The 144179-nt window shown below is 46.5% G+C and overlaps 3 protein-coding genes across 9 annotated transcripts; 1 reads left to right on the top strand and 2 right to left on the bottom strand.

Annotated features, from left to right (window-relative positions):
• Window positions 1–34674: 34674 nt before the first annotated feature.
• Window positions 34675–78400, bottom strand: LOC119436617 (uncharacterized). 7 transcript variants are annotated; one of them, XR_007464465.1, is made up of 7 exons: window positions 78037–78211; window positions 77655–77838; window positions 76974–77116; window positions 75821–75861; window positions 68157–68299; window positions 63687–63797; window positions 34675–34984 (listed from the first exon to the last, which is right to left on the bottom strand). XR_007464465.1 is itself a non-coding variant. In XM_037703538.2 (6 exons), the coding sequence occupies exons 2-6, from the start codon at window positions 77833–77835 to the stop codon at window positions 34892–34894; spliced, it is 549 nt and encodes a 182-aa protein (XP_037559466.1). In that variant the 5' UTR covers window positions 77836–77838; window positions 78218–78400; the 3' UTR covers window positions 34675–34891. The 7 variants fall into 7 exon arrangements, 6 of the variants coding, with proteins under 6 accessions (XP_037559466.1, XP_049515163.1, XP_049515167.1 ...); XM_037703538.2 differs by lacking the exons at window positions 63687–63797; window positions 78037–78211 and adding an exon at window positions 78218–78400 and having other exon boundaries at window positions 77707–77838; XM_049659206.1 differs by lacking the exon at window positions 63687–63797.
• A 219-nt stretch (window positions 78401–78619) lies between these two features.
• On the top strand, window positions 78620–135328 carry LOC119436616 (rac GTPase-activating protein 1-like). The gene is made up of 16 exons (XM_037703530.2): window positions 78620–78816; window positions 79441–79534; window positions 80210–80354; window positions 82001–82061; window positions 82127–82248; window positions 82759–82933; window positions 85431–85632; window positions 87338–87573; window positions 90986–91161; window positions 96745–96817; window positions 96963–97071; window positions 105840–106078; window positions 107531–107627; window positions 115128–115200; window positions 125876–125947; window positions 135210–135328. The coding sequence occupies exons 2-16, from the start codon at window positions 79447–79449 to the stop codon at window positions 135259–135261; spliced, it is 1920 nt and encodes a 639-aa protein (XP_037559458.1). The 5' UTR covers window positions 78620–78816; window positions 79441–79446; the 3' UTR covers window positions 135262–135328.
• Window positions 135329–136951: 1623 nt separating this feature from the next.
• Window positions 136952–141955, bottom strand: LOC125942720 (uncharacterized). Its single transcript, XM_049660990.1, has 2 exons — window positions 141192–141955; window positions 136952–138480 (listed from the first exon to the last, which is right to left on the bottom strand). Exons 1-2 carry the CDS (start codon window positions 141520–141522, stop codon window positions 137534–137536), a joined length of 1278 nt encoding a protein of 425 aa, XP_049516947.1. The 5' UTR covers window positions 141523–141955; the 3' UTR covers window positions 136952–137533.
• Between the last annotated feature and the right edge of the window lie 2224 nt (window positions 141956–144179).

Below are 144179 nucleotides of genomic sequence, written 5' to 3'. Positions count from 1 at the left end.
TTGGTCGCCCTGCCGTACGTAAACTGCAGGCCGAACAACGCCTGCGCGGACGCGCCCAGCATTCAGGTGAGAATTTCACCAGCTATATCGAAGACGTCGTTAATCTGTGCAACAGAGTTGACGCAACGATGCCAGACGCCGATAAGATCCGGCATATCCTCAAGGGAATTGAGGACGACGCCTTCCAGATGTCGGTCGCCCGGAACCCGACCACAGTGTCTGTCGTCATTGCGCTGTGTCAAAGTTACGACGAACTTCGAAGGCAGCGAGTTGTCACACGACACCCGCCCTCAGAATTTGCCCCTGTCTCAGGTCTGACGCTAGGTGTTGACGAGTCGCCTCTAATGCACCAGATAAAGGAGTTCGTGCGCGAAGAAGTTGCTCGGCAGCTTTCCCTGGTGCCATTTACGAACGCGCAACCACACTCCCCACTGACACGGGGGTTACAGACCGTCATCAAGGAGCAAGTCGCTGAGTGCCTGCCAGCTGCTATTCCACCGCCTACAGTCGCGGCGCCCTTGACATACGCTGACGTCGCTGCAAGGCCGCCCTTCGCTCCACGTCCACCTCGCCAAGCTGTTGCGCGACCGCCCCCGATTCCCTTCTCGCCGCCTGCACCACAGCTACCACGCCAGCCAAATCCTTGGCGCACAGCCGACAACCGCCCGATTTGCTACCATTGTGGTATTCCGGGACACGTTGCCCGCTTTTGTCGACGCCTTATGCAGCCTACTTATGATTACCGCCGACCCATGAACAGTTACGCCCCTCGACAGCTACAATCCCCTGTGCCACCAGATGAAACCCCTGTTCCCTACACTACTCGTCGTTCGCCATCCCCACGCCGCCGTTCCATCTCACCGATGAGACGCCGGCCAAGCCCTCTGCCTCAGGGAAACTAAGTGTCGCAGTTCCCGAGGCGAGAACTGCGTCCCCTTCGCTTTACCCAAGGCCTCGAAATCACCCCTGCAACGTAATTGAGGTATACGTCGAAGGGATTCCAACATTCGCACTGGTCGATACGGGCGCAGCAATCTCGGTGTTAAGCGCAGGACTTTGCCGACGGATGGGAAAAGTAACGACGTCGCTTTCCGGACTGTATTTGAGTACTGCGAGCGCACAGCCTGTAGAACCTTTGGGAGCCTGCACTGCTCGTGTTGTCATCGCGGAATCTCTTCATGTCATTGAGTTCGTTGTCCTGCCGTCCTGCTCCCACGATGTCATTCTAGGCTGGGATTTCCTATCGTCTAACAATGCCATCATTGACTGCGCCCGCGCCGAAGTGGAGTTGTTCCCTTCCGCTGCAGCCATGGACCACGATCCTGTGACGCCTCCAAAAATGATTGTGGCCGAAGTTACCGATATCCCTCCTCAGTCCGCCGCCGTCGTCTCTGTGTCTTGCGTATCTGCACGTGACGCAACCGTCTTATTCACGCCATGTGACTTGTTCGCCCGTCGCCGTTCCCTTCCGCTGCCCTTTGCCGTCATCGCCATCAGTGCTGGCCGTGGTGTGATGTGTGTGTGCAATGTGTCTTTCCTGCCGGTTACTTTGCATCGCGGAGAGTGCCTCGGTTATGCTGAAATTGTGGATTCTTCGATGCTCTTCGATGCTCCCGACACCGCGCATTCGACATCCCTCGCCGCGCTCGACAATGCGACTCGACCGCCGTTGGAGTGCTTCCAACCGTCAATCTCCGGTGATTTGACAACCACACAACGTTCGCAACTTGTCAGCCTGCTACGCGAATTTGCCGCCTCCTTCGACTGCCATCAACCTTCTCTCGGCCGCACCACCACAGTGTCGCACAGCATCGACACCGGTTCGCACGCCCCACTCCGGCAGCGTCCTTACCGTGTCTCAGCTTCTGAACGCCGCGTCATCGACGAACAAGTGAGCGATATGCTTCGGCGTGGCGTGATTCAGCCGTCCCATAGCCCGTGGGCATCACCTATTGTCCTAGTAAAAAAGAAAGATGGTTCTATTCGATTCTGCGTTGAATACAGACGTCGTAACAAAATTACGCGCAAAGACGTATATCCCCTACCGCGCATAGACGATGCTCTTGACTGTTTGCAAGGTGCCGAGTTCTTTTCCGCTTTGGACTTGCGGTCTGGATATTGGCAAGTCCCCATGGCAGAGTCTGACCGCTCCAAAACCGCCTTCGTTACACCGGACGGATTATACGAATTTAATGTCATGCCATTCGGCCTATGTAATGCGCCCGCTACGTTCGAGCGTATGATGGACAGTATCTTGCGCGGTCTCAAGTGGCACACGTGTTTGTGCTACCTAGATGATGTCGTTGTCTTCTCACCTGATTTCTCGACTCACCTCCAACGACTAAGAGAGGTATTAAGCTGTCTGACTAAGGCTCGCCTGCAACTTAACATCAAAAAATGCTTCTTTGCTGCTCGTAAGCTTACCATCTTAGGCCACGTGGTATCCAAAGAAGGCGTGCTTCCGGATCCTGCAAAACTCCGTGCAGTTGCCGAGTTCCCCAAACCCACTAATCTGAAGACACTACGCAGTTTCGTCGGCCTCTGATCCTATTTTCGCCGCTTTGTGAAGAACTTCGCCATGATCATCGCCCCTTTGACTCAACTGCTGGCTGGAGACAACGCCCTATCCGCCTGGTCGAAAGCATGCGATGGCGCGTTCACGACCCTTCGCCATCTGCTCACCTCTCCTCCTATTCTGCGGCATTTTGACCCCGATTCCCCAACTGAAGTCCATACCGATGCTAGTGGAGTCGGCCTTGGGGCGGTTCTTGCCCAACGCAAAAGTGGTCTTGTGGAATACGTCGTTGCTTATGCTAGCCGCACGCTGACAAAGTCGGAGCTAAACTACTCTGTTACAGAAAAGGAGTGTTTAGCAATACTGTGGGCCCTTACGAAATTTCGACCTTATTTATACGGCCGCCAATTTGATGTAGTAACGGACCACCATGCGCTGTGCTGGCTCTCCTCATTGAAAGACCCCTCTGGCCGCCTCGCACGCTGGGCACTCCGTTTGCAAGAGTACGACATCCGGGTTGTGTACCGCTCTGGACGCAAGCACACCGATGCCGACGCTCTCTCCCGCTCGCCACTATCACCTGACCCTGATCCTGACAGTCTTTGCCCACTCAACTTTGTCCTCTCAGCACTTGCCATCGATGACATGCGCTCTGAGCAGAGCAAGGACCCGTGGATTTCTTCGCTTTTGGAGTTTCTATCTGATCCTACCACTGTTACGGCGTCTAGGACTCTACGGCGGCAGGCGCATCACTTTGTTATTCGCGACCAACTCCAATACCGTCGCAAATTTCTCCCCGAGGGTCGGCAATGGCTCCTAGTAATACCGCGTCATCTTCGGGCTGATTTATGCGCATCGTTTCACGCTGATCCCCAATGTGCACACGGTGGCGTGTTAAAGACCTACACGCGCCTTAGGCTCCGGTATTACTGGCCTGGCATGTACAAGTTCGTTCGGAAGTACGTCCGCTGCTGCCTCGACTGCCAGCGCCGAAAGTCGGCCCCTACTTCCACGGCCGCACCCTTGCAGCCGCTTCCTTGCCCATCCCGTCCTTTTGATCGGGTCGGAATCGACCTTTACGGCCCGCTTCCTTGTACTGGTGCTGGCAACCGCTGGATTATCGTTGCAGTGGATCACCTCACACGCTATGCAGAAACCGCTCCACTTCCATCTGCAACTGCCCAAGATGTTGCATCCTTCATACTGCGGCGTTTTGTTCTTCGTCACGGAGCCCCACGGGAACTTCTCAGTGATCGAGGCCGCGCATTTCTATCTGAAGTCGTGACGTCGCTTCTGAAGGAGTGTCACATCATCCACAGGACCACTAGCGCATACCATCCACAGACGAACGGGCTGACGGAGCGTTTCAACCGTACTCTTGGCGACATGCTCGCCATGTACGTCGCGTCCGACCATTCCAACTGGGACGCTGTGCTTCCGTTCGTCACGTTCGCCTATAATACTGCCACTCAAGCTACCACTGGTTTTTCTCTGTTTTTTCTTACTGTACGGCCGTGAACCTTCCTGCACCATCGATACCATGCTCCCCTACCAGCCTGATTCATCGGAATGCGTTCCTGTGTCTCAAGCTGCGCAGCATGCTGAAGAATGCAGACAACTCGCCCGTTGTCTTACCACCGCAGATCAGACACAACAGAAGCTCCGTCGTGGTGGCTCTGTTCCACCAAGCTTCCCTTCCGATTCGTTGGTTTGGCTGTGGGTTCCACCTGTAGCTCCCGGCCTTTCTTCTAAGCTGCTCCCAAGATATCACGGACCTTACCGTGTAATTGCACAAACTTCCCCCGTGAATTATGTCGTCGAGCCTGTGTCACCGTCCTCTGATCAGCGCCGTCGCGGTCGCGAAACGGTTCACGTAGATCGGCTCAAGCCCTTCTACGATCCCTCTATGTTACCGTATGCTTAGATCGCCAGGATGGCGTCTTTTTCTCCGGGGGACAAATGTAAGGAAGAAGAAGTGCCGGTTAGTCAGGTGCATCTCCGGTGTATGAACTACGACGAAGAAGTGCCGGTCGGTCAGGCGCATCACCAGCGCTTTTACGCACGGGGCTTGTCCTGACTGCTCGCAGGGTTCTGACTGCCGCACCGAGTTCGACCTCTCAATCCTGTCAATAAACACCTTGACAATATATATATATATATATATATATATAATCCGGCACCCAACTGAAACAAGAACACTAATACAACGTCCCAAACTCCAGCATGAGAGGAAAAAGCATCGTATTACGGCATTAACGGCACAAACCATCCATCGTAGCCTGTACGGTTACTGTATATAGATGGTGCTCAATGGTGATGAAATTGGTTTACTTCTTGCTTAACAAGGGAATTTCTGCGTTTCGCGCGCACTTGAATAAAGAGGAGCCGAGAGAGTCGCAAGCCCATTTCCTCGCAGCACAAATTCTACACTATACCGAGGTAACATTTTGCACACAATCGGCGCAAGCTGATCGACTTAATTGACAGCCTAGCTGCAGATGTTAATACCACGAAGAACAGCAAGACGAGGGCACGGAAAGCTCGCTTGCAATTTCAAAATGCCTATACTTCAAAAGAGCGCGAAAGACACAGGCAAGCGAGAAGGCGACACTTTCGTTAGTGTCGTCCTCTCCCTCGTCAGTGTCTCTTGCGCGGTTTTCGAGCATGTAACCTAACCAGCTAGCTCAAGTCACGCACCATTTTACTGAACTTCGAGATGTCGCTGCCGTCTCAGGCTAAAGCAACTAACCTCGCAATACCCTGTAGAACGCTCCATTAGAAAAGCCCAAGGAAGTGCATCATAGGCAGGAAAGAAGAATTTCACACACGTGCAAAGCGGTACGAGGCCCTCACTTCAAGCCAGCGTATTCTAATAAAAAGGAAGTTGGTTGCACACATCTCAGCCACGCTCAAAACTGGCGTAGCGAAGAAATTACTGGGCCCAGCAACGGCAGCCAGTGCTCTAAATTCCATAAGTCAGCCCTTGCTAAAGCAACACCTTTGCTGGAATAACAGGCCGTACAGCGTTATCGTCGCCGAGTCGGAAAGCAAATGTACTCCTCGGCCAGGCGGCAATGCTCGTTAACGATGCTCTTAATCAGAGCGCGCCGGGCCCTTATACTGTCACGCCGCCAGTAATGATGGAGGCTCGCGAAAGGAGCGGGAACTGCGTATATATATATTACACGGACACTAAGGCTAGGCGGGCACAATATGGCTATAAGGCCCGCCACGTGGATCTATTTTTCTTTCGCTATGCGCGCTGCGGCTGCTGCCGTGGTTGGTTCTCATTTTTTTCGTCACTCGGACACACGCACAGCCGTGAAGAGATATGGGGGAGGTAGAGGAGGCAGCAGTGGCTTCCACGGCCTCCTCCCTTTCAGCCCCTCCCTCTCGCTGCCCCCCCCCCCTCCCTTTATACTTCAATAATCGCGGGAGTAAAGGGCATAACTCATCCCAGCCCCGCGAATCGCTGACGGCAAAGCGGCGGAGCTTCCTCGCTGATGGCGCCGTTCAAGATGACTAATGCAGCTTTCGCCAGCGATGGCCGGGCAAGAGAAAAGGGAGAGGAGAAACAAATTGTTGTAAAGCGCGGGGAAGAAAGAAGCAAGGTGTTCGCGGAGGAGCGCGCTCCAGAACCGGGATAAAAAGAAGTAACGGCATCCAGAGAAGGGACACGCGCAGAGGAGGGAGGGAGCGAACTAGCCGACGTATAATACCGGTAATAATAAAACTAGCGGGAGCATTGCGAAGGCGCGCGCCGCCGGCGCAAAAAGCCAGAGACGTGGCGGCGCGCCTTTTCCGCGACTGACGCGAGGACCAGGGAGCGCGCGCCGCTCTTTGCCGGGGCTCGCGGCGTCTAGTTTCAAGCGCACGCGCGGGGGGGTGAAAACGTTTGTTCAGCGAGCGTCGTGCAGGCGGCATTTCTCGAGCGACTCGCGGATGGCGACGCGGCGAGCGAGCCAACTGGAAAGGGAGACGACGCTCCATGATTTGCATGGCTGCACGCGCGCGGCGGCCGCTGGGGCCGCACCTGCTCGCAGCTTGACAGTCTCCGTTTGTCATCGGTGAATTGCGGGGCCGCATTCTCGCGAATGCACCCGGCCGCTGAGCGCGCGCTCGCGCACTGGCTAGCTTTCTCGTGGCGCCACTATATACTAGAAGAGATGTTCGCGCCGTGCATGATGTGAACAGGGGGAGAGCTGGTTACCCGCGCGGCGAAGGGTGCCTTCTGCGCCACCTTACCTTCCTATATATATTTTTTTCACTCTCTCTCTACGAACATCTTTCTCGCGGAGTCGCAAGTAAACTGTCGCGTTTGTTTACTTTTTCCATGCACGTTCGCTTCTGGCGCGAGGCGAGGTGATAGACGGCACTCGAATTAAATGCTCGGAATGTATATGCCGTCTTCTTTCGCCGCCTCTACCTTTCGGAGCGTGACTTTTGGCTAAGAAAGCGAGAGAACCGGAAATGGCAAAGGGGGATCACAGTTCGACGCGCAGGCGGCAGCAACTTGCGCACGAAGTTGGCGCCCACACGACACGAAATTCCTATATCGTTCCCGTGGCGCGCGATGGTTACTTAAAAGCCTGACTTGGAGATCACTTTGATGGCTATGAGAGCGAACGATTAAATCGAGATAATTAAAGGTGTCATTGACGCTCCACTCGCGTTTTTCTCGCAACAGCGGCTGCGCAATTTAGTAGCACAGATATTCTGTGTTACTATCTCTCCCGGTGATGAAAGCCACGCATTCATAACAATTTGGTCCAGTCCGTCATAAACTCGCACACATTCGTGCGCATGCTGTTAGTTCGCACGCAAAACCAACTACAACAGTAATATACAAGGCGCGTCTTAAACGCAACTACACAATAAACAGTTAACAACCTTAAGGGTGTCAATCAGTTTGGCGCCAGACGAGCACCCTTGGTGTGTTATAATACAAGCACCCTTCTTTGATTAACACCCTTAAGGACGACGAAATGAAAAGCGAAATGAAAGAAAAAAGAAATGCCGCCCTCAGCTGGTTATACTTTTCACGAGTCGTTCATTATAGCATTAGCACTCAAACGACAAGCGATTAATCCTTAAATAGGCTACAAAAGAAATGCATCGATATGGATTCGAACCCAGGAACCTTCACGCGGAACCTAGATGCCTCAACCACTGCGCCACACAGGAGCCACATTACAGCACTTCAAATATTGGTATATACATATGTACGTATGTATAAATTGTCCAGAAACTCAAACTACTTCATTTCATGGCAAACCTTGCAAAAGGTCACATGCAGCTTCCATCGCATAATATGCGTACGTACGCTTGAAGCCAACATTCTTAAAGTTGCAAGGACAGTTTTCAACGGTAGCGAACGTGTGAGTAGGCGTACCAGCACCTTTCGTGTAGGGTGCTAATTCTTTCCTGAGGGTGTTAATCTTTTATTGTGTTTTGATTTTTTTCGCACGCACCCTTACTATCAGGGTGTTTTGAGTAAAATGGATGCTACATAGGTATAATGAAGGGGGTAAACTAAAAAAAAAACTGACAGCCCTTCCACTGGGGTGGAGATGGAAGGAAGACCAGCGAAGCTGTACTACAGTGCCTAGAATATACATATATTCTAGGCACTGTAGCTGTACTTTGGTGGGAATTATGTATTTCCAATTATGACTATTAATATGTGATGGTGTAATTGGTTGTTTGAACTATTAAAGAATGAGAAATATATATTATCCGGTGGTTTTCAATTATTTAGTGACCACAGCGACCATGGCCTTATGGTCGCTACGGTACACCGCCATAGGGTGTACGGCAAAGGTTGGCACGTTCTTCATAAACACGTACGTCACCATCGCCACGCGCGTTCGGGGCGAACGCGGACAAAACGCCGCCGCCTTCGACAAACGTTCTGCGCGTTGCTGGGGCGGTATTCTGTAAGAGTCTACCTAGTGGACTGTCCATTTCGGCGGCCGTTGATTCGCTGCTGCTTGACGTGCAGGAAGGAGACTGGCTGGCACCTTCCTGCACATCAAGCAGCAGCGAATCAGCGGCCGCCGAAATTGACAGCCCACTAGGTAGACTCTTACAGAATACCGCCCCTGATGCTACTACATGTCAAAGTTTATACAGCTCCTCAGAATTTTGAGAATGACAGCCCATAAACAAATGCCACGAAAAAAAAAAAAAAAACACCGGCAGCGCATGCCTTTTATGTTAAATCATCTCAGACTGAAATATTAAAAGTGCGAAACAAGAAATGCTCGAGCCAATTATTTTTTTTCTACACGCGGATACGACCATCAGAGGATACAAACCCTTAACATCTTCGCTGCAAAACACTCTTATAACACGCTTAAGGATATTACATTGTTTAGTGTGTAACGGAAGCTCCTTTAGGTGTAAAGAGTGAGCAAAAAGTGGCACCTCTCTTTTGACTTATTCCGGAGCTTGATGCAGGCGACGAAGCAAGCCGGTTGCATCGTCTTCCGTATCGTTACGGCATCTTTAAGAAAGCGTCGCCCGCGCGCACGTTTGCATCACAGTTCACGAGCACGTATACCATTACAATGAGTGTTTGCGTTTATGCCAACAGTGGCATTAATCCTGTATTCCCGTTCTTCCAAACCTTGGGCGACGCACGTTCTTGCTCGTGTTTCTCTGTGCTAGCTAGCCATTTCCCCATTTCCATTTCGACAAACTTCAGCCTACAACTTTCGAAAAAGCAAGTGAAGAGCACTACTTTGGGGCCAATGCTCTGTTTTAGCATCTTTTTGTTGATCTCCAGAGAAGGGCCGCCGTGTCGCACTGGAGTGCGATGCAGAGGATCACCGCTTGCGCGCGAGGAAAGGACGTCGCCAAATCAAGCAGGGCAACGCGCGCGCGCAGCTTGCCCCGCTTTCCTCCATCCGCAGATATATAGATATATATAGCCTGGAGGGGGAAGCACTGGGCCGAAAGTGGCAATGCATCGTGAATCAAGATCAACTTGACGCCACTGGTTGTTGAGCCGCTCCGCGGCGCGATCAATGACCGACCACCCGAGAGGGAGTTCGGGTCTGCTCCCGTACACCCGCTGCAAGCACGCAGCCGGGTATGAAGTGCAGCAGCAGCGCCGCAGGCACAAAAATGATAACAAAGAGAGAGACAAAACAAAAAGAAGAAGAAAAAGAAGCCAGGCGAAGAACCCTATGGGACGCCACAGCGCGCGTCGTCTGAGAAGCCGCGCTTTGTGGGGCTGCAAAACACGATTTGGCGGTTGAACTTCAACTGGGATTTCCAGTCACCATACGCTGTATAGCGAGTGGGCGGTTTACTCTGAGAATAGGGGAGAGCTTGTGCGCAATTCCCCATGCAAGGAACATCGAGCGTTAAACGAGCTCGTGCGTGCGATGGTGACATCGACCGAACTTGTTGCTACACGAACGTGAGCATTTCGTTTTATGCGCATACTATAACGGCCTCATCGCGGATAGCACAAATATTCGATTTTAAGGCCTCTGTTTACACACCGGTCTGCTGGCTTGGCGGTGGGTATAATCTCACGATATCTATACTGTACAATGTCTGCCTGCCAATTGTTTGTTTGTTGATCCATTGCCATGATGTTGGAGAAGCATTTAACATAAGTAATCGCTTCGCTGACCCCAAAAGCAGCATTCTTAATAAATACCTTCAAGATCGTTCTTTTTTTCATTGTTAATTATTCTTGACTGGGACAGTCAACTACCACTCCCGTTTATTATTAGTCGCTATGCGTCTGAAGAAACCTTTCAGTTCAAAGTTTAATCCCCTTGAGATTCTTGATGTGCTTTTCGAGGCTTAAATACTTTCGCTCCAAGAAGAAAGACGCCGTTGGGCCGACTGGTAGTTCTGGTAGGGCAGTGGCGGCAGAACCTCCAGCGCCAGTATGTCCAGTACGCTACATTAATTGTTGTCCTGGAATGACTCAATTACATTCTGCTATGTAGAAAAAAATATAGTAGGCGTGTGCGAATATTCGAAACTTTCGAATAACGAATCGAATAGTCACTGTTCGTAAATGCGAGTATGTTTCGAATACTTTTCGAATATTTCAAAATGTCAACTGCGCCAGAAGTAAACGCAAAATTGGAGCAGAAGTACGGTAAGTTTTCACCCCCGCGGGTGATAGTATAGACATAAGACATGAGAACTTGCGTAGTGGAGCAGGCTACGTCGCTTATAGGTAGCCATATTTTACAGGCTGTACGGCGATCATTCGCCTTCTCTGAAGAGCCCTGTGCATGCGAAGAAAGTACTTGGTTGCTCCTAATGCTCCGTTTGTGCTTTTTAATAAACAACGCTTCATACAACGTACAATGTAATGACAGAAACTTGCTAACTTTAAGGATACTTGGATCTGAACGTCGTTTTACATTAAATGTGATAACGGCAAATTATTATTCAAAAACTATTCGAAAAGTACTTCACAGTCAATTCGATTCCATTCGCTTCTGGCACTATTCGATTCGTATTCGATTCGATATCGAAAATCACTATTCACACATCCCTAAAATATAGCAGTAAACATACCAAAGTAAGCACATTTTTGAAAGTACGTGCAATATAAAGCCCAACGCACACATTTATTCATAGAGCATTATAACGAACGGAAGGCACAAATTAGCGAGAATAAATAGAAAAAGTCATAGCTATAAGTCATTGGAGAAGATGAAATGTAGTCAATCAGTTTTCTTCTAAATTCAAACGGATAATTTTACTTATTATTAGGTAGTAACGAATGAAAACTTTACACTGCTTGCCATAATTAGTGCGTGCCTTATACAAAATGCAATCACTGTTCAATGCGAATCTAGTTACATTAGAATTGGCTGAAAGTATTGAGGTATCAGGCTCTTGCATGAAGGGTAATTTATTTGTCGGTAGAAACATATCACAAGATTAAAATTAATAAGCTCCTCCACTGAAAGAAATACCATATGTTTGCAGTAGCAATTAGGCGTTGCAATTGTTAGGACTAAAACTTATTATTCTCATAGCCTGGTTTTGCTAAACTTATATTAAGTGAGAGAATACAAAATAACGCAAAAGAGTATTGGTTTTTTTCGGGTACGCATGAGCCGCTTGGGGATGCTACTTCAAAAACTCCTAATCGGACAAGTCGTCGAAAGGAGGTTACAAAGGTCGAACGCAAGTGGTAGATTCATTGCGCATACTTGGGGCGCTATAACGTAAAATGATTCCAAACTTTTTTCATTTCAAACTCCTGACGTCAAATTCACGTAACCACCAACGCAAGCATCGGGCGGTGATTCGCAGCGTTGTCTGAACAACCCAATCACTCTCCTCGTTTATAGGAAGTCACCTTTGTTCGCTTTCAAAACGAATAACACTGTTTGCACTGAGAGGTGTTTGTTATCTAATTGGCTGACAAGAGTCGAGGAGCACGCTCTAGTGGAGAGGGTTTCGATGGGACTGAGCCAGCACAGTGAAAATAGATAACCGCACGAAGAGAGTGGTGCCAACTTCTCCGATTGGTCCGCTTCAGCCTTGCTTAGCTTGCGGTGGCTGGTCGAAAATCACGGCGGCGTGCAACGGAAGGATAAGAATGCCGCTAAAACGGATCCTCAGCAAGGAAAAGTTGGCAGAGCGATGTCGTATACGTGCCGAAAAGGCTCGATAACGTTTTACTGCCACGTAAAAAGGTCTATCATGCGCAAATAAATACATGCTCACCGTCAGGGGCAAGTAGCGAGGGCCTGAGCGATCGGCGGGCAGCCATCTTCCATTCCTTTCGGAACTGATCAGTCTGTGGCTATTCTGAAAATTTTTCAGCTTTGTTCGGTATATTAATGCATTTTTTCGCATGCACGTCACCTTGACGTGGTAAGTTTTCGCGGTTTTGTGAGGTCGCGTGACAGACAGGTGAAGTTGGCGTAGCCAGAAAAGATTAGACCAATAGCAGAAGGCTAATGGTGAAAAGGCGTCGAATCAGGAATGATTATTTTTCTTTTGTGCGGTTTAATCATGCATAATCAGTGTGTACGCGTTATATCAGATGGGGAGCTATCGCGGTTTTCGTGAAGTCGCGTGGCAGACACGCGAAGTTGGGAGTGGCCCGAAAATGTTTTGACCAATCGTGGAGGCTGATTGCAGAAATTGGAATCAAAACAGTTTGGAATCATTTTGCGTTATAGCGCCCTTGTACACGTTAAATGGGAAGAGGGGGGGGGGGGGGGGTGGGATTGCATTTTATACAATTACAACTAATTCATTTGAAAATACCACTGATTTCAGTTATCAATAGAAATATAGAAATATTTATAGAAATAAGCGAACAATTACTGAAAAGTATAGTGGATTGCACAGTACTCACAGCAGTACAGTCCACCGTATAGTGGACTGCGTTTGCATCGCTTTCAACGTTCCGTTAAAGTTACACAAGGGCGGTGTTGTAACAGGGAAAACAGCTCGTCAGCTGCGAAAATTATCCCTATTTATTAATTTATTTATTTATTTATTTATTTATTTATTTATTTATTTATTATTTACTTATTTATTTATTTATTTATTTATTTACCTTATCAATTAGTACACCTATATTACAAACAAGTAATAATTTCATTTATCCTTTGCTTTCCTTGGATTATTATAACAAGGCTTCATATAGTTGTGGCCAACAAAAAGCAGGGCCCCTCGGTTCCCCTTCTCGTTCATCACAAAGCGAGAGACGAGAGTCACGACTCCGGCAGGTTCGATGCCTTCAGGTAGTATTCGAGGGTTTATTGGCCAGCTGCCTGCACAGCTAAACTTCACGTACTACATGACGCCAGCGGTCAAAAGGATGTGCCACATTCGCCGTCATGGCTATGAGGCAAACACTCCCAGGTTCAGGTATTGTACACGTACATATATACCCAAGAATATAGACGTGCGAACTGCCGCCGCCGTAGCCAGTGTTGCCAGGTTTGGCTATATATAGCCAAATTGGGCTACAGGAAAAAAAATTTTGGCGTCGACTTGGACGAGTTGGCTATGTGGCTATATTTGGGCTACTGAAAATCTGCGACTTGGCTTTGTTTGGGCTGTAAGTGGCGCCCTAATCCACGCTCTAGATGTGGTTCTGATCGAGTAGAAGCAAATCTCGAAGTCTATGCGTTGGCTGGCTGAGCCGGCCGCGTGGCTATGCATGTGTGCGTGCGCTAAATGTCCCTCCCTCCCCTTCCCTCTCTGCGCCGTTGTCTGAGCCGGTGGCTTTGATCTTTGATGCACTTAAACTTACACCCCGCTCGACCGTTATGCACCCGATCTCCGGGCATCGGGATGAACCTGGGAGCAGTGAGTTTTTCACAGTACTAACATGCTCCGGAAGGGAGAGCAATAACATAGGGTCGGGGTCGTCGGGCGATCATGGCGCCGACATGAAAGAAGGGAAGCACGGGTGGATGGCACGCTCCAGTGTGTTCTTGGCCACGTCTTCTGGGTGAAGTATCGCGCCGGACACAGCTTTCGACCTGCTCCACGTTTCTCGCGCAAAGCTTTACTGCCATTTTCCTTCTGCTAGATTAATTTTTGTTCGTGCTTACATTCGAGATTCATTTCGATAGGTTAGACAGGATCCTCCTCACAAAGGAGAATCCAAACATGGGGAAGTGGGCCAAGTATGCGAGAACGTATAAAAAAGAAGGGGAGCAAGACCCCGAGCCAAAGGTGGGTTCTGGTGCTTTTACTTCTAGATGGTTTGCCCGTAATGTCACGGATGCAAATACTCATTCTGCTAATATCGAACCATGTTCGACACAATGACATCAGTGCACCACGTCACATGAACTTCCCCCACCGTGCTAGCTTAGCTTGTGAGGTGTCGCGCTGCTGGCTCGAGGACGCGGGTTTGATTCCCGGCCACGGCGGCTGCATTTCGATCAAGGCGAAATGCAACACCCGTGTACTTAGATTCAGGTGTACGTTAAAGAACCCGAGGTGGCCAAAATTAATCCGGAGTCCCCCACTGCGTCATGCCTCCCAATCATATCGTGGTTTTGGCACGTAAAACCCCAGCAATTTAGAATAGGGGCCTCAAACGTTTTGGGGCCCCAAAGAAATAGCGTCGAAGGCACTGTGCATGCGCAAGACGCAAACTGTGTTTGGGTTTTCCGTCGGGCACGCTATTTCATCGATTTAGCGGGACTCCCAAAAGCTGCCCCAAAAGCATTCGTCAACAAACATGGCGGCGCCCATCGAAGCAACGGCTGTAACCTAGCACCAAACTGGGCTCGATCCGTGGTAACGCGTGAAGTTCGTAGGCTAGAAGAAGTGATTGCGGTTATCGCTTTCTCCGAACTAGCATATGTAATGAAGATTGATTCATTAGACGCCGCTGATTCCGAATTCAATTGCCGATTTCATGGCTCGTAGGCCTAATACAGATTGACTTGGCTGGGTGAAGGCATACGTAAAGTTGGTTACTCAAAACTAAGCGCAACAATTTGCTTGCTGCTAATAGAATAAGTTCTAAATTTTAAATAAACGCGAGAACACGAAAATCTAAATTACTCTTCTAATCATAAAATGGCATAATTTATTTTAACATTTATAACAGCTTTTCTTTGACGCTGTAGTGACGCTGCAAGCGCGACACGCTATCCGCAAACGCAAAACACCTATCCTAAAACTGTTAACTCCTGCATGCCCCAACGCTAACACCCACAAAGCTCTTTGGGGCCCCACACTTTGGCGGCCCCTATTCTAAAACTTTATTAGCACATCAACATGGTTTTCTTTTTGTCAGTAACCGGTTTTCAAAGCATAACCACTGTTATCAATTTGTTGTTTACCTTTGCTCTCTGTGCGCCGTCGCGGCTTTTACCATTTCGAGCGAGTTACGTTCGGGACGTGCTCGTCGCCGAATACGACTGCGCGCTTCTTACACTGGTGTGCCGTTTTGCGCAGTAATCTTTTAAAGCTTCGCTTACACCGATTCAGACAGCGAGTAACATCTGTTGTCGGTCACCTTATTTTAACGCGTGTTCTTGCTGTGCTAGAGACCTAAGATGGCGGCCAGGTTGATGTAAATGGACAGTATACAGAGCATGTACCAGCTAACGCAAGCCAAGCTAATTGAAAAAAGAACAAACGAGAAAACAAGATGAGACAAAGAACACGAGATATCATAGCGCGAAATACTTGTTTTAGCTCATCAAAAAAAAAAAAAAAAAAAAGAAGCCGTGAGCACGTCGCAGATTGCTGGACAGCTGAACTTCGTCGTAGGCAGAGATGACCTGAGCGATCGATGATGCTAAACATTATTTTGCGTTCACGACAGTTAAAAAGCAGAGTTCGTAGTTCATATTACTGTAAATACCTAAAAATAATAACTTACTACCACCTGTCATAAAATAAAAGCACTGATTTTGCCCTCTGCAGCAATTCGCTGGAACTTCCGGGCCCAACCAAAAGGGTTCTGTGCGAGCATGAGGTCACTGTTGATGTCAAGGGCTGACCGTCACGGCGGCACGTTCATTTTGTTACGACGGGTTGGGCAAAAAAGCATTGCCGTAATCGAATATGAAAATGTATACACAGATAAAACTGCAAATAAAAATGGCTATATTTGGCTTCGAAATTTTTTGCACTTTTTTTGTGTTTGGCTACATTTGGGCTACAACTTCTCTAGCTTTTGGCTACGCTGCCTTGTCGCACCTGGCAACGCTGGCCGTAGCTCAATTGGTAAAAGTACCGCACGGGTAATGTGGAGGATGAGGGTTCGGCTCCCAGCGGTGGCGAGTTGTTTTTTCGTCCACTTTCACTTCCTGTCACCTAGTCATTTCTACATTTAAATGAAAAACAACAAATAGTTTACCCTATGCGTTCCCTAGCTTCGTTATCTCTAGATTTGATACGGTTGCGACTATATATATAGGGTGTTTCAGCGAACACTTTCAAAATTTATTTAAGGTTTCCTGTGGCGGATAGTCCAATTCTAGTTAATGAGCTGGTCTACTCGAAGAGGCGGACATTACTTGCACAAAAAAATGAAATGCATAATTGACTAATTAAACAAAATTCCCTAATTAAGTTTTTATCTAATTACCTGATGGCCCATATTGCAATTTACAAATTGTAGCCGTGGAGTTCGCAAGGCGGGCCCACTTAGAATTAATTCTCGGGATGGCACCAGTTTCGAGATATTAATTCCCGAACTTTGCGGAGAAATGCATTGGCGTTCCAGTTAATTTTGTGCTTCAATGCATAAAGCGACGTTTTATTAAGAACCTAACTGGAACGCCAATGCATTTCTCTGCAAAGTTCGGGAATTATTACCTAGAAGCTGGTGTCATCCCGAGAATTCGTTCCAAGTGGATCCACCTTGCGAACTCCACGGCTACAATTGGTAAATTGCAATATGGGCCATCCGGTAATTAGTTGAAAACTTAATTAGTGACTTTCTGTTAATTATTCGACTATGCATTTCAATTTCTTGTGCAAGTAATGTCCGCCTCTTCGAGTAGACCAGCTCATGAACTAGAATTGTGCTATTTGCCACAGGCAACCTTTAAGAATTTTTGAAAGTGTTCGCTGAAACACCTTGTATATTCGTTTTTTTTTTTCTTATACACGCGCAGAGCGTCATCTGCTCTCGTTCGTGGCACGCCCGGGTTTACATTGTAAAGGCAGCCGTCCCAATGTTTATCAACGCGAAAATTATACCGAAGCTTAACACAACAGTAAAACAGACAACTAATTCGCTCACTTAGACAACAGCTATAAAACTATTCACAAAAAGCAAGATTCGTCGTCGCACATTCACACCCGCACAAATGAATGCAAAGACTGATTAGTTGACTTCCGCGGAATGCGGTTGCTTCAGTTCGGCAATGGGTCTTAGTTAAGGTTTCAGTTTCTCTACATGCACAATGTGAGTTCCCATGCTAGCTGAAAGTTCAATCTCATAGTTCACGGGAGGCAGTTTGTTCGTTATCTTGTGAGGCCCAGTATAACGTCTAGTTGACTTCACACCACACGGCCGAGTCTTGAGCACCATTCGTCCTCTTTCAAGCACAACGTCCTTGTGGTGTTTGTCGAAGTGCAACTTCTGCTTTTCCTGTGTCAGCTGAATGTACGTGGCTGCGAGCTTTCTGGCTTTTTGCAGTCGTTCGTGCACTGTCACGCCGTAGCTTGATTCTTCTTTCAGTTCTTCAAGTTCTCAGCGGCTTTAAACCACGTGTAAGGGCAGCACTGGGCTTCTGCCATACACCAAGAAAAATTAAATTTGGCGAACCGTGACTTGGTACCCGGTGTTTTACCAGAATACAACATATGGGAGTAACATCAGCCCACTTTTCTCCCCCGGCATCAGTGGCAATATTACTGCGTAAGCTGTTATGGGAACATCAGTCCACTTTTCTCCCCCGGCATCAGTGGCAATATTACAGCGTAAGCTGTTGTGGGCTCATTCTAGTAGTCGTTTTCGTTCGCGTTGTTGTCCGACGCCGCCGCGTAACCGCTATTGACCGAAATGCGAAAGAAAGTACCCCGTCTCCGCTGGGATCGAACCCAGGCCCATTGCGTGGCAGTCGGATACTTTACCACTGAGCCACGCAAGCGCTTGCTGTCAGGGTCAGAAAAAGGCCCTACAAACGCGCCCTAGGCAGACGCGCAGGCGCAGACGACCCGGTCGCCTCCGCCAGTATAGTGGCGCCATCTAGTTAAGGCGCCTGCAAAAGCCGCATGCACAGGCCCAGACGACGAGATGCGATTCAGACGAGGCGCGCAATGGGGCTCTTGCGTTGCCCAGGGGGCGCTGCAAAAATGGTGCTAAAAAGCGCCCTCAATCCGAAACTGGGTAGTACCAAGCTCGGTCGTCTGCTTCGGGAAGCACGTTTACAATATTGACCCGCCACTTTCGGTTGTGTTGTACCAGGGCTTGCAGCGAATATCGGGCGCCGAAGATTTTTCCGTGGGTGGCATGCTGCGTAAAGGCAAGAAATTATGCAACGCCGAATATGTGTACGCCGTTCAAAAAATAAGCATCGAAGTTTTAGCGCGGTGTCAATCGCAAGTGAAGCGAGTCACGCACGTGCGAAGTTGAACTTCAGGTAAGGTTTGCACACTGCTAGATAAAGGCGCACAAACGCGAGGAAATGCTGTCTATAAATGAATTCACAGCAGCGATAAGCAGACATGTGTACGGAACTGCTCGATCGCAAGACGGTACGCGCCGCGACGGCAGCGGTCTTTCAGCATGCCGCGGTGTACGAATTGCTCGAGCGCACGATCGTACGCGCCGCGACGGCAGCGGTCTTTCGACATGCCGCGAAACGGCGGGTCTCCTGCAATCTTTGTTGACTGCATGCCGCTAGACAAGTAATTATGCCTGCGCTGTAGTAGCGGCCATCTGTCCCTTTAGCAATTGATAAATAACTGCTGCAATGCATATAAGCTCGCACTAACGTACGTATGTGCGAATCGCGCTGCAGCGCGAGCTCGTGCACTGCTCGTTTGATGTAGCTTTTAATGACAGCGCTCGAACATCGATGTGCTGTAATCAATGCTACCTTGCTGTGCTGCCTCAACGTGCTGGCTTGAGGTCAAGGATGAGCACATTCAACTCTCTAACCTGTGCTGCTCGTAGTGAGGTAGTGAATTGTCACCGAATCAGGAAGGAATGAAAGAGTGGAGAAGGAAAGGCAGGGAGGTTAACCAGTTCAGGACAACCGGTTTGCTACCCTACACATGGGAGCGGGGTGAGGGGAATGAAAGATGGGGAGGAGAGAGAGAGAGAGAGCACATAACGTACACAGCACACACATCGTCAGTCACAGTCCGTCACTCTTGCGTGGTACGTGACATCACTGTCATAGCCGCTTGTCCAAGCCCGTTTCCTTTAAAAACCTAAGCAGTCCCTTCGTTGCTTTCAGCTGCGATGTCTTCTGTCGACGACACGCGAGAATGGTTTCAATTGACAGTGGTCGATTGTCCAGGTGTGCTAGAACGGACGCCAGGGACTGTCTCGGAACATTATATTCAGGACAGTGGCATAGAATATGTTCTAGCGTCTCCTCGCAAAGACAGGCATTGCAAAAAGGGTTGTCGGCCATTCCAATGAGGAATGAATAAGATTTCGTGAATGCCACCCCTAGCCATAAGCGATAAAGCATAGTGGCCTCTTGTCGGCGGAGTCCAGTTGGCATACAGAGATGCATCAAAGAGGGCAGGTGGTAGTGACGATTGCTCCGGTTGGTCTGGCTGCTTGGTGTGCACCATAGAGAGAGCGTGATCTCCTGTGCAAGCACTCGAAGTCTGCTGGCTGCGTCGGACCGTGAGAGCGGTATGGCCTCTTCCTGTGTGTCGTCAAGAGCTGCCCGAGCGGCATTATCGGCGTTTTCATTCCCTATGACGCCGCAGTGACTTGGAAGCCACTGAAACGTCACGTGGTGTCCTTTCTCCTGTGATGTATGGAGTAAGTATCTAATATCGAATACGAGCTGTTCGTATGGCCCGCGACGCAGAGCTGATAGCACAGATTGTAGGGCTGCCTTTGAGTCACTGAAGACTTGACCATTGTCGAGGTGACTCCCGATTGACGAAACGAAGTGCCGCACGAAGAGCAGCTAGTTCCGCAGATGTCGATGCCGTTGGGTGGTCAGTCCTGAAGCTAATGGTAATAGCTCTTGCTAGGACAACCACAGCACCGGACGAACACTGGAGGTTTGTGGAACCATCAGTATAAATATGTACACTGTCCGCATACCTCTCGTGTAGAAGAAGCAGAGACAGTTGTTTCAGCACAGGTGACGACAGCTCAGATTTTTTGTTGATTCCTGGTACACTGAGATGTACTGTGGGGCTAATAAGACACCAAGGGGGTATCGATGGTTTAGATGCAGCGGTGAAGCCCGAGGGCAGTTTGTCGTTGTACTTGATGATAGTTTTAGAGAACGATGCTTGGCGCCGGTCCGAAGGTAGTGTTGCAAGGTGGTGATAGGGGGCACGTGCAAAATGTCTGATGTGCGTTCTCAGGGCTTCCACCGTAATGTGAGTTTGCATCGGATGGTCCCGAGAAATAGCAATAGTTGCCTCTGTTGACGTGCATCTGGGTAAACCAAGGCAAACTCTGAGTGCTTGAGCTTGTTCTGCCTGCAGAACACGAATATTTGTCTTGCAAGTGTTGTTCAGTACAGGTAGACTATATCTTAAAAACCCGAGAAAAAGAGCTCTGTAGAGTTTCAGCATTGCGTCTACTGACATCCCCCATGTCTTTCCTGTCAAGTATTTAAACAACTGGGAAGTTGCTGCCAGGCGCCGTTTCATGTAGGCCACGTGTGGGCTCCAACAGAGGTCTCGGTCAATGATTACGCCAAGAAACCTGTGGGTTCTGACATAGGAAATGGTCCGCCCACTGATTGAGATGACATAAGGCGTCATTGGTTTGCGAGTAAATGCCACTAGTGCGCATTTTTCTGGTGATATGCTGAGACCTTGTTTACACAAGTAGCTCGCTGTCAAAGTTCCTGCTCTTTGAAGCCGCGCACGTATCTGAGGACGTGTGACTGCCGAAGTCCAGACACAGATGTCGTCTGCGTATATTGAAATCTTGATGGTAGTTGGTAAGTATTCAGCAAGTCCAAGAAGAGCGAGGTTGAATAGCGTCGGGCTGAGAGCACCGCCTTGAGGAACGCCTCTGCTCGTATAGCGTCGCGTAGTCGGGCCATCGTCAGTTAACACAAAGAATGATCTTGCAGATAGGTAACTTGCAATCCACAAGAAGACTCGACCACCTAGGCCAACCGTCGCAAGAGCATCGAGAATGGACTCATGTAATACGTTATCGTATGCGCCTTTTCACATCTAAGAATAAAGCTGCAGATAAACGCTTACGGGACCTTTCGTGCTGAACATACGAAACGAGATCAACTACATTGTCGATGGAAGAGCGGTCACGTCGGAAACCAGCCATGGAATTCGGATAAATCTTGTAGTGTTCAAGGTACCATTCTAGGCGGCCAAGGAGCATCCGTTCCATTACCTTGCCTACACAGCTGGCCAGCGCTATTGGGAGGTAAGAGGTGAGCTCGAGTTGGGATTTGCCCTGCTTCAAGAGTGGCACCAGGCGGCTTACTTTCCATTCGTCAGGAACGTTTCCCTCCTGCCATGAGGAGTTGTAAAGGCTCAACAATTCTCTCCGTGCAGATTCTCCAAGATAGCACAAGGCTCGGTATGATATACCATCTGGACCCGGAGATGAAGAGCGCCTGCAGAGAGCTTGTGCCGCCTCGAGCTCCTCCATTGTAAATGGAAGGTCCATGCGGCAATCCCGGGAATGGGGGACGTCACCTCGGGCTGGAGGATCTGGACGAGTCGCTTGGTCGGCGATCATAGCACAAAAGTCCTCTGCGACATCGATGTCTTGCCGCCCTTGGAAGAGCGCGAGCGCCTTGAATGGAAAACGCTGTTCCGGAAGGCAACGCAGACCTTGCACCGTTTTCCAAATGTGAGACAGTGGCTTGCGGGGGTCTAGTGTCTGGCAAAACGTTGCCCAACGTTCCGATGCTAATCTATCCATGCGACGTTGGATCTTCTTTTGCATCCTCCTGGCCGCCCTAAGGTCATGGATTGATTTCGTACGCCGATATCGACGTTCCGCCCGGCGACGAAGTGCTCGTAGTCGCTCTAATTCTATGTCGAAGTCGTTTCGCTTGGAAGAGATCGTCATCATGCGGGTGGCGTTTTGCATCGTACTTTTAATTGTTTGCTCTAACCCGGATGGTAGGCCCTCGCGGCAAGCATCTTCCATATCAGATTTGAAGGTGGCCCATTGAATGGTCCGAATGGTCTTCCGTGGACCAGATCTAGACGACAAGCCTTTGATGTTAAGATAAGTGGGAATGTGATCACTCCCATGCGTCTCAATGTCTGGAAACCACTTCACACATTTGGCGAGAGAGTTGGAGACGAAAGCAAGGTCGAGGCAGCTGCCGTATGTGACGCCTCGAAGAAAGGTGGGGCTACCATCGTTCAGGAGAGTAAGGTCATAGTTGTAGGCGATGCTTGCTAATCTGCGTCCTTTTGCATTGGTTCTTGTACTTCCCCATGCCGGATGGTGTGCATTGAAATCTCCTATGATGACCCATGGGGCAGGACACACACTCAAGATATCTGCTAATCTTTTCGTTTCAAAATTGCTTGAAGGCGATATATACACGCCTATGAGAGTAAACAATAGTTTGTTCTTTTTAACTGTGATGCATATATATTGATTGTCGTCGTGAGGCGGAATTGGTTGCAAAACATAGGTAAGTTCACGACGAACAAAAACGATGATTTTGCTGCATGCACCATTTGTTGAAGACCTAATAAATTCGTACCCTGACAGTCTCATTGGTTTCGACAGGTTGGGCTCACAAATGACGATGAGTGGAAACGCATTGGTGTACACAAACTGACGAAAATCTGAAAGGCGTGATTTTAGCCCTCTGGCGTTCCACTGGATGACGGACGCTGCCTTGACTTCTATTCGGAAGGATGGGGTATGGGTAGCCATTTTTCTAGTTGAGGGATTCAAGCACTGGGCTTAAGGCGTCCAGCACTTTAAGTGCGCTTCGAGCAGATGTTGTCCCCATGTCGACTAAAAGTGTTCGGATGGCGTCCATGAGGGAACGCAGAACCGAAATGACTTGACGATCTGTTTTAGGTGCATCATCCATGACTGGAGAAGGCTCCGGTTGGACGACGACCTTCTGAGGTTCCTTGGCAAGGGAGCGGCTCGGTAGCGTAGGCCATTCCTCTAAAGAAAGAGTCTTATCCGCTTCCTTCGTGGAAGTGGTGGGCTTTTTCGCGGCGCGACTAAGTGGTGCCGCAGTGGAGTGGGCACTATCACTTCGAGCATGCGCCTTCTTTGAAGACGTACGACGGTGCCGACGTCGACGCCGACGTCGGACTACTTCGGCTGCCTCCCTGTGTGTCGAATTGTCTCTGGACATTTGCTTGAGAACCGCGCGCTCCGTCTTGATGCGGGGGCAGTCTTTCGAAGAGGCAGCGTGAGGGCCATTACAGTTGGCGCACTTCAGAACCGTGGCACCGCAGGTCTCTTCTGCGTGAGGTTCAGCACAACGGGGACACAGTAGCGGGTTGGGACACACGCCCTTGACGTGTCCTAGCCGGAAACACTGATGACATTGAAGCGGCTTCTGGATGAATGGTCGAACCGGATGACGGAAATGTCCGACTTTAACGTGGGATGGTGTACAATCCCCATTGAAAATTACTTTTACGCAGCGCGTATTCCCAAGGCGGCGCACTTGCGTAATAATAGTGCCCTCGTTTGCCGGCTTGATGAGGCTAGGTAAGTCATCATTGGGAATGGCAATGTCTATGTCATAAATTACACCGGCTATGGATGTATCATCGGTTGGGATAAAGGGGCGCATCTTGATGCCGCCTAGCTCCGTGATTGCTTGAAGTTTTCCAAGCGCACTCACGTTGTACACGTCTATGGCGAGTATATTCTTCCGTGGATTTATTCTGATGTCCTTAATTTGATCTGGCACCACACATTCCAGAAAAATGGATAGGGCTTGCCTGTTCAGTAGTCGTAGGTTGCTTGAGAATTCTTCCGGCATAAAGATGATGACGTGTGGCCAGCGCGCAGGCCTTGACTTCATAGTCATTGTACTCGCAGGAGTTGACGGCGATGTGTTGACGATCTTTCTATTCGCCCTCTTGCTCCGGACGGGTATGAAGCTGTCGTCGGATGAGTCGTCTTCCGACATAGAGTACAGCTCGGTGTCTTCGGTGTCGCTGGGGGAGCCAACTCGCTTCCTCGCGGTTGACGGCCGTGATGACTGCTGGCCAGGGGGGCCTCTGGAGTGCTCCGCGTCCATGGCCGCAAGACGGGGAGGCGAGGCACCTCGAAAGGCGAAGATTTCCCCAAAAATTCAGAGAGCACAGAGATTCAGAAACACAGGATTTTTGAGGGAAGCCAGCCAGCAGAGTGCATGATGGTCGGTTACAACGTCGAAAGGCCTGCCGTACAAATAGGGGCGGAATTTTCCTAACGCCCATACAATCGCGAGGCACTCTTTTTCGGTGACCGAATAAATCGCTTCCGCCTTGGTGAGGGCGCGGCTTGCATAGGCCACAACATACTCAGGGAAGCCGGGCTTGCGTTGCGCGAGAACTGCACCAAGACCGATACCACTGGCGTCAGTATGTATTTCGGTTGGCGCAGCAGGGTCATAATGGCGTAGCACGGGGGGCGAAGTAAGTATGCGGCGCAGTGTCGCAAATGCGTCGTCGCAGGCCGGTGTCCAGTGGGAAAGGTCGCTGGGGCCGGCGAGGAGCTTCGTAAGCGGTGCGATGATGGAGGTGAAATTTCGGACGAAGCGACGAAAATAGGAGGCCAAGCCGACAAAGCTTCGAAGTTCTTTGAGGGTAGAAGGCTTCGGAAACTCGGCAACAGCACGTAGTTTTTCCGGGTCAGGGAGAATGCCATCTTTGGAGACGACGTGGCCGAGGATGGTTAGCCGGCGAGCCCCAAAGTGACATTTCTTCAGGTTGAGTTGAAGGCGTGCGTTTGTAAGGCAGCGTAGAATTGTGCGTAAACGAGAGAGATGTGTAGCGAAATCGGGAGAGAACACGACGACGTCATCCAGATAGCACAGACATATCTTCCATTTCAGACCGCGTAAAATGCCGTCCATCATCCGTTCGAATGTTGCGGGGGCATTACAAAGTCCGAAAGGCATCACGGTAAATTCATACAGGCCATCCGGTGTGACGAACGCCGTCTTGGGACGATCACACTCCGCCATAGGGACCTGCCAATATCCCGATCGCAAGTCGAGGGAAGAAAAAAATTCGGCACCTTGAAAGCAATCGAGGGCGTCGTCTATTCGAGGAAGAGGATAGACGTCTTTGCAAGTAATCTTGTTGAGGCGTCGGTAGTCCACACAGAATCTAATAGAGCCATCTTTCTTTTTGACCAGTACAACAGGAGAGGACCAGGGGCTGCAAGAAGGCGTAATGACTCCGCGCTGAAGCATGTCGTCAACCTGCTCCGTAATGACACGACGTTCCGCAGGTGACACACGGTAGGGGCGCTGTCGCAAAGGAGCGTGAGGCCCAGTGTCAATCGTGTGAACAACCGCATTAGTTCGGCCTAGTGACGCTTGCGATAAGTCAAACTAAGTGCGGAACTCGTGTAGAAGGGCAAGAAGCTGCGTCCGTGCAGCCGGATCGAGGTCGCCGTCGATGGAACGGTGAAAAGATTCCGAGAGCATGGCGTCGGACGCAAGGTGAGGGGTCAGGGCGTTCAGCGGATGCTGAGTCTCAGGAACAGAGGGGTCAAGGGGTACGATAACAGCAGCGTCTACAGGCTGAACGTGGCCAAGCGTTTCATTTCGGCACAAAGTCAGAGGGCCTGAGTTGGGGTTGCAAACAAGTAGTCCGGTATTTTCCTGATGAAGCGCGAGGATGGCAAAAGGCAGTGACGTATTGTGGCGGCGACGAAACAAGTCAGATGGCGTGAACAGAACGGTGGCGTCGGAAAGGGCGGCACAGGAAACGGGAACAATGACGGCACTCTGAGGTGGCAGGTGACGACAAGCTTTCTATCCCCAGGACCGGCCACATGGGTGGAAGGCGTCTCAGGAAACACAGCGAGCTCTACCTGAGCACGAGCGCAGTCGATAACAGCGTGGTTACGGGACAAAAAATCCCACCCGAGGATCAGGTCATGGGAACACGAGGCCAGCACAAGGAACTCAACGCTGTAGATCACGTCTTGTATGAGCACCCTGGCCGTACATGCTGCAACGGGTTGAATATATTGTGCGCTCGCAGTACGGAGAGAAAATCCTGAAGGTGGCGTCGTCACTTTACGGATAGAACGGCAAAACGTATGGCTCATTACAGAAATAGCGGCGCCGGTGTCCACAAGCGCAAGAGTTCGTACACCGTCAACAAACACTTCAATAACATTGGCGGGGGACAAGCGAGGACTTAGACAGATTGACGACGGCGCAGCTCGTGCCTCAGAAGCTGCGGTAGTCAGTTTTCCGCCTCACCAGTATTGTACCGGCGACGCATACGCGAAAGAGAACGGCGGCGCGGTGAGCGGGACCGACGAGCAGCAAAAGGTTGGGCATCGGAAGTGGGCTGGTGATCACGGGCGTATGTTTCAGGCTCTCGTTCTGGCTGCGTGCGATAGGGAGGTCGGAAGGAGTAGTCTGGATATCTCGGCGTCCTCGTGGTCGCCGCGAAGAGTCGGCGACAGCGCAACATGACCCGGAATTCCGCAAGCATAGCAGATGGGGAGGTTGTCTGCAGTGCGCCAAGGATTTGCGTACTGTGGCTGCGCCCCGAAAAGCGCCGTCGCTGGTGGTCGAATTGGTGGTTGAGGGGTCAGTACTGGTTGAGGACGTGGCTTCATGACGGCATCCGCATACGTCAGAGGCGCGGCAACAGGAGTCGGAGGAGCAGCAGACGGCACCACAAATGATAGCGGCGCGGCGACACCAGTCGGCTGAAAGGCAGACGGCAAAGCCTCGGTGACCTGCTCCTGTATCACCTGTCGGATGTTTGGAGTCAGCCCAGGCGTAGGCACTTGCGTGGTCGGAAAAAATGAAAGCTGTCGAGCATCTTCCTCACGCACCAGCTCCATAATCCGTGACAGGAGCGCCATGTGGTCGCCGCCGATGGTCAACGCAGCGAGGGAATCGTCTGTTGACGTCTGCCGCCGAGCTAGGACGCGCTGCTTACGTAGTTCGTCAAAGCTCTGGCACAGGGTCACGAGTTCAGACACGGTACGTGGGTCCTTGGCCAGCAACATCTGAAAGGCGTCGTCATCTATGCCTTTCATGATGTGATTTATCCTGTCTTGCTCAATCATAGAAGGATTCACGCGCTTGCACAAGTCAATGACGTCTTCAATATAGCTCGTGAAGTTCTCGCCCTGCTGCTGCGCACGTCCGCGTAGACGCTGTTCAGCGCGAAGCTTGCGCACTGCGGGGCGACCGAACACTTCCGCGGAGCTCGTCTTGAAAGTCGTCCAATTGGCGAAGTCTGACTCAAGGTTACGAAACCAGAGGTTTGCGACGTTTGTTAGGTAGAACAGGACGCTGCGTAGTTTTGTAGCGTCGTCCCACTTGTTGTGCGCGCTCACCCTTTCAAATGACGTTAGCCAATCTTCTACGTCATGGTAATCGGTGCCGCTAAAGAAAGCGGGATCGCGCTGACGCAGCGCGCTTGACACGATGGCCGATGGAGCTTGGGTCGCGTCTTGCTGGGTGGCGTCATCAGGCATTGTCGGAGCAGTAGTGGGCAACGTCCGGCTTCGGAGTTCCAGGTTTGAAGAGGGTACCCAACACCTCCACCACTTTTATAAGGAGATTTACTGACGGCAAGCGGCAGGCGAAAAACCAGTACAGTCGCAAGAGAGCAACGGTCTCGGCGCCAAGAGCTCGTGATCTGCGCTCACGCCCTACATCTATGAGAGCGCCCCACTACTGCTTGCTCCCTATTCTTCTTCTTCACTATATATATATATATATATATATATATATAGGTTTTGCCTGCTATGCATATTATTTATGCAAATGATAGTTTTCTGTGCAGTGTTGGGGCTCGCTTTGATGTCCGGTTCCATCCTACCGCGATCCGCCAGTTGTTGGGGCGCCTGCTACTACAACCTCGACCGGCATCACCTCTAGGTAGCGTAGCGCTGCCGGCAGGCCGTAGGCGTCCGGTAGATCATGGCGACCAGGCAGGGCGAGACGATTTTAAGTGCGAAACTTGCACGGTTTATTTCATGTTGAAGGAATTGCAAAGAAGAGAATGAATGAAAATACATGGCGGGGCCGCTTAAATGGGCCCTCTAACAATGAGGCGGGGTTTCGCTCCAGTCACGTGACAGGCAAGTCCAGTTGGGGGGGTGCGGCAGCATCTCCCTCTCGCCTAGGTGACGTTTCCCTGGCTTGTCCCCGCTGGCGGCAACCCGAAGTTCCCGAAGAACGTCATTCGCGGAAGGTGGACAGCTACCCTAGGCGACGTTTCCCGGGCTTGCCTCCGCTGGCGGCAACCCGAGGCTCCTGAAGACGTTATTCGTGGAAGGCGGGCCTATTCGCCTCCCACGCACATGCACACAAAAGGATCAGCAACTCGGGCGTCCCAGTCCCCGCACCAGTACACAAAGGGATCAGACTACTGCGTTCCAGATGCTCCGGAAGAACGTTTCGTAGAAGGCGGGCTTAATCTCCTCCCCGCACCTGCACACAACAGGATCCGCCACTACTGCGTCCCGCCCGCGACAACCAAGCACGATGAGGAGACCTCTGGTTAATCCTTTTAAACGGGCTGTCGTACGTCAACCGTAACAGCAGTATTTACTAATAAGTGTGTTTGTTACTGCAAACACATGCGCTTATTCCGGTCGGGGGTTCTCACTTTTTCAATTAGTGCATTTAGAATATTTGTTATTTCTTCATTTACATACATATCGTGAATATATATGTCTATGTACCCTTTGATTCAATTACCTAGAAATACATTGGTCATTCTTCACGCCACGCAGTTAATAAACCTGGTTTATTTCACTCTAATATCGTTTTCTTCGATCATTGTCCCTGATAAATATCCACCAACAAGCGCGCGTAAAATGACACGATATCAATAATAAAATTTTCTTACGTAGCTTCATGTTGTAGATATACCAGTTACATTTAGAAGACAGTGGTAAAAACAGCAGTTCACCTGGCTAAAACTACATTTGGTACCAGCCGTCAAGAGTCACGGACGCACCAAAGCAACTAAAACATAAAAATGTCACAGTTTCGCCCTAAGGGCGAAGCAATGAATGCGATAGCAACACAGCAATGTCATACGAAGTAAGGTGAGCGGCTTTGGTAGCAATATGAATTTTAGTAAACATGAGCTGATTAAGTAAGCAGGTGTGCTGCGGCGTAAGTAGACCGACATGAAGAGAGAATCGATGACCACGAGAAGGCGCGTGTGAAACGGTGGTGTTGATGAGAAGCGCTTCCCGTGGGCAGCGCGTGCGAAGGGACACACCTGTAGCGCTGCACTGCCGATCCGGGCAGCATTGCATGTGTAGCGTGCGTTGGAAAATGTGGCCCGACTATTACTAACTGAATGAACAAGCGTGGTGTGAGCGCGCACAAACAAACATGAATAGATCACACTGAATGACTGCAGACAACGACTGTCAAAACGCTGGCAGCAAGCGCCTACTGCCGCAGCGGCGAAGTTACGTGCGGTCTATCGCTTCAACGGAAACTGAGCGGCGAATGCACGGCGCATAAAGGTCAGAGCCGTGGGGAGATAAGAGACGGTGCGGGCGGAGCGACGAGCGCGGTTGTTGGCAGAGGAGAAGTGCCCCCCCCCCCCCCCGCTCCCTCCGGCGCTGGCTTCCCGCTTCCTTGCTTGCACGTGGGAGATTGAGTGCGTTCGCTCTCCGTGATAGCGCGCGTCCCCGCACGCTTCCGCTCGGGCATACGGCGCGCGGCGAAGATCTTATCTATAGGGAACCTCACGGCGACGGCGACGGCAACGGCAGAAATCCGGTTGAAGTGTCCATATAATTGCTATCGCAATAAAACAATATGTACTGCACAGACGTTCTGCGAGAAAAACTGGGCGTCCGCCAGCGTCCGCGTGCTCGCTAGCAGACGACGCGCTTGACGACAGCAAAATTGAAGACGTCGCGTTGTATAATCCATGCCTCAAATATAGATGTTTGGCAAAATGGTGTAAACATAAATTTGCAGTTGAAATAAAGCACTATTTTAAGAGCTCACTATGCGCAATCGGCCTCGGCGTCCCGCAGCGAAAGTACGTTAAGTATGCCGCGGAGCGCGTCTCCGCCCCAATCCAGTTCGCTCGCAGCGCCCTCGCACTATTTTTCCACACGCGGAGCCTCAGCCGGAGAGCGCCGTTCGGCTGCAGTGCCTAGAATATACTTAATTATCCTAGGCACTGTAGTTCGGCCCACTCGACCATTGTCTAGTACACTCTAATGAGAAGACGCGTACGTGCTCTCCTCCCCATGCCCGCATTTGATCACGTGACCTCCAACTAACCCGAATATTGAGCGCGTGGTAAGATAACGTCCATCAAGCCGCCATCCTTTTCGGCTCAGTGTTACGGGCTTTTTCTCGCACCCACAGTGTATGGGTCGCTCACTCATGACTTTTGGACTTTATACAGAATATCACGGCGACGACGACAGCGAAAATTTGCCCGGAGTGTCGATACAATTACTGTCGCAATAAAAGGAGAAATAGAAAACAGGCGTCGAGCTCGCTTCTACCGTGGCTGCGGGCATAGCAATGTGCACCGGCTATAAACACGGCATGAGCACCAACGACAAAACCAACAGTGGGCGCCTCGCTTATCGGTACTTCGCCAGAACCCGTCTGACGCTGAAAAGGAAGCGTATTTTCCATCGTATAAGCACCAGCGGAAACATAACACCAGGCGCGCGGGGAGACAGCGCACGCGAAGGGACCAGCCATCTTGGATGGCCCAAGCTTGAACTTGGCGCAGATTAACTCCAAAATAAAGCACGTGACTCTCGTATGTATGGCAGAGGCAGGAAAAGTAGAAGTTGAGGACCCGTGTGTTCTAGCTGCTAGGCAAAAGAAGACTCCACGCCGCTATCAAGAAGGTTCCTCAGCTCACGTGTTTCCATCAGCGAGTGACATGTACCGCCAGAGGTTCTATGAAGTAATTGACACAGTGCTGTCTTCGTTGCACAACAGGTATCCACCTGATATGTGGCAGCTTAAGTCCCACATTGAGCAGCTTGCCACAGGGAAGTTCTACGGTGATAGCGTTCTACGGTGACGACCTTGAACCAGGACGCCTGATTTTGCACAGAGATATGCTGATTGACATTTTAAGCCAGCAAAGGTCGGCATCACTGCACACATTCGAGGACGTCGTACACATGTTTACGGGGGGAAAGGCAAACACCTGCGAAATCTTTTGCCGGAAATGGCCAAGCTAAAGAAAATTGCGTTGGCCATACCGGTCTCGTCGACCACATCCGAGAGGTCCTTTTCTTGCCTTTGGCGACTGGACAAGCCCATTTGAACGAGCTGGCAATTTTGCATGCCCACAAAGAACTCTCCAGCAAAATCAATCTGAATAAGTTTGCCGACGACTTCATTTCCAGATCAAGTGCCCGAACGAATACTTTTTCAATGATGGTGAAATCATCGCATCAGGTAACGAACTGATGTCTTTAATAGGAGAGAGAAAGGCACCAACTTACAAGTCAAAGCAAACCACCTGGCTTAAAAAACAACGAAAAAATTTATACAAAAGAACGAAAATGGGGTACATAACAGCACAAGCAGAGTGAGGCAATTTGGGTAGAAAAGACGCGTGGTTGCGCTTTTTGTAAAACTCCCCAGTCCATGCTGTGCATTTTCCTTAATAATTTTTATTCGTAATATGCTGCATTTGCCGCTGAATAACACAATCCACGCTGTTCCTATATTTGCTATCGAGTCCTTTCGCGCTTTTGAGATATCGCTGTCTTAATTATTTGTTAATACGTTTATTTATTTGGGCACGTGATGATTTTTACTCTATAATCCTGTATTCTGCCTCTGTAAAATCAACGAAACCAATGGCATAAGGCATGTTTTGACAAGTAATGAAACTATTGCGTTATGGAATCACATTATACTTATGCTAATAATTCGTCATAAGTTGTGTTCAGAAATTGTTATATATTGTTTAATTTTCATATATGTGATGTCTTATCTTCTCAATAACTGACCTTTCATCAGGAAAAGATTTCTTGATTGTATCTTTTGTATTAAAACATTTACAAGGTGTTAGATGGCTTTTTTTCATTATTGTGTATTTGTGCGACGTAATGCGCACGAAACAAATATAACTCCCTAACGTGTTTAACTTAATCCGCTTGTCGCATGGCTCATCCGAAAGATGCCACTTTTTTTGGTGGTACGAGGGGACTCGGGCTGTAAAACTGAATTGTCTCCTACTCTGAGATCTTGCAAACCTCGAAAGATTGTTCCCTGAAGTGACAAGCTTATATGAGTATCTGCAAGGCTTGTCACTTCAGTGAACAATCTTTCAAGGTTTGCAAGATCTCAGAGTAGGAGACAATTCAGTTTTACAGCCCGAGTCCCCTCGTACCACCAAGAGAGTGGCATCTCTCGGATGAGCCATGCGACAAGTGGATTGTCAATTATTGAGAAGACATAACATATATAAAAATTAAACAATATATAACAATTTCTGAACACAACTTATGATAAATTGTTAGCAGAAGTATAATGTGATTCCATAACACAATAGTTTCATGACTTGTCAAAGCATGCCTTATGCCACTGGTTTCGTTTATTTTCTGGAGGCAGAATAAAGGATTATAGAGTAAAAATCATCAGGTGCCCAAATAAATAAATACATTAACAAATAAATAAATAATATATATATACATATATATACATCGGTAGGGTTCGGAAAGCTGGTCAGTCCCCCCCCCCCGGAAAAATTAAAACTTTCCGCCTATGTACCTGAGTCACTGGGTAAACCGTAGTCGAATGGGTAGCACATCGGGCTGCTGGGCCGAGGTAACAGGGTGCGAAACCAACCATCGGACCAGCTTGGGTTACCGAGTATGTGGTAATGTGTACATATATGTGCCAATCGTAAACGAACCGCTTTGACGCCGACTGGAGCACTGGGTATGTGCCACTTGGTCTGTGCTTGCCTTCAATGAACTTCTTTGATGCCATGGAACTGGGGTCACTGAGTATACAACAGTAGATGTGTGCCGCTGTACAACGAAAAGATCCCTTAAAATTATCCGATGCTGAGCAGAATCGAACCACGTCACAATTGTTTCTCAAGGACAGCAACCCGACGCATTATCAGGCTGCGCCACAAATGCACCGAGTATGTGCCGCTTTTCAATGTCAAGGTGTCACGAGGAGATGCCGAATCCACATTGGCCAAATGCGCTAGGGTTTTGATTATTATATGGTCACTCCAGGCGAACTTTTGCCGTCATCGCCGCCGTAATGTTCTGTATATAAAGTCCAAGTGCGGGTACAAGGAGAAGTCTGCGAGGGTGAACCAAGGATGATGACTTGATGGGAGGCGCTTTCCCGCGTGCCCAATACAGGTCACGGGGTCGCCCGCGCGTATCCTACAGCCCCACCGTAGCTGCGCATGGCCGTCCGTGGGGCCGAGCGCATGCGCTGCCTGCGCGCCTAATCTTGGAGGTAACCTACGAAGAATCGGCAATGTTGCCCAACATTATTCCGCTTTGGTATGCAGTTTCTTTCTAAAGGACGCAACATTTACTTTCGATGTCGCGATAATTTATTTGTTCAATTTATGCCAGAATTAAAAATAACTACGGCGGGTGCAAAGGTGTGGCGAGCCGAGATAGCAGGTGGCTTCATGCGCGCCATTTTCCCGGGCACCTGATGTTGGAGGTCGCATAATCTCAAGTTTCGGAGACGCGGTGAAGCAAGCGGCAGCACGAATCGTTCGCTCCCCACTGCCGGTGCTCTTCATCACGCCAGGGTTTAACAGCGAGTGCTTACAGTCATCTAGCAAGATCTATTCATGTAGGTGCGCGCGTAAAACTGTGCTTGTTAATTTCAGTAGGCGAATGTTTACTGCAATTTATACGGCTGAACAAAACAAAAAATCCTTCTTCACGTAATTGTCTAATACATTGCTGTCACTATCAATGCTTCGCCGCCAACTGTGACTTACTCAAGACGTCTTCTTTGGCGAGTTACCGCCACTTTTCCGTATCGGGTATGTCTCTTTCTAACCTCTGTTTCTAGCCTATTTCGTGGGCCGGTCCCAAAGATAGCCACCTAAAAAATGTGGCAAAACTGATGATGATGTGAACTAAATTTATCCTAATTTATCCTAACTAAATTTATGATAGCTGCTCACTTCGATTCAACTAGACGTTGAATCACCTTCAAACTTTTTCGGGCGTTCCTGAAGGGCGCCATACTTGGAGGCACAATTGAAACAAACGACTAACGCCTGTGGAGCCACGTGCCGACAGGGCAGGATCACCGAGGGCCCCGCAGCATCCCACAGTGGTGTCGAAACTCCAGGAGACACACGGGCGCTAACAAAAGAAAGGAAGTGGGCACATCCGTAGTATTAACTGCTATTTTATTGCACAGCGCGTCGATAAAATTACTACATACTTATGTACAACAAAGCGATCAGCACGTGGCACAAATAGACAGTTCGTCCAGCAAACTCTAAAACCGCGAAGACGCACCCCAAGACGCAATTGGTAATGTTATGTGAACACTATCAAAGCGCGAAGCTTCAGGCAAAGACACTAGTCAACAGCTTTGCTTCTTTTCACAGCAGCTTGCTCAGCATCGTGTGGACTTGAGTAGCTGATGGTCTTTTCTCAGGGTCTTGCACAGTGCAATTGCGAACTATTTCCCTGAGCTGAAACAGAAGACAAAATTGCAGTTATAAGAACAACGAAATTTTGATCAATAGAGCATAAAGAATACCCAAACTAACATGCACAAGGTTTCGAAAATTAAAGCGACAGAAGCGGATGAAATCAGTTGTATTTAAACAGCTATGCAGAGAAACTATGCAGTGGTATTTGTTTTTGTTATACTTGGTAGAAACGAAATAAATTTGCAAACTTTTCAATATTGTTGCATTGTCACATGCTTAAACATAAAATTTAAAAATATGGAGTTTTACGTGCCAAAACTACGATCTGATTATGAGGCACGCCGTTGTGAGGGATATGTACCACCTGGGGTTCCTTAACGTGTACCTAAACGAGCAGTAAACTAGCGTTTTTTGCATTACCGACGACCTTGTGCTCAGCAGAGCAACATCATAGCCACTGAGCTATAACATGGCGCAGGCTGGACACTGGAACACGCAACCAATCTTTAAAAATCATTTCCGGGAAAACTAAATGACTTAGTCATATCGTTTGGCACAGATAATCAGAGTGCAAAAGAGAATGTATATTCAAAATTTTATTAAAGTCAGTGGACATCGAAAATCACCGGAGTTTCCCTTTATGACATGCTTTTAAAGAAAGTTCAATTTCCTTCGCAACACTTTTCTTTTTTTTTCCGGATCTCGGCTTGTTAGGATATATTTTTGCTATCACTCATGGGAAAATTATATACAAAGCTTGGCTCTCTGACAAATGCGGAACCTGCGGTTACAGCTGAAAGCGCCTCTTTTCAAAACTGCGAGTGACTGCTGTGTTGACCAAGGAGGTTGGCGTAGACATTGACGTGCAGCGCTCGCGTCTTCAACAGTGTGTAGTCGCTGCAGTTTAGTCCTTGCACACACGTGCAGTGCAAGACGAGCGCAATGCAGCGCAGGTACCATTCATGTTTCTGCCGCCAAAGAAGACATCGCTGCTCCTATTTTCAATTGAGAAACCCCCCGCATCCCATCTGCTTCCCCATTGCCAGAGCTGACGATTAATGTAAATTGAGAGCAAGGAGGTAACTGGTAAGGGTTCTAAGAACGAAAGCTCCGCAGCTGAAAAAAAAAATAATTATCCTGTATGCAGCTTCAAGCTACTTACAATTGTACGCCAAGTTTCCTCTTCGCGAAGCTACCTACATCTTCATGGTTTCACACATTTACCAAAATGTGAAGGGCTAGCTGTGGGACTGAAAACGGTGCACACTTTGTCCGCTCATCACGACAGAGATGGCGTTACAGGGGAGCCACATTCTTGGTCGATCACTTCCGGACACGTTTTCCCTTTTGCGCGACATAACGTGGGGCAGGATGCCTACTCAAGCAACTGGCATGCTGTCCGCTCACTTAGTCAATCAATGCGCACTCAAAGTGAGTTCCTCCAAAAGTGATCGAGCGGGAATGCCCTCTCAGCTGCCGCGAAAAGCATTACGTGTGGTTACCCACCGACAATCAGTGCCACAAGGTACTTGTGAGGTTTCTGTAAGTACACTACAGTTTGTGCCCGAAGCAAACCAGCAAACGTTATTTAATTACCTTATTGTGCTGTGTAGAAAAAAACGATATATTGCGGATGTTTCTCGACCAAAATGTGGGCAGAAAATAGGCTCTTTGAGCTCATGACCCCAAGAGGCTAAGCTAAGAATAGGCTGCTCAATAATCTTCCATGCTGGCATTCGGGCAGATAAGTAAGCGGACAGATAGTTTCGGATTGCAGTTTTAGAAAAGCTAGGGCAAGGAAGAACGCAAAACCGACCGCAAATTCTTGTCGGTCTGGAAGTTGCACTGTCAATCAGTAAAATGAGCAAAGAAAAAAAAAGAGGAAAAGACAGAAAACAACACCAGGTGGTAATCCTGCCGCGTCAGTCCGCCAACTCATATGCCATTAGCGGAGAACGACACGTGTTCGGAACCGGAGAATCGATGCGTCAGAAGTATGGAGGAAGGAAAGAATGGTTGGAAGCAGGGCATAAGCCTTCAGAACCACTGACGGGTCCGGTATAAGGTCCAACTCTATAATTTCATAACAATAACATATGAAAATTATACCATTTGCAACATGTGGCACCAAAGAATACAAAAGCACGGTGCCGTGGACGAACTGCACTGATGTGGGACATAGTGGGTGCTCATAGAGCAAACTGTGGCACCCATTTGGCCAGATATTCAGGGTGGGCCAAAGTAAATTGGGGCACCGCTTAAAGCAGGCACAGACCTTAAAGCAAGAACATGCACGTCTTACACCATACTATAATCATTTTGCATAATGCCGACAAACCTATGTGCACATTGGTTTCCCGCCACCATCGTGAAGGATAGACGTGAAGGCGGGCACAGGACCATGGCAGGATATGCGCAGAAAATTTGTAGACTGCGTGCGCTCTGCTGCAGGTCTCATTGTGTTTGCTGTGCTGCTGACTCTTCGTCGAATAACATGGCCCTGCGAACGCAAGCTTGGTTCCCCGCAGCGGGATAAGTGGAATGTCCATGCTCCCGCGCGTGCACCATGAAGTTGACTACCACACGATAGTGGCGACACAAAGAAGCCCTGATTAGAGAAGCTACAAAATGTTGAGTACTGCCATATCGGATTATATCAGCGCAAACGACACGAAAAATAGACAAGGAAACCAAGAGCGTGGCATGCTGCGATATATATTATGTACTCGTGCAGCGATCACACATGAACATTTAGCAAGGCCTAAGCATTGCCTCGCTAACCCTAAAGTATCCATATGATTGGGTATGCTTGTTGCGGCCACCGTTGTCTGGCATCGCATCCTTGACTCAAAATAATGTGACTGCTGTCGCCTACGTGGCTACAGAGGTGAGTGACGCGGCTCTTACAACAGTGCTGTAGCTTATGCATGCGAAAAATGGACAGTTAACCATTTGCGCACTGTATACATTCTTTCGTTCATATGTTTTGGGAGAAAATGCAAGCAAAAGCATATTAACCGCGGGAAAACGTACCATCCGAAATCAATAAAATATTTCACAGATTTAACTGTAGTTGACACACATACATTATATATATATATATATGAACGAGAAGAAAGGGAAACGAGGGGCCCGATGTTTATTAATCATATCTTATGTTTGGCTTCTTATGAGATACATATATATATATATATATATATAATGCGATGCATTGCATGAGAGTCGTTGCAGCACGAGGTGCCAACGCGCGCTGCTGAGCCCGGGCTGCCACAAAAGCCGCAGAGGCCCCGGAATAGGTACCCCTCCTAGACTTTGTACGGAGCGGGCCCCCTTCTGGCTCGTCCCAAACTCTCTCTTTATACATAGTCACAATAAATGTTTTTTTCACTGACTCACTCACTCACACCGCTGGTGGGTCCCGAGCAGCCCGGGACACTTCACAATTAATTGCTAGGCAGCACAGCGGGGCGTGGCATTTCAGGAATCGCTCGAGGTTTGTGCGCAGACGCAAGTAAAAGCGGCTGCGAGAGAGAAAATCTGGGGGCTTTTACTTCTTGAATATCTGACATTGCCTCGGTACTACGGCGGAAATGTTTCTTTGGTTGTTTTGTATGTGTTTATCCCTAGGCGTGTCAGCATTGTAGAGAGGTCGCGCGCTGACCATGCCCATGCGTGAGTTTGTTTACGCTCCGACGCTGGCTGCTGGTGCAGTGAACCAGGTGAAGGAGTGGGCTCTGATGATATCAGCGGTGATCGTTGTGTCTAAAGGCACATTGGACGTACGCAAATCCCAGAAGCTAAAGGTACGTTGGACAGACTTTCTCGCGCCTGCGGCGCTCGTGATGAGTCAGTCATGCCTGATATACGTTTCTCAAGGCGCTCTCCCTTAAAAATAACATCACTGATTTTCCCGGGGGAGCAGTAGGGGCCATAGTAGAGACCAGGCCTGCTCCCCAATGCCAAGACGATGCCGCCAAGGCGAAACATGAGGAGCAGGGTACGGCGGGTACGTTTGGGTTATCGCCTATTAAAAGCGTGCAGTACGCTTCAAACGGAGCTGCGGCACACGCGTTTGGAAACAGATAAGTGAAGATGCTTACCGTAATAGGGTTGGCGACGATAGCTGTGAATGCAACGTACAACAACCCGTGAACAGATTTGCTGATACCAGAAGAGGCAATTGAAAGCACGGTGGTATTTTCACATGACAAGGGCGGGCGAGTACTGCGGGGAACATGCCGTGGTGGGCGCCTACTGCTTTCGATCACGCATGCCTCGTGCCTTTTCTTGTTCACATGCAATCTAGCGGCCGAAAAACATATCATACGATAGCAGCTTGGCGATGTACCGAACACTGGTGTCGAAAGATCGTGTTTTCCCTGGAAATGTATTAACCATTTAAAAAGAACCGTAACTGTATCAGATATTTTTTTTTTATGTTCTCGATTGCCAACATTGGCGCCAGGAAGTCGTACAAAACGGACTCGCATTGACGAGGTTCTACTGTGTACCGACTGGTGAATCAAAGCTGCTGCATTGAATAATACGGACTTATTATGCACGTTACGGCAGGACCTGTTCACGCTGAAACAGTGTTTGCATGTCGGCAAGCAGCAGTAGGTCAGCATATCGAAGAAATAAACGCTGCAGAAGCAGCACATAACATACAAACACGCGATGGGGCAGGCGACCGGATGTTAGAGCCTGCCTGTATCTATCCAGAACAGATTGGTGGTCTGTCTCGATTGTCGGCCTTATGCAAGTCCCCTAAACTCGCGGACAAGTTTTCTTGGCTATAAAGCAAAGGCTACGGAACCAAAGCGCGTTTGTGGCACTGCTGCTTGATAAAGAACAAAACTGTTTCATTTTCTAGAGCGCGTAATTTGAAACAATACGTAACATTCAGCAGTCAGCTACAGGCTTATATTAAGGCGATAGCGTTAGGGGCCCCGTGTCGCAGAAAATCTGGCGTCGCCGCCAACGTAAGCACCAGCGTCCATGGCGGAGAAATTCATTCCAAACCACCCCGACCACACAGGCCCTCCGCGTGGCACATGCATTAGTTAACAAAAATTGAATTTCTCAAAGTAAAATCCGTCACAAAAATCGTAAAGTATGGCTTAACTACAACCTACAGACATGACAGCGTCGGATTGTAATTTGAATGTACAAGAAAATATAATTCTGTTACGAGGCAACACAAACACAAACCCCTTTTCCAGCATTTCTACCATAACAACAGCGGCGCACTCGGGTAAGTTACTTGTGAAAACCCCATCCAGATGGCGCTCGTCTCCGCGACAGCGTAAAACGGTAGCGGCGTGCACAGGCGAAGGTGGAGAAAAAAGAAAGCTGCAGTTGCCGGGAAGCCTGACAAGCATTCAGGGATCTTTGAATGCTAAAGCGTCCTCCAAATTTTGGACACGCGCGCCTCAGGGCAACAGCAAACAATTAATACAATCATAAAAAAAAGGTCCTAGGGCCTTCACAATTTGATATAAGACAGCTTATATTGCCCCTGTAAAAATTTCTTTGCAGCAATGCATTTGTGCTTAAAAGTGAAGCCGACTTTTAAGGGGATCGGTGTAAGCTTGGTCTTTGTAAGCTGGCTTTCCCATGCTGTGTTGCAGTGAAGCCTACTCATAAAGAAAAATGTGATGCGAACGGGGCCCGATAACGTTCTCACATTCCACTCTTAAAGGCGAAGCTTAAGCGTCCTCCAATTTTTTTAAATTGAATTCTGGGGCTTTACAGCACGTGCCAAAAACACCATTTGATTATGAGGCACGCCGTAGCGGGGGACTCCGAATTAATTTTGACCACCTAGGGTTCTCGTGCACTCAATGCTCAGCACATGGCCGTTTTTGCATTTCACCCCCATAAAAATGCGGCCCCCGTGGCTGGGATTTGATCCCGCGACCTCGTGCTTAGCAGGGCAACACTCTAGCCACTAAGCCACCGCAGCGGGTCTGGCATATTTTTATGCGACGCATTTTTTGGCTTACCGCAGGCACTGTGCAGTATGTAGGTTCCTGTCTCAACTGGTTTCGGGCTTCTTCAATAAAAAGAAAATGCAAGTCTCCGATGGTGGGATCAAACATCTGGCTTCAAGCACAGCAGCCCGATGCTTTAAGCGTTAGGCCACGACCACACGCCATGTTTTTCTCGTGCCACGGTCAACTAGCTCTTTGAAACAACTGGTACGTTTGTCCTGTGACACAGGCCCAGGTAGAGCTCACGAACGCGTGCAAGTTTCCATTCGGCCTCCTTTCCTCGTCGCAGGTAACGTTATGAAGACACCGTGCGACATTGTACCACAGTGTGTGGTATCTATAGTTTTTCTTTAGTTTCCTCTTTCGAGTTTGCACACGTGAGCCCATCGCAAGATTTACGCAATCCTCAAAGACAAAATGGCGATTGCGTCTTCTGGTGAGTGTTTGTAGCCTGCTGTTCAGCCTGTCGCCGCTCCTGTGAGCCCGATGACCAACTTCAGATACAAAAAATTAGGAGGACGCTTATTAAGCTTCGCCTTTAAGAGTGGAACGCGATAGCATTTAAAGATCTCCGAGTGCTTCTCACGCTTCCCGGCAACTGCAGCTTATGTGACCGTAATGTTTACCAGGAAACGCTGGCGGCAAACGCTATGCACGAAGGCGAGCTTTCTGGTAGAAACGCGGCTTCTTGCGTGGGCCAATCTTCCGCTAATGTTTCGCACTTTTAATATTTTAGTCCGAGAAGATTTAACATAAAAGGCATGCGCTGTTGGTGCTGGTTTCATGGCATTTGTTTGTGGGCTCTCATTCTCAAAATTCCAAGGAAAGCATCGGGGAAATCAAGTGTGGTTGAAATTGGAATGTAGAAAATAATGAAGAAAAGGGAAATTAAAGTGGATGAAAAGCTAACTGGTCGCCAGCAGGAGCCGAACCAGCAACCTCCGCATTACGCGTGCGTTGCACTACCAATTGTGCTACGGCAACGGCCATCAATTTGTCCACTAACTTGGGTATTTATGTTTACTAGATCTAGCCCTAGGAGTGTTGGCCAGCGCCACTCGAAACCATGGTGGGCGGATGTGGAACATCGTTTTTAGCCCGACGGCGTCACGTAACACATGATCTTGGAAGTGCAGGCACATGGCTAATAAACCCACGCATGCTACCTAATGACATCAAGGCTGCCAGACTCGAGACCCTCGCAAAGAATAAACGAGAGAAGAATGGGAACCGCAGGGCTCAATTTTGTTAATCATTAAAGTCCTGCCCCATCGGAATGTCCCTGTCACAGCCCAAATCGAACTCGCAACCCCCGGCTCAGCAGCAGAATAACGTAGCCCCAGCAGTAGGTCTCTGTTCAAGATCTACTAAGTAATCTGACAAAGTCATAACTGACATAGTTGAGGTCACTTAGCTGGTACTTTTGCTGAACGCGCTAAAGGAATACTGACAAGCTTTTCGTCAAATTTTTTTTTCTTTACAGTCGACACGCTAGGTTATGAAACTTTAATTCCTTGACAGCGCACTCAATTATTAGTCGCCGACTGATTCTTCAGCCATGAAAGGGACCATGAAAATGTCCGAATAATTGGTCAGTCCAAGAAAAACAAGTTACAATTTACAATGCCAAGCAGCAAGAAAAGCCTGTTTATACGCTTTTGCTTACAGCTCTGCTTCAATACAAATTAGAAGGAAAGTAACATCAGAGTAAGCAGTGTGTTACACGTGAGGTCACTTTATGGGCTGTTATCAATAATGTCACAAACATTTTTTTTTGTGTAAAAACAAGCATCACAGTTACAATGATCAAAACAATAGTACATGTTAGGCGTGGAACGACCTGCATTTGCAAAGGTGGTATCAGATCAAGTGGCACAGCAACTATAAAACCGAACCAACGTGTCGTAAGGAGCATAACCATAACAAAATGCAAAATTATATATTTACAAAATAACAAAAAATGTAAGAAAAATATTATTAATAGAAAGGCAAAAGGCAAATTAAGTGGGGTAAAAATAATCATTGTAAATTACGAATATTGGTCACTGTGAAAGCAGTGAAAGTAGTCAATTGCACCGTGACTGGCTGCCGTGTATAGCAGCAATTTGTGAGACCACAAGACTACCACATCCGATTTCCGTAATGTAACCAGCACAGTTCTTGATTAATTCTTATTTCTTTCGAGTGCACATTATTAGGCAGCTTGACACACTTAATTACGAGGCACTCCTCACACGAATGCACTCGTTTGTTATGCTGTGAATGAAGCATGCCTGGCTTCACAATAATGGTCTACCACCACATCCAGCATTAAGGTGACCAGCCGCACAAAGACTGAATGCAAGAATCATTGCAACCAGTGCATCCAACAATTTTCTGCATTGAGTCATGTATCCCGAGAGTATGAGCCCTGTCAAGCATACTTTGCCTGCATGACATATGTATTGTGCAAAAAAGACTACGCTCAAGGAAATGTTGGCAGCATAAAGTAATATTTTTTTTTTTAATTCACGTGGTGTCGGATTACCGTACAAAAGTTGATTTCCACTGAGTGCAGTGATTATATTAAGAAAACCCTTACAAGAACCCCTCACCAGGCCCCATCGAAAATTTTGCCTATAGTATGGAAGTTGTGAAGCGGGCTTTACCACAAGAAATTTTCACACTTGTTCGTTATAAGAAGAAATAGGAAAAATTGCGTCATGTTGCCAAGAGGCGAGCTTCAATCTGTGACGCCACACTGATGTACTGGCGTTTGAATTTCAGCATCAAATTAAAAAAATAGAACTTTGACTTTCTTTTACTATAATAATATTCAATCTATAACAACAAAATTAATTAAAATAGAGTTTCAGAAGAATATTTTATCGGCCTAAACTAATCTAGTGTTCCTCTTCAGGGTCCCTTTCACTCATCACATTAAACATATATTTAATGATTTGTTGAGTGTTCGACGAATTATGACCTCACACATATTACGGAGTCGGCCGTACCTAATGCAACCAAAAGAAAAAAGTTATGTAGGTCCATCGCACTGTGAGAATTGATGTTATGCGAAGCATTTTGCAGGCCGCTGGCTATCCACTATCGTTAGGGAGAACATTCTGCAAGGCATCACCAAATGAACTAATGTGTTTGTGTAAGGCGAGCAATTGGTTGTGTGATGCGAGCATGTATGACTGTTTTTCTTCTTTCTTTATATTCACGTGAAGAAACAACCTATTCCGTTACGAACTGGTCCGATGCCGAAGAAAGTACACTGTCCCACAATGTCTACGTAGTGCTATCTGCTTTTGGGGCCAGTCCTGAAGGCGGCAACACATCATAAAGCACTAGCTACCACGTGGCAAGACTAACAAATGAACACTCTCACTTGGAAAGCAACCTGTTGCTATGCGACATGACCCACCCTAAGGACAGTGGTAAGCTCAACTGTTATATGAGGGTTTCATTCCCACATCCGTATCCTAATACGAGGGCAAATCAGAAAGTCTTTACCCCTTTTTTTTAATAGCCAAAATATACATGCAGGTAATTACAAACGTATGTACTATCCCACGTAAACATATGTACTATTTTTCCACATAGTCCCCACACCAGTTCAAACATTTGTCCCATCGCAGCACTAAATTTGAGATGCCCCTGTGGTAGAAATTGTCCGGCTGACTGTGGAACTACCGTCAGACTGCTGTCTTGGCTTCACGGCCTTTTGCGAACCACAACACCCCCACCTCCCATTTCTCAAAGCGAGACACCTTTCCCCATATGTGGGCTGCATTTCCCTATGGATTTCGATGGGTGTTCCTCCCTTGCTCCGTGAAAACAAATCACACTTCATTGCATGTACGCTGTGGACGTGTGAAGCCCAACCGCCATCTTCAACAACTGACAGCAGTGCTGTGCCGCGGAGCTACCGGCAGTCAAGGCCGGGCTGATCCAAGAAAGGTCCACCGCTGGGAATGGATATGTTCCCTTCGCATTTACAGCTGTAATTTGGCTAAGAAAAATAGGAGCAACGACTTTCTGATTCACCCTCGTAGAAACAGGAATTCGCCCATATGAGGTCTGTTAAAAAAGTATCTGACCTTTGGCTGAAGAAAAAAAACTGGCATAACTGGAGCGTTCGAAGTAGTCTCCTTGGGACTCCACACACTTCTCCCAGCGGTGCTGCCATTGTTGGAAGCATTCCGAGAAGGCCCTCTTTCGGAAGAGAGTTTAGCTCAGCTGTCATTGCAGCTATAATGTCCTCTCTTGTCTGAAATCGCGCTCCTTTCAATGGCCTCTTGATTTTGGCAAACAGCCAGAAGCCGCAGCGGGCCATATCAGGAGAGTAAGGAGCCTGTTGGACTACAGGAGTCTGGTTTTTTGCCAAAAAAGTCTGAATCAAGTGCGAGGAATGTGCAGGAGCATTGTCGTGATGGATACACCAATTTCCTGTTGACCACAACTCCGGTCTCTTGCGCTGCACAGCATCACGTAGGCGACGGAGGACATCCCTGTAGTACGTACTCTTTGGTGATTGTTTGACCCTGTAGTGCGTACTCGTGGTGTACCACACCGCGGAGTCAAAGAAAGCAGTGAGCATCACTTTTACGTTGCTGCACACTTGGCGGGCCTTCTTTGGGTCTTGGTGACGTGGAATGCTTCCACTGTGACAACTGGGATTTGGTCTCCGGGTCGTACCCGTACACCCAAGACTCGTCACCAGTGATTATGGTGTACATGAAGTCGGGGTCACTGTTTGTGGAATCCAGCATGTCCTGTGAGACTTCGACACGAAGTTGCTTTTGCTCCACCGCGAGCACCTTCGGCACGAATTTAGCTGCAACTCTCATCATCATCATCATCAGCCTATATTTATGTCCACTGCAGGACGAAGGCCTCTCCCTGCGATCTCCAATTACCCCTGTCTTGCGCTAGCGTATTCCAACTTGCGCCTGCGAATTTCCTAACCTCATCATCCCACCTGACTTTCTGCCGTCCTCGACTGCGCTTCCCTTCTCTTGGTATCCATTCTGTAACCCTAATGGTCCACCGGTTATCCATCCTACGCATTACATGGCCTGCCCAGCTCCATTTCTTCCGCTTAATGTCAACTAGAATATCGTCTACCCCCGTTTGTTCTCTGATCCACACCGCTCTCTTCCTGTCTCTTAACGTTACTCCTAAGATTTTTCGTTCCATTGCTCTTTGTGTGGTCCTTAACTTGTTCTCGAGCTTCTTTGTTAACCTCCAAGTTTCTGCCCCGTATGTTAGCACCGGTAGAATGCAATGATTGTACACTTTTCTTTTCAACGACAGTGGTAAGCTCCCAGTCAGGATTTGGCAATGCCTGCCGTATGCACTCCAACCCAATTTTATTCTTCTGTAAATTTCTTTCTCATGATCAGGGTCCCCTGTGAGTAATTGACCCAGATAAACATATTCCTTTAGAGACTCTAGAGGCTGACTGGTGATCCTGAATTCTTGTTCCCTTGCCAGGCTATTGAACATTATCTTTGTCTTCTGCATATTCATCTTCAACCCAATTCTAGCACTTTCTCGATGAAGGTCCTCAATCATTTGTTGTAATTCCTCTCCATTGTTGCTCAATAGGACAATGTCATCCGCAAACCGAAGGTTGCTGAGATATTTGCCATCGATCCTCACTCCTAATCCTTCCCAGTCTAAGAGCTTGAATACTTCTTCTAAGCATGCAGTGAATAGCATTGGAGAGATTGTGTCTCCTTGCCTGACCCCTTTCTTGATAGGTATCTTTCTACTTTTCTTGTGGAGAACCAAGGTAGCTGTGGAATCCTTGTAGATATTTGCCAAGATATTCACGTATGCCTCCTCCACTCCTTGATTACGCAATGCCTCTATGACTGCTGATATCTCTACTGAATCGAATGCCTTTTCATAATCTATGAAAGCCATATAGAGAGGTTGATTGTACTCCGCAGATTTCTCGATTACCTGATTGATGGCATGGATATGGTCCATCGTAGAATATCCCTTCCTGAAGCCAGCCTGTTCTCTTGGTTGACTGAAGTCAAGTGTTGTCCTGATTCTATTGGAAATTATCTTGGTGAATATTTTATACAATACTGAAAGCAAGCTAATGGGTCTGTAATTCTTCAATTCTTTAACGTCTCCCTTCTTATGGATAAGTATAATGTTGGCGTTCTTCCAGCTCTCTGGTACACTTGAAGTTGTGAGGCATTGCGTATAAAGAGCCGCAAGCTTTTCAAGCATGATATCTCCTCCATCTTTGATTAAATCTACTGTTATTCCATCTTCTCCAGGCGCTTTTCCCCTGGTCATGTCTTTCAAGGCCCTTCTAACTTCATCGCTAGTTATAGAAGGAGCTTCTGTATCCGGTTCATCACTATTTCAAATGGAAGTAGCTTGGCTGTTTTGGCTACTGTACAGTTCAGTATAGAATTCTTCTGCTGCTTTTACTATGTCATCGAAATTGCTGATGATATTACCATGCTTATCTTTCAGTGCATACATCTTGCCTTGTCCTATGCCTAGTTTTCTTCTTACTGATTTCATGCTGTGTCCATATTTTACGGCTTCCTCAATTTTCCCCACGTTATAATTTCTAATATATTTATTCTATTTATGGCCAAATCTATGGCAACTCTATTTATGGCCAAATCTTCGGTCATAATGGAATGTGCAGAAAAAGTGCTGATGCCCACGTCTTCCGCAATTTCTCGGATAGTCACACGACGGTCCCGCATCCCTACAGCGTTCACTTCGGCAATGACCTGGTCATTTCGGCATGTTGATGGCCGACCGGAGCATGGCTCGCTCTCCAGCGATGTGCGGCCATCTTTAAACCAGTTGTACCACTCCTTAATCTGTATGCTGCTCATAGTATCGTCACCGAAAGCTGTCTGAATCTTTCTAATGGTTGCCACTTGGCTGTCGCCCAGTTTCTGGCAAAATTTGATGCAGTAGCACTGCTCCAGTCGCCCTGTCATTTTCCTTGCAATAAAAAAACCGACGAGAGCCCTGCACACTACCTCACTCAAACGCTGCGTCCCAGCGACTGACGCTATCGGCAGGCGGGAAAAAATTCGCACATGCGCACAAAGGTTCAAGGTCGGCTGATGCAAGCGCGCTTGTTTCATATCCATCAGGTGTTCGCAAAAAAAAATAAGGTCGGATACATTTGTAACAGACCTCGTATTCCTTCATCCAATGAATGTGCCAACCATCTCAAAGCACTAGTACACATTGGCATGGGAGTACACATGTGGGTGCAGCTTAATGGTTTGATAATTGGCCTGTTGTGCTGGTAGAACAGCGCTCGATCCCACCAAAGGAAACTTTTTTTTTTTTTGCTACGAACTGTAGTTTCACTTGATACAACGTGCAATGGCTGCGTGCATTCAGAAGTGCATAGTCACCATCCGTGATCGCGTCAACAGTGACTACGATTCCATTCATAGTGGTTGCGGCGAGCAGTAGTTTCGTTTTGACTAGTGCAATATGGCGGAAGCTGTAGAGGATGAAGAACAATTCTACCACAGCTCACATGCTGGCATCAAACCCGCCGGCTAAATCACAATGGACAGACAATACGTTGCCAACCAGCCCACTACGAAAAAATAATCTGGATGTGCGAGCAGTAGTGAAAAGCCCGTCTACTCAGATGAAGACTCAGGTCTCGTGCCATGACCACACTGCAAAGGAAGTTGCAAGGTCCATCGCTGCTGTAAACGCTAACCAGCCATGAGACGACTAAAAGTACAGCTTCGGTGCTTATTTTGTGCGAAATAGAAGCAAGGGTTGTGGATTTATCCAGTAAATAAAGGCGGGTTGGTATAGTAAGCATTTATTTATTGTTTTCTTGATACCCTCAATAATTCGACAATTCGGATAATACTGATATTTTTTTTCAGTCCCGTGAAATCCGAATTAATGACGTTTTACTTACTTACAGGTTACCGGAACTGAACAGGAAATTGAAAAAAAAAAAGCCTTATTTTTGTGGCAAACTGTAACAAAACTGGAATTTTTTTTTTTTTTTTTTGCTCTGGAACAAATCTAAAAAGAAAATAAATAACAGTTTTGGATTCAGACTGACCACTTTCTCTCTAGCTTTTCATTCATGCATTGCCTGCACTTGTGGCTTAGCCATGCTACCACTTTTGTAAATACACACAAGCTTGCATTTTATAAGTGTTAGTGCGGTTTTCAACATGGCACGTTATAAGGCAGGCATGTTAGTAAGACACTCGTGAGCACTTGAAATAGGCGACTCTCAAAATGCTGGTGGGAGAATTATATTTAAATGCTGAAATGAAGGCAGTCTGCCTAACTAGGCAGAGTTTTGAAGTACTGCAAGTGTAAGACAAGCTGAAAACTGCTTTTCTGATTCTTCGTGGCTATACTCCTACACAAGAAACTTACACTAAATAGAGGAAATGCTGCTGACAAAGGGGAATTTCCAAAGAAGTGATCTAGAGCAAGCAAAACAGAACACTCAACCTCAAAAATAGTAGTTGGACAAATAACACAAGAAAACAAGGCTTTACAGAAGGTCGATGGATGGAAGTGCGAAAATATATACAAATATGTGGCACGTGAGGCCTTTAGTCAAACCACAGGCTATGAGGTTTGAAGTATGCTGCACTGCAGTCATATTGTTGTTCAGGCGGCCAAACATCATGGCAACCTTTCATAGTTTTCAAAGTGCTTTTATGCAAGCTTCAACAGTTTCAGAGAGACTCATGTTAACATAACAAAGCATAAAACCCGCCGAGGTGGCTCAGTCAGCTAAGGCGTTGCGCTGCTGAGCACGAGATCGCGGGATCGAATCCCGGCCGCGGCGGCCGCATTTCGATGGAGGCGAAATGCAAAAACGCCCGTGTGCTTGCGTTGTAGTGCATGTTAAAGAACCCCAGGTGGTCAAAATTATTCCGGAGCCCTCCACTGCGGCGTGCCTCATAATCAGAACTGGTTTTGGCACGTAAAACCCCAGAAAGAAGAACAAAGCATAAAAATAATGACAACACAGCCACTAACACAACCATCACATGCTCATGTACGCATGCCTTGGTAGCTGTGATGATGTGGGTTGTGTGGCCTCGATGAGGCGAAGAAGAAACGGCAGTTGTGATGACGTAGGTTGTGTGGCCTTGACGCGATGAGGGAGAGCTGTGTGCAGTTCGAGAGATCGAGCGTAGAAGGACTCGGACAGCAGCTCGCTGACCGGCGGTTCGAGTCGTGGCCTGGTGGCCAGCGGTGTTTTCGGTCTGGCACCTAAGAGATACCAGCCTGCGGATCAGGTGGTCCAATGTGCCAGTAGCTCACGGCAAATTAGGGAGTGGCTGTCTAGCCACTGGCCAGTACAGCAGCGGCCTGGCATTCTGCCGGCTTGCTGTACGCCTCTCCTGCTGCCGCGTCACGGTCCGGTGGGGTGCATTGCAGACGCCAGCGACAGTGGACACGTCCAAGCCACCTCAAGAGGTGCTGGACTTCAGACTGCCTAGCGGAGCACCCACGACGACAACTGTCATGGCAACCACGACGGCATACCGGCGAGTAAGACAGTTACAAGTGTGCTTAGGCGCGTCACAATTCTAGACATTCTAGACTTATTATTATGTCATTGCCTCAGTTATTTGTCGAGTGTAACTTATCATGTCACACTCGATGAGCGCGGACATGCGCTGTCAAACGCTTTAAGCGCCGCTGCAGAAGCGAGCGAAGTGACCTTCGTGCTGTTGTCTATCGCTTCAACGCAAACTGAGCGCTGAGAACACACAGCACGCACAAAGCTAAGAGCCGCCGACGCACCTACACTGCGTAGACTCTGCCCCCAACGCAGATCGCTTTCAAAATATGGCCCGTGCGACAGCGCGTGCGCCGCACTGCAGTTGATGCCAGAGCACAACACTGCCTGCTATCCCTCCCCCCTCACTCCCTCGCCGGTGCCTCGAGCGCAACGAAAGAAGGCGCGCTTCCTCCCTGCTTTTCTTTCTTTCGCACGCGATATTTAGACGCGGTTGTCGGCTTCCCTCGCCCGCTTTCACTCGCACATACAGCATACGGCGCGCGCCGACGCCGTTATCGCCCTTGGACTTTAAACAAAACATCTATGGGCCAAAACCAATTTTAGGGCCACAACGCATCCTAGACACAATCTTTAGATAGCAAATACGGATCTCAAGGGCCATACTTTTGCTGGCGGAAACCTAAAATATGTCATAAGTGTCGCCACCGGCACTTTGGGCAGCCAATGCCATCGCCAAGCAACCAAGCCAAGCGACATGAAAAGTCAAAATGGCCGCTCGGGCCGGCGCGGGGTGGCAGTTCGCAACGTATGATGCGGGAACGGTCCCACAGTTGCGACGTAACAGCGGGGTTACCAATGCATTGGGTTCTATGGGAGCTGTGCCGGGACCGGCCGAAAACAACGTAACAGCCGGGAAAACGCAGCACTTGGGAACGTAACAGCGGGGTTCTACTGTATTTATGTCCACTGCAGGACGAAGGTTTCTGCCTGTGACCTCCAATAGGTGACAGGTAAAATGAGCAATCGCAGGGAATTGTGGGCGCGCCATCTGCTGGCAGTTTCCAGTTCGACGGACGACGCGCCCGACGCACGTGTTTTTCTGCGTGGTTTCAACTGTCAGTCGTGCGAAGCTTTCCGTCCGCTTTCTCAACCAGCAATGTCATACGACTCATGCATCTGATTTCTAGGTTTCAGTTCACACTCTGAGAGCAACGATTCATAAACGAACTTTGGTTTTCGTTTCGGCAGCCTTTTTTGTTTCTGACAGCATTACTTAGAAAATCGGGTGCTGAGGCGGTGGCTACAGCAGTCCGGTAAATGCTGCTCTGTGATCGTCGCTGCAACCGATATCGTCGGTAACGGCGCAGCTAGCATAATTAGAAAATGAAGGGCTGAAAATGTTTGAAAATTTTGCACACTGTCAACGGCATTTCTCGGTCGAAACTTGAGGTTCATTTGAAGTGGTACGTAGTTAGAAGTGTTCGCTTTCTTGTCAACAATGGTCGTATCACCGGCATATTACGGCTGTGCATTACCTCTATCTGTGTTCAAGGAACTAAGGTGAGCTATAGTCGGGTACAACTTTAGAAGGCAGCGGCATTTTCCCCTCAAAGGCGGATGGACACGAGCCTCCACCAGTAGGCGCGCACTTCAGGTGACGTCGTGAGCTGGACGGCCGGTGACCCCGCCGACAGAGAACATGTCTAACATGGCCGCCCGTGCTTCGAACTGGGCCGAGTCGCGTCAACTGTGTGCGTCTTCCTTCGTCAGAGCGAATTCGAATTGTTTGTGGTGGTCTGTCATGCCGGAAATATTACTGCAAGCTTACGATGTACAATTTCTGCAGCGTGCATTTGTTCTGAGCTGTGAGCCGGCGAAGAAAAATTGCAGCGAACATCGGTGACGGTTCCGTTTAAATTTGCGCAGTAAAACCATGTTTCATAATACCTCTATACACTTAAATCTCGTTATAGCGAAATGGTTTATCATGAAATAATGGATATAACGAAAGAATCTTAATTCCCCTTGAAAATCCTCATAGAAACCCATGTGTTTAAAATTTCGTTTTAACGAAAAATTTTTATACAGATGAAGGGATATAACGAAAAATTTTCCTTTAAATATGACAGTTAACCGCCCGCTTTGCACACAAAATACTGATTAATGCGCGGCGCTTTGCGGGTCTCTTAATGTACCAGTTTAAATCTTCCGCGGCTGCGCCGCACCGACACCTCAAGCCAAGCCAAGCTGGCCAAGCCTAACTTCTGTTAACTCGCTATGCACACTCGTTTGCTTTCTTTCGGAAGCGGGCGTAGGTTGGTCAGCCCGTTTGCTTTTTACGCCGTGTTGCCTGTTACACTACAGGAAAATGACTGACGGTAGCAGCTGCTCGAAACGAAAAGTTATCGCTCTGGATCAAAAGGCCGCCATAATGAGAGCTGTTGCGTCAGGTACGAAGAAAATGCAAGTGGCCAAGGACTTATCGCGCCGAGCAAACTTTCACAATGCTCAGCAGCAAGGAAGTCATCACTGGCGCTGTTCACTTACCTGTAGTGAGTACACCCTCGCATACAATAATTAGCCATATAATAATTAGTCAGTGGCTATAATGAACTAATGGTTATAACGAAAAAAATTCGGCACCCGTTTGACTTCGTCATAACGAGATTTAAGTGTATGCGCATGTGAGTACTGAAATAGCTCTGGTTGCTTGAGTCAATGTTAGAGAAAGAAATATCTTGGGGAATCATTTCGTGTCGGCCCTTACACAGCTCATCGCCACCTGATAAGTGGCACCGGACGTTCATTTTATTTTTGTTCATTGACGGTCTCTGTCTTGTTACAGTTTTGAAAGTGGCAGCCATGCCTCCCATGTTTGTGCACAGCTGACTCAGCAAGCGGATTCTGCAAGGCTGTACTTACATGCGTTTACCTTTAACACTTGAATTTGTGCAGCCAACGACTGAACAGCCGACCATGGTTTTGCTAGGCACCTGCAACCGGGTAATCTTCAAGTCTGACAAAGCCGGACTGCAAGCGCATCAACAGGCTTCAACAGCGAAGTGGTGGCGGCGGCTACGCTGCCTCGAACCAGAAACAGCCAGCAGACGGCGCATCCCAGAATCTCTCGCTCTTTTACGGGTCACCTATTACCCCTGTCTTGCGCTAGCCGATTCCAACATGCGGCTGTGTGGAGTGCGCGACACAGTGCGGTGGTTGGAGACAAACAAGCAGCAGACGACAAGGAAGAGCCCGCACCGAGGTGAATTCTGTGCTGGATTGAAAGACGACAACGTCGAAGAACTGCACATGAACACGCGGCGCAAGAAGAAAAATAACAAAAGGAAAAGACATCCAATCACAAGAGAACACGGAGCTTCAACTGGCCAATGAGAAAACGACGAATCAGCCAGAGCGGCAGAAAAGCGAGCCGCACTGGCAGAAGAGGGGGAGAGTTCCAGAAGCGGCACCAGGAGAAGGTCGACTACCCGACCGGGGGTTGAAGACGGGCCATCGGGTTCCGGACCCGAGCCACCAGGACTTCACCTGACCGGGGCCTCCTGCCAACCCGTTCCTGGGAATCGCCACTCTGCCCAATCGTCAACTGCTGCCCGAGGCCGGCGAGCTTCTGCGCCCATGGGCAGAACGTGAGCGATCGGGCTATGGGCCCAAGTTCCACACCCAGCTGCCTGGCCAGAATGACGCCACCGTCTGCCCATGCTGCCGAGCCACCTCCCTTCTCTCTCCACGCCAGAGCGTGGCAGCTCTGGTCGCCTGTTCAACGGGCCAACACCCCGACCTTTTGGTGAGACCGACACCGCTTCACTCGTCGTCTCATCGCCGTTTCGCCGCATCGAGACTGTAGTGCGCACTCACACCCGCTGCCTGCCCGAGCTTGCCTGTTATTAACGCCATCCTAGACCTAAGTGCGTTTCTTGTCGTAATGTCTTTTTGAGTGTTTATTTTATGGGTTTTTTTCCCTCGTTCTAGTCATATTAAAAGTTTGTGTGCGTTTTCCAACAAACGGCTTTGTCCTCAATTGGGTTCTCGGAGGCTCCGCCTCAGTGAACCATCAGAATCATTAAAGAAAAGAACCTGTCATCACAGCCTGGAAATTTGCTAACTTCATCACCCCACCTAGTTTTCTGCCGTCCTCAGCTGCGCTTCCCTTCTCTTGGTATCCATTCTGCAACTCTTATGGTCCACCAGTTATCTATCCTTCGCATTACATGGCCTGCCCAGCCCCATTTCTTTCTCTTAATGTCAGCTAGAATATTGGCTATCCCCATTTGCTCTCCGATTCACATCGCTCTCTTCCTGTCTCTTAACGTTAGGCCTAACATTTTTCGTTCCATCGCTCTTTGTGGAGTCCTTGTTCTCGAGCTTCTTTGTTAACCTTCAAGTTTCTGCCCCATATGTTACACCGGTAGAATGCAATGATTGTACACTTATCTTTTCAACAACAGTGGTAAGCTCCCAGTCAAGATTTGGCAATGCCGGCCGTATTCACTCCAACCCAATTTTATTCTTCTGTAAATTTCCTTCTCATGATCAAGATCCCCTGTGAGTAATTGACCTAGATAAACGTACTCCTTTACAGACTCTATAGTCGGATACAACTTTATAAGACAGCGGCATTTGTCCCTCAAAGGCGGATGGACACGAGCCGGCACCAATAGGCGCGCACTTTAGGTGACGTCATGAGCCGGACGGCCGGTGTCCCCGCCGACGGAGAACATGCCTAACATGGCCGCCCTCGCTTCGAACTGGGCCGAGTCGCGTCAGCTCTGTGCGTCTCCCTTCGTCAGAGTGAATTCGAATTGTTTGTGGTGGTCTGTCATGCCGGAAATATTATTGTGAGCTTACGATGCACAATTTGTGCCGCGTGCGTTTGTTCTGAGCCTTGAACCGGCGAAGAAAGATTGCAGCGAACATCGGTGGCGCTGCCCTGCGCTTCGTGTGGAAACAAGATCCCGCGGCGGCATACCGCTGCAAACAAACATCGTACGTGTTTGTTCCGTGGTGTTTTGTTTTGCTCCTAAGTGAAGTTACGACGAGGAGAGTTCGCCAAAGTCTGGTACCTACTGTGAGCGGCGGGTGTGTTTGTGTACTGTGCACCTGCGTTTCTCGTCGGACGTGGTGAAGTGATGGAGCAAAACCATTATCAGGATAAATGAGAAGCGTGCGCGGATGAAACCAACCTGCGAGTTTCTAAACAGAAAAGATTTGTGAAAGCAACCTCCAACGCAAAGATTCGTTGCTGCCAGCTCAGCGTGCAAACGACCGATCGTTGGCAGCAGTGTGATAAGATAGCCGAGCGTCTAGCGGCGTCGTTCGAGTGTTGTGTAGCACCGTCGATTGATTGCTTTCCACCAATGCTAACAATCAGTGACTAACACGCGCAGCTTGAGTGAATGCCATTGGATTGTTAACGGTCAGGCGTTTGGAAGCAGTGTTTGTTTCCTTAATGTCAGCCTGAATGCTAATTTAAAATTATGACTGATACACTGGTGCCGTTGCAAGGGAGCTTGGCATGAATTCGCGTCGCTGTGTGGCTTAGAACTCTTCGCTCACTGCACGCGCCAGCTGTAGAAAGCCTGCTGTGACACAATCGCGCATAAGTTGTGCTGTCAGCGCTCGACTTGCTTTCCGACAACACAGCTTTGCGATTTGTCGTGATATGTCGCTACTAAAAAATTCCCATGACAGTGAAGGCAACAGAGCCAATATGTACATTAAAAAGAAGTACGACAAAGTAGGCACAGCTGCTTGTGAACTGACTCCTAATAGTTCTACTCGTGTCTGCGTTAAATGTGTGTGCGTGTTTTCTTGTGTGTTTGTGTATATTTGTTATTTTGCCCTTTTTTGTATTTTAGATCTTAGTTTTCGCGTTTGTGTTCATGTGTGTGAATATGTGAGTTCTTCCGTGCGTGTATGTATTTGTTCCTATTTCTATCCTTTTATTTTTGCATTTGTTCTTGTAAGCATGCTGCAGCCACGACTTTCGACAATTCCATTAACTCGTCTCATTCAAAGCACCAAGTCCTGTGAATAGCCGGGCTGGTCTCTTTGATGTCATTAAAGCTATTCTCTCTTGTCTACCTTGCCTCCTCAGTCTGCCACCTTGCTTTGTTTTCTCCTACTATTCTGACCTTGCTTCTTGTGCTGTTGCTGCAACGTGATTAATCAACTTGCACTAAAGAAAGTTCTATCAGCTGTTACAACAGAAACATTGACAGATACAAAATGTTAAAAGCATCACGTGGCTTCCACAGTTACTTCGTCTCTTTCCCCTGTTAATGTGTTTATGCATCAGTGCATACGGTAGCTTACCAGAAGTGCACATGAAAAGGTGCCATATTGTGAAACAGCACCTTGCTATGTTGTTGCATTCAGTCTTTATAAACAGATGGTTTTGCTGCCCGTCACATGTAGTGGTACACATATATAACATTGTGCAGTGTGGTATCATTTCCTGTCATGACGCTTTCATTATTACAAATGCAGTTTTCTAGTGAATGGAGTCCAGCGAAGCAGTGCTGTGAGAGCTTTTGCAATTTTCACCATTTATTCCCCAATATCACTGTTTGAATCTGTCCGTCACTTTGCCTACGGCTTGTAATGAACAAAGTGACTCACTAAAACACGTTCAACTTTTTTCCGGTACGTAAATATGACAAAAAAATGCTAGCAAAGTTAATCACATTAATAATTGTGGTTGCATTCGCATTACTTGCTCGAGTCAGATTAATAAATTGAAAATTGGCTATGACAACACTTCAATTTTCAGTGCAGACTGCTAACGGAGCCATAAAGCGTGCTCAGACTAATTTCACTATGGGGCGCGTCAAACTCGACGGTGGCTGCCTGAATGAGCAGTTTGGGCCTCTCTAAGCAAATGATGTTTTATATTTGTTCTCTTAATCGCATTACTTGTGTGAGCCAGATAACAAAATAAACAATGCAACCACATGAATGTGCTTTGGCATTCAAGCTGCTGACAGTGGCAGTGTGGTGTTGTCTGCTGCTATTTCACCACCACTCGCTATGGCATGACTGCGATTTCCAGTGCAGACTTCTAACATAACCATAAAGCGTGCTCTGACTTCTGCTATTTCACTATGGGGCGCGTCAAACTCGACGGTGGCTGCCTGAATGAGCATTTTGGGCCTCTCTAAGCTAGTGATGTTTTATATTTGTTCTCTTAATCGCATTACTTGTGTGAGCCAGATAGCAAAATAAACAATGCAACCACATGAATGTGCTTTGGCATTCAAGCTGCTGACAGTGGCAGTGTGGTGTTGTCTGCTGCTATTTCACCACCACTTGCTATGACATGACTGTGATTTACAGTGCAGACTGCTAACAGAACCATAAAGCGTGCTCTGACTTCTGCTATTTCACTATGGGGCACGTCAAACTCGACGGTGGCTGCCTGAATGAGCATTTTGGGCCTCTCTAAGCTAATGATGTTTTATATTTGTTCTCTTAATCGCATTACTTGTGTGAGCCAGATAACAAAATAAACAATGCAACCACATGAATGTGCTTTGGCATTCAAGCTGCTGACAGTGGCAGTGTAGTGTTGTCTGCTGCTATTTCACCACCACTTGCTATGACATGACTGTGATTTACAGTGCAGACTGCTAACAGAACCATAAAGCGTGCTCTGACTTCTGCTATTTCACTATGGGGCACGTCAAACTCGACGGTGGCTGCCTGAATGAGCATTTTGGGCCTCTCTAAGCTAATGATGTTTTATATTTGTTCTCTTAATCGCATTACTTGTGTGAGCCAGATAACAAAATAAACAATGCAACCACATGAATGTGCTTTGGCATTCAAGCTGCTGACAGTGGCAGTGTGGTGTTGTCTGCTGCTATTTCACCACCACTCGCTATGGCATGACTGCGATTTCCAGTGCAGACTTCTAACATAACCATAAAGCGTGCTCTGACTTCTGCTATTTCACTATGGGGCGCGTCAAACTCAACGGTGGCTGCCTGAATGAGCATTTTGGGCCTCTCTAAGCTAGTGATGTTTTATATTTGTTCTCTTAATCGCATTACTTGTGTGAGCCAGATAACAAAATAAACAATGCAACCACATGAATGTGCTTTGGCATTCAAGCTGCTGACAGTGGCAGTGTGGTGTTGTCTGCTGCTATTTCACCACCACTTGCTATGACATGACTGTGATTTACAGTGCAGACTGCTAACAGAACCATAAAGCGTGCTCTGACTTCTGCTATTTCACTATGGGGCACGTCAAACTCGACGGTGGCTGCCTGAATGAGCATTTTGGGCCTCTCTAAGCTAATGATGTTTTATATTTGTTCTCTTAATCGCATTACTTGTGTGAGCCAGATAACAAAATAAACAATGCAACCACATGAATGTGCTTTGGCATTCAAGCTGCTGACAGTGGCAGTGTAGTGTTGTCTGCTGCTATTTCACCACCACTTGCTATGACATGACTGTGATTTACAGTGCAGACTGCTAACAGAACCATAAAGCGTGCTCTGACTTCTGCTATTTCACTATGGGGCACGTCAAACTCGACGGTGGCTGCCTGAATGAGCATTTTGGGCCTCTCTAAGCTAATGATGTTTTATATTTGTTCTCTTAATCGCATTACTTGTGTGAGCCAGATAACAAAATAAACAATGCAACCACATGAATGTGCTTTGGCATTCAAGCTGCTGACAGTGGCAGTGTGGTGTTGTCTGCTGCTATTTCACCACCACTCGCTATGGCATGACTGCGATTTCCAGTGCAGACTTCTAACATAACCATAAAGCGTGCTCTGACTTCTGCTATTTCACTATGGGGCGCGTCAAACTCAACGGTGGCTGCCTGAATGAGCATTTTGGGCCTCTCTAAGCTAGTGATGTTTTATATTTGTTCTCTTAATCGCATTACTTGTGTGAGCCAGATAACAAAATAAACAATGCAACCACATGAATGTGCTTTGGCATTCAAGCTGCTGACAGTGGCAGTGTGGTGTTGTCTGCTGCTATTTCACCACCACTTGCTATGACATGACTGTGATTTACAGTGCAGACTGCTAACAGAACCATAAAGCGTGCTCTGACTTCTGCTATTTCACTATGGGGCACGTCAAACTCGACGGTGGCTGCCTGAATGAGCATTTTGGGCCTCTCTAAGCTAATGATGTTTTATATTTGTTTTCTTAATCGCATTACTTGTGTGAGCCAGATAACAAAATAAACAATGCAACCACATGAATGTGCTTTGGCATTCAAGCTACTGACAGTGGCAGTGTGGTGTTCTCTGCTGCTATTTCACCACCACTTGCTATGACATGACTGTGATTTACAGTGCAGACTGCTAACAGAACCATAAAGCGTGCTCTGACTTCTGCTATTTCACTATGGGGCACGTCAAACTCGACGGTGGCTGCCTGAATGAGCATTTTGGGCCTCTCTAAGCTAATGATGTTTTATATTTGTTCTCTTAATCGCATTACTTGCGTGAGCCAGATAACAAAATAAACAATGCAACCACATGAATGTGCTTTGGCATTCAAGCTGCTGACAGTGGCAGTGTGGTGTTGTCTGCTGCTATTTCACCACCACTCGCTATGGCATGACTGCGATTTCCAGTGCAGACTTCTAACATAACCATAAAGCGTGCTCTGACTTCTGCTATTTCACTATGGGGCACGTCAAACTCGACGGTGGCTGCCTGAATGAGCATTTTGGGCCTCTCTAAGCTAATGATGTTTTATATTTGTTCTCTTAATCGCATTACTTGTGTGAGCCAGATAACAAAATAAACAATGCAACCACATGAATGTGCTTTGGCATTCAAGCTGCTGACAGTGTCAGTTTCGTGTTGTCTGCTGCTATTTCACCACCACTCGCTATGGCATGACTGCGATTTCTAGTGCAGACTGCTAACATAACCATAAAGCGTGCTCTGACTACTGCTATTTCACTATGGGGCACGTCAAACTCGACGGTGGCTGCCTGAATGAGCATTTTGGGCCTCTCTAAGCTAATGATGTTTTATATTTGTTCTCTTAATCGCATTACTTGTGTGAGCCAGATAACAAAATAAACAATGCAACCACATGAATGGCTGCCCGAATGAGCATTTTGAGCCCGCCAACGATAATCAGGGTTAACAATAGTGTTTCAATTCAGATATGCCAGCATTTAAATGTGTTTCTATGCCACTTCTTAAATCGAGCACAATGTGTGCAGGACGTTGCTTATCAGAATTGAGCTTCTATTATAAGCAATATGCCATAAATGGAACTGCTTATTTATTTGAGAGGTCACGGAATGGATGGTTGGCTGTTGCGAACCCACCGGCAAAATTTTGGTAGCCCTAATAAGGGCTGTTCTTTTGTTAATAAGAAGCGTTTATGCTTCGTCGAGTGGCTCAATGCCAGACAGCTCGCAGTCGGAGTCGCTTTCTTCAGTGTCATCTTCACCCAGCTGGATGATGATGGGTTGAATGTGCTCACTCCCAGACGTGTCAAGTCTGAACTTTGCCTCCAAGTCTATCACATGCTGAATGCTCTTCCTCCAGTCTTCCGCCGTTACCTGCTTGATTTTCTCCCTCAAGATGACGTCGACTGTGGACAGCTTGAAGTCTCTGTTGTCCGCAGCGATGCCATTTTTGACCTTGGCCCACACAAGCTCAATGGGATTAAATTCGCAGTGGTACGGCGGGAGCCTGAGTACAATGCAACCGGCCTTTACAGCTGTGTTGTCTACGATGTAGCTCAGAAAGCGTGACTTTACAGATGCCACCAGCTCAAGCAGCTGCTTCTTTATCATCCTTTCACCGTAGGTGATGTTTTTGCTTGTGAGCCACTCCTGTATCTTTTCCTTCTTCCAGGCTGTCGTCGGCAATTTCTCTTCTCGCCGGCTATGGTAAGGTGCATTGTCTAAAACAATGACGCTACCAGCTGGCAACTTCTGCAGAACGTCATTGAACCAGCCCTCAAAGCGATTGCCGTCCATTTCCTCGTGGTAGTCGCCTGTCTTTTGGCCTCGGAATATATCCAAGCAGCCGTCGACGAAACCATCCTCGCTGCCGATGTGCGTCACGATCAGGCGCTGACCTTTCCCAGAAGGTTGTTTTAGACCCGTCGTCAGGCCATTTGCTCGAGCGAACAGGCGTCCGCGCTTCTGCACCACGGTGTCTGTCCACACGATCGACCGAGTGTGTCCTGCCGTCACCCATGTCTCGTCCAGGTAGAAGATCTTTCGGCCTTCCGCCCGGTAGCGCTCCACGTCACGGAGGTAGCGATTCCGCCAATCGGTGATGTCATCCCGGTCGATAAGCAGCGAGTTGCGGCTTCTCTTTTCGTGCTTGAAGCCGATCTCGGCAAGCAGGCGACGCACAGTACACCGCTTTAGTGATGGTAGTTCCATACACTCCGAGAACTCGGTAGTTACCTTCTCGACCGTCGGTATCTCGTTGCGGCGAAAGAAATCGTGCACAAATGATCTCAGCGCGCACAACGTGAAGCTGTCAAACTTCGCGCTGCGTCTCCTCTTCTCCGCATTGCGTGGGCGCTTTCGCGAGGGCGTCGTCAGTTTGCCACCCGAAAAATGCGAAGCTTTAACTTCCTGCCTCACCCTGAACACAATCCTTTCGCTTACACCAAGCATGTCGGCGACAAACTTGCTCGTGTCCTCCACGCTACGTTCAGGCTGCCTGTTACGCCAAAACGTGTAGCAGTGGAAGATCATGTTGCGTGAATCGCTGTTAAGGATGTGGCCGCTCTTGTTCTTGCCGAGGCTCCTTGGTGGTGTGGTCATCGAGGCGACACAAGGCTCGTTCGGCAACAAAGGATCGCGTTCCGATGTCACCTCGCTGGGCTCCATGGCGGAAAACTGGCACGGAATGCCGCGCGCGATCGTTCGCGAACTCACGAGATCGCAGGTTCGCAACCGCGAAAAAAAAAGAAAAAATTATTAATTAAAAATAAGCCCAACACATTAAAAAATAAGGTTGTGCAAACACACAAAAAGTATATATGAATCTTATGCGATTAAGCCAGCGACTGCTACGCCCGGTGCCGTCGATCTTGCTCTGTAGCAGACGACGCACAGCGTTGTAGAAGGCACGGAGTTATTTTTCTCTCGCGATCCGGCAAGTGCGGTAGCATTTCCATCATGAGAGTTTTACCAAACCACTCGTCAAGATACACAAATCTTATTTATACCGACAAATACGTGTTTTAGAAGCAGTCACATTTTTTTGAGTGGGACTATTTCTTTAGTCGCAGAGGAATTGGCTGCTGCGCTTCGGTCAACTGGGCGGGGCCTCCTCCTGTCTTCTAAAGTTGTACCCGACTATAGAGGCTTACTGGTGATCCTGAATTCTTGTTCCCTTACCAAGCTATTGAACATTACCTTTGTCTCCTGCATATTCATCTTCAACCCCACTCTTACACTTTCTCGGTAAATGATGTGATGCACTCACATCATTTACCTTATCACAAACTGGCAAGCCTGCCAGGATCTGCCAATAACATCCTCAACTCGGAAACCAGCATTCAGGTGTGTGCATGTGACACAAGACGAATGACATGGATTTAGATAAGTTACCGGCTGTGGCAGCACAGTTAGGCTTGTCTGGCGAAGAATTTCGTGAGTGGATTGAGCGAGAACAGGTTATGCAGAGGGACGAACGAAGCAGCTGAGAGAGAGGCAGCCAAAGAAGCAGCAGAAAGGCCGCAGTTAGCCGACGAGAGGCAGCTACAAATCCTACAGCTGAAGTTCCAGCTTCAAGAAAGGGCTCAGGGCGAGCCACCTGTTGCGACCACAATGGTAACTTCGCCGAGCACTTACTTCATGCCTCAATACCCAAAAGTTACTGCCACTGTTCGACGAGCCACACGATGACCTCCATGCGTATTTGAAGAGGTTTAAGCGCATGGCTACTAGACAGGACTGGCCACAAGATAAATGTGCTGCGCAGTGAGCATGTGTTTAACTGGCGAGGCACTTACTGTCATTGGATGTTTGACTGCTGATGACTCCCTGGACTACAAGAAAGTGAAAAAAGCATACATAAGCGCTTCAGATTCACAGCCCGGGGATATAAAGAAAAATTTCGGAAAGCCCGGCCAAAACAGGGAAGAGTTAGCCGCAAGGATCTCAAGCTACATGATAACTGGATTGAGATGGCCGACGTTCCTAAAACGTTTGACAGTCTTTCGGATAATGATATAGCTGAGCAGTTCTTACATTGCTGTCATCCAAAGCTTGCGATCTTCCTCGGAGAGAGGGAATGCAAAACCCTTGCATCCCTTTCGGACTCCACAGACCGCTTTCTCGAAGCTCAGGGCATTATCAACACTGGAAAAGTCAGAGAGGATGCCAAGGATGGGAATAAACCCGGTGCTGTACCACAGAACAAACAACAGCCAAGTTGCTTCCTTTGTGACCGTAAAGGACATAGCGCTCCTGATTGTCGTAACGCGCCAACAGTCTCTAAAATGCAAGACATGCGGGAGGCTTGGACACAAAGCGGTCGACTGCAAGAATCAGAATAATGAAAAGTCTGTCTTGAGCCATGGTAGATTCGCCAAAAAATCAGGATTCATCTTCTACGGCCAAGTCCACAGAAGAGACGTGTGCTGCAGTTGAATACTCGAAGACGTGCGAGAAGCCAACCATGTTCTTAGTTGACAGCATCGCAGTCGTCGAAGGATGGGTTCTTGGATAGCTAGTGCATGTCTTGAGAGACACGGGCAGCAACACAGTCAATGTACGGCATGATTTGGTACTCGATCGATGCTTGACTGGGAAAACCACAAGAGTTGTGCTTTTGGATAGGAATGCCAAGGAATTGCCCGAAGCAAACAGCCGAATACACACGCCCTATTTCGTTGGGGACGTAAATGCTTATACATTAACAGAGAGTTGGGCTAGCTGGTGTAGATGCAATTGCTGTGACACAGTTACTACAGCGAACAAGGCTAAAGGAAAAAAGGTGGGACAGGACAGGACGGGACAGGACAGAGCGTCCTATCCTGTCCCATCTTTTTTCCATTAGCCTTGTTCACGCTAGTAACTATGTCACAGCTTTATACATGAGTCAACCCCTGTAAGACCTCGTGCTCAGCATTATTCCAAAAGTCAGAGAGGCACAGGAGCCAGACCCTGCATGGGAGTACCATGATGACGTGTCTCCCGAAACAAATGATTCAAACAAATCGCCGACATGTAGGGAAAAGTCAACCTTGGTTTCTGCCGTCACCCGGACACAGGGAAAAATGGAGACTATGATGAAAATCCCATTAATTTGTTCTTTCGAAGTTACCCGAGCCTAGCTAGTCGAGGAATAAAAAAAGACCAAAGTCTTAAGATCTGCTTTACTAAGACTGGCAAGCAGTCTTCTTCTAAGAAGGACACTATCAGTTTTCTGAAGATCTGGGTCTACTGAATCACCATTACCGTCTTTCTACAGGAAGAAATTTTACACAAGTAGTCGTGCCAAGCAAATTTCGACAACAAATTTTGAAAGTTGCTCACGAAAGCATCATGGCTGGTCACCAAGGCGTCCGTCATACAGTTAAACCTGGATATAACGAAATTGACAAATTCCCGTAAAGCTTCGTTATAAAGAGGATTTCGTTATATGCAGGTTCGGCACGAAAATTCGAAAAAGAAATGCTTACTGTATTTACTCGATTCTAACGCGCCCTCAATTGTAACGCGCACCCGTTTTGCGTTTTTGTCGAAGCACTCATCCTTGGAATGTTACACCAGGCACTGGATGCGTGGACGTGTGTCGTTCCGCACAAGCACGAGGCGTTGGAAACGAAGAGCGAGCGACACGATGGCGTCGTAGCGTCGTATAGTGTCACCTAGTGTCAGGTTAGTGAAGTGAAGCGCAGAGACTCGCGCAGTAACCAAAGAGTGGCGCTGCCAGCACGTTGAAGAAAAAAATGTTTTTTTTTTCCTTTGGCAACATCAACTGGAAAAGGGGAGTGCCAGTTTGGTGGGCTAGGCCAGCCGCAGCAAGCAGCGGGATCAGGTTTGAATGAAGGGAGGGGGAAAGGTCACGCCCGCGGCGGCAAGATCGCCGGGTCGAGGGATGCAGGCCCGCCTCGCGCACGCTCGCACGCACGCACACGTGCGCTCGCTCTCGCCTCGCAGTCGCCGTGAATTCGACCGCGCCAAGCGCGCCGCCGCCGCTTCACATTCCGTCGCGGCGGAAGAGGTGCTTCCGGTTTCTGCTCGCACAAAAATGACAAAATTTGGGGCGAAATCTCTAGGTTGTCGGCGGGGAAAATTCGTTATTTCGAGGGGGTCTCCCGCTGCCACTTCATTACGTAGAGGTCTCAAATACATGTGCTTCTATGGAGTAACGGCGGGGAAAAGAAAAACTTCGTTATATCCAGGAATTCATTATATGGAGGTTCGTTATAAACAGGTTTAACTGTACTACAGACTGTATCCTCGGAGATTTCTACTGGCCAGGGATGCATGAAGATATCAAGCTATTTGTCAAGTCGTGTGACATATGATACTGATGAAGCAGCACACTTAAAACAGACAAGTTCACGGACACATGAAAAAGGACATACACAGGCGCTGGACTGCAACTACTACTTTAATGCTCAAAGACATGCCTTTTTGTAGTGTCGCTTGAGAAGCGCACGCGGTCTGACAGCAGTGAGGCGTGAACAAGACCCAGAACAACAAATAGACAAACATGACATTTTTTAAATTCCCACTCTAGATATAATCGAAGTCAAAGGTAGCGGTGCACTTTTTCAGAGAATGATACCGAGGAGCAACTGATACACCTGTCTTTCCATTTGTCAATTTCTATTGCTTCAAGAATTTCCCTTTGTTTTTTGTATTCCCTGTGCACAACTTCCGTTCCTGTCAGGGCAGATGCGCAGACACAATCCCTGCAATGAAAGGCTAAATGACCTGAATCTTTAGCCGTGCAGTGATAATTGTGCTCAGTTAGCCTCGTATTCAGGCACCTGCCGGTCTGCACAATGTATACCTTGTTACAGGACAGAGGGATCTTATAAACCACTCGTTCTGTACAAGTGGCGTAGGGGTTTTGGTGCTTGAGTGCACAGTGACAAGTTTCCTTTTTTGCGCCACTCACCTTTTTGCACAGGCCCGACAATCGCACAGGTACCTAAAACACCACATCAATGCCAGCCTTTTGGCTTATCTTTCAGAGATTGTGCGAAATTGCATGCTCCACTCGCCTTTTTTGTCTTTCTTAGTAAGCATTGTGCAACTGATACGGTGGTATACTCATCAGCTTAATGATGTGGTCAGCTTACTGAAGCAGATGGGTAATTGAATTAAGAGGATGCATAAGTGAATTAAGAGGGATGACTCAGCAAAGTCAACTAAGCAAATTAAGGGGCATGTGTCCGTCTTTAATACATCTAGTACCTAACATTACTACCTAGATGCTGACTCAAAGATGCATTACACACTGCCACAGAAATGCCACAGCCCCAACCATCACTTCCTCACATATCAGAACATCCCACTTAACATTCACTAGGCCACACATCCACACAGCACAATAAAAGGAACAGAGTCTGTTCCTATTACTTCTGGTTTTATGTGTACACAAGTGTTCCTCTTTATTTTTTTTTTATTTAGCTGCTGAAGCTGTCGGGCACACCTTTGGCAAATATCTTCAACAAGAATTGGAAAGCAAATGCTGTGATGGAAATCAAACAAAGTACTACTTACACATGTGCTCACATACCGTATAAACCAGAATATAAGCCGAGATATCTTGAAAAAAGCAGGCTGAAGTCACCCCTCGTCTTATATAGCAGTCTTTAGCAGAATGTTAATTGTCGTCTGGTAACCTACAGTGTGCATGCTGACGAACGCATAGCCAAAGCCTAATCAATATCCAAATACAATTGCTGGCGTTTCTTTTTTTTCTTGTTCCTGTGCCTTGTGTGTACTCTTCCAATCAATGCCATGTGTCATATGCTTTTTGTCTTGTCTGGTGAGCGACGAATACTAGCACGCAGAGACAGTTTTGAGCAGTGTTCAAGAGCAAAGTTGTAGACTTCACTGAAGCGAATGGCAACATGGCCGCTCAGCACCTTTCTGAAGAAAGCATGCAATACTGAGAGACATTAAATGGAAAACTGTCAGCATGCAGTCCACGTAAAATGTCAATTCGTGAGTGTCGTGCAGTGCATTCACAGCTTCAGGACGCACTTGTGGACTTTGTGTGGGAGCTTGGTGCACACTCACTGCCAATGACAGTGTCGTTGCAAAAATAAATTGGTTTTGGTTATTTTATTGTCACTTTCTTTTTCTTTCACTTCAAGGTAAGTTCTTGTTCACTTCAAGCTATGTTCTCACTCGACCTATATTCTAGTTTATACGGCGATCCCTTCATGTTTCATGAAATTAGCTTCAAGAAGAAGACAGCTATGTGTATTAAAACAAGCAAAAGTTTAATACCATATATGACCTTGTGAAAGCCACCCTAGCATTACCCCGCATCACATATGCTAAGTGTCAAGTTTAGTTACGCAAGCATTTAAATACATTGCCAAGACATGCTAGCATGTATAGAGCACATGAGAAACATGTATTACTAAAATCTGCGAACTGTTGTTTCCAACCTGACATATATTTGGTGCAACAGAAATGAAATTTCATTAAGCCCATGTAATGGTCAAAGCTACAGCAAAAACTTACAGCTTCTAATATCTGCTCATCCTTGGAAGCAGTTATTGATGGTGTTGATGATGGTGGCTGAACGAGAACGGTTGGTATATCAGCAGAATCAATAGGTGATGCTTCCAAGATGGTCAGTTCCATTGCAGCAGAACTCTTGCTGTCTGAATATAAAAATTAAAAATGAGTTGTTATACTAAACAGTTTCCCTTCTCAAAATACAGCGTAAACCACTTATAACCACTTATACTGCAGAGTGGATGTAACATGGCCTTTTATGACTCCTGCTTACCTTCCCATAGAACTAAAATGTATATGCGTAACACTTTGAGTGCCAATGCACAAGATAAAGTATCAGTTATGATGCAGATGCCGAAAAACCCTATAAATGATGCAGGAGGTGGAAAGTGCGTGTGCTACTCAATGGGGTGTGCAGGGTGTGGCAGCGAAGACATGACCAACTTTGCCTCCTACAAGTTATTGTAATATGCTTGACCTGTCAATACAGCAGGAACAGCTCTATGAATCAAAAAAGGCTTTTATGCATCATCAAGTGCATCTTTTAAAAAAACTGGGGATGAAGGCATCAACACCACTCAAATTCTTCTCCAAACTGCCCATATCTTGCAAGCCACTTAAGATTTTAGCCTTGCTTTTGACCTCAGCATTACGCACCTGCAAATACTTGGCATACTATATAATGGAGCCCTCAAGGCCATTACAGGTCTGCCTATGCATGAAGATTGAGAACCTCCATCTCTACTCTCAACCTGCTCCCATTTTGGTCATTCTCAGGGCCCACAAGCAGTTCAACACACTTTACAGACAAATGTCACAGTAAGGTCACTGACTTCTGCAGGCCATCGATGAGTTCCTCCAATGGACATGATCCCACTTCCCCAACTATAAGAGTACCAAAATTGTTGCCATGCATCCACTGCCACCCCCCCCCCTCCACATGGATCCTATATTCCACAAGGAACACAGACTGCATGTTGCAAAGCAGCACGATTCCACTGCCCCTCTGCCTAACACCACTTCTCCTGCTAAAGTTCGTATCCGAAGACTCGCACAGTAACAGCACAGCAAAACCTAAATCGCAATACCTCAAATCTTTAGGACATTCAGGGCACCATTCAATATTTGCAAAATCCCGCAGGCCTGCTCCAGAAGGAACAATCACGCACAGTCAAACAAGAAGTGCTTCACTTAGCCGAGCACAACATCAATGTCTGAATTCCAGGGTACCAAAGCACACATGTATCCTGGGAAGTCAGGCAGTCGACACCACTGCATGAGAGTTTCTATCCCTCCACTATAATACCCTTGAATGCATCGCAATGAAGCAAGGCAGCATTCCTAACCTTTCTATCCAGGCAGCCTAAAACCTCTACTCCTGGCGGGCTGCCCCTGCTGAGGTAAAGCTGGGTCAATGACTGGTTAACCTTCAATTTAATACTTTGACCACAACAATTTCTTTATCACAATTAATTGCTTCAGGTGATGTGAGCAAGATCAGACAAGCATTGGCACCGACGTCACTGCTTTGCTTGCTCAACCACGGCCAGATTGGACTGCGTGTGCACTCGCTCTCCCCTTACGGCCTTGTCAAAAGGATTGTTTGCCACCTGCGACCGCTGCTCTGCGGCGGTTCGTCAGCACTTCGTGCATGTTTTTGTGGAGATGTTGCACAGCTTTCTCAAAAATCCTTACGATATTGTCCAGGAGTACAAGAAACCTAGGATGCGGGTAGTGAAGGCCACTCTTATCTTGGTGTTTCACCAACTCAAACAAAACATTATCTTTGCTGGTAGTTGAGAGCAGCATCACGCAGGCGTCATACACGTTGATGAGCTTCACGAGGTAGCCACCAACATAGGCCAAGCCAGAGTATGTAACCGATGGTGAGACATTGGATGGCTGTTCCTTTAGGCAATTCAGTTCATCAAGTACCTGCTGAGGTACATGTGCAGCCATCTTTTCGGCATCGTCGACGTCTGGCGCGTGGAGCTGCATTTAAAGTCCACTTTCCTTGACAATGTGGTCGTTATTCGAACTGTCTTTGAATCCGAAAATGGTGTCCACCTTTCAGTCATACAAGCACTTTGGTTTTATTGCAGCCTCATCAATTATCAATGATGCCATGTGTTGCTTGCTGCTCAACATCGACGCCTCAAGAATAAGTCTTTCTTTCATGGCAGCGCTCATTCCTGATGATGTTGGGCTAGGGCCGACGTATTTCTGTAATGTGCACTTGGCAGGCAATGTCAAAAGGTCTAGCATGGTCATATCCTTTCGACGATGCAAAGTGCCAAATGATGCATTGCCTTATATCTTCAGGGTAGCTTGGGAACTTTAAGCCATAACTTTGAATTTGATGCAAAAGGAAAGCCACCTTCTTTTCTCCTTTGCGAGAATCCCCTACGATATTTTGCACCCAAGCCGTAATTCTTCTCTTCACAGTAAGCGCTCAACTTTGTTTGTTCTTCTGCTACTTGCTGAGCAAGGTTGCCGCACCTTGAGCGGTAGTAGGAAATTTGAGCATGCAGTCTCGCTACCAGTGAAACGTAATGACTCACTCGTTGCCGGTTGTCGTTGGTGGTCTGTGCGGAAACGCTCTGAGTGCACTCATTAGTGTGGTCTTCCGCACTTGAAACATCCTGCTATGACTCTGCTTCATCGACTTTTTGTTTATTTAGTTGAGATCACGGTGGTGGGTCCCTAGCCTTTGGTTCTTTGCGAGGCTTTTTAGAGCTTGCTACCCACGTAAAAAGGATAATCCTCGAAGACTGCCGGCACAGCGCCAGAACGAAGTTTTCTGATACGGCACCCTTCAACATAATCGCTTTGAAGAAAGTGCCTGCTGCAGACTACTATTGATTCCAAATTTTTTTTACCATTTTGAACACAGCTGCTTGTCGCCAAGAAATTGATGAAATGAAGCACCAACAGTCTTCCCAGGCAGGGATTTGCAAAGCGGCACGCAGCAGTAGACCATTGTCGCGGAGCCGGCTTCATGGGCTACCTAAAACACTATGAACGTTCATGATGCACTCACCGCAACGAGTTCATCCCTGCCTTCTTGTAGCACTTCACAAAATAATGTCGGACGGAAAAACTCTACATGACATGAATTCTCTGTGCATGAGGAAGCTGCAGTGCACGTGGTACAGGATCACGACTGGCTGAGCGGAAACGTCACGGCCTCCTCAAACATACCAAACTGAGCACCCTATCCGCGCACGCTTCAAAGGGTGAGCCCGCGATGCCACCACGCGACAGTTCATTGAACTGCTCACAGAGAAGAAATGCTATTGTTCACGGGTCAACCGAGAAGGCCGTAAAGAGAGAGCGCACGTGGCGCAGTCCAGTCCGGCCGTGGCTCAATAGCAAGGGAAGGAATGACAGACTGAGCTGCAATGTTCCGATTGCAAGAGGGCACCAGTGTGTGTCTCACAGCAAATGCCCCCACCAAGCACACAGTGCTTAGCACCAGTGGGACAAGTGAATACCATCACTGCAGCTGGACTTGTGATTGCATTTGATTCACAGTGTAAGAATACTTTAGGTGTAAACACTCGCTGCCTGCCACAGTGAAGAGCATGTGCCAGATATTGTGCGCTGTGTACAGTCGACTGTGGCGAAGTGGAGCAGTGCTGCAGCATAGAGGTTCACCAGAAGTGCAGTGGCCAATGAAACTAAGTGGCGGGTTCAGTTATCAGGGACATTTGAAGCTGTTTTATCTGTGTTTCGTGCTGCCACAGTGAATCTCAGCATGCGAAATTTAGCTACTTGCCTTCTACGTTGTGGTGGGCACTGTGCACACACATTTTTTTTTAAACTGGGATGCTGCATCACGGTTTGGTACCACAATGTTCACCATGCAAGGTTTAGTGATGGCATCGGCAACGCCTGCAGACAGTTGTCGTGGCAAAAACGGCAAGTTATCTGCTGGGCTCGAAACTTACTCTAGTATTGTTTTATGGTAACGTTCCACCTCCGAGTTTTAGGAGAGATGTAATAATTGCAATTAAGACTTAGAGATTGACTCCAACCAAATAAGGAAATTTACTAGCCCGACGTTTCGGAACCAATTCGGCTCCTTCTTCAGGGGGTATTCTTCGGAGGTGGCGGTGTGCCGCTTTTAAAAGGTCCATCGTAAGAAAGGAGAGGAAGGGGGGGGAGAGAGCGTAAGGTGGGGAGACACTTGACGGGGCACCTGTTCTTGACAGACGAAAGAGGTGGTGGGGGGGGGGGGGGGGCGTCGCTGGGCGGCTGGGTTGTTCGAAGCTGGGCGCCCTTTACTGGCGGGAATGTGTTGACGAGGGGGGGGGGGGGGGAAAGAGGGACGACATGTTTTGGCCTTGCAGACGAGACGAAGGGAAGAAAGGACCCCCCGCTCTAGGTCAGCTGCACCAAAACATCTCGTCCCTCTTCCCCCCCCTCGTCAACACATTCCCGCGAGTAAAGGGCGCCCAGCTTTGGACAACCCAGCCGCCCAGCGACGCCGAAGCCCCCCCCACCACCTCTTTCGTCTGTCAAGAACAGCTGCCCCGTCAAGTGTCTCCCCACCTTACGCTCTCTCTCCCCCCCCTTCCTCTCCTTTCTTACGATGGACCTTTTAAAAGCGGCACACCGCCACCTCCGAAGAATACCCCTTGAAGAAGGAGCCGAATTGGTTCCGAAACGTCGGGCTAGTAAATTTCCTTATTTAAGTGGAGTCAATCTCTAAGTCTTAATCAATTTTCCCAACCAGACAGGTAATTCTGTCGAAATGTTTAGCTTCAAATAATTGCAATGTACAGGCAATGTACATGCAATGTATGTAAGTGTACAAACTGCGAAAATTACAAGTTGTTTACATTGTCAGCGAGTGCAGGACCTAAATTCCCATCGTTCGTCTTAGTACGCCTTTACGTGTTCCGACACAATATTGCGGCAAAATCGGACGTGTCACCCCCCTCTAAGGAGAAGCAAGGTATCGAGGCATCCTATTCAAACGTAAAGCCCCGCCAAACTTAAAGCCCCTGAGCCAAACGCCGCTGTATTCAACGAGCCACAGTGCGCTCAGCCAGCGGACTCATCGCGGCACACTGTGGCGGCCTCGGTATCTATGCTACGTAGCAAACCACAGCTACATGCAACTGTAGTGCATATGCGCAGCGTTTGCTTTGTGCATGACAGGGCTTGAGTGCACACTCATGCTCATATGCTCCAGTATGGCCATGCTACATGGTGCAGACCGGCTTTGTCCTGTACCAGATTGACCGGCGGATAGCAGCCACATCCAACTTGACCATTTTAAAGCGCTATCAATAGCTTAATACGAAGCGAAGTCTGCCAGGAGTGAGCGCGCGCTGGCAAGCGTGCGTGTGGTCCAACCTTAAGTTTCGCATGGTTTGAGGCTAGTTGAGTGTTCAAAAACTATTGAAAATTAGCGAGACCCAACAGCTACGACACCCATAAGCAGGGTGGCCAAAGTTTATTACCTACACAGGTGGCTGCGGCCGAGCAGACGATAGTCGGCTTCTTCCGGAAGTACATAATTATTATCGAAATTCGAAACCATATTTTTGCTTACTTCATCCTGTTTATTAAACTGCGTCACTAAATATACACAGTAACAGTAGGAAGAAGCACACTGATGCAAACACCCTTCTTGATTGACGTCAGCTATTGGCCAATAGCAGCCCCCCCCCCCCCCCCCCCGTATGGGAATCTGCTATATCCCAAAATAAAGCGTCCAGAAAAGAGTGAGGTGCAGGCTTCTATTTAAAAGCGCATTTGAGATAAAGGTGACTTTGCGCTCCGCTTGCGAGATCCACGTGCTGCGCACGACTGCAAAATTTGGCTGACATGTTCACTGCAGAGTATGCTATCCACAGACTATGTTTTTTCACCAGGCCTGAGTGGTTGTTCAGGGCCCCTTTAACCTTATCCTAAGCCAATATTCAAACATTGAAGAGCCACCATAAATCAACCTCAGACAGTTCAAACAAATAACAAAAGTTGAAAAACAAAACAAGAACACTGTCCTTTTGTAACTATAAAGAACAAAATAAATATGTTTATAAAGTTCAGACCTATGAGACCTATACCACACTGTGTTACATAAACAATACGAGCAACAAATCCTGACAAATCAACATCTCAGAATAAAAAAAAAAATGTTTTTAAGGACACTGTTCAACCCTCACTGAACAACTTCAGAACAGAAGCATCGCTTGCTCAGTTTCCAGAACCTTGATGTGGAAGCTCAAGTGAAAGCTGTGAAAGGCTTCCTCTGAGGTTTAAGAATCGATCAATCCTTTATTTCCAACAGAAGTTGGGGGTTCCCCAGTCGAAAAGCAGTTGGAAGAAATGGAAGTCACTCCATTTCATCGGAACATTGTGAGCGGTCATGAAGCCTGCCGGAGTTGGACCGTGAAAAAGTGGATACCCCAACTACCATAATACCTCAAGAGATAGCCCGCCTAAAATCTCGGGCAAATCAGTGAAAAGAGGGAGTGGGCTAACTTTCGGAGTACAATCAAAAAAGACCCCATCGCAGCTAAAGGTTTGTGTTTATATGCCCTTGTTCAGTCTCACTCAAAATCTTCAGAACAGCCACAATCCCTGTTCCGCTGTCTCACTCGAGTTCTATTGCCTCACTTGCTCACGGTCCACCCCTAAATGATAGGTGGTCTTGCTCACATTGCTACCAGTGTTCCGGTGCCATTGGACCACCTCCATTTTCTTTTCAATCATGAAGCTCTGTCGAAACCTGATGTCTTTGCTGTTCCTGGATAAAAGACGAAGTGACCAAGCTTTGCAAGTTTGGGGACTGTTCAGCATTGTTCACTTATCTCTTGTGGTACCTAATTTCTGCCAAGGTCACCACTGCAGCAAAGTTGGATGAACCAAAGATAGCTGTCCTTCCCAGTTCGTTTTGTTCTTTATCTCCGGCAGTAGCTAAGTGACCCTGTTTTTGTCATGGGTTGGTGAAGGCAGCTGTGGCGCCACCCCCTTTCAGGGCAGTGGTATTACGAGAAGTGGGCTATCTTTCAGTGCTTCGGAAAAAAAAAATAGCAAATCATCCCAAAAACAGGGTTGGGTTTTCTCTCGGTGGGGCATCTAGGAATATTACAGTAGTAAAGTATATATCAATACTGATGGTCGTTATCTGGCAACACAATAAAAATTGCCTTGGATGGGAAAAAACACAGGTTGCTTCTCAGTTATTCATAAGAAAGCACCAAATTTGAGTTCCCCACGCCTATAAAGAATGTGTGAATAGCACCTTCTTTTTAATAAATATGAGCATCACCAACACACAGATTTTTGTCATGGTACGACTGATTTGTAAGACAGGCACACACCCCTAAAAACTGCACATAAATAGGAATACACAGCAAGAACCAGAAAACGCGCGCATAGCAACAGCTACTTGTTCAGTTGTGTAAGCAGTTGTAAAGAAATGCACATTTTTTGAACACAGTCATAAAAACCTTGATCTGCATGACATAAAGGTACCTATTACTCCTAAATGCTGCTTTTCAGGGTATCAGAAAATCTCAACAAGCATGTTTAACAATTTTCACACAAACCTATCCAAAGAATTCTTTGTCTAGCAAGCACAGCCAACTATGGATGAAAATTAAAGAGAAATAAAAATTAACAAACAAAAAAAACTTGAAAGTACGTACCAGTCAGAGGGACAAAAATCTCATCATTGACAGTTGAAGAGCTGAAAAACAACGTACAAGAGTCACTACACCTTCACTGGTAAGCACAGCAAATTCACTTTATAGCATGATTTGCTTCGGAGAAAACTGTACAGCATAGCTAGTTTTTTTGCTATCAGTTTTTCAAAGGTAAACCATCAGCGTTGGTCAACATAAAATGATATGCACACAATGTTCATGCAAGCAGTGGAAGCCAGAATGCTGCCCTGGTTCCGAAAGAGCTGACTGAGCGGAGTGTGAAAGTGCATCCACTTGGCTTCGTCGCTTTTGGAGCAAAACGCACTTCCTGTCCCTGAATCCTCCATGTGCTGGTCGCACATAGAGGATTCAGGGACACGAAGTGCGTCCATCCATCGCGAAGGAACACGATGGATGTGGCGTGTAATTGCTCTTGCGTGCAAAATAAGTTCCACCAAAACCGAAAGATTGAGGAAGTTTCATTCACTCTTGCCTTAAGCGCAAGACATCCAAAGCTGGCTTATCTAATACCGGTGTCACACGGCCACTTCCGATCGCGATCGAGCCCGATACGTATCGAAATTCTCGACTGCGATTGGCTCCCTTTGGTAGCTTGCACAAAGGAGCCCTCAATCGTGGTCGAGAATTTCGATCCGGATCTGGCTTGATCGCGAACAAGTGTGGTCGTGTGACACCGGTATTATTTATCAACTAGATCGAGTGAGCACGTCCATTACATATAAATGCTGCATGTGCCACAATATGTACCGTACAGTCTGAATCACACTTGTCTAGAGTGGTCAATCAGCCAATTAAGCATCAGTCTTTTGAAAATTAAAAAAAAAATGTTAAGAAAAAAAGCCTGATACCGCAGTGAAGCCACGCATGGTCACACAGCATGCTGGGTCCATACAAATATAAGCGGAACCTAGCAGCAGCAGGCCACTAGACTACTCTACCCATTGCGGTTTAGTCTACGATCAGATGTTCCCTCTCAATGTGCCCACTCCTCTAAAATGACTACATTGAAGGCATAGATGCGTGCTGCCCGCTCCTCTGTGGTTACAAAAACCTGCGCACCCTCAAAATGTCACACATATGACACCTTTGTGTGTAAAAAAAATGACAAACAGGCTTCAAGAGGAAATGAATTTACCTTGGCGAGTTTGTGCTGTACTTGCTGTCAGCTACAGATTGTGACACACTTCCTTGTCGCCTTTTCCTATGTGCTTTCTTCTTGCTCGACTTTCGTGACGATGAATGATTCGGATTCGGAGACACAGACGGCGAATTAGTTACCTTGAAAACAGATACGAGCGAATCAGGCGAATAGAAGAGGAATAGAAGAGTACAAGGCTAGTGGGTCAGGTACTACAAACACACTTGTTGTCACACAGACCACAATATTACGCAAGAAAATCATGACTAAACCGCGTACACTGCACGAAAATGCGTGCATACGAGTACGTTTCCACTAGCGAGGACACAACTGCAAACGTGAAACAGGCATTGTAGAAACCGATGTTCTGCGCATTATTTTGAAAGCGTATAACGAAGGAGGACTGCGTTCAGAACAGTTTAACCATATTACACAATATGAACTATTGCTTAAACGGTGCTGTACACGGCCCGCATTTGACAGCTTCACACTAGGCTGACACGGCACCGATTTTGCTCTGCCGACTGTTGGCGACAGTGTTTTCCTTCCTTTAAACCGTTAGCCACAGCGTTTTCCGTCCTGTAAACTGCTCGCGTCACCAGTCGGCAGACCAAAGTCGTTCTCGTGTCGGCGTAGTGTGAATCAGCCTTTAGTGGACCTATATCGGCGTGCTCGTACACTTGCCAGAAGAGAGAGAAAAGGCTTCGGTATCGCAGGACCACAATAGCACCTGAGTACTGTAAGACGGAGGCTGAAGGAGCCGATGTGTTTCTGGTGTTTCGTCAAAATCTTGGAAGTCGTTACTGCCGCCACCAGCATTCGATGTCGTTTGTGGTGCCATCTCGGGAGCATCGCCCATAATCTGCATCGCACAAAATGAGAAAAAGGCTGCTACCGAAACTAGTCCAGAGCATGCACGTTTAGTTGCTTCAACGACCATAATTCAGTACTAACCGTATTCGTTACCTGGAAGAAATAAGGCTCGATTCCCTTGGCAAACCGCGCGTTTGTAACGGTATGGCTCAAATTACAAGTGATTATATCGACATGATATGCTCACCTAAGTACTGCCGCATTAAGCGGTTGTGACAGCGCTATCTCGCTATTTGTCATGGGCCATAGTGCGTAGCAGCCCGAGACTAAAGAATGCTCATCAACCAACACAACAGTACATCAACAGACTACACTATGGAGTTCTCGGCGCGTTATCTACGGTGATGCAAGAGATAAGAAACTCGTACCTTCTCACTAAATCTAACAGCTGAGCGATGGCAGCTTCAGCAATTAGTAACACTAAAGATCTCAGCGAAATTATTTTTATTTTGGGTGCAGCACAGTTAGCGCTATTTCTGCATTGAGAACACAGTGACTAGGAACCACGCGGAGACAAAATGACTAGGAACTGCGCCTTATGGCCATTTTTGATGGGTGTTCTGTGAGACAGCGCGGCGACAAAAGCGAAACCACAATATCAAATAATATAAAACTATTTTTCTTGCAAAATTGTGCCTTTACTTTGTATAATTTATTATTAAGATCTTTTAGAAACGGTTTACAGATCTGAAATGGTGTCGCAAACGGCTAGTTCAAGTAGCTCAATGAACAAACTGGGCCTGAGAGTACGTGCATCGTATCCCGTGATTCAATGCATAGTATGAAGGCGCGAGTTAGGATAGGATTTTCAAACGTTTGGTAACGGGCGGCACCGGCGGTTCCGCGGCACCGCCTTTGTTAAAACTGTGATTTCTGCCAGAGTAATCTACGTATTCATCAAGGCAAGGCTGTCAGATCACGAAGTTAACTGTGGCACACGCCACTTTTGCAAGTAGTTCGATATCAGGTCGGTACTAAGATTTTGTCGTGAGTCTTTGCGCGTCGGTGGTGGCCTATTGACTACTTCATATGTTTAACTGTTTACCGCCGAATAACATAAAAATGCGTGCAGCGCTAAGCATGTGTCAAGCGACAATAATAACTCAAGAATATGACTTGCTGGGCTTAGTTGCGTCATGCTGTCAGCATGATTACGTTGTGTTGTGTTTCCCTTCTCCGTGTATGAGACAGCTACATAGCGATGTCAAAAACTCAAGGTCCTGCAAATATTGACTATCCCTGCGATGTCTTGTTCCTTTTTTATTGTTGCTGTTTCTTCACTTGGTGTTTCTTGCGCCGGCGCTATCAATGCTACTAGTTGCTAGTACAAAGCTCTTCTCTCTTTCAGTGTTGTGTGTCCCGTTTGCGGTGGTTCTCTTCAAGCCGGGTAACCATAGGCTGCATTAGTACTTTTTTTTTTTTTTCCCCTCTATGTTGAATGCGAAAAAAGAAACATTGCGTGTTCAACATGTCCTCACGAGTTGACTGATATGTTCCACCAAGCGCAGTAATCGGAATCATTTTACATAATTTAATGTCCCAAATGGGCTTATGACCGTTTGAAAGTAGGTTTGTCTTTCCCTTTTTGCAGCCCACCATGGCACCAACAGTGTCGAAACTTTCATTGGTCGCCCAGTTTGACGATTTCTGCAGAAGAGTCACGGCAACCGACACCGCGACAGAAGGTTCGGCTTGTTACCTTGTTAAAAATAAGACATTAATGGGCATGAAGGCTAGTCTCGCAAGAAGTGCGCACACCAGACTTGCTTCTTACTTCACGTGTACACGTGCGCCAGTGTTTTCTTTTTATTTTGTAAGTTTTGAATTTTCAGTCATTTTCTGATCCATGAATAGTGCATTTTTGTTTTTCTGCGTCTTGAATTCGCACACCGAATTTTTTGTTGTCCTGTAGCTTACGAAAGAATCGCTGCCCACAATGCTGATTTGCAAGCAGCAAAAGAATTTTCAATTTACATGTATTTTAGCTTGGTCTTTAAGATAGAAGTTAAAATTTTGCGTTATTTTCCTTCTGGGTGCAAATGTGTCGGCATCCATGCTTTTGTTCTAATGTGCCGATGCAGTCGGTGAATTGCTCACTGTGCAGAGAAAGTGAAATAGGGGCTTGTTTTAGAGGAGGCCTACAGTCACTGAAGCCAAGGTGAGCTTTTCGTGACTTCACTGACTGTTGGCCCCTTTTGCAGTGCATGGGGATGGCATTACATTGATCACCAGTAGCCAAATAGGTCTTGTAGACCATGATTGTTTGGTCACTAGAATGATTCCTTCATGAGAATGCAAGCGAGCATCACTCACTCTAAAGACACTCACTTGCTTTTTTTTTTTTTCTCTCTCTCTCTCAGAGCGTTTTTTAGAGTTTGTACGAAACCAGGAAGAGTGTCGCAAGCGATGGAATGCCACAGCTATTGAGAATGCTGAGCTGAAAAAAGTTGTTGCCTCCCAGAATGCAAGCATCATGGAGCTCGAGAGAAAGCTGACCAACACAAAGTAAAGTTTTCTGGGCTGGGTTACATACTTGATTCGACAGCAGCTAAGCTGTACCTGACCCGCCATGGCAGTGGTAGGCTTTGGCGTTGTGCTGCTAAGCCCGAGGGTACGCGATCGCATTTCGATGGGGGCGAGATGCAGAAACGCCTGTTTACCGTGCATCGGGTGCAGGTTAAAGCACCCAGGTGGTAAAAATTAATCCGAAGTCGCCCACTATGGCGTGCCTCATAATATCGGGGTTTTGTCACCTAATGCCCCAGAATTTGTTTTGAATAAAGCTGTACATTGAATGTGCATTCTAATGTAGCTGTCCATATCTAATTTGTTAGTTATTGAATATTCTTGTGCCCATCTCACTGTAAGCTTGTTGGCACCAGTCAGAACTGCCTGTGCTGCAACTTACATCTGAACTGTTAATAGGATTTTGCATTCTGGATCAAAGTGCTTGCTGGTGTCCAGTGCACATACAAGGAAATTTGCATTAAGTGCACACTTGTTCCCACTGTAGTGGTACAATGGCTATGGTGTCCTGTTACTGAGTATGATGTTCTATGTTTGATCACAGCTATTCATTTGGGGCAGAATGCAAAAATGCTCGTGTACCTTGACTTCAGTGTACTAAAACTAGGTACATAAAATTAACTTGCTTTCCAACATGGTGGTGGGACCGACGTTCGATCGCACCATTGGGCACGTAATTCAATTTTTTTTAAGTGTGTTGTGTTCGGCAAAACAGCAGCAGCCACGGTCAGAAATGTTTGGGAGGGTTCTCAAAGAAAGGTTCGCTTTAAAACCCATCAGTCAATCGTCAACCCATAAGTGCCAAGAGCATGCTTAGAATGCGTTACCCATTAATAGATGTTTATTCAACTCTGATTTCTAGCTTATCCTTCAATTAAACATTACGTAACTTTCACTAATTTTGCATGTCCTTCTAAGGTTGACTGAATGGAAGTTGACTATACTTGAGTAGATGCAGCAACAGGGTGCACTTGAATGAGCGCCCCCATTGCATTTGAGTGTGGCATTATGTATCAGTAATAATTCCCATAAAGTAATTTTATAGGTACCAAAGCTGTGGAGATGGAACCTTCGCCATTGTCTTTTGGTCTTGGGAGCTTGATATGCATGCATTCTGAATATATTCAGAGAAACTAGTGCACAAAACATTTGGCAGATTGATGATGAGGCTGCATGCAGGTGCAGTTGTGCAGCAACTTGGGTAGACCATGATACAGTGGCTGGTGCTGCCTCGCAGTGTTTGTTTAATTGAGGTATGCATGGTACACATTGAAATTTTGGGGCTTTTCTTTGGTACCTATGAAATGACTTTTTGAATATGTTTTGCAAACGTTTGCTTTTAGGTGTTTTTGTTTAAAGCACTATAACTTGTTACAATTGCAGCTGACTTCAGGTTATTGAATCTATGCACATAAATTTAGGTGGTTTTCTATCACTGCATTAATTTGGATAAACAGCACTACAGCAAAATGTGGTTACTACAAAAATACTTCATATTTTTAAGTCTTTATATGCTCTAATGCTTTGTATTTTACCTCAACAAATCTTCAGTAAATAAGTTGTTAGGTATAGCAGGGCACAAATTACGTAATGTGGTCTTCTTACATTCCTTGTTTTTTCCATAGACAAGTCTTGCAGAAGGAGCTTCGTCGCAGAGAAAAATGTGAAGAAGAGCGAGACGCAAAAGTAAGGCATAAAATTAATATTTTTCATTTTGCGGGTTCGCACTGAGGCAATTGTGACTTTTTCAGCAACGGCAGCTCGAGCTTATCAGAGAATTTATCATGAATGATACTGAGCTCCGTGACGAGACCATTGAGAAACTTCCGTTCCTCAGGCCTACCGCTGAAGACAAACAGGATTACACAGACAGGTCAGTAGCAAATATTTGTTACATGCTATATATAATCATTTTTTATTTGCCCTCCTGGGTAGGCAGAGGGTGGATAATCTTTCTCCTCTTTTAATACATTCTGTAAAAGTTGCACATGGTGTTTTGTGTAGTTGGACATAATGTGCTTTGTTTACTTTATAGTGCCATGGGGGCATGTATGACATGTAATGCTAATAAAACTGTGGCAGTTTTGGGGAAGTTGCAAAATTATCAGGGCATGCATATTTTCAGCATGCATGAAAGGACCACGGGTAGTCAAAATTAGCCCAGGGCACCCAATCAGGAGGTCTCTCGTAACTTAAGTGTGCTTTGGGATGAAACCATAAGACGGGCCTGTTAAAGCAGGTTTAGCTCGGGAAAAAAATAAAGGTCTGCAGGATTAAACATCACCACTTAATAAATCGTGTACTGCATGTGTACAACTCAAACCAAAAAGGATGCTGCATTTTTGCACCGACAAGTTGATTGCCTTTTCTTTGGTTTATTTAGGCTGGGCACCATCGACGAGTCTGTAGGTTCTGCGCTTTCGCCTTCTGGCGACGACTTGGATATCAGTGACGAAGGTAGCCGTCGTAGGAGCTCCCGCTTAGGGGGACGAGGAAAGCGTCGATCCAGTGCAGAGCGCATTTTAGAAGGTGGATCTCCAGTCAAGAAGAAGTCCAAGGTTGGCCACTTCAAGATATTTCTTCTGGTTCCTTTTCTTTTTAGTAGATATTTAAATCCTGTTTTGCAAACATGCTGTTTGAAAAGATTAAGATATGTAATGATTTTCTGCATCTTTTTGCTCTGTGTCAACTCAGAGGTATGTAATTGCAGTTACATTTACGAGTACTGTATTTTCTGTAGTCTAAGAAACTAAAACAATTTTTATGCCCTTGTAAGTACTCGCTTGCTTATCTGGGGTGTCATTATTGGAGCTGATGTTGAGGCAGTCTTTAAAGAGTCACCTGAAGCAAATTCGGTGAAGCAGACAAGCAATTATTATAGAAGACCGACAGCAACAGCTTTTGCAGTTTCACGTAGGATGTCATGTCAAGTGACAGCCCAAGCTGGCGGCTATAAATAAGTTGCGATTGCCAACCACTACATTTTTTTCATGTGTTTAAAAGAAACTTGGGCTGTTTAATGCTGAGTTTATCTATGGATGGATGGATGTAAAACTTTAATGAACGTCCTGAGGTACGCGACTCAGCGCGCAGCGGGCCGCTCCCACGTTGAGACAGTCAGGCCATGCCCGACCGCCGCATCATGGGCCCTCTGGACAGCCCATAGTTGCGCCCCGGCATCGGGGCTCTTGATAGCGGAGAGCCACTTGTCCAGAGCATATGGTCTAAGCTAGCGAAGTCATTGCAGTGTCTGCAAGAACTACTGGCATAAGTGTCGGGATAAAGCTTGTGTAATAAAGCCGGGCTGGGATACGAGCCTGTTTGCAATAATCTGAGGGCCAATGCCTGCGCTCTATTCAACTTCTTGTGAGGAAGGGGAAAGTCTCTCCTGCCGAGATAAAAGTACTGCGTACTGCGGAGTTTATCTATGAAATATCTTATTCTCAGCATAGAGGAGGCTGAATTCTTAGATGCAAGTAGATATTTTACCTGTAGTTGTCAGAATAAGTTTATATACTAGGTCATACTTGCAACATTAAAGGGATACTGCGACTCTTAGGCAATGCTTCTTTGATATCGTATGGGTGGCTTTTGCCGATAGTATGAAGCAATGGAGAATTAACTTTGTTGTATACTCAAAAATTGCCTTAGTACATCATCTGCACCAATTCAAAAGGGTTGTTCAGCCTTTTCTACTCCAGTAAGCCACATTTTCTGCTGGACAAGTGCAGAAAAAATTGCAACATTGACTATTGTACCCTTTCTTTGTTTCCGTAGTGCTCGTTAAAAGACCTTAGTCTTTATTCACTGGTATGTTCACATCAAATCTGCTTTTGTGAGCTTTGTTAGGACTGACAAATGACCTGAATACCTATGGATATTCTGCCAATGAAAAAGATCTGCTTTTACTCGTGCAAGTTCGCAACGCTCTTGGTAATAATGCAGGAGAATTAAATTGTCGCGTTTTGTGCTACTTCAGGCAATTTCCGGATTTTTAGTGACTGTTAGGCATAAATATTTAAATACTAATTACCTCTCCTTTATTGCCACATGTTCGAGCAATGAAATATTGCTTGCTGTGAAGCAATCTTGTGGTAGGCCTTATAATCGGCAGTGGTGCTTAATGATGGAGTACCATTTTAGCTTGGTTTGCACGTTTGCAGCCTAAGCATGTAACACCTGAATTGCTCATTATGCCTGTAAATTTAGGTATCTGCACAAGCCGGCAACAGTGGGCTGAAAGCACATGAACATGGGCCACCTATGAGTTACAGTAAAATACAAGAAAATAGCGATGGTTGTGTGGCAACTTCAGGCAGGTAGCCATGATATTCACTGCACCACTGTGCCACTACAAGCAGCAAATATTGCCAACTTCTGCACTGCTCCAACAGGAGTGGTCATGCAAGTCTAAAGTTGAGCGTCATAGCAACATGAAACTGCATTGTTCAAGTCCCACATATCTGTGTGGCAATTCGCCAACAGGCCATCAAAATCGGCAAGAGAACCTTCGTTTGCCTGTTGGCGGTATCGCACTTGCATTTATTTCGCATAGACTCTATTGCAATTCTCTCTCTCCCTCCCCCTCCCTCCCCTGATGTGAGCATGCACACGTCAGATGTAAAGAAGGTATTTTCATGTCATGTGTGGTTTCGTTATAACGTTTGGTTGCATATACAAATGCAGCATTTTTTAAAATTTATTATTGATTTTTAAAAAAGAAGCGGCATATGCCTAAAATCTTGTCCCAGACCCTCTTTACCTACTTCAAGAGGACTGTGTTTACTGGCAATGTGCCATCCTTACCCAGCACAGGATAGGAAAACCATAAAACCTGGGCCAGGATAACATACTGATTCTATTCGAAAGCTATTTATTTTTGTGCTTCATCAGTGGTTCAAGCAATGCTCTGCCCACATTATCACCGAAATTGGCCTGCTGTGAAGAGTTAAGGAATAGAATTGAGCGAAACGTATTGCTGCATTAAACCGACCCTGCATACCATACTGCATACTCTAAAGCATAATCCAGTGAAGCATTGCATGTGTGTTTCAGGGACATGATGAGAATGACCCAACTTGTGCAAACGTGATTGCTACAACAACTGTCACGTTGAGGGACGGAAAGGACCTTGTGGCAACCTCCCGAGTGTTCACTCAGCCTTTGACGCCAGCACCGAGTGCACCACCACCACCACCACCTACACCTTCTTCAGAGACTACTCCAGCAATCGTGGTCACCCCTAAATTCACTAGTGGTGAGTTGTGCTTGGCATTGAAAGTGATGGGCAGGATCCCATGAACAATGCTGCCCAAATCTTCTGTAGCATTTTTTTTTTTTTTACTTTTTAGTACTTTGTAACTAGGTGTGTGCAAATATTGAGAATTTCGAGTATCAAGTGAATAGTCTTGTCTATTTGATTCGCTGTTGAAGTTGTGAAGTATTAATTTCAGTTTGTATGGGAAGGATAAAAACGCTTATTGTAGTGCACAGCGAGATAGCCTTCTGCAAGGGGTGACAGGCAAAGTAACTTATGATTGGACAGTCTCGCTGCGTTTGCATTTCTTTAAAACAATGTACGGGGCTGGTACTGATCTTTCCTTCTTAAAACATCTGGTGACGTGCTGTTCCTGTGTTTCAATACTGTCATTGTCATGGTGTGCCACATTCACCCTTCTTTCGTGTCTTGTATATATTCAAGTTCCTCAGTTTATGGCAAGTGCAGTTATGAACAGCATTACACATACCAAATAATATAAATAAGCCTTTTTGTATTGTTATTGACTCCACACAGCCTTTATTTCACTTTATTAAAAAAGTATTATTTATTCTTTTCTATTAGGAAATTTTAAACAGCTATATTTATAACTATGTTATGGAAACTTTTTATTATATAATACCAGTTGGGCTATGTAAACATGAGCATGAGTTGTGATTGAATTTCATCTTAATTGAATTGCCTTTCGTGACAAAATATATTAAAGTAAACATCCAGAACTGACAGTACCATTGTGGTAAACACCAGTAATGCCAGAAATATGTCTATTTAGAGCAACCAGCGAGCTGATGCCCAAGTTTTTTGCATTAGCTGCAGACATGCCGCATTATTTGCAATGCTTTTCTCGGGAATCTAAGCATCCTTAGTTAGTAGCTGTTGATTGACAGCATTTGCAGATTGTGTGCCTCATTTTCTATGGATGCACTGGCATGGATTAAGATTAAATGCCTTTGAAATTTTAATGTTTTAGTGTGTGGGTTCTATGTTCATGTGCAACACAATTGCAACAATGCTTATTCAGTGCTTTGGGTGCACCATAAAGAACTGCAGATGGCAAAAAATAATTGGGACCTTGCCTCTCACTTGCACGCACACACACTGGAATTTCTTGTAGCCAACAACATCTTTGGGATGTGTGTGTGTGTGTGTGCACGTGTGTGTGTGTGTCAAATGTATAATTCTGTTCTCAGCAGTGCCTACGTGCCAAGGCAAACTTCCATTATTCTTGTTGACAGCTAAAACAGCATTGAGCTATTTGCTCTCTGAAGGATTCGTTGAAGCAAGAGTTTGCATGTCCTGCCGCTCAGAGTGAACTTATTGCTCAATATTCACTCGACCTCACTAATTTTCGTTCATCCGAAATCATTCATTCCTCCTCGAATGTGTACAGTTTTCTCAAATCCTGGCACTTGGAAAATTTTGTTGTTATGTTTAACACTTGAAGCCTCTGCAGCTTTAATCCAGGTGCTATATTGTTTGATCCAATTACAGGCTGGAGAGTTTGGCGCATTAGTGCTTTGACCTATAAGTTTTCATGGCAAAGAGGTTAATAGTAAGGTTGGAGTAAATGACTGAAATGGAATAGGTGAATGCATGAAGTTTTGCCAAATGTTCTGCAGAGGTCCACCTTTTTGATAATTTACTGAACTAAGGTTTGTCTTTTCTGGTGGTGTTGGCACTGAAGGCTCTGCACCCAGCACACCTGTCAGTCAGCGTCGTGGTGACAAAGGCTTGGAAACTACAACGCCAAAAAGGAGCAATTCTGCTGGGAAGCTGCTCTCCAGAGAGCATACTTTTTGCCCCAAAACAGTCATCAAGTCTGAGAGCTGCGGCCCATGTGGCAAGCGCATCAAGTTCTACAAGACTGCATACAAATGCAACCGCTGCCGCTCAGTCTGCCATCCAGAGTGTAAAGATCAGGCAAGTTGGTACTTCTCGCTATACTATGCAACATCCTAAGAACTTGGTGCAAGTTGAACCCACACTGCACCTGCCCTCTGTGCCTTTGTGCTCCAAAACACAGTTCCCCGAGAGATGCCAATATAGAAAACAGGTCACCTGCACTGTGATGTCGCAGAAATGAGCTATTGTAATTTGCTGGGGCATTTACACAAATTTCACCTGCCGTAGCTGCCAAGTGGCTATGGCATTGTACTGCTGAACTTGAGGTCACGGTTCGTGATGCCAGTCACAGCGGCTGCATTTCGATGGGGGCAAAATGTAAAAACGCTCATGTATTTGAATTTAGGTGCAGGTTAAAGAACCACAGGTGGTCAAAAATCATACAGAGTCGTCTACTATGGTGTGCTTCATAATCAGATTGGTGATAGACACATACTAAATAAAACCTTGGAATTTAATTTTTACAAATTCTTTTTGCAGTGGCAAGTACAATGCTTATTCATTCTTAAGTTATCAGCACCTATAAGCTTGTGTATATTATATACTCCAGGACAGGCACATAGCCAGGCCTCTTTTCAATACATCAGTATTATAACGTTCGTGCGAACTAAAACCCAGCCACGTCTGTCGGTTACCTGTTGACGTGGGAGAGGAGGAAAGAGTTGAGGGACGGAAGTGTGGGAACTCAAATGCAGAGAAGAAACAAGAGAGGGGGTAAGAGAGGGTGTGTGAAGGAGGGAGAGGGTGGTGTGATGTCGCACCTCGGGAGCCAAAAATACAGGTGGTGCCGTCACATCGCGCTTTGGCCCTCACAGTTAGATCATCAGGGGAGAGGAGGGAATTGTGCTGTGGTGGACTGGGCAGATTGCCTGTGGCGTTTTACAGGTTCAGACAGGCCTTCTAAGGTGCTTGTCTTTGAGTGCAGTTTAAAATGGATGCAGTACGTCACTGAAAGAAGGCCGAGGCAATGCAACTGCGACCAACGTTACTAGACTAGCTTCAGTTGTCAAACTCTCTGCCCGTGCGCTTACCGCCGCTGTCGCCACTCCTTTGGCAGCCGCCAGATGCGGCGCCGTTCCATCGAGCTCCACTGCAGACGCCTAGCCGCAGCCTTGAGCTCGTGCGGACGGGCCGCTTGCGCGTGTTTCACGCTCGCTATCCTTCTCCCCGAATTACTGATACCATGCGAAAGCGGTATCCACCTACAGCAATTATATATATCGGGCTAGTTGGTTCATACTGAAAGAAGGGTAAAATGCACGATAGGAAGAAATGCATACGACGAAGCGCAGAAGCTGCGTTTCCAAGTGTAGTGTGTTTCTTCCTGTCGTCTTAACCTTTCACGCAGTTTATTTTTCCCCTACAGCAGCTTGGCACGTTTTCTCGCTGCTGTTACTTGCTTAATGAACACTTTGGTCTGGGGCAGTTATACACCAGCTAGCAAGACCAAATTTATTATCCAGAAAAATAACAGCGCAACTTTCTTGTGAAACAAAGGATTCTTTATTAAAGGAAACGAAGTAAAAAACAACTGTATGCCCCAGATGTACAGGGTGTTCATTTGTAAGTTTTGCGGACTTTTTAAAACTCGCCTGTGGCAGGTAGCATAATTCTTATCGTTGAGCTGGATTATTCGAAGAGGCGGACATTAGTAGCACGAGAAATCGAAACACATATTCAACTAATTAGCAAAAATTGACTGATGAAATTCTTAGTTAATTACTTTACGACACATGTTACAATTTACAAATTGTAGCCGGTGGGTTTGCAAGACGCATCCACTTGAAATGAATTTCCAGGATGACACCAGTTTTGAGATATTATTTCCCAAAGTGTGGGACGAAATACATGGGCATTCCAATTACTTTTGTGCTTCAATGTATAAAACAGCATCTTGGTAAAATAAGTGCAACAACAGTGCATTTTTACGGCGAGTTTGATGGTGCATATCTCCAAACTGGTGTCATTCTGGAAATTGGTTCCAAGTGAATGCACCTGACAAGCTCACCGGCTACAATTCGTAAATTGTAATGTGTCATAAAGTAATTAACTAAAGAGTTCATTAGTCAATTTTTGTTGCTCTACGATAAGAATTATGCTACCTGCCGCAGGCGGTTTTTAAAAAGTCCATAAAACTTAAATATAAACACCCTGTATAGCTAAGACCTAAACTGCCAGAAGGGACATAATGTAGGCAAATGATTTGTGCCCACGTGGAAACCAACTCTGCCTACAGCAGCTTGGCACGTTTCCTCGCTGCCTTTACTTCAAGGCTGAATCCCCGCTGCTGCTCCAGGAACCTTGCATAAAAATGCATGCGCGTAACTGAATAAAATTTTATGATGCATGCAATCAGTTCCTGAAAGGGCAAGGGGCACCGAACTCGACTCAGCGTATTCTCTGACAGCTCTACGATGGCCCAGAACAGGTCACCAAACGTCTCTTTTTGTTCGCGTTTCCTTTTTTTTTTTTTTTTTTTCGACGGGTTCGTCGGGTACGAGGGCAATGCACGCCCTCGTACCCGACGAACCCGCCTTTCGGCACTGCACGCTCGGCAAGTGTCCACTTGCCTCGTGGCACCTCAACCTTCTGTCCGTTGATAATATGCACAAACACTTTAAGATGTCTTGCTCATGAAAGTGTAAATCACACACCTTGGATTTCGCAGAGAGTTCCCGGTTGGCACGAGGAATCTCTCTATTCCACGCCGAGCGAAGTGTCGCATCGCTGGGAGCACAGAAGTGGCACGCCGAACTGTCGACATCGTTCGATAGCCATTTGTGCAGCCGAGAACGCAGCACGTCGGCATCGTCTGCTAATATCCTTAACTAGCGCGGCGAAGGCTACAGTTCTGCAGATGACATGCTTCCTGATATCCGTTTTCTACCGATGCTTGCTCAGCACCTGGCTTGTGCAACTTTGGTCGCTTATTGCAAACTCAAGTGTTGCAGTTGCAACATTCCAGCCGCTTGTTGCAACGTGCAAGAGCAAATTTCCCTTTGCACCACGAAATTGCAATTTTGCAATGTAAGGTGCAGGAATTGTACAGAATGGCGACGTATCAAATGGGAACATGATACTACATGGGAAATTTAAGTCGGGACCACGAAAATATGACATAGCAGTGGGGTCCACTGTATCATGTTATGTGTTCTCAGCCTAGTGGGAACTTTATTTAATGAACTCTAGGACATTGCAGTCACCTACTGCCAGTGTGTGCAAACCTAGTCAGTCAGTGTGCCTACAGTTTTCATTGTAACTGGAGTTATGTGACTGCTGCTGCTACATGAACCAATCTGTGTGTGTTCTGGCAGAGGCTGTCATCGTGGGCGTCAATGATAATGTGGGTCCGGGTGTGTGCACTCTGCCGCTTGCAAAGCGGTTATCGTTGTGCTCTGTCATCATGTGTTATGTCACTTGTTTTGAACAGGTACCTTTGCCTTGCATTACGGCCAGCCAGACACCTACACAAGGGGGAGCTGCAGGCCGCCGGGGCACAATTATTTCTGATCATGCGCCATCCATGCCTCCAATGGTTCCTGCTCTCGTTATCCACTGCATACAAGAGGTGGAACGACGAGGGCTGCGAGATGTCGGACTCTATCGGTAAACGCTTTTTGCAGTTGAACTTGTTGGCCTCAATTTAGGTGAATGTATAGCCTCTCATGCTGGCTGAAACTTTTTGTATCATTTTTTGTGCCAAGGTACTAGTCCGTTTCACTGGGCAGTCTTGCCATAGGTTGCTAAACTTTGGGCCTGATAATACTTTCTAAAGCTGTGCTCTCAGCTTCATTGTTTGCTATCAAAAACAGTTATGCCATTTGGAACAACTCGTGACCATGAGTTATCTGTACTCTTAATTGTGTGATTGTGGCCATGCACACGTCCACTTCCGGCACCAGTGTGTACAGTTGCACACACCACGAAAATGTAGGCATGTGCGAATAGTGGATTTTGAGTACGATTCGAATATCGAATGGCTTTTTTACTGAGAAGTGGCTGCAAACTTGTATGCATAGGAACTACTGTATGTTGGAATTATGACTTGGTTCTGGGAAACAATGGGGCCAAAATTTTGTTCAGTAGAACTTGTTAACTAAATGCCAATGATACAAAGAATTTAATGAATAGCAAAGCATGATGCAATTACCTTTGTGCATGTAGGGAGTGAATAAGAACACAAAAGGTAAACAAATTACAAAAATAAAAATGTAGACTTGAGATGACTATTGCGATAACTGCAGGAAATGTAAACAAAAGATAGTTCCGTATCACTGCTTTTATTCTGGTTAGACGTCTCGGTGTTCATACTGTAACCAGAGATGGTGCGTGCACACAAGGAACGTATAATAAGCCCTGTTACAGTGCCCCTTTCCACTCTTGCTTTGCTTTGCTGAAGAGCAAATATGCTTCGCCGCATAACACAATTGTATTGCGGCGATGCTGAATATAGGGAACCGATGATTGCACTCTTTGAACAGATAGACAAAGAACTTTTATTTTGGTCCTGAGAAGACGATGAGTGCACTCTTTGAAGCGAATATCGAATAGCAGATTATTCCAAACTACTATTCGGAAATCCAAATATTCGCACACTACGAAAATGCCTCAAAATCGGCACTAATGGAAATAATTGAAGCATGTCGTATACAACTTGAAGCACTTCTGATTGCAGTTGCACTCCAAAATTTGTTGACATGTGCTAAGTGTGTTGGTGAAAAGTTACAATATAGATTCCCGCGTGTTTGCTGCAACAATAGTGTCATCATTTAGTGGGTTCTCTAGTTTCATTATTTTTTGCAAAAATGATTCGCATTAAGTTTCCGAAGTGGTTTGCTGTTATTATTTTTCCTTAAGGGGGGACTTGGGTCTTGGACTAAAAATTTTGTAGAATCTTTCTTTGACATATAGTGCTGAAAACTTGTACATATGTGTAATTTTATGTGCTTATTACGAATATAAGGTCAATATTCGTTTATCTCTCTTCGTTCAAATTTCATGCAAGTTTCCTTTAATTATTTTCCAGAAAGATTTGCCAATTATGTGTTTTTTAGATATCACTAAATATGGTATCAGTGGCTTCTGTATGATTCAAGGAGTGCAACAAAACTAACCTTATTGGTCTGCCTCAGCTAGAACACTAGTTACGAGGTATTGAATTAGTCACCAGAAAAACTTTTTCGAGTTTCAAGCTTTGAAGTCTCGCAACTCTTGTTCTAGGTAAGGCAGAGCAATAAGATTCATTTTGTTGCACTCCTTGAATCGTACAGAAACCATTAATACCCTGTTTAGTGATATCTAAGGAACACATAATTGGCAAATCTTTCCGGAAGATAATTGAAGGAAACTTGCATAAAATTTGAAACCAAAGGACATATACGAAAACGGACCTTATATTTGAAATAAGCACATAACATTACATATATGTACAAGTTTTCAGCGGTATACGTCTAAGAATAAAGATTCTACAAAATTTTTAGTCCAAGACCCAGGTCCCCCCTTAAGCATTACGTGTGTAGTGCTTTACTTGGCCATTATCTTAGAACCAAGTTGCACATTATAAATTGTGTTGCTCTGGAATGTTAATACCTAAAAGTAACTATGTATAAGAGTATTGAGTGGAGTGGTGACAAGGGACATACTAATTTACGGCACCTTTGTTTGTTTCGGAGCACACCAGCAGTGCTGCAAAGGTAAGGCACCAACTAACCTTTCTAGGAGCCATGACATGATAGTCCTACTATTCTCAGTTTATCAGAGTGGAGGGGTTGATAGGGTTATACAGCCAACTTCTGTTAGTTCGACTGATTGGACTGACGAAATTGGTCCAATTAGACTGAATTAAACAATAGACAAAACCGCAAAACACACCGCCGATACCAGTAACGCAGCCAAGATCTCTGCCAGGCGGGGGGGGGGGGGGGGGGGAAATTTTTGTGTGTGGGGGGGGGGGGGAAGCAAGCACTTTGCATAATATGCAATTTCCTTGCTTTAACCAGAGGAATCCAACAGCAAATAAAACGACTCATAATTATAATTATGACACCAAGGATGATGACGATGTTTATTTCTTCGGCGTTTTACTCAAAGTAATTCAAGAGTAAATGAATAAATACAAGACAGTGATAGTGTTTGTTAATCAGGAGGGGGAATTCGACCTCAAGCCAATTGTAATGACAATGTGAACAGAGCGCTGAAGGTACACATTGGATTGGTAGTGGGGAGGGGGGGGGGGTTACAACACCCGAACCCCCCCCCCCCCCCCTAATTTTTTTAGTTTGAGCACGTTCAGTGCTCAAACTAAAAAAATTTAACAGTAAAGTCGGGTTGGTGTGGGTAATACGCAAATTCTACCTTGAAGTTTCACATCACGGCAGCGTGCTGCGCTGACGTGAAGCCACACCTCAAGGCAAGTCTCTCCGCCATCCAAAGTTTCGTTCTCTCCTAGGGAATCCCACCTTCTCTCCACTCCTGTGTATTGAAGCTCCCGTCTCCCCTCTTTCATGGTCACCCATTCTCCTCCTCTTTCTGGCTCACCATTTTTGTGTTAGTAGTTAGCAAATCGCGCATGCGGTGCAAGCAAACTTGTACGTCACTCACTCCCACAGTGCTCCCCGAGTCCGCACAAAGCACTTGGCGATATGGCGGTGAGCCAAATCATCTGGATTTTCGGCTTGGTCGCGTTTGCATCATTGCCATTGCCCATGCGAGGTCTGCTCCATCTGTGCTGTCATCCTGTCATGCGATTTCTAGCTGTGATGTGATTCGATTCACATCGCATATCACGTGACTGATTCGTCTGCAATAATGTCCGGTGTGTGAATCCAGCTTCAACAGCATTGCCGAAGAATGGGGGAGTAGAGCCGCTGGCTGAAAATACGGCATGTACGAGTTGTCCATCTGCAAATGGAGACTGTTTTTGCAAAGATTTCAGTGTTGTATGCAGTTATTTTCACAGATATATATATTTTTTTTCTTTCCGGGCCATTGTAATCGGTGGTGCAGGTTATATGCGGAAAAATACGGTGTGTATGAGGCCCGATTATCACTGTTGGAGCCCGCTGATCTTCGTAATGTAGCTTGCATGGCATCTTTCGTGACTCTAGAATTGCCAAAGCGCTCTGAAGTTACCATTCAAAGATGCTATTAGAATGACCTGCTGGCCTTGCAGGGTTTAGCGATTTTTCACAAATTATGGCTCTTTGTGTGACATATGCCATTGATATACTCCGCGGAAAGGGCTTGTTGCTGAGCAGGTGATACATATACTAGTTGCAATCTGACTAGTAACCTAGCAAAACAGGACGTGTTGTATGTCATGTTTTATGTAATATTAAAAAATGATCTGGAAATCTCTCATAATAAAGTGCGTTAAAGTACATCAAGTTTGGCTAGACTGCAATACATATTAGCCTATCAGCCTTTGTCCTGTAACCGCAAATGATTTAGATGTGGAGAAGTCTTGAAAAAGTGGGATTGTAATTGCCAAGGGAAAAAGCATGTTTTCTCCCAAATATAAATTGCCTGCAAACTGAGAAAGTATGTCATCCAGCCTCTGAGATTCTTGGTGCTGCTAGGAAGCCCTTACTGTTAGGCACTATTGGAGGTCGTGCTCTGTTAATTCAGTGATGAGTCAGGAATTGGCAAAGGTAAGGCACCATGAAGCTGGAAACAGTTCTGACAAACGGTGTGGAAAGGGCTGTGTCAGGGCATCTCTTCGTCGTAAAGCCATAGAAAATGGCTCTTGAATTTTTTCTTTTTTTTTTTTTTTACATTTCAAATGCAGCGCAATATTCCTTTATTTATTAGTTGATTCCAGTTGATAAACCATAACCAGTGGTACATAGATCAAAAGGATCTGGTACTGTATTCCTAAAGTGGTGATGCTGCACCCTTATCTTAAAATTGTTTGCTTATTTGCGTGCTCTCTGTTCTTCAATTACTTTAGAACAGTTTTAGTCGCGGTTAGAAAGCTTCGTGCAAGTGGCAGTAAATTACTGCACAGTGAGATGCTGAGTGACATGCAAGAGTGGTCCTTTGCACCATTCTGCACCAAAATGCCATTATAGCAGAAAATTGCACCAAGCCTCCACCAAATATAGTCAAACCTCGACATAATGAAGTTTTACTTGCTGTGAAAAACTTTGAAATCACAGGTTTCATTGGTTAGTTTTAAAGTTTCACCAGTAAGATCTTCACAAATTCCTAGAGCATTCCTGGTGGATAGTACCTTGTTAATAAGCACTTGTTAATAAACAAATTGGAAGGAGGTCGGGTCATAATAGCGTAATTATGAGCACCAGCGTGTGCGGTGCACATCGCGCCGAGAGGAATGCATCAGCGTGGCTCACAGCGTCTGAGATTTACATGTGTTGCGTCACATGATGCCATAAATCTTGGACGCCATAGATGACCATGCTTAGTGCCCGCAGCCGGCGCCCACAAATTAAAAACAAAACTGTAAAAAGATACGGATACTCATTCTAAGAAAAAAAGACTTTCGCCAGAAAGACTGCGTGTTGATGGCGATAGCAAGAGACAACTACACACAGTAAAGTTCGTAGTTTTATCGGTGTCATGCGCGCTCATGCAAACATTAACAGATATCACTTGACCACGAACACTTGGTGTCACAACGGAAGTGAACGCTTTGCACCGTGTCGTGGAAACTTGATACATATTCAGCGACTGCAAACACGACGTGTGGGAACACAATGCGTATCAAGGCACCAACCATCTCGGCTTGGCTCAAGCTTTGCACTTGCCGCAGAGAGATTACCTCCAAGATATGGCGCATGGCCCTCGCATGGACACGTGCTAGGAGGAGAGGGACGATAGGCGCATGTTAAAAGTGAGACCATATCTGGTACATAGATGCACGTTGGACACTGCACCATAAGTGCTTGTTGCTGCATGAAACTAGACTTTTTCCTGCATAGAGACCTGTGCCATAAGGTAAAATTGCTGTTCCACCACTACATATGGGACGAGTTCCATATAAGTGTTCCTCAACAAGTGATTGGGTGGCAATATAGTGTCATTTGTGTGAAATCTTTGTTGCCACGAGTAAAACTTAACAATTGGTGAAATGCTTTACACAAACAGCCCCAGGTTGTGCTCAGTAAATCTATTTGTGTTATTCGTAGGTCACCAGTAGAAATTGCTTATTGCACGTCTTTCTATGCATAGGATACCTGGGGCAGAGCGAGAAGTACGTGAATTGAGACAACAGTTTGAACGAGGCAAGGGTGTACCCAATATGGTAAGTTTTGACCTCGTCACTGTCGTATTATGCACATTGACTTGGGTACAATATTCTTTTGAAGGTTTTGGTGAAGCATGCTGGTTGCTTCATTTTCATATTTCTTGTTACATTCTGCATTACTGACAGCTGCTTTTCTTTTCAGTCCAAGGCCGACATTCATGCTGTGTGTGGTGTCCTGAAAGATTTCCTGCGGTCGCTACGTGAAAGTCTCATCGTCAAGTCTCTTTGGAAGACATTCGTTGATGCAGCACGTAAGCCCAAGGCCTTTTAAGCGGCCCTTTGACTTAATTTCAGTACTAGAATACCATGCTATGTTCGGCTGAAAATTGTTCCAAAGCGCCCAACTATCCTGCCTCTCATAGCCATACTGTGGCTTTGCGACTGTCACGCGTACGTTAGCGCCTGGTACGTTCGCTTGAGCAGGCAGAATAAACACAATGTGCGACACAGTATTCATTGAATAGCTATAACACACGTTAAAATACCACACTTATTGCACACGGAATGCGTCCTCTCTGGCTATGTTTTACGATCACACTGCCGCTTTAACCAGCGTCTGTGGGGCTATCGTTTATGTGCTAGCGTCGGGGTGTATACAGTACCGGTTATGTCCGTCATGGATGTCGTCGCCACCCGGTCTGTGGTCTGTCGTCGAAACCCAGTCGTGGTCAGTGGCCACTGGTGACCGGCGTCACCGATGCCCTGGCTGATGTGACGAAGGCACAATCGCTCGAGGGCTGTCGCACTCCTGCAGAGCGGGACTCATATTGGCTGGCGCTCCTGGTGTGCACCGGCCCAGCTTAGTAGACGGGTCCCAGTGCAGCCAGCCTTCACGCGTCCACGTTCAGCAGCGCGAACGCTGACGTGTCCTGGCAGGTAGGTCTGGGCCAGCGGTAGTTCTGGAGGTGGCGGTCTGCTGCTCGCCGAGCCTGGTACTCGGGCGGGACGTCACTAGATTGCCAAGGTACTGGAGCAAGACCCAGAGTGGCGTTCTCCGGCTGTCTTCCCCCGGAACGTTGCGCCCCTGCCGCCACGTCCTTCCATGCGCACACCCCCGTCTCCAAGATGGCATTTCCAGGCTTGCTTGCTTGCTTGCTTGCCTTCGAGAGTGGCTCGTACCCACTATGGGGGATTGGCCAAGAATCCGGTGATTGAAGGAAAACAATTATCAGTCTAATAAGGATCACTTTTGAAAAATTTTTGAATGACTAAAGGAATTTATTCCCATAAAATTTCAGAATTTAACAAGGAAATCGTCCTGATTCAACTATATACCCCACAACAGCTGCACCAACATCCCTATGACAATGTCCGAGAGAAGAGGCACCAAAAGACAGAAACTCCCTTCACATCTTCCTTTTTCCAATAAAGATGATGATGAAGCCCCAATTAATGGCACAAACCCACTGTGGGGGATAGGCCACAAACGGGGTGGTATATTATTGAAAATTAAAGAATTAGTTAATAAATACATAATAAACAAAAAAAATCAATAATTGAAGATGAGATAAATTGATAATAAAAGAAGTAAAGTAATCTATAATAAGGTAGTCAGCCTTGCCTAGAGAGGAATAGTAATATGAATTTAGTAATAAAATACAGTTAAGGATAGACGTAATAATGTGTAAGCTAAATTTTGAATAATACTAATATTATAACTGAATTTGTGGTTTTACTTTTCGAATTTTCTAAATTTATAATTTATTGAAGGCAAAATAAATCAACCATGGAAAATGGGAAAATATTAATTAGGCAATCTTTTTGTGTCACAGAGGAAATTATGAATTGCTTGGCAAACGTTCCTGTGTCTATATCCTAATACTGTTGCTCCAAGTGAGAGTATAACAGAACTGCATAAAGGCAGTCCTAGATTTTGAAGTAGAATTTCCAGACATCGCTTTCGATAATTAGAAAATCGTCGACACGATGATAAAAAGGGATCGATGGATTCCGGCTCATTGCAGAGGTAGCATAAAGGGGATGCCGCCAGACCACATCTGTGCAAGCAAAAATTAAGTTGTGGAATACGGCCTTGTGAATGATATTTTGAATTGCCAGTTAGGACACCATTGTCGGTTCCAAGAATAATTTAGGTGTATAAAGTCTGTAGATTTTGCTAATGAAAGGCATTTTTTCTCTTCGGTCAAAGAAAACTGCCTATATCTGGCTGCTGTGAAAGAAGCTCGTGCTAAAGATTAGGCTATTTCCTCAAAATGAATGTCTCTGTGGCCGGGAACCCATACTAAATCAACTAACCTTAAGTGGGGCAGAGCTAGTGTATAAAACTTGTTCAAAGCTGTCGAATTTGTAGACCAGTTAAGCGTGCTGCATACAGAAAGGGAATCTGTTACAATAACTTTTGTAGCATGAATGGGTAAGTTAAAGCGATGTCCTCTTGTGTGCCTTCATTCGTATCGTCTTTCTCTTCCTCTTTCTTTACTTGCGCTTGTCACTCCTGACAGCGACATAAACCCTAGAACACTCAAACTTCAAAAGTTAGCAATGTAACAAACTGTTTTTATTTCACTGATCTTAGTTCCATTGAAAGCCGTGTTTTTTTTTGTTTTTTTTTTTCTGTGCTGAAGTAATGTTTTGACATGGTTTTGATTTTACAAAGTTTTCAGCCATTTTAAGCATGTGCTTACAGCTTGTATAGTTGGTAAATCTAGCATAATAATATAAAAATGTCGGTCAAGGCAAAAGCTTTTTGCAAGCGTGTGTCCGCAAAACGTTGGAGCAAGAAGAATGCTGTTGAAGTGCGCGTGCCGGGAGGCAGTATGCAGGAAACGCCACTGCGCCATTTGTTCCTTTGGTAAACAACTTGCTGAGGCTTCGGGGCGCGCTGCAGCTCAGATTGTTAGGAAAAACAAGAGAGCGGACAATTCCTTCAGCTCAAGGGGGATGGGGAGGGGTGCATGGGCCACAAAGTGATCAATGCGCTAGGGGCGGAGCAAGAGACGCACACCTATCTGCCCTCTCCCCATAGCACACTAGTCTCCTCCTCTACCCTTGCCATAGCTGCGCATGGCTGTCCAGCTGTCCATACGCATTCCACGCACCGTAACCTGGAGATAGTCTGCAGCAAGTGCAAAGGTTGAGCCGAGCCAAGATGGTTGGTGCCTTGATACACATTGTGTCCTCACGCGTCTAGTGTTTGCAGTTGTGTAATCCCACATTTCTGAAACACGGTGCAAAGCATTCACTTGCGTTGTGACACCAAGTGTTCGTGGTCAAGTGATATCTATTAATGTTTGCCTGAGCGCACATGACACCGATAAAACTACGAACTTTACTGTGTGTAGTTGTCTCTTTGCTATCGCTATCAATACTCTGTCTTTCTGGCAAAACAGGCTTTTTTTTTTTTTTTTAGAATGAATATCCATATCTTTTTGCACTTTTTTTTTTTTAATTTGTGGGTGCTGGCTGTGGGCACTAAGTGCAGTCATCTATGGTTTCCAAGACTTTTGGGCCGTTGAGCACGATGTCGCAAGATCGAATCCCGGCCACAGCGGCTGCATTTCGATGGGGGTGAAATGCAGAAAGCACCCGAGTAGTTAGATTTAAGTGCACGTTAAAGAACCCTAGGTGGTCCAAATTAATCAGATGGTGGTTTTGGCACGTAAAACCCCATATATTATTATTTCCAAGACTTAAGGTTCCACGCTGATGCATTCCTCTCAGCGTAATGTGCACCGCACGCACTGGCGTTCATAACCGTGCTATTATGGCCCGACCTCCTTGTGATTTGTTTATAAGTGCTTACTAACAATATACTATCCACCTGGAATGCTCTAGGAATTTGTGTAGTTTTTACTGCTGCAACGTTAAAACCTCAAATTAACTAAATTCACGATTTAACCAAGTTTTTCACTTCAATTACAACTTTATTATATCGAGGTTTGACTAGCGCAGCATTTGCTATGGGCACGACTGGGCTGGAGTGCGCACTCACGATCATGTGTTTCCAGTCTGGCTGTGCTACCTGGTGCGGACCTGCTTTGTCCTGTATGGATAGTAGCCAAATTCAGATTGCGCATTTTAAAGTGCTAGCTCAGTACAAAGATATCTCTGCCAAGACAAGGTGTCTATATTCACGGAAATCTTTCTGTGGCTATTAAGGGAAAGCTACGGGGGCGTGGCTGCAGCACATGTGTTACCGCGCTGAGTAGTCCGGCAGCGTTTGACAGTGCTTTGGTTGCTCGGAACAGATGCTGAATCGACGTAGCTTCCACGTACGACAGTTTCGCATTTGCCCAGCTGCAGAAGGGAAAAGCCCCAAAATAAGTAAACTTTTACCCTCAGTGGTGTGTTTTGTCTTATTTAAGTGTTGCTAAAAAGGTATTTGTTTTATTTTACCCAGCCTACACTAATGGGAATTAAAACTCGGGGACTCTTTTCAGAAGCACTCTCACTTGTGCGTGGTTTGCCACCGTAGCTTTCCCTTCATAGCCACAGAAAGTTGTCCACGAGTATAGCCAAAAGCTGCTAGGAGTGAACATGAGCTGGCGAATGTTCCTTGTAGGTGCTAACCACCAGTTATTGTGAGGCCCGGCAGGCATAGCGTATGGTGGTCTGGTCCTAGGCTAGCTTAGTGTTCAAAACTAATCGAACTTAGCGAGACTTGACTGCTACGACATCGATTAGCAGTGTGGCCAAAGTTTAATTCCTACATGGGCGGGTGTGGCTGAGCGTGAGCAGATGGTAGTAGGTTCATTCTGAAAGTATGCAATTCTTATCGAAATTTGAAATGCAGTTTTTCACTTACTTCAGTCTGTTTAGTTAACTGCATCAAATAAAATACACAGCAACGACAGAAAGAAGCACACTCATCTTAACACCCTTCTTGATTTCTTGATTGGTGTCAGCTGTTGGCCAATAGCAGCCGTCTATGGGAATCTTGCATAGGATGACATAATGAAAGTCACTGGCAGCTTCGAAACGGCTGAGGAGAAGGCGTCTGTTTGGAAATAGTAGGGTGTTTGAGAAAAGGTAACTTCTTGCTCTGCTTGTAGCTCCATGCGCCACGCACGAATGCAAAATTTGGCTGAAATGTTCACAGCAGCGTATTCTATCTGTGGAATGTATTGTACCACCAAGCTCAAGGAGTGCAGGGCCCTTTTAACTCTTGTTAGCATGAGAAAATAGTGATTTTTCAGGGGTTCAACAAAACAATAAGGAAAATTTCTAAAGGCAGCATTTGTGTTTCCACTTGGCTTTTTTTTTTTTTTTTTTTTCAACTACAAAATGACTTCTCGAATGTTCCAAAAATAGCGATTTCTGGGGGAACGGAATGCCTCATTGCTACAGCTAATGAATGATAAACCTCGCTCGGTCAGCAGCCAGACAACAGCCACAACGCGCTTCAGCATTTTCTTCCAATACATTATTTGGGACTGAGCATTCGTTTGGGATATAGAGTACACAGCTTTCACTGCGTGTGCAACATCAATAGTGGGCTATCTCCCCTTAATCTTTTCCTACCCTCCCCCTGTGCAGGGTAGCTAACCGGGCTCAGTCCTGGTTAACATCCCTTCATTTAATTTATCCTTCTTACTCTTGGGCGGCAGAGTGTTTTAAAAGATTTTTGTCAATTGTCTCGGCAGCAGTAGACGGCCACGCATGCGACAAATACCTTTCGGTAGTCAGCACTGTCTTCGTGTGCTCTTAAACTTTCCTCCACCCTTTTACAATCACAGAAATTGTTCCGGCTATTACTAAATGTTTTTTTAAAAGAATTCTTGTGGCAGAACATGGCCTTGACAGCGTTTAAAGTCTAATGTATAACCAAAATTTTCGACGGAGCCGTGGTGAGTGGCCCTTCAAAATTGTTGAGGGGCCTGGTTGTCGGGAGCTCGGGGCTGCAGCAGCCTTTGTTTTTGTGATTCACACTAATGTCCTAGCAGATGGTGGGCAATTTCAATTCTGAACTGGCAAAATATTAGTAGTAGTAGTACAGTATAGACCACTTATAATGTAACCGCTTATAGTACAGGACCGGATATAGTGCGGTCTTTTCAGACTACCATTAATTTTCCCATAGCACTCCATGTATACACGTATTGCTTATAGTGCAGCTGCGGGAAACGAAATACCGGTTACAGTGCGGCTGCCTGGGAGTACGGAAGTCAGCGGAGACGGCGAACGTTCCCCTCAAACGGGCGCCCCAAGGACTGCTCGAAGAAGAGAGACGAAGTGGAGGAGAAGGGCACGTGGTGCGAACGAACAGCCAGTGAGGCTGAAACCAGAATTTTGAGTGCGAGTTGTGAAATGTCACGGCGCGCATAGCGAGCGAGGGCCACGAAACTGCCAGCGCCGGCCAATGCTCGCTTCACAATAACGGCAGTAAACGAAACTTCAGGGAGCGAGCGGCGGCGGCATGGCACTACAACGGCACAGCGAAGGGCGCGGTGCACGCGGATTTCGCCTCGGCAACTCCGCCGCTTCGGTGGCTCCCGTCGCCCTCCCTCGTAGCTCCCTCACTTTCGACTGTCGCCGTGCGCGCCCACCGACGTGCAGGCGCCGCCGCTCCAGACGGCCCGGCGGCAGCTCCCGCGTTCTCAGCCGTTTTCAGCCGTTATCGGGAAGCGGGCATTTGCCGGCGTGAGCAGGTTCGTTGGCCGTCCTGGGACAGCGCCGCTGCTTCACTCTGCGCCGTAGCCGCAACGTGCAAGGTCAACACGTGACCAGAAAGTGGAGGAAACATAAAGGAGAAAGAAGGGTTCACTGCCATTTCCTACGCGTGGCTACGGTAGCGTGGCTCGGACGTCGGCACGTACCCGCATGTTCTGGCGCAACGCAGAATCGGCGACCTTGCCATTTGAGAGAGTGAAATTTCAGGCCTTTCCTTTTTTTTTTCTTTTTTTTTTTTTTCCGCGCGCGACATTGAGGGGTCTCTCCTAAGCTTTTACTCTATGGCAGTGCCAGAGCAATGCCGGTCGGAGGCGCCACCGCGTGATTTGGTTCGAATTAACGAGATTCGACTGTAAATTGAATGCAAACGTTCTAGCCGCATTCCTCGACTGTCGCATACGCGAGGCGGCTCGGTGCACATGTTTCGCATATGTGCGGGCCTTAAAAATTGTTGCTTTGGTTATAGTGCGGTACCACTTATAGTGCGGATATTCGCGACTCCGGCGACTTACGTCATAAGCGGTCTACACTGTAGTAGTAGCAGTAGTAGGAGGAGTTCCTGTGTTAAGGACAAAGGAGGAAGGAAATGAAGGACGGTGGGCATCCAATTGTCTCACTTCCCATTAGTCACTTGCAGTCCTCTGAAACTCCAGCTCTTCTAAACGATGTGAAAATTCCCAGTTCTGCATGTTGGATGTGCAGCAGACCTTTTGAACTGTGCTTGAGAATAATGAAAGTGCTCATAGCCGAAACCTAAACTTGCCAGCGGATGGCTGCTGAATTTTTCTTCCTATTATAGCCCTTAAATCTGATGATGCAATATCATTCTCTGGCTTACTGCTCGTGCTCTGACTACTAAAATTCAATGTTGATGTACTGTAATCACAAGGCACACTGCATGTATGTGTGCGAGGACGTGCCATGTTTTATTTTTTCGCTGAAAGTGGTGGACGGGCAAAGGCCACACGTATTTTCACCACAGTGCACATGCCTCAGTTCACCAAAACTTGTCATAATCACTTTTGCCACAGAAACAAAACTGAAACAAACTGATTCTGAAAGCCCTTTTCCGGGGCTGCCGATTGGATGACGTTATGTATCTGAGAAACAGTTTCACTTTGCTGTACTTGGCAATTTCTTTAATCATCGGGTGTTAAATTTGGTAGGCGTGGTAATGAGAATTGCAAAGCTGCTGTGACCCGTCACTTGCACACCAGTGGCTTTCTTTTTCACATGTGCTCGCAAACCCTGTACTCTTGACATTGTGGCAATAAACTTATGTAAAAAAAAAGTTAGTTAAAGGGGCACTAAAGGGAAAAATTATTTCTTCTGTATCAGTAGATTACCCTTCCACAATACTGAAAACACCCCTCTTATCGCAGGAAGCCGCTTCGTAAGCCAGAAAGAAATGAAAAACACAGAAGGCGAGTGGCGACGCCACTTTGAAGTTCCCGTACCAGCTCACCGTGACGCCATGGATTTTGACCGCGTCTTCTAGGTCTCTGTTAATTCTTTAGCGGTAAAGATTGACTACATTGTGTTCTAAAGGAGCCAAAGACTGAACATGGCAAGTTTTGAACGTTTACTGAGCCAACGTGGCCCAAATAGGAAATATTACTTTAGAAGTCGTGACATCGCACTGAAGTGCTGATGTTGAGGCTTCCGCGCGAAATTCAAATAAATTAACTTTGAGCTTCATTTTCTCTTTTAATAATTGACGTATTCCAGTGTGATTAATGCCAGCAGAGTTTTCGAAGCGTACTCTATCAGTCTAAATTTATTTATTGTTTTGCTTTAGTGTCCCTTTAAGTAATCACTACTGATTACATGATAATGGTACAGGATCAAATCCCAGCCATGGCAGCCACATTTAGGTGGAAGTTAAATGCAAAAACGCCCTTGTGCCGTGCATTGGGGCCACGTTAAAGATCTTCTGGTGGTCAAAATTAAATCCGGAGTCCCCCACTACGGTGTGCCTCATAACCAAGTCGTGGTTCTGGCATATAAAACCCCGGAATTCAATTCATTATAATGGTAAGAATATTTTTATTAAGGGATGGCCTGAAGGCCTATTAAAAAGAAAAAGTACTGTGGGCTTCTTGAAGACGTTCATACTGGCAAAATACAGTTGGTTTCATTCGTCCAGAAGGCTTCGCCTCTTTTACTTGTTTCGTGTTAGCTAAAACACTCGGTATAGGCTAACTGCTCATTCTGTGGTTCTGGGTGTAGTTGTCTGGTTATCTTTATTTAGCAACAGAAGAGTGAGCAAACCCCTGGCTTGTGCAGGTACTGTTTCTCAGGACGGAGAGGTTTGTGGTTTGGTCACAGTTGCTCAACACTTATTGTGCACTATTATGTGGATGCTGATGCACTTTGCCGGGTGGTGCAGAGCTGGATGATGGCGACCGCATGTGGGCCACGTGGCAGGCAGTGATGCAGCTGCCGCAGCCAAACAGAGACACACTGGCTGCACTGGTGCTGCACCTGCAGAATGTGGCCTGCCATCCTGAGACCAAAATGCCTATCAGCAACTTGGCACGTGTCTTTGGACCAACTATCGTGGGGTTTTCTGCCAATGACATGACAGCAGTACCTCACTTGCTGGCAGAAACTGAGCAGCAGGCACAGGTAAATAGGCTTATTAAAATATTTTGAGTACCAAGAGAAATGCTTTTTCTTTTTTTCCCCCCTTTTCTGTGCCCACTCTGCGCCAAAAGGGTTGCTTGGGCTTTCAAAAACAGAACTATGCACTCAAGCACTGTTTTACTGCACCATCTGAAGTGGCATTGCATGCACGAACGGCTGCTTTAGCTCCGCGGTGGGTCGATTCAAGGGATCGTACTGCTGTTTCTTCCATGAGTTGCTGTCTATATTCAATACCTTCTACCGCGACGCATGCTGGTCGTCGCGTGCCAGTTGCTTAGGCAATTAGACAATGCCGCTTTTCAGACTGCAGCGAGCGATCACACTGGCACCAAGCCAGACCCCACACTCCTGTATGACCAATGTAAAATGGTGACCAAAGTTTCGGACTCTGTATGGTGTCTCGCTTGCTTTTTCGAACATAACGCGCACATTGGCGCAGGTAAGCAGCCGTGAACAATTTTTCACTATTCAATTTGTTGCCCTCACTTTTCTTGGCGTGGCGATTTCACGGCGTAAGAATGGCCACTACCAAAATTATGGTCAATCGACTCGGCACCAAACGGCAGCTTTCACTACTGTATACTGATGAAGTGCCGCTGGTTAAGCCTTGCTGTATTGTACAGAGGTGACAAAAATTCGCTGCCAGCTGATGCGGTGGTGGTCAGGTTGGGATGGCCTCCAATATGTTCGGACCACAACCGCTTCGGTGATTGGGCGTGAAATCACGGGCTAGACTGCCGGAAGCTGAGATTCGGTCTGTGGGTGACATGCCGGTGACTACGGTGAACGCTTTCGCGAAGTTTGTTTTTGCACTTATACTGGATGGAATAACGAAAGCTCGCATGTAGGCAGAAAGCTCCAAACTGAGTTCACTGATCACAGCCTTATCTGACAGTGTTACATGTGCACAGTCAAAGGTCACGCCTGCACTTCGCGATGGTGCGCAACGAGTGAAAGTGAACCGCTAAGCCAGTGTCGACCATCTCACTATTTCAAGAAGATGGTTATCAGCAGTTAGCAGTTATCAGGTTATCAACCTTTTTCACAAACATGCTCCATCTTAAAGGATATAATTTATAGAAGCAAGAAGGGAAGGGTGGTTGTAATTTTTAGCATTTGGATTGAATTTATGAACCAGTGACCTCTTACTGCTTTCACATGCATTGCCCACTGTAATAGCCCCATATAATGTAGTTTGCAATCGCTCTTTCATAAACCTGCTCCGAAAGTCTATTTTACTGCTCTGAAATGGGATGGGCCAGTAGCATCACTGTTATCCTGATCTCTTACAACTATTATGGTGCGGGATTTTTACAACAAAGCAACCTGTATGACAAATTTTGCAAGTCCTAAGCACTTTGTTATAAGAGCATTTGGCTGTATTTTTGTATTATGCAGACTTTTGAGAATTTAATCTCCGTCTCTTGTTTTCAGGTGATGGAAGCACTCATGAGTGTGCCTGCAGACTATTGGGCACAACTGTTGGATGTGGATAGTGACGAGGATCTTGGCACCCCTGAGACAAGAACTAGTAAGTTCTATTGTGACCAGTTCAAGCTTTCTCTTTCATTACTAGAATATTGAAGACCAAACACCGAGTAAATTTTTCTTTACACTATACCATGCTCTAGTGTGCTCTAAGCTAGAGTAATGTTCTGTTGTTCGCAACTGCCCGCGTTAGTACCTCTCTGCCTTGATAGAATACATTCAAAGGAAATTCATCAGGATATATTACAATTGGTACCTACACCGACATTTCAATTTCAGGTATGAGAGGATTGTAGAGCTCATTGGTATTGGTTTGCCATCACAGAGGTTACTTTTCCTTGACATGCGCTCTCTGCGCAAGCTAGTGCATGGGGCCATAGGCTCCTATTCACTGCTAAGCACAATCAATTTTCATCTTCGTACCCACTGTCGCAAGTCTTCCCTGTTTTATCCATCCCACACCCTCCTCAAGAGCCCATTGAACCACTGGTAAATCATGTACAGCCTCCCTGACATGGGCAATGTAGATGCCTATATTCATGCCACTTAAACTCTTCTCTGAGGATGTTATAAACAGTGTGGCTCATCCCTGTATTGAGTTACACGGCTTAGCTCTGTGTTGAGCCCATATGCAACCTCTCTTTCTTCTACCATTCTTTTCCCCATCCTTTCATTACTACTGTTTTGTTTATGTATGTGTAGATGTGTATACATATAGTTTGTGTATTGGTCCTTCGTCATGCATTGTTTTGCTCCATGCATTGTGTTAATTATGCTTTTTTGTGTGTTTACACAAACTATGCCGAGTTCTGTGTTGTATAAATGTGTATATGCAGTTTGTGTATTGGGCCTGTGCCATGCATGCACTTCTTTTTTTGCTCCATGCATTGTGTTTATGCTTTTTTGTATGTATGCTTTTTTTGTGTGTTTGTGTTTTCTGTCTGTTTTTTATGCGTTTTTGCTGCTACATACACCGTTCAATTTGTACTGTAGTGCACCACTCTAAAGACGGCAAGTGGTCTGTGGTCACATACCGTATTTACTTGATTGTAAGACCGCCAGCAAAAGCGAGACAAACGAGTTTTTAGGGGCGCTACAACGTGGTGAGTACGAGTGGCTGGCGGCAGAAGAGCCTCCCTGACGTCTGTGTGTGGTTGGGTGATTTCGGCATGGGCAGCTGTTCCACAAGACGCCGTGGTGCGGTCATTTGCGCAATGTGGAATTTTGCTGGATGATGACGTGCTGTGGGACCATACAGCGAGGACAATGGTAGCACTAGGGAGGATGATGGCACAAGTGAAGAGGTGTAGTCCAGTGACCATGCCAGCTACTAATAAATTTTCGTTATGGAATGCACCCACGGTATGCCCCCCCCTTTTTTTCCCCCCCTACATGATGGGGGGGGGGGGGGGTAGACTTACATTTGAGTCGACTTACAATCGCGTAAATACGGTATTTAATGAAATTAAGTTGGAGACACTAAAGGAAAATATTAAGTTGAGTTAGGTCGATAGCTCATTCGTCGGAGTCTATAATCGTTTTACATTTGCCAGTACAGTTAAACCTCTGTGTAGCAAATTATTGAGTATAATGGAGTAAACATAAAATCAGGTTGGTCATGGTTTATTTCATTTAAGTATTTTCCTGCTATAACAAAATCAAAAGTGCGGGATCCGACATGGTATTAATTATAGCAAAGCAAATTTTTCGTTGCGCATCCCTTAAAACATTGGCCTTAAGGACACAGTGCGGCACCACCAGCGCCTGAATGATGTGTAAAGTTGGATCACGTGCTACAGCATCTGCTTCATTGCCATCGTGTGCTTTGTTTTTTACAGTAATGCCACGGAATTTCAGTTGGTTGAGTAATTTTTCACTACTGCGCTTGTTCTTTCTTTTGATTTTAAGGTTTTATACACTATGAGAATATCTGGTGTTTCTCCTATGCCACTTTGAACCAGATTTTGCTCTATGTACCATTACAAAAATGGAAAGCATGGTAGCTTCTGCAGAAGTTCAACGGTCGGTTAATCCTGGTAGCAAATTTTAAAGCATGTATACACTTGAATGAAATTTGCAACTTCCATTCACAAATGTGAAGCAGTCGGACGTATGCGGCGAGATTTGCATGAATAATATAGCCAGTCATGCGCATGGCACATTGACATATCATAAATTTGCAGCCTTTAGTTGGTTTCAAAATGTGAAGGGATCTGGTTGTAAATGTTCCGAGATTTATTGGTACATGTTTTTTTACTTGCTTGTGAGCAGCATGCACCCATGGCTGTACAGTTGACTTCCATTAATTTGACTCCAATTAATGCGATTTTTGGATTAATTTGATCCCTACCAAAGACTCTGGCCGGCGCCCCATACATTTATGTGGGCCCAAATTTTCGGTATTTCAATCCTGCCATTGGCACACGACGCCCCCCCCCCCCCCCTTTTTTTTTTTTTTTTTTTTTGTAATCACTTTATCACTTTTGAAAGTGGTGTCACATGTGATGTATAGCAAGTGAAATGTACAGCCTCCCCCATATTTAGCTATATCGCGTGAGTGCCATCACGCGTCATTTTAGCCCCTTTAAGCGGCGATAATCAGCAAGACCGGCAGAAGTACTCCCAAGTGCACTAAGCACTCTCCGGTGCAAGAGTCGTCTAATGTGATGATCCCTTCAGGACGACGTACGAACATATTATAGTGTTCTCACGAGATATAGCTTAAAATGCGGGAGGTTGTACACCTATGGTTCACATATGACGAGAGCCATCTGTACGAATTCCAAACGAAGCCTTAGGTGGCTTGAGGGGAAGCACAGTTCGTGTTCTGCCTTGCGTTTTCCCCCAACTGCCCAAGCAGTTTGTGCAAAATATTTTTCTTTTCATTGATTATGCTTATTCTGTGTTTTACAAATCTAATAGGAAATAATTATTTTCTTTTTCCCTGGATAATTATAGAAGCCGTCATTAGGGTTAACGGTAGGCTTGTGCAAATAGTGCTTTTTTGGTTCGAAGCGAATAGTAATTATTCTCGAATAATTTCGAAGCAAATACTTCGAATAGTAGCAAGTAAAGAAAAAAAAAACGGCAGAGGGCTAAGGTCTGGGATTTATTCAAGGAAAGTAAACAACTTGATTATTTACGAAAATCTACAAATTTTCATGCAAAAACACTAGCTGTTCCACATGCTGTGATTTGAGGTGCTCCCTTCTGCAGCTTACAACGGCTCCTGCAGTGGAAAAAAGCCTTTTTCTTGTCTGGGTGGCTGGTATCAAAAGATACCTACCGGCAGCTGCAACTAGGGTTGGGTAAAAGTGGCTGCCCTTGCTTTTCCACCACACAAGGGGGTCTTCGGACCGGGTAAGGAAGGCCTTCAAGTACCCAGCAACCTCATCCGAGATTGTACGGCTTGACTGATGATGTGCACGGGAACTGAAGTGTGTAAAAGCATTCCACACTGAGTCCCCTGATGGGTCTGCAGAGCAGGTGCTGTTCTCACCTGTTGCTGTACCATGTTGATCAACTGGCACAATCTCTTCTGCTGCCGTTGTGAGTAGAGTGAATGCCCATTGCTTTGCAGGTCGTTCAGCATAACAAACATCTTTGTATCTGGGATCGACCAACATTGCCAATGCAGGAAGGCATCACATCTTGATATCAGGGAACCTCGTCTTGATGCTACGCTAAAGGCTTGAGGCAAGCAATGCTGCCTCACCACCTTCGGAAACATGTTCAGCTAGAACCACCTCGGTACACTGCAACAGGGGACTGACTTGTGACAGCGTGGGATATCTGTCCCCAGACAGTTCAGTTGTGGGATGGTCAAGTGGCTTCAAGACTTGCACTGCTGCATTCATAAGTTTCCACTCACTTGCGTTCAAGTTTGTAACTGCGTCAGATTCTGAAAGTTCTACAGTGATGACCGTGTGGAGCTTCACGAGCCTGGCCATCATGGCATGCTCACTGTTCATCTCGTCGGGACGTCTTGTATAACATCGAGAGGGTCCAGCTGCATGTTTCTCTGAATTTCCTGAAGCCGTCCTCGGGCCTTGGCACTCCGTTTGTATCTAGCCACAATCGCTCTGGCTTTAGCACAGAGCTGCAAAAACCCTGACACTTCTCTTTTGGCATCACTGACACACAACTGAAGTGTGTATCCAAAACACTGCACACCCTTCCAGGATGACCGCGCTACTGCAGAAGTTCCTTCCATTATCTGTAGCAACGAAGATCGGCACAGTATTGTGGGCTTAAAGTTCCCACTCCTCTATGACACCTGCGATAAATAGCTCCAGGTTTGCTGCAGTGTGAGAGTCTGTCATCTCCGTGCAAGCCAATGCATGCACGTGTTGCACGAAGTCACTGTGCATGACGTGACAACTTACACAAACGTAGCTGTCATTTGCCCGCGATGTCCAACCATCAGTTGTGATTGAAAGCGACTCCACTCCGCTTGCAAAAATGTCTCCAAGCTTCTTTTTCACCTTCTCTTTGCTTGATGCGTAGAGGTCTGGAATAATGGCTCTTGAGAACGTTGTCCGAGACGGCACGGCATAATACGACATAGCTAACTTCATCATGTCGAGGAAACCCGGTTCTTCGACAATGTTGTAGTGGTGCATACCACGAGCTACGAAGTGAGCTATCATTTTTGTCATCTGTTGGGCTTTTGGGGCTGACGCTTTCATTTTCGGCTTGAAACTGTCGGCTATGGATGGCTGTTGACCACTTGCCTTGCTTGCCCCCTTGAGCTTGGATGACCTCTCGCGTGCGTCCCGCTTCTCTTGGTAGTCCTTGTGCAAGTCCGGGTGTCTCCTTAAATGCGTTTTTACTTTTTAGGGTTGTTGTCGTACTTGTCGGGGTCTTCAAGACTGCCTTGCATTTAAGACATCGAGCTTCGGTTCCCGGTGGAATCTTTACAAAAAAGTTCCAAATCTGATTGCTGGCCGCATGCAAGTCCCCCATGGTGCTCTCTGGAGTGGTCCAAGGCGGCTGGGATTGATCAAATGCCGCCGCAGCAGAGACAGTCGCCCACTAAACGCAATCGACCACACCACCACGCCAACGAGATTCGTTTTTGTATGCCTTTGTTCTGAGTATAGTTCTGTTTTCCTGGCTTTGTTTGGATTGGATTGGAAAAAGTATTACTGAATCCAAAACCGAAACTTCCGAAAACGCCTTCTCCCTGCCGCGTGTGGCTATTCATTCGAGCCGAATACTTCGAAATTTCCAAATAACAAAATTCGAATCGAAGCGAATATCGAATAGCGCATTATTCGTTCAACTATTTGAAAATATCAAATATTCGCACAAGCCTAGTTAACAGTCCTGGTATGACAGTGAAGTATTTGTATGCTAATCACTTTCTTTTTGTGTTATCTTTTCTGTGCTGGTTTTGCTCTTAAAATTTAAGTTTGCTATTGCTGCAGGAGAGCCATGGTAACAGCATTGTCAGTGTGGCAGTTTTTCAAATCGGTTTGTTATTAGTGTATGACAGTTTACTGCTCACTAAGAAGCATTTAGGACACTTTAACACGTAACTAATATTAAGACTCCAATTATTAATTCTAGTCTGCATTCAAGTTCATGTTTTGTTTCTGCAGTTGTCAGTGTCCTTTCTGCGATTTTCAAAAAGTTATATAATTCAGATATTATATATTTGGTTCTTAATTTGTTTTTCTTCGGCTGTCTGCTAAAAAAATTTGCACCAAAACGCTGTAGGCGTTTCTAACCTCTGCGAAATGTGCAGGGCAGTTACACAATTTAAACTCTTCCTACTGCTGATGATGGCTCGTTGCAGGCTTGCAAGACATAGCAGGTGCATGCAAGTACGTTAGTAATTATGCTTATGTTTGTCTGCATGCATGTTTATGCAAATATGCTTGCTATTTCCAAATTCTAATGAGGTTTCAAATTTGGGCTTGTTCTACAATTTTCAAATGTTGCACCAAGCTTTACCAAAAATAAGTTATTTTCACGAAAAGGTTTTAAAAAAGTTGAAAGGTGAGGTGGCCCAACATTGCAAAAAAACTGCATCAAAACTTTCATTGTCACATCTTGGTTCGTCCAGTATGTCATTATATTAGGGCAAAAATAGGAAACATTCAGGGCGTGGACAAATAGATAACTGAGGTGTTCCACATAATCACAATGATAATGCTAGGGTCCTGTCAGTTCCTCAGTGATGCTAAATGGGAATGGATGTATTTATTTGTACTGCAAACAAGACCCGCAGTTTCACTCCTACCTTTGGAACTCTTCTGATGGTGAAAGGATACCAGAGGGGTACTTGCTTTGAACAAAATCGGCAACAGCAAGGTGGCTGAAAAAGGTGCTGTGATTACGAATGCTATAATGTGTTGTTTGTCAGTCTATCCTGTTCCAAGTTTGCTACTGTTTCTGTAAAGTCTGTTCTGAAGGTCAGTCATCATTAATAATGTGTGTATACCGTATTTACTCACATAATGAATGCACATTTTTTTCCCGAAAAGTATGCTCAAAGTTAGGAGGTGCATCCATTATGCAGGGTAAAATTTTGAGCAATTTTTTTTCCACGGCCACCTCTAAAAAAGTCGCAGTCTTGCTCAAAAGGCAAACCATAGATTGCAATAGCAAATGCGTAGGCAACTATACAAAGTGAGGATAGTAGTGTTATAAACTTGCAAACATTCGATAACTATGTAAATTAACAAGCATAGTGTCAACGCGCACAGGCGAACATACACATCACACTTGATGACTGCGGACACTCGTCAAAACGCTGGCGTAAGCAAGCACGGCAGCAACAGCTAGCGAAGTGACCTGCATGCTGTGTATCGCTTCAACGCAAACTGAGCGGCGAGAACGGAGCACGCACAAAGGTATAAGCCGCCGTCGCACCTAGACTCAGCCCCCGACCCAGATGGCTTTCAAGATAGGGCCACACAATGCACAGTTGCTGCGCCAGCCCCCATCCTCCCCTATCCCCGGCACCATGCGCGTGACGGAATATGGCGAGTTTCCTTCCCGCTTTCCTCCCTCGAACGCGGGAGATAGAGCCGCGATCGTCAGCACTGACAGCAAAAATGCGCCTGGAGTGTCCATATGATTACTATCGCAATGAAAGTAGAAGACACACGGTACGATGCGGCGTCCGATGCCATCGTACCCGCCAGACGCCATATGCTATCGTACCCGCCGGACGCCATATCGGATGCCAAATCACACTGTGTCTCTCTTATTCATGGCAGCAAGTTTAGGGTACGTTATTACGTGGGGGGGATCCTAATTTTGACCACTAAAGTTTGGGGTGCGTTCATTATGCAAGTGTGTTCATTACGCAAGTAAGTATGGTATATCCCATAAAAATGTGTGCTCAGAGCAAAATGTGTTTATGCATTCATTTCTGAACATCACATATCACTGTAAACTGGTTCACAGTGGTACAGGCAAAACGAGTGGACATGAAATGCTGGATTGAGGGTTTAATAGGAGGGCAAAATTTAAGTTGGTAAGGTGCCAATTGTAGCATGTTCTTCCTTTCTTTCCTTTCTTTCTGTTTTAGCACCAGGAAGCACATTGCTGGGTCCAATCTATGGTTCTGTTGGTAAAAAAAACTCTCGATTGACACCAAAAAGGTAAATATTTTCTGCCTGTATTGTGTTTAAAAGTTAACTTGGCATTTTGGCTTCAAGATTATTCAACATCCCAGCTGTTTGCAGCCAGCATGTTTTAAATTCTGCTTTACATACCTGTTATACTAAACTACTTAAAAAATAATACCGTACTTCATTGTAGCTATTTAGCTTCTCAGTTACACAAGTACAACCTTAGTCCATGAAGTTCCATGATTTATTTTCTTCTGCAGTAGTGATTTCCCAAAACATATGCTGATATGTGTGTGTACAACCATCTTTGTGTTTGAAACATCTCCTTGGTGCATTCTAGTGTGAGCAACTGTGAATACAGATGTGAGCTTCTTCGTGGCGCTTACAGCAGCAAGACAGTATCGCTGGTCTCGGTGTTCAAGTGGCATAAGCGGCTATTGGGGAAAACATTGGTGGAACATGACACAAGGCAGGGGCGTCCTTTCTTATGAAATGAAGACAATGTGGCTCAAACCAAGGAAATCGTACAAGACAGCACCGTTAGCCTACATGCTATCGGAGGCTCTTGAAATCAGTAAGGCAATATGCCAGCAAATCTCGTGTGAGAACTTGGGGAAATAAAATCTGTATGCCAGGCTAGTGCCACGCTCCCTCATAGAGGACCAGATCAAAGAAAATGCGGACATACGTTTCTACAGATTTGCTCTTGGATGTGTACATCGTTGCTGAAGACAAAACATGGCCATTTAAGGTGCCATGACAAAGGAGCTGACAGCTTTGACAAAAGAAGCTGCACAAACGATTTAGATGAACACTGTTTTTTCACTCGGTCTTGGAATTTTATAAAGAAAGGTTGTACTTGGTGAAATAAAACAAGACACCGACCACAAAAGATTCAGTGAAGTTAATGTTTCGGCTCACACATGGGAGCCTTGTTGACAAATGAGACAAAAAGCAATAAAACGCTCTTAAAGGGACACTAAAGGCAAATACTAAGTCAAGCTAAAGTGATGTATTAGTGCTCGAGTATCTCTAAAGCGTCAATATTATCGCGAGCAGAGCCTTAGTAATAGAGAAATTAAGGTAAATGCAGAACACGATTAGAGACTCCCCCGGGACATTCAAGTACTCGCCCGATGACGAAGGCACTCATTTAAATTCTGTCGCTAGTACTGAACCACTCGTTATAAAAACATTGTACTGTATAAGAAGAAAGAAAATACTGCTTCACCCGTTCTATTACTTTTACAAAAAAGAACTGACATTACACCGTTGACAACGCGGGCGCTCAAAAGGTTTCGTGTTCGCTCGACTCTGCGCCGCCCGCACTTTCGCGTTTCAGTTTTTCTGTTATCGTGTAGTGTTGCGCTTGTTTTTCTGGCTCGCGAACCTCGTACTAACTGCAAGTAGCAGAGAATTCCACTTCCATGCAACGTCGTGGAATGCGCGAACGGTCTACGCCACTTTACCAAAATCAGCTGCAGCGGCGCACTGTACCGCCATCTGTTGGGCGCTGTTTCACTCACCCACGGCAGCAAAGGGCGGTAATGACGTATGCAACTGTCACCACTCCTCGGTTTGCGTGGCGGATGATTTGAATTGCAATAAAGGTATTTGGACCCTTCAGATCCAATTTTCTCGTAAACTAAGTCTTTTCTTTGCATGAGACAAGCGTTTCGAGGTTTCTGGAAAGGTATTCATACAGTCCACGTCGACTTAGTATTTGCCTTTAGTGTCCCTTTAAGTAAGCCGTATGATGTGTCCGACACTCCTGGTGTTCACAGGTGGCAAATTTTCATCATTTCGATCAAAAGTGTCCATCATAGTTTGAATATGAAGCGAGTCTAGATAAAGACTCGTGTTTCGATTCTTTTCTTTGGCCATCACACTTGCCTGATCCCACTTAATGGCATGCCCTGACGAAACACAATGTTCAGAAAGCTTGCTTGCTCGAAGACATGTGTTGCTTGACATTCTTTTGGTGCTGCTTGAGGCACCTCTCGAAGTTCCTGCTTTCGTCGACGTAAACAGACGAACAGTCCGTGCATGGAATGGCATACACTACACCCAGACACTGTACGATAAATTTACATTGAATAATGTGCACTGCTGGCTGGTTGACAGACACCAGATACTATAAGGCAGTTGTTAAGGACACCAAGAAAAACTTCGAGAAACTCAAAATGAGTTTAAACTAATAAAGTATTTCAAAACTATATTTCAGAATATTGTAGTAATAGGTAGACAGTACTATAAGAGAAAATGAAGGTCAAAGTTCAATGTATATGCATACTATATATATTAATTTTGCACCGGAACCCCAGTAAGTGTGAAGTCATGGATTTCAATTTATTTATTTATTTATTTATTTATTTTCATTCTTTGGCTATTTTAGAATACAATGCAATCGTTCATGCAGTCTTTCTTTCGCTGATACCATGCATATACAATTAAAATTCATGACATTGCAGTGAGCTAGTGTGTGAATTTCAATGCGAAGGCACCATCAATCTTTCGCTATTGTCTTCTCTGGCTTTAGTGTCCCTTTAAAGGGGCCCGTGAACCACTTTTTATTGAAGTGGAGAAATGCGTTTGAAGTTAAGATAGGCTATTTCAAAAATACTTTGCCGCAAAAAGTTCTTTAATGCATTCAGCAGAAGCGAAGTTATTGGAAGTCAAGACACCCCCTTCGCAGTGCTTCCGCTGCTTCTTCAGTGCCTTGCACTGCAAAGGCTTTGGCGGAGCGGGGTGTGCCTGCAACGCTCCGCCTACTGAACGTTGCTGTGGCGCCAGTTCAAATTTGATTTTGATGTTCACATAGCCGCCACTACTTCAGATTTTGGTGCCTACGACGTGTCAGGCGCGGTTGTCCTCAGTGAGCCACAGTGCGCTCAGCCAGAGAACGCGTCGTGGCACGCCGTGGCAGCCGTGGTATCTACGCTTCGTAGCAGACTACAGCTACATGCAACTATAGGCACCGGGCGGCCGTTGTAAGGCGCCAGTGGCGCGCCGGCGATATGCCGGCGAACAGCGCCGCGAACCGCAGCTGTCCGAGACTGGCATGTGAAGCGGACGACGGGACGAAGGCGCTCGGTGCTTCCAGTGATTTCGCCCTGCGGGTTTTAAGGGCTGACGCACCAGAAAACGCATTTTCGTGTCTGCTTTTGAGAAAGGTCGTCACTTGTACGAGGCAGATAACATTCGTGGCATCAAGTAGAATATAAAGCAGAAAAACGAGCACAAGTTGCGATGCAAATGCACCACGCGAACGGAGCTCACCGCGGCAAGCTAAGACGTGGAACTCCAGCAGTTATATTCCAGATGTTATTTTGCTGTGCGCGTTAACATTCTCGCGTATTTAATCACGTAAACGGGCGAAGAACACAAAAATTATAGACAGGAAAAAAAGGAGACATACGTCTTCCTTATTCCGTTTCTTGAGCTGCTTCGCCGATCGCACATGTGTCAGTAAGTTCCCGTTCTCTGTCCGTTGTAGTTCTTTTATCTTTGCAATGCTTCCCCATTATTAATTGCTTATAAACTAGCCCAATTTTCAGTCACGGCCCATTTTATATAGCTTAGTGCGACGGGAGCCGTCGGTGGTGGTGAGTGTGAACACGCCACTGCGTTGGCGTTCGCCGTCGATGCACAGCACAGTCATGTGCTGGACGCAACCAGAGTTGGGAATTGCTAGGAAGGAAAATGTACATTAAAAGGAAGACTGATGCACTGATAAGACGGCAAAATGACCACAAATCTGAGTGTTCGCCTTCGGTGCCCAAGCTCCAAAGCCGTTACACTGCGGAGGCGAAGACAAGCAAGTGGGACACGAATCTCTTGCGAATGAATGGCTCTTTTATTACCGTTAGAACAACTAGATCATAGCAAATCAGCGTCGGAAATGTATAGTGCCCAGCGATTGAAGCGCTGGCAGCGCGCGGCTGCCGCCTTTCTTTTTTTTTTTTCGCTCCACAGGTGAGCATCGTGGGACTAAATGCAGTCATAATGCGTTACGAAGGTTTTCGCTTTCACTCTACACCACATTGCATCAGTTTGGCGTCCCCAGCGCTTAGTCAGTGCAGAAAGCGCTGGCGACCATACGATTCGAGTATCGCGTTTCAATCCGGCTTTTTCACGGCGCTACGGCGCATGCGCCCTGCCCTGGCGGATTAGTCGCGAAACGTTTTGGAAGGGTTGCGCGCGCGGCCGTGCGGCCCCATCTCGGGAAAACGTCCCCCGAAAAAAAAAACAAAAAAAAAACTGCGCTCGCACGTGCGCTACTGCAAGTGCAAACTTGTGCTGTGTACCTTGTTGATACTTCACTGGTAGCTCGACGTCGGTGCGGTACCGAAAACGTGTGTAGCGTAAGACTGCAACTCCACTTTGAACAGAAAGCCGTGAGGGCTTCGTCTAGACTGCACAGGGAACCACGTAGTTGCCGCCTTGCATTGATGGCTGTAATAGCAAATTTATCGATAAACCCCTGCGTTACACTTGGACGACACTTAAAAACACGTTGCTGACGAAGACTTCTTGCAGCGTCGGTCCTCGCTTGCTGGTAGTGGCAGCATGTGCCCGCCTTCACGTACTCGTTCAAGGCGCGGTCACACTGGGTCGATACGAGACCGACAAGACGCGCACACCTACGATTGGCCGACCATTCAGTACTGTGTCGCTGAGACCATTTTGTCATACCATGCCTACAAGACGTAACCGACGAGCGCGAGTTGTCGTACTGCGACGGGCTTTCTTGTCGACGGCACCAATAAAATCAGCGTGCCGACCATCGTTCGACCGAACCCCGCGCGATCGGCCGTCGAACCGATAATGCGATAGCCGCAACGGCTTCGTTAGTATATATAAATAATCACGCTCAAAGTGAGTCAAGACATACCTACGAAGTTGAAATGCACAAGATTCGACCCTCTCAATCCGTGCACATAAGTTTGAGCCAATGTTGATCCTGTTCAGCGAAGGTTAGGCCTGGCGCGCCGTCGAGTTCGCGCACCTGCTACCAGCGGACCGGTACTGAAAAGTAAGCAAGTTATAATGAAGGAAACTGCTTTTATAGTCCAATTCTTGCCTTAGCGATTTGAAATAAACTACCCTTCGCTTCGATCGCCGTGTACACAATAAGCTGCAAGCGGGGACACAGCGCTGTGCCCAACGCCTGTGCCAACATCTGTACGTCACCGTTCCCGTAGGCTGCCGGTCGTATTCGCAACGTAGATGGGTGGGTTTTTACGTGTTGGCATGCTCACGCATTTCTTAATTCTTGAGATGTACTCTTTATCTCTGCGTCAAACCCGAAACAAGAGACGGTACATTTGGCACAGCAGCATAAACAGCCGCTTCGCTCAGTTATATACTAACGGTGTCAGCGATGGCATTCGCGTTTTTGCAGGAGAACAGCACGGCCTTTAAATGAGCGCTTATGCGAGCACAGTTTGCTCTAATAATGCTTTATGACACGCGCAAACTAACTATTGCGAAGTTAAAGAAAAGCGAGAATCAGTAATTAATTAACAGCCAAATATTTGTAACTGGATCACAGCTGCCATTGTTTAAGTGGCTCAGCCGCTCATATGAGCAGATATGTGTGTTTTATTCTACGTTTTGACATTGTTTCATATCAGCGCCTTTTCACATATGCACCTTTCCCCCGTTTTTTGATGCTAACAACGATCTGTGGCTGTAGATGCCGATGTAAACAAGTGCATCGCTTTGCTAAATCCGACGCGGAAGGCTGCGCACTCGAAAACATCTTATGCGAAATGTCTAAAGAATGTGTAAATAGAATTACAAAAAAGCGAGGTGCAAGTGCAGGAGTTAGCGCCAACAAACTCCAAAGCAGCCGCTACGGCAAAGGGAACTCAGCGTGCCTTTATCGGCTGCACTGTAAACAAAACGGCACACTCAGGCCTGCTCACCGTACATGTATATAGTTGGTGAGTGCTACATGGCTTCCAGGAACGACATGTTGCCCCCCAGAAGCCATTAATAATTATTTGCGATCCACGAAACGCACAACCGATGCGCACTTAACACGGGCGCAGGTTCACAAATCAACCGGCGAAAGCCCCAGCACCCTACCAAAACGTTTCCAGCGGCGCGCGGCAGAGGGCAGCACAGGAAAATGAAAAGCGGATTGCTGAGCACTGTACGCTCTGTTGCCTACGGACCGCACATATACAGACTTTTTGCCTGAAAAACGCGATGCCGCGATGAACAACGATTGAATCGAATGGCCTAACCAGCTTCTGTCATGTTTCAGTAACTGTTGGTGCAACCAAAAACGCGACATGTTTGATCAGACTTGGTTTCACGGCAGCGCCTGCTGCGCGTGGCCCGGCCGCCACATGCCATTACATTCGCGGCGCCACCAGTCCAAATTCATCCCGCGCCCGGTGCTTATAGTGCATGTGCATCATGGAGGAAGGAAACCCCAGGAGAGGCCCTGGCCAGCACAAACATATTGGAGAAGGTGTGGCGGAAGTCACATGCTGTTTCTCGCAAAGGAGCACTGGGACGGGTAGCCCAAATGTCAACGTTGTCATGGCAACCGCGCTCCTGAAGCTTTCGCTGCTGCTCGCGGTCTCTGAAAAGTGGGATACGATTTTTCCGCCGGTGTCTTTCCCACAGCACCTTGTGTTCGCGAGAAAAGCTGACTTTGGAGTGTGGTGTGTAAGCTTGAAAGTTGTGTTTTGGGTCTGTGAGTGTGAGTGTCGGCCAGCAACAGATACACTCAAGCAATCACGGCGCGAATCTTTGTTGTCTTCTTCAATGTGCCACGGAAAAACACAGGAGCTCGTCTGCTTCACTAAACCTGCTACAGAAGTTCTGTAGGCTTTGTTTTGACACGCGTCAGGAGCACACACTTCCGGCGGCTCGTAACAATGCAAGTTCAAAGTTCGCGCCCATCTGCTCCGGCGAGCTGCAGAACCCCTGATTGGAGGCGCAAAGAGAGATGGCACACCAACATTGGCTGCACTTCCGGCTTCAAAAAAGTGACGTCAGGGCCTCTCCTGTTTTGTTTCGTTCCTCCATGATATGCATAGTGTTTGCTTTGTGGATGACAAGGATTGAGTACACACTCGCGCTCATATGCTGCAGTGTGGCCGTGCTACGTGGTGTGGACTGGCTTTGTCCTGCACCAGCTTGACCGATGGATAGTAGCCACATCCAACTTGTGCATTTTGAAGCGCTTTCAATAGCTCAATACAAAGTGAAGTCTGCCAAGGCGTCTAACCAGTAGCGGCCAGGAGTGAGCACGCGCTTGCAAGCCTGCGTGTAGTGTGACCTTAAGTGTTGCATGGTTCGAGGCTAGTTGAGCATTCAAAACTAGTCGGAATTAGCGAGACCTGACGGCTACGACACCGATAAGCAGGGTGGCCGAAGTTTAATTCCTACACAGGCGACTGCGGCCGAGCGTGAGCAGACGATAGTCAACTTCTTCCGGAAGTATGTAATTATTATCGAAATTCGAAAGCAGATTTTTTATTACTTCGGCCTGTTTATTAAACTGCCTCAATAAATATTCACAGTAACAATAGGGAGAAGCGCACTGATCCAAACACCCTTATTGATTGATGTCAGCTGTCAGCCAATAGCAGCCGTGTATGGGAATCTGCTATATTTCAAAATAGATCGCCCAGAAAAAAGTGAGGAGCAGGCTTCTGTTGAAAAGAGCGCGCCTGAGAAAAAGGTGACTTCGTGCTCTGCTTGCGAGCTCCACGCGCTGCGCAAAACTACAAAATTTGGCTGAGATGTTCACAGCAGTGTATTCTATCTGCAGACTGTGTTTTTTGACCAAGCCCAAGGGGTGGTTCTGGACCCCTTTAACCATGACTTATTCACACCCTCCCAGATCTGACACAAATTGCTAGGAAATGGGGGAAGCAGTGGTTGGTAATGCATTTCGGACAGCCACTCGCCACATTTTCATACAGGGATGCTGAGTAGCGCTTAAAAAAAAAACGGGAACAGACATCCGAACAAACACATGGTGCTAACGCAATGTGTTGTCGTTCTTATGTTTGTCCCTGTCTCTTTAGCACGACTTGAGGGATTCCAGAATGACAGACCAACTAGCTCAAATTACTTCCTTGGCCACTCCTTTGTTGCTCTCGGCGGCTTTGCCAAGGACCCACCTCATGCAGCTACCATATGCACACAGCAGTGAGAAGAATGGAGCAATAGGCATTTCGGCTTCTAGCTACACCCCAACTGAAGGGAACCGATGATTTGAAGTTGGAGTGGGCAGAGTAAATGTAGCAATCTTATATCTCCATGCATATTAAAGTCTTTTACAAAGATTTCTCCAAAAACAATTTGAAGAAACTGCACTCGCAATGTTCCTCAGGTTTCAAGAAAAGGTGTTTCAAAGCAAAGCTAGCTAAAACATGTGGATGTGCCATACAGTGTCTACCTACCATCACTTCCATGCATTTCAGTAGGGTAGCACGCATCATTGTGAACATCGCAAATGACAGATTCAATGGAAAGCACTCAAGACATTTGCATATAGCAGGTACCATTCCTTGTTGCAAAACAAAGCCCAGAAATGCTGTAATGTTAAAATAATGTTAGTAATCACTAGAGACCGGATGTTTAGGCACCGAAACATGCTGTTTTGGGAGCCTATAACAGGCACTATAGTTATTTATGGCATGTGTAGGTGCCAAATACTACTGTTCTTTAGGCATGGATAGGCACAAATAACTTCCACTGTGCAGCTGAGGATGAATTGGGATTTTTTGAATAACACAGCCCACTAAATCCCTGTTTAGTGAAATTCACTATTTTCTCTGTAATGCTATATGAGGCAAGTTGCGTAGGTTACAAGATCTATATTCTGAAATTTAGTGTGCCTGAACACCATAAGAATTTTTGTGAAAGCAGTGACAAAGAAGCACCATCTCAAGATTTCTCTAGTTTCATGTTACACCTTTTTTCACTGAGTATTAGTTTGTTGAAGTTGAATTTTTATTAAATTTTACTGCGTATGCATCAGTGCGTACATTTATTGTGCCGAAAGTATACCGAAAAGGAAAGCTCAACATCCACCGTAGTTAGGGGCACATATTTGTACTTCGGAACCTTCAATGATCCAACATCCTGTGGTATTCCGTAATGTTCGCTGGTCAGAACCTTTAACAGTTCTTTCAATACCGAAAAGCCGGGATTTTGGTCAGAGGCAGATGAAGTTTCAAACTAACTCTATCAGCGACAGGTCCATTAGGGATGGTGGCAAACCTTTCCTGAACATCCTAAATCAGCCCCATATTCCAGGTCAGAGTTCCGCCAGAGCATTCAAGTTTCTTGATCTCAGCTAATGTGAAGTGAGTGCACAAGCACGCTAAGTCGTCTTCAAGTGTATTGTCACGTAGCACAGTTTGAACCCTTCTCAGTGATGCTCTGGTCTGCTGCAAAGCTGTTAATAATAACCTTTACAATTTATGTTGGTGTTTGTAAAGAGATAGTCCACCTCGTGCTTGGTTTGTTGCAAGTTTAGAATACTTGATGCGACTTCTGCTTACTGGATGAACAATTTTAACCGAGAATTATTGGGTAAATATGCATTCTTTAAAGCTTCATTCGTTTAATATTGTTCAAATTGTCTTGAGAGGAAGCTTTATCTTAGTACCAACTCCGATACCACCTATTGAAGTACTACATGTAAAACACAAAAACATTTTTATGAAACAACCACCAAACCAATTTGAATAATTTTAGATTTGTTGCATTTGAGAGAGACCAGTACATTCTAGTGACTGTAAGGAGCAGAATTCTGATTTAGGGCCTGTGATTTTTTACAAAAATTTGTAAAAATTGCTATGTTTAAAAAAAATGGAAACATGAAGTTTACAAATTTGTAACTCAGCACTAAAAACATATATTGCAGTTCTGTGAACTGCATCCTTTGAGCATCCCAAGTGGAAAATTTTGATGTATTAATTTACAGCTTACGTGTATTTGTTACGTTTGCGAGGGTTTTGCAAAATTCTTACACACATAATGGTATATTTCATAGTGATATATAGTATGTCAATTTTGCCCGCTTTAAATGTATTATTAGGTACAGTTTACAGAATTGTGATATCATCTTTCATTGCCGATTTAGAGTTGATAGTATTGTTTATTAAGATTTTACGATTTTAAATTCTGACTTACTAAATTGACGGCCTAGCTCAGAATTTTGTTTCCTAGATTCACTAGATTCTAACTTTCTCTTTTAAATGCAACAAACCTTGCCAAATTTGGTGCAGTGATTGCCAAGAAAAACTGTTTCTCCTTTCGCATGTATTTAGATAGGAGCCCCACAAGCTAATGCTTCCTTTAAAGACATTTTACTGTGTTGACCTAAAGAAAGGGAAATCACTGATCAGTGAACATAGCATGGTGCCATTTCTTGCAGAAAGGCCATGGCTGTATGCTTTACATATTGATACTGACAGCACAACACTGTTTGTGGATCCTGATAGTTTATTTGTTGCCTTCTTTTGAGTGCATGTGTTCGGTACACCCTGTTAGTCCTTAAATATTTTGCACCAACTTGTGCTCCTTAAAAAATTAAAAAAGAATTAGAAAGAAAGGATCTGGTACTGCACTGAGCTGAAGGCAGCTGTCAAATTCCATGTTTGCTTCTTCGGTGCAAATGTTTCGTGCTATTTGTTTTAATTTTTTCTCATCTTTTGTCTTCAAGACCAACGCCAGCTAGTTGCAATAGACTTGGTAGTAGCGCAAGCGCCAAGAACCAGAGGAATCTTGCCAAAGGGTTAGTGTTTCGTTTTCACTTGTGCTGTCTGTGTAATTTTCTTTCTCCTCATTGCCTTGTGTGCATATTTTTTGCTCAATGTGCTGTCGTACCTCTATCTAGCCTCCCTACAGTGCAATTTGTGGGCTTAATACAAAAAACTAAAACAGACATGTTGTGCAAAAGAATACGTTTATATGTGCACGTTTTCTCAATGCGCATTCTTTTACTTGAAAGTAAACCATCTTGCACCTTAGGGCAACTGTAAATCGTTTAGTATTCCACAAATGACTAATTTGTGCACCCAAATTGATGCAGCCACATGAGTTTATGTTCATCCTCTTTGCGAAGTCTGTGTGGAGAGTTATTTGGTAAGTGTGAGATGGTAGTACACCGGCATGTTTTAGTTGGACAACTACACATAACATCAAAGTCCAGCTTTCTCTGACTTAAGCAACCCTTTCCAATTTAGATGTTTAAAACAAGCATGTCACAAATTTGTGACAACTGGCCAGAAGCATGCATTGCTTTTATTATATGCTATCTGTCCTCTCCTCTCTCTATCCCCTCTGCTAGCAAGATTGTTTGACCCCCCTAATGAAAAGCCCTGTGTGTACTTATGATTGCACGCAAAAAATAGCAGTTGTGAATTGTAAAGGTGTATGGTGCACCTCAAAAGTGTGTGGGGAAAAAATCCCATATATATTTTTACCATTAGCAATGAAGTTAATTCATTCAGATCAAAAGGCAGTAGTACTTCATGCTGTACAAAAGCAAACGCCAGTGCACTGAAAGATATCTGAACTGGTTCTATACAAGAACGATAAGCAGGCAAAGCATTAAACTTAGATTTTGCGCCAGTTGTCTGACGCTTGTCACTCGGAAGAGATGAATAGGCTGTGTGTTCATGTGTGCATGCATGTGTGTTGGTTTCAGTGTGCCAGTGGTGTTTGGTGTTTTTGTAACTGTGAAGTTTGAAAGTTTCTGGTGTTTAGTACAGTAGAACCCCGCTGATACGTTTTTCACGGGACCGTAAAAAAAATGTAAGAGCCGGGAAACAGGAAAAATTGAAATAGGAGTAGTGTTGAACTGCACACAATATTATTTTAATTCTTACGTGTGCAAAAAAGTCATAGTTTCGCCCAACAGCTGAAGTATCGATTGCGATAGCAAATTATAGTAGACAGCTATACAAAGTAAGAATAGTAGTTTTAGCGTCCGTATAAACTTGTAAACATTCGCTTATTAACTATTTTAATGAGCATGGTGTCAGCGCCCACAGGCAAACATGAACACATCACACTCGAACGCGGACACGCGCTGTCAAACGCTGGCGTGAGGAATTTAAGCGCCGCTGCTGAAGCGAGCTAAGTGACCTTCGTGCTGTTGTCTATCGCTTCAACGCAAACTGAGCGCCGAGAACACACAGCAAGCACAAAGCTACGAGCCGCCGACGCACCTACACTGCGTAGACTCTGCCCCCAACAGATCGCTTTCAAGATACGTACCGCGCGACCACGCGCCGCCATGCGGTACGCAGTTAGCACAACGCTGCCCGCTATCCCTCGCCGGTGCCTTGAGCGCAACGGAAGAAGGCGCGCTTTCTCCCTGCTTTTCTTTCTTTCGCGCGCAAGATTTAGGCGCGGTCGTCAGCTCCTCTCGCACGCTTTCACTCGCATATGCAGCATACGGCGCGCGGCGACGGCGTTATCGCCCTTGGACTTTATACGGAACATCTGTGAGCCAAAACCAATTTTAGGGCCGCAATGCGTCATAGACACCATCTTTATATAGCAAATATGGATCTCAAGGGCCATACTTTTGCTGGCGGAAATCTAAAATACGTCATAAGTGTCGCCCCCGGCACCTTGGGCGGCCAATGCCATCGTCAAGCAACCAAGCCAAGCGACATGAAAAGCCAAAATTGCCGCTCGGGCCAGCGCGGGGTGGCAGTTCGCAACGTATGATGCGGGAACGGTCCCACAGTTGCGACGTAACAGCGGGGTTTCCAATGCATTGGGTTCTATGGGAGCTGTGCTGGGACCGGCCAAAAACGACGTAACAGCCGGGAAAACGCAGCACCCGGGAACGTAACAGCGGGGTTCTACTGTATTCAGCCTTTGGCTCTTGTGACTGTTTGGCACTATATTACATTCATGCCCAGTTTCATTATTTGCATTGTCCTGCTACCTAATATGCAAATAGTGCTCAAGACCTTGTTAAGCCAAGCATGTGGATTGTTGCAGCTCATTTTCTTTGACTTCTCATTTCTCATGTGATGATGAATCTGAAGTTGCTATAGAATTGGTACAGCTGCAGAAAGTTGATGCGCAACAGAGCGTCCTCTCCTGGTGCAACATTATGCCACCAGCACAACCGACCCAATTGTTAAAAGTAGTGGCAGCTTCTGTAGTCTGTGCGTAAATCTCTAACAAAGTTAGTAGGGGCACAAAGAATAACAGTATTTAATGAAGACTCTATAAAATTGACTTATTTGTTAGCTACACTTAATTTTTGAAATTAAGGCAATTAAAGCCAGTGACCATGTGTTTACCGTTTTTCTGGCTTGGCAGCCTCTAGATAAAGGGTAACTTTTGCAGTTACATATGCAAGAGAGTTGATTCAATGAGCATCTTGACACACTCACTGCGACATGGTTCGTGGCAATTATTCCCCTTGTGCGGCTGTGCAGGGCTTTACTGCAGTGCACAAGTGGTGTCTTTGCTAGAAATCAGTGGAGAGTAAAAATTTTTGTTGCTCCTATCTGCAGCTTGAGGAAATTTTATAGGAACACAACTTCCTGGTGACTCACAAGTCGGTCACAACGCACCAGAGGAACATGACAAGTGACCCACCAGTGAATCATCACAAACATACTCCCCCACCCCACCCTGGAAATTGTTTTGTGCATTAACTTTTTGGGTGATACTAAAATATATACATGCCTTCACAGCGACCACCAGTTGCAAAATTTTTCATACACTAACTTTCCTGATATTACTTCCCTCTTCTTCCTTTGCTCAAGCCTTCCATTTTGCAAAGCCATCTCAGCGCTCCCTCTCCTGACCGCCCGCCTTGCACAGCCTTGCTCCTCACCCTACCGTTCCTTCGCGTGCAAATTTCTTAAGAGCTCGGCGTAGCTCTCTTAGCACAGCTCTTAGGTTCTTGCGGTGAGCGTCGGCGTTGTCCCTCGTAACCGAGCGAACGAACGCAGTGAAGGATGAAAGCAAACTCTGAGCACAGTGGGAGATGAAAGACTGATAGCGAAGAGAGCATGAGGAGGAAAGTGGAAGAGGAGGGTATGGCGAAAGCGTAGTGCCGCGCAAGATGGGCTTTGCGGCAACGATGGCTACGAGATGGCGCCAGAGTAGCGCGTCGTCTGTATGGAAGCAAAGCGTTGCATGAGCGGAGGTCTGTCTGCAGCGGCTGCTGTGAATCACGCCCACACGTTACCCACACGCTGCCTATCGTGATCTCCCTATTAGCGAGGCAGTCGCGCCACACTTCGGTCCATTTGCAACGTGCCACACGAGACAGATTGTCCGCGTCGGCCAATATATCGCGAAATGAAAACGTGTATAAAGCTTGCAGTCACATTTCGTGTTAGGGAGTATCGTAATCGTCAGTGCATTTCTTCTTCTCCCCCCCCCCCCCCCCCCCCTCCGCCTTTCAATCTGTGGCGTCTCCTTAATTGGTTCCCGATGCTTTCCGTGCCCATTGCCACTCGGGAAGTTCTTCGCCTGTGTGGACCGTGCTTGATGGCTTCCCTGTGAAAACGCGTACAGCTCTTACAGTGGCAGTAGCGAGCAGTCATTTGTGGAACATTGACACACCAACACATGTCACTTCTCCCTGTTCCCCCCGAGTCCTACCTCAGAAAAGAACAAGCCTAAGTAAACATTGAAGGATAGCTGCGATTGTGGTGAGAGGAAGGCATTTAAAACAATTCCACATGGCGGCAAACAAACGCCACCAAAGGATAATTGTTGCCGCCGGTGACGTGCAGATGTAAAAAACGCAGTGAAAAAGATGCGCCAAGTGTTCCCAAGCCATGTCTAGCACACAAGTAGTTTGGGCTTTGCCAGCCTGTTGATAGTAAGCACACAGCTCTGTCCCTATAAGTGACATGCTGAAAAGAAAAAAAAAAACTTGCAGGGTGGCATCAGGGGAGAAAAAATAAGGAAGGCTGCTTTTCCTCGCCTTCCATATAAGAGAGAAGAAAAAAATGTGCTGCAGTTAAGCCGGCATTTCTGTTCCTGCTGGATTATTGGGAAAACAAAAAAAACTAGTTGTACAAAAGTGGAGCCCAAGGATATTCTATACAGAGGCCAAGATTATAATCCAAACTTTTATTCCTTGCTTTAACCAGAATTTAATTTTAACACACAATTTTTTTTTACTTATTTAGGTACAACTAATTTAAAAGTAGCCTCTAATTATGTGTAAGCGATGTGCTTGATTCACTCACGAAAATAAGCCAGTATAAATATTTCGAAATTGCTGTCGTTCTACACTCAACCCCCCTCCCTGAAAAAAAATTGCTGGGTATGGCCCTGGCTCAGGTATGCTGTACATGCTTTTCATTTGATCGCAGGCTGATGTCTGCGCCCTCTAGTGCAGTATTCGGAAAACGCTAAAGACAAAGTAAAGGCAGCTCAATAAAAAAACTTTTTTTTTGTCAGCAATAGTAAGCTGTAAAATTGAAGTATTGTCCAAATTTAAAGGGACACTAAAGGCAAATACTAAGTCGACGTGGACTGTTTAAATACCTTTCCAGAAACCTCAAATCCCTTGTCTCGTGCAAAGAAAATACTTAGTTTACGAGAAAATTGGATCTGAACGGTCCAAATACCTTTATTGCAATTCAAATCACCCGCCACGCCAACCGAGGAGTGGTGACGTTGCATACGCCATTTTCTGCCGTTGGTGAGTGTAACGGCGCCCGACAGATGGCGGTACGGTGCGCCGCTGCAACTGTTTTTGGTAAAGTGGCGTAGACCGTTCGGGCATTCCGCGACGTCGCATGGAAGTGGAATTCTCTGCTACTTGCAGTTAGTGCGAGGTTCGCGAGTCAGATAAACAAGCGCAACACTACACGATAACAGAAAAACTGAAACGCGAAAGTGCGGGCGGCGCAGAGTCGAGCGAACACGAAACCTTTTGACCGCCCGCGTCGTTGTCCACGGTGTAATGTCAGTTAGTTCTTTTTTGTAAAAGTGTAATAGAACTGGTGAAGTAGTATTTTCTTTCTTCTTAGAATACAGTACAATGATGTTTTTATAACGAGTGGTTCAGTACTAGTGACAGAATTTAAACGAGGAGTGCCTTCGTCATCGGGCGAGTACTTGAATGTCCCGGGGGAGTCGCTAATCGTGTCCTGCATTTACCTTAATTTCTCTATTACTAAGGCTCTGCTCGCGATAATATTGACGCTTTAGAGATACTCGTGCACTAATGCATCTCTTTAGCTTAACTTAGTATTTGCCTTTAGTGTCCCTTTAACCATAGTTTGCAAATGTGAATTTGTAACCAAGGCATTATGCAGTTGCGAGTTTCCGACGATCAGCAGACAATAGCTTGATCCGGATCATTGGACTGTGTGGCAGCGACCATTGTTGATCACGAAATCTGATCCGGATCAGATTTCTTGATCAGACACCGGTATTATTTATTGATCTTGGAGAGCTAATGTAGTGGAGGAATTGTAGCCTGCTCTCAACATTACCTAGTCTCAGCAGACTCGCTGAAGCCGAAATTGACTAATAAAAAGAGCATGCCTATCTCGCCGCCCTCGACCTTTCGTCATGCAGCCGCCATTATATATGATAGCCCTGTAAGTCCTAAGCTTTGGAAACCAAGCTGCAATGCAAACACAGCACATAATGGAATGTCTTTCTTGCATACCACAAGCTTTAAAACACTATGCTACTCTCGAAAGCAATAAGAATGAAAATGTGTTGGATCATGTCAGTGGTGACAGCGGCAGCATGACAAAAGGCAGAGGGTGGCAAAATTGACATTACACTTTCCTCGGTTAGTTCGTTTTAACACGTCTTCGAAGGTGAAATAATTGTTCGTGTAGTTAGTCTGACAAATCCTTTTCTCCATTTTCCATCAATTAGCTAAATTACTTCAAGAAAGGTTTATCAGGTGTTTCAGTGAACAGCCCCCAAAAGTCAATAATTAAAAAGTCGCCTAAATCAATTCTGTCCATTCTACAACTGCACAGGTCGCCCTTTAACAAACGGCTAGAAAGCCATGTACTCAAATAGTAATCATAGTCACCAGGACTTAATTGTTGCATAAAAATTTGTTGCTTTAAAAAAAAAAAACTTGTAGTATTTCACAATACTATACAGTTGCTGAACTCGGTGGGGACCGCCTACACGTGTGTCTGAATAATTGGGAGCTTGAAATATTGGATTTTCCAGAAAATGACTTTATTCCACAAGTGGCCAAAGAAAGTATGCCGTCTTCTCGGATCATCACTTTCAAAGACACTGTCACTTTCGCTATACACTACAACCAAAGTACTGCAATTTCTACTTGACTCAGTGACTAAATTAGCACGCAGTCATGCTGGCAGAGTCAAAATTGTTGAACTGCATGCTGTAAGGTGTCAAAAATTTCGGTCCTTGTTACTTTTATGGGGCCATTGGTACTGCTGTGAAGCTGTCCGAATAAGCAAGCATGTACAAATTATAGATCGACGACTGGATAGCCTCTAACAATAGGTACAGTGCTCACGGACTGAAACGCAATACTGCGAGTGTGTGGCCGCCGGTACATGCAGCGCCACCTATCGCCGCCCTTGGAAGCAAGGTGTTGCATTGTGATACACCGCGAGGGTGAGAGTGTTTTGAGGGTAGGCTTATTGCTTCCAGTTGCCAATGAGCGGGACTGTGCTTCCCCGCAGCGCCAGTGGGTCTCTGCAAGCCTGGCACACTGGAGCACGCTTGTGTGCTGACAGCAGTTGCTCGGCGGTGCTCGCCGTCGATTTGGCAACATTGTCTGCTCGCGCGCTCTTGTTACGCGTGCCCTTCCGATGCTGCACATGTGCTGTGCAAGTGAGGTACCATTACCATACCTGCCAACTCTTCCAAATTTTCCGTAAAATGTACGAATTTGGACCCGTCTTACGATTTTACGAATGTCGGCTCAGTGTTTACGGAAAAGTGGTTATATTCGCGAAATTATTTTTTTTAAATTCTAATAGAGTCGCACCGTTGCTGGTGGTGGGCGGGGATGCCACTTACATAGGGACGCATAGAGATGGGGGTGTGCGCCGTAACCTTTATTGTCTGCAGAGAAAGGACATTTTTCACTCTGACGTTGCCTTCGTCATCGGGTTGTTGGACGACCTGACGACGGCCGGACTTCACTGGTTGTCGTTACTCTCAACATAGAGACCCACCCCAGAGGCGACGGCGATTTCGGGTCGATGCGGCAGGCACAGTTTCTGTATTGGAGGCTGTGGCTTGTCGTCTCGCCTTTCACCTTCACTAGGCTTTTTTCGCGAGTATGACCTGTTTTGTGGGCCTCACTTTTTTTTGTGTGTGTGTGCGACGTGCTGCTGCATTGGGCGCAGTGCGACTCCGGCACTCTGGTGTTTTGTAGCCGTAGCTGCTGCGAAGTGTGATGGCGTGCTCGATGCCTCGTTAGTACTAGACCATAGCCTCCTCGATTGCGACTAGACTCGATCAGTACTGCCAAGTGTGTTTGAAGTCGTACCCTGCAGCAGGATTCCTTTGCTCCCCCCCCCGGTCGCGAGTTTACGAATGTGAAAGTGTTGAGGTTGGCAGGTATGCCATTACGATCATCTGAATAAAACGAACGTCTGCGCAAAGAAATAGCAAACTTTATTCCAGAATGTAAACTTCTATAAAAAAAAAAGACTCGATCGCAGACACATTTACGTGTAATATGGAGTATTAGTATTTTGTCGGCTCTTTTCTCACGGCCATGACGGTAGCCATTCTGTGTGGCAGACTGTCGTACAGGTTGGTTGCAAAGGTAGAGCACGCCGCCAGCCTCTGCCATTCTGCGCGCACCGCTGAGCAACTGCCGTAGACACACAAGCGCTCTCCAGTGCACCAGGTTTGCAGCGCTCCGCTGGTGTTGCGAGGAAGCACAGTCCCGCTCATTGATAACCGGAAGCAGTAAGCCTACGCTCAAAACGCTCTCACCCTCAGTGTACCACAATGCAACACTTTGCTTCCATGGGCACCGCTGCATGTACCGGTGGCCACGCGCTTGCAGTGTCACGTTTCAATCCATGAGCACTGTACCTATAATTGTACTGCAAAAAAGAGTACCGACATGGTTTCATATTATTCATGCTGGAAGACTCCTCGAATGCTTGAAACATTTGTGACTGTATTTGGACATGAGGTGATACAGGGTGGGATGCTTTGGGCACCTTGCATGTTGTTTTATTACGAGGAAGTGTTATATCTAAACTACTCTTTAAACTTAATATCACTCTACTTAAAAATGAAAAAAAAAATAGTTATATATATATATCTGCACACACTGATTACTTCATATGCATGCAGCAAAAAAAAAAAAAAAACATTACTGTACTAGCTCAAATTACACAGGAGTTCAGCTGGTGACAGGTAATGCTGCTAGGGCAATGTATGCTGGTTTTTAACCCTGCGACTATAGTTCATAGTGTAGTTTCAATTTTTCATACCTCGCAACACACTTCCCGCGTTCAAATGAGACTTGGTGACAACAGTAACCGAAAAGTCACCTGTTCAGTTTATTCCAAGTTGCAGGAAATATTGCTAAAAAACAGTGACATCATATATAAGCCAGTGGGTGTGGCAGACTTTCAGAATGCTCCTTCAATGGAACAGCAGTAGCTACTATAAACTCTTAAGTGCACAAAGTTCATGCACACAAAATTACTGAAAGCATGTCTGATGCTTGCGAAAACACATTTCACCTTTTAATAGTACTGAATAGTTTTTGTTTTTTACTTTTTTTCATTTTTGCACATTCTTTTTAAATTGACATGCACCAGCAATCTTGGTTCATCTGTATATTGAGCAGCCTACTGCGGCAATATGTGCAGGACTTGGTAACAAAATTTCATGAAGTGCAAGTGGTGTATTTCAGATTGCACTTAAACATTGTCAGTGCATGTTTTAAATCCACAAGCTAAAGCATTGGGCTATGTTAATTGGCCTTTCATTTCATGTGTTATTTTAAAGGATGTTGCATTGTGTCATCAAATGGCAACACTAGGCATTCACTGGTTGTTTCCTTCAACTTTCAGGAATTCATCTGGTTCGAAGAGGATCAATTTTTATTCACCTATTATGAAATGACCTGGGCACACCCAAAGCCTGTATTATTTTTATTTGCCTATCAGGAAATAAAAGTGTACAAGAACAATTTGTTTCTCCATTTAAAAAAAATGGAGGGAGGCTCGAACTAAAAGCGAAATAAACTTGCTTGACAGGCATTCGGGCCCCCTTTACATGGCAATTCAGACACAGAAAACACCCGCTGCAGTGGCTTAGTGGCTATGGTGCCGTGCTGCAAAGCACAAGGTCGCGGGATGAAATCCCGGTCGTGGCGGCCTTATTTCGATGGGGTGAAATGCAAAAACGCCCATGTCTCATGCGTCGGGGGCGTGTTGAAGATCTCCTGGTGGTCAAAATTAATCCGGAGTCTCCCACTATGGCGTGCCTCATAATCAAATCGTGGTGTCGGCACGTAAAACTCCAGAATTCATCTCAAGGACACAGAAAACACTGGTTTGAATTTATAATTTGAGTAACATGCAATCAGAGAGGTATATACACCCCTTGATTTGATAAATGGCTTAGGACAATGTAATCATGCAGATATTTAATCGCATCAGCTACGCACTATATTAAAGTAAATGCATTATATATAGATCGCAAGAATAAATATCAGCCATTCAACAAAAGGACAAAAAAGAAAAAAATATGTAGCAAATCTAAATTGAAGTAGGTATCCAATCAATCAAGTGTGACAAAGAAAATTTTTAGGTTAGTGTAGTTTAGATTTTCAATAAAACGGAAAGAGAATGCCGAATCATTTGGTCTCCTTAAGTAGTCAGAGAAAATGAAACATTTCGCAGTAGAGATGACCTCAAGCAATGTTTTGATTGATTGAACAATGAGTTGTATATGTTGCCAATGCTAGAAATTTCCTGTATGTAGTGTTTAGCTAAACAGGTGTACACGTTATGGACTAGCTGGAACTGTGAAAATGTCCTCTGTCTGTGTGTGCATCTGGTTTAAGTCCGTCTGACATTAGCTATATGGCGGATCGCTTTCTTCTGAAGTACATGCATCTTGTTAAGATTGATTAGCATTGTTTTGCTCTGAATAATACAGTAACTAATATGAGAAGAATAATGTATTATCTATGTGTAGCTTTACCGCTGTTGGAAAAATTCAAATTTAGCAAGCATACCCACACATCTTGATATTCGTCTATACTCTAGTGAGTTGAATATTCCATGACATAATATGATGGAAATGTACACCAAGTGTTTTAACCGAATCGGCAACTTCTATGACAGACTGACCAAGTGTAAATGTGGTACAGTCGAATCTCGTTAATTCGAACTGACGCTGTGGTCCCGTCAAAGTTATGTGTATTCCTATGGGCGAAAACGCCCGGTAATTCGAACGCGAAAGCATTTGTGACGGTTAATTTGAACATACGACACACTGACAATGCCCTCAGCAGCACGCCAAATCGCGGCGGCACCTCCTTCCTGCATTTCTCCGACACCACCATAAAGCAAAAGCTTAGAAGAGACCCCTCAACGCCGTGCGGTGAAAAAGGAAACGAAAAAAAAAATGCGGTGGTAATTTCACTCTCAAATGGCAAGGTCACCGTTTATCCGTCGAGCTGGAACACTGTGAGGACGAGGCTGGGGCGAGATGCTCGTGGCTGGGCACGAAGGCAGTAATGTCAACGCAGGTCGACGTCTTTATTAATGTTGGTAAGGCATACTAAACAATACAAGGGCTCAAGAGAACAGTCCTACATGACAGCGGGGCAGACACTGACTCTGCTCTCCTCTCCAAGCTAAAGGCGGGAAAACGGGGGAGAATGCCAGACAGGTGCTGCCATCTGTCGGGCGGCTGGCGAAGTGGACGTGGGAGTCTCTGAGGTACCTCACATCCGGCCCCAGTTTTATGATCAAAGTCCTCTTTGATTACAAGTGTGAACTAAGGCTAGGCAAAGGGGAGAAAACGCTAGACATGGACAACGGGCAATGTATGGCAATACTAGGCATGAATAGGTGAGGAAGGAAAACAGAGGCATGTGACAGGCAAATAGCAACAGACGAGGCAAGGCAATAAATGTTCTACATGGATTAAAGCCAAAATCAGGCAATGAAAAACTCTAAAGAAATTGCAAGGGGCACAAGCACAGCACTTTCAAAAGTCCACTGAATAGTCCTGAAGATGGGTGGGCAGTCTGCGCTGTCTGACTGGGCGCCGATCGTTCAGCGGCACAGTAGATGCAGTTTCTGAGCTACGTGACACACTGCCGGTTGATTGCTGCAGGCTGGGCGGTTCGCACTGCTGAGGGCACGAAGGTGAATCTTGTTCAGAGGACGACGACAAAATTGACACTGTGTCTTCCAGGCACTTCACCAGGCAGTGGCGGCACATAACGTTTCAGTTGTGAAACGTGCACTGTTCTTGGCTGAGCAGAGTGCCTGGTGGACGGACTTGAAACCTGGATGGCCCTAAATGTGGCAGGCGTAAGACGTTCTGCTAGGCAGTAGATGCTTCTGAAGCGAGGGGACAGTTTCTCAAGCCCTTTAAGCACAGGTTGTTGGTGACGGATCCACACAAAATCACCAACACTGACCGTATGCGGACAATGCATTCCGTCATAGAAGTTCTTCCTGCGATCTTGAGCTTCTTCGCAGTTAGCCATGGCCTCAGTACGATGTGCTTGGACATCCAGAGATCCATCTTTGAGCGAAGAGTTGCTCACTGGCTGGTAGCGTTCCGCTGGTAGCCTTGGGATGTACCCGTAGAGTAGCTCAAATGGACTGAAGCCAGTGCTTGTATCGAGTGTAGTGTTTACAGCGAATGCTGCTTCCTCTAACTTAGTTACCCATGATGGCTGATTTTCTGGGGAGGCCTTGCGGAGGACAGATAATAATGAGCGGTTGCTGCTTACACAACTGGAGAAGAAAAAGAAAAAGTACAACACTAGCAATGCAAAAAGACAGGCAAGTCGACATGGACTTCGGCTGTACGGCACGGCATCGGGCACTAAGTCTATGCAATGTTCAACACCTTGGAAATGGCCGATGTCATCCTCATCACGAGCAAATGTGAGATGATGATCTGAAAGGGCCGTAGCCAGGGCTACTTGCTGCATCTCTGATAGGTCCTTTGCAGCAAAAACGGGAGGAAGGTCAGGATGAATTGTTATGGCTACTGTACCTTCTGGAGCAACAGTGGCTTGTTCTGGCAGGCTTTTACACAAAGGCTTCCAAAGGGGCTCCATTCCTGGGAGAGGTGCTTCCTGGAGACCACCTGAGTGAGTGAGTACGGATTTTATTTAGGTCCTGAGGAGAAAGAATTAAAGCGGGGCCGGAAGCCCCGCCAATCAGTCCGGTGGCTCCACCCAGGTCGGGGCCGGTAGAAGAGTCCTTCGGCGACGGCGCAGGCCCTCCGGACAGCTTTGAGCTGAGCGATGAGCTCTGTGCTTCTGAGCACTGAGTCCCAGGAGGACTGGTCAGGAAAGTCCGTGCCCGCGTTGGCAGGGCACAGCCAGAGCATGTGTTCGAAGTTATTGTATTCGTGGCCACAGTGTGGGCGTTCAGTTGGAAGGTCAGGATTGATCCTGCTTAGTGTTGGTGTGATGTATGTTCTAGTCTGCAACTGGCTAAGTGATGGCCTGTGCTTTTTTGAGGTTTTGGTGAGGAGGAGGAAAAATACTTAGTGCTAACCTATGATTTGAAGTGATTTCATGGTATGATACAAGCGGGTCCTTGTTTAGATCCCTCCAGGATGGGTTGAAGCGAGGGGGCGGACTGTCGCGCCAGTTGGTGTGCCCGCTTGTTTGGATTACAGTCAGGAGGTCCGGAAATGTTGCCCATGTGGGCCAGGAACCATGTGATGTGTGGGGACGTGAGGTTGTCTCCTCCCGTTTCTTTGAAGAATATTTTGTTCACAACCGTAGCTGCTTTCCTAGAAACGAGGGCCGCCGAGAAGATTCTAATGGCTGTTCTTGAGTCCGAGTAAATGACGGAGGCTCCTTTGCAGCTTCGAAGGGCCACCGCGATGGCCGTTTCTTCTGCTTCGTGAGGGAAATTGGTAACCACCGTGGCTGCATTGACGAGTGAGCCATGGGCATCCACCACAGAGACCGCATAGGCACCTCGATTGCATTATCTGGCCTTGTCAACGAAGGGGACTTGCGTTTCGTTACGTTTGATGTTGTCAAGGATTGCCTTCGCTCTCGCTTTTCTCCGCCCTTCGTTGTGGGTTGGGTGTATGTTTCTTGGGATTGGATCAACGGTTATTGACCTCTTGGCATTTGTGCATAGTTGCGACTTCTCTGGTGGCGTGAAGAAGGGTTGTATGCCTGCTTCTAGTAATATCTCGATGCCCGCCCTTGTGAGTGAGAGCCGACTAATTTGGGCGTTTCGCTGTGCTTCAAAGAGTTCGGTTGCCGTGTTGTGTAGCCCCAATTGGAAGTCATTCTGTGCTTGTGTTTCTAGGGAGCCTTAGGAAGGCGGGAAATGCTTTCACGAGGTTGTCCTCTTTCAGTCCGTCCGTTGTGCTGGCGACCTGTGATATGACCCTGGTGAAGTTGTGGGTGCTCTTTGCGATGCGTTTTAGTGCCTCCGCGTTGTCATTGCTGTAAGCCCCAATGACCATGCCCAGGACCTTAATTGTGTTACACCTGGGGATGTTTCCTCCGTCCCTGGTGTGTAGGTGAACGGGGAGGGAGCTAAGGGGCTGTCTCTGCCTGGGGCCTTGTTTGCATAGGAGAAGCTCTGATTTGTTGGGGGAGAGCTTCAGTCCCGTGTTTGTAAGGAAAGCTTCCGTGGTGCCCAATGCTTGCTGTATGTTCTGCTCCAGAGTGCCTAGCGGGCCCGCTTGTGGACCAAATGGTGATGTCATCCGCGTAAATCGCGTGCCCTACCCCCGGGACTTTCGAGAGTTCGTTTGCGATATTGTGCATTGCTATGTTGAAAAGAAGCGGCGTAAGCACTGACCCTTGCGGGGTGCCAATGTTACCTAGCATGTGCTTTCTGCTTCCGATTTGTCCGACGTTTATGGTGGCCGTTCGGTTATCCAAAAACGATCTTACAAAATTGTGGAAATTTACTCCGAGATCAGAAATGGAGATTTCGTTGAGGATGTGTTCGTGCCTGACCGTGTCGAAGGCCTTTGTTAGGTCGAGCGCCAGGATGCCTTTTACATCCCTGGATTTGTTGTCTATGACGGCGCTCCTGATGAGTAACATGGCGTCTTGTGTGGATAGTGATGTTCTGAAGCCTATGAGATTGTGGCGGAGTAGGCCGTTTTCTTCAATGTGCTCTCCAATTCTATTGTGGATGGCATGTTCCGCGACCTTCCCGAGGCATGACGTAAGGGAGATGGGGCTCAGATTCCCTGCATGGAGTGGTTTTCCAGGTTTGGGGATGAGGACTACATTGGCAGTTCACCATTCGTCTGGCACCCAGCCTTCAGCCCATACCTCGTTAATTTTGCTCGTAATGATCTGTATTACTTTGTCATGTAGATTTCTGAGTAGTTTGTTTGTTAGTCCATCTGGGCCGGGGGCCAAGCGTCCGTTTAGGTCGTAAAGGGCATGCACAATCTCCGAAACTTCGAAAGGACGATCCAGCGAGAGTTGAGGTGTCCCCTTGTACTCGCGTGTCGGGTAGTCCCACGGGACAGATTTGCACTCTACTGGCAAGTAGATGTCTGCCAGGGTGTCAGCAAAGTCCCGCGGACTCGTGCCTTCTTTCGTGTGAAGATGAATGAGCCTTTCGATCGTTAGTTGAGCATTACTCTTGGTTGGTTTGTTGCTGTCGGCGAAGAGGTTCTTGAGAAGGCTCCACTCGCTACCCCCTTCTCATTTTACAATCTGCCTCATTACACACCTCGTCCCATTGCTGCGCATTCAACTTTCTGGAGTGTTCTTCGATCTCTTTGCTGATTTTCGTTAATTTAGACCTCAGCCTCCTGTTTAGCTTCTGCTGTTTCCATCTTTCTCTTAGCGCCCGAACCTGAACATGGCACTTCAGTACATTGAGCTAGGAAAGACTGCCGAAGAATTACTGCGCATGAGGCACGTGGATACAGCTTCTGGTGCGCCTGTATGACTGTACCAGAGGCCAGATGGTGGATTTTGGCTGGATTTGGAGGCTCGAACAAAAGTCTTGTATTGCTGGCACAAAACCAATCTTCACCCAGTATCACCGGCAAGACATTATTGGTGATCACAGCGGCTTCCACTAGAGCTGTTATGGGGCCCACTGTAATCTTAAGGCAGACCGTGCCTGCTGGATGCACGCTTGACCCACCAACAACGGTTAGGGGCTCGCGTGTCCAGGGCATCAGTGGAAGATTCTTGATTGCAAACTTGGTCACTGTAGTTATCTTGGACCCTGTGTCCGGGAAGGCGTCGTAGGAGCCCAAGAGTGCAATGTCAGCTGTAAAGAATGAACACTCTAGATGGGAGCCATGTACGCCTTCCAAAGGGCTTGTGTGCAGCGCAGGGGCTGGTGCATGAAGTGATGTTGAAGCTGTGGCTGGCTGCTGTGTGACAGTCTCTTGCTTTGTTGGGCACTTCGATGCTAGGTGGCCCTTTTCTTGACACTTGAAGTAAACAGCTTCGCTCAATGACTATCCTGGGCGAAACGCAGGGACACCATAACGCTGTGACAGAGCCAAGTACCGAGCTTCCTTCTCAGCAGGCCGTAGATCTGCTATGCGACGGTTATGTGGAAGACTCGCAGGGTGGGACGGGGGCACACGGCTGTGCTTGAAACTGCCGATTGTTGGAGGTGCCATTGAAGGCATTAACGATGCAGAAGAGACTTGTCTGGAAGGCGTAGTACCGTTATATTGACTACGAAGAGTCTGCTCAGGACGATCAGCCGGGTTGCTTGCGGTCTGCATATGTTGCATTGCCCTGTCAAGCTGGGTGCATATATCAATAAAGCTGGATACTGACGATGGGCATTGCGCTGCTATGCTTGTTGCGGTTCCCGGGCACTGAATGACGTGCAGGAGATGTTCCACCTTCTGAGAGAGCTCCGTCAGTGGCACTGGACATTTCTTGATTACTCGAAGCTTTGCATAGGCATAGTAGCGAAGTGACTGAGAGCTGGACTGTACTTGGGACATAATTTGCTGCTACCATTGCAGTAGAGTCAGCTCATCGGCGAATGCACCCAGGAAAGCTTTACGCCACGTATCCCAAGTCAGGAACTGTGCGCCAAGAGTCAGGTGCCAGTTTTTCGCAGTGCCTCAACTTGCTTGCTGCGATGAGGCGGGTTGTTTCTGGTGACCACGAAGTTAGCTGTTGCGTGCGTTGAATCTCCTGAATCCACAAACGTGCACTTTGCTTGTGGCAGTTCTCGAACAATGGCAGGGTAGACGATACGTCGGGCATGGTTGTCACTCTCGGCTGTGGCAAGGAAGGGGCCTGGTACTGCGGTGACGACATTGGCGAAAATGGCACTCCAAATGGTGGCGTGGGGTACCGCGGAGCCGTTACAAATGGGTGTTGTTACAAAAGGCTGTGGTTCCTGTGGCGGCGAAAAAACTTCATGCGTTGGCACGGCTGCGGCGTCGCAAACGAGCAGCTGCGTGGGGTAGGACCACGTTGGCAGTGGGACGTACGAGGCAGGCGCATACACTTGCTAGGTTGCGCCTGGAATTGCTTGATAAACCGTCAGAGGAAGGGGCAAGGCAGGGAACTGCACTCTGGTCAAGGAAACTGGCGACGAGGCCGGTCTTGGTGCTTGTTTCGGAATCGCTGCACGAGCTTCCTCCAGGCACGCTGTCAAACGTTGAATCAGGTCGTCTCTTGACCCGGTAGTGTCGATTCTGCGGCGAATGAGCTCGGTTTGCAGAAACTCGGTGCTGAAGCATGCGACGGTGGCAGCGTCGACTTCGGCCCAATTCAATCCCGGCATGGCGCTTACTTGGCGGGAGCAAGGAGGTAGAGCCTAGCGCGAGCGGCAGCACGGCGTGAGTGAACGGCGAGGCGAGATTCTTGGTCGACTGCACCAAATGTGAGGGCGAGGCTGGGGCGAGATGCTCGAACCTGGGCACGAAGGCAGTAACGTCGACGGAGGTCGACGTCTTTATTAATGTTGGTAAGGCATGTTTAATACAAGGGCTAGCGCGCGCGAGCGCGACTCACTGATCTCCACTAGGGGAAGCCTTTTTAGTGGAGGTCAGTGGCGCGACTCAAGAGAACAGTTCTATATGGCAGCGGGGCAGACACTGACAGTGACTCTGCTCTCCTCTACAAGCTCAAAGCGGGAAAACAGGAGAATACCAGACAGGTGCTGCCATCTGTCGGGCGGCTGGCAAAGTGGTCGTGGGAGTCTCGGAGGTACCTCACAACGCGCGTCTGCGTGCTGACATCTCAGCCAACACTGCGGCTGCGGCGCAGAGCGAAGCAGCGGTGGAGGCCCAGTCCGGCCAACTTCCCGATAACGGCAGAACACGAAACTTCAGGGAGCAGGCCACGCTGGCGCCAGGCCGGCGGGTGCGCACGGAGACAGTCGGTGGAGGAGCTACGAGGGAGTTGAGAGGGAGGGGGAGGGGAGCCACCGAAGCGACGGCATTGCCAAGGCCAAATCCGCTTCTCTGCCACCTCCTTCACCTTCAACGGTCTCCGCGCGCGCACGTCGCTGGCCGCCCGCTCCCTCAAGTTTCGTTTTCTGCCGTTATCGGGAAGCGAGCGTTGTCCGGCGTGGGCGGTTTTGTGGCCCTCACTCCCTACATGCTTGCGCGCCGCATTTCACGACTTGCACCGTTCGTACATACATCGTGCTATGGTGCACAAATACTACAAAAATAAGTCCTTCTTTTAATTCGAACAAATTTTCGGGCCCCTTCGAGTTCGAATTATCGAGATTCGGCTGTAGTAAGCACGGAGACTGATTGTTTAAGCTGAAAAAAAATTATTTGTTTTGTTGCAATTAATTTCTGATGAATTTAATGTGCTCCATATGTGCAGGTGATCAAGTGCTGTT

The sequence above is a fragment of the Dermacentor silvarum genome, chromosome 1 (assembly GCF_013339745.2).
Source record: "Dermacentor silvarum isolate Dsil-2018 chromosome 1, BIME_Dsil_1.4, whole genome shotgun sequence".
In the NCBI taxonomy this organism is placed as follows: Eukaryota; Metazoa; Arthropoda; class Arachnida; order Ixodida; family Ixodidae; genus Dermacentor; species Dermacentor silvarum.
This window is presented reverse-complemented; position numbering and strand designations above follow the sequence as displayed.

Coding starts and splice junctions, on each gene's coding strand:
- LOC119436617 (XM_049659206.1), bottom strand. CDS start 78,089: ATGACAAATAGCGAGATAGCGCTGTCACAACCGCTTAATGCGGCAGTA. Junction 68,300..75,820: donor GATTTTTGTCCCTCTGACTG/GTACGTACTTTC, acceptor TTTTATATTCAG/ACAGCAAGAGTTCTGCTGCA. Junction 34,985..68,156: donor ATGAGCAGATATTAGAAGCT/GTAAGTTTTTGC, acceptor CTTCTGTTTCAG/CTCAGGGAAATAGTTCGCAA.
- LOC125942720 (XM_049660990.1), bottom strand. CDS start 141,522: ATGCCCTGGACACGCGAGCCCCTAACCGTTGTTGGTGGGTCAAGCGTG. Junction 138,481..141,191: donor TACTGAAGTGCCATGTTCAG/GTTCGGGCGCTA, acceptor TCACTCACTCAG/GTGGTCTCCAGGAAGCACCT.
- LOC119436616 (XM_037703530.2), top strand. CDS start 79,447: ATGGCACCAACAGTGTCGAAACTTTCATTGGTCGCCCAGTTTGACGAT. Junction 79,535..80,209: donor AACCGACACCGCGACAGAAG/GTTCGGCTTGTT, acceptor TCTCTCTCTCAG/AGCGTTTTTTAGAGTTTGTA. Junction 82,934..85,430: donor CAGTCAAGAAGAAGTCCAAG/GTTGGCCACTTC, acceptor TGTGTGTTTCAG/GGACATGATGAGAATGACCC.